The 144179-nt window shown below is 34.8% G+C and overlaps 1 pseudogene; it reads left to right on the forward strand.

Moving 5' to 3' along the window:
• Window positions 1-14044: 14044 nt before the first annotated feature.
• Window positions 14045-92432, forward strand: LOC132026478 (large ribosomal subunit protein eL42-like; annotated as a pseudogene).
• The last annotated feature ends 51747 nt before the right edge of the window (window positions 92433-144179 follow it).

Below are 144179 nucleotides of genomic sequence, written 5' to 3' on the forward strand. Positions count from 1 at the left end.
TATTCATTTGTCAAAATACATAGAATGCACAACATTAAGGGTAAACTCCAATGTAGACTACATACCTGGGTGATAATGGTGTGTTAATGTATTCTCATGAATTATAACAAATATACCACATTGGTGAGGGATGTTGATAATGGGAGAGGTTGTATATGAATATGTTTAATTTTTCTGTGGAACCTGGAAGTAATCTAAAATATAAAGTCTGTTAAAAATATATATACCTTGGGTGACACCTGGGTGGCTCAGTCAGTAAAGTATCTGCCTTCAGGTCAGGTCATGATCTCAGTGTCCTGGGATTAAGCCCCATATTGGGCTCCCTGCTCAGTGGGGAGGCTGCTTCCCCCTCTCCATCTGGTTGCCATTCTCTGTGCTTGTGCTCTCTCTTTCTGTCAAATGAATAAATAAGAAAATCTAAAAAAAGAAAAAGAAAGAAAGAAAGAAGAAGAAAAAAAACATATATGCCTTATAGAAGGGAAGTCTGGGGAAAGTAGTTTGTGTAGTTAAACCTTTGCAACAAGGGTCATGCAAATCTAATTGTGTATGCTATGTTCCATAAAAGATTTTTCACTTCAAACCTAATTCTTTTTTTTTTTTTAAGATTTTATTTATTTATTTGACAGAGAGAAATCACAAGTAGATGGAGAGGCAGGCAGAGAGAGAGGAAGGGAAGCAGGCTCCCTGCTGAGCAGAGAGCCCGATGCGGGACTTGTTCCCAAGACCCTGAGACCTGAGCCGAAGGCAGTGGCTTAACCCACTGAGCCACCCAGGTGCCCCCAAACCTAATTCGTAAAGCTACAAAGCCCTTCACACGACAGAGACTATGTTTGTCAATTTGCTAGAATGTCTTTTGATTTAGAGCTTACAAATCAAAGTTACAGAATGCAACAAATTTCTTGAATAATGTCCTAGGATCTTCAGTAATCTAAAGAGCTGCCAAAGAAAAAAATAGCAACAAAATTCTATCACATTCTAGCCCTCACATTAGTGATTTTGTGGGATGAGTCAGACAATGCCTCAAGAAAAAGGAAGGGTATTCAAAGGAAAACGTTACAGTCAATTCCCCTGCAAAAGAAACCCAAATTTGGTGGGGGCAGGGGGCATCTGATGGAAGTAACTATCCACAGTAAAATAAACAGAGACAAAAAGATACAGTTTCTACAAAAATTGAACAGTAGATAAATACGTTGTAGGTAGCTACAGAAGTGATGGAAAGGAGAGGAAAAAAAGGAATAAAGGTAGAACATGCAAACACAGCATGCAAAAAAGTTGAAAAAAATTCCAGTCTGGAAGAAGACATATCTTAAAAGATGGAAGAAAATTTCAGAAAGTAATAATTTATTATCTTTGGGAAATTAAAGATAGCATGCAATTGAAAAAATAAGTGATAAAAAGTCAAGTATTAAGAGCACGGATGATGGAGCGCCTGGGTGGCTCAGTGGGTTAAGCCTCCGCCTTCGGCTCAGGTCAAGATCTCAGGGTCCTGGGATCGAGCCCTGCATTGGGCTCTCTGCTCAGCGGGGTGCCTCCTTCCCCCTCTCTCTCTGCCTGTCTCTCTGCCTACTTGTGATCTCTCGCTCTGTCAAATAAATAAAATGTTTAAAAAAACAAAGCACAGAATGAACTGACAAAATGTTTGATAAAAGAAAAAAATGAACTGACAAAACATTTGATTAAAGAAAAAAAACTTGCATAGAAGATATACAGCTACTAAAGAAGAAGAAGAGGAGGAGGAGGAGGAAGAGGAAGGAAAGGAAAGAAAAAAGAAATATACAGCTACTGAAAAATCAAAAGTTGAAACAGTGATGTTGTATACAACAGTGATGTGGCCTGTAGGAAATGTAGCCCAGTTTACAGAGAGAAGAGGATATTTGAGTGCAAGAAGTTAGTGGAGTAATGTTTAAAGAGTATGATGGAAAATGCCGTGAATTCTAAAGTGCATACCCAGGATGCTATGCTTCATTTATAAAGGCATCAGGACTATCTATTCAGTATGCAATAATTCAGGAAATACATTTCTCATTAATATTACAGATATTCACAAGATGAATCAAAAGAAGTAGCTCATCTATGCAGAGAACAGTATTTAGGGGGTTTTTGATACAGTTCTCAACATTTAAAAACCCAGATAATCAATCTAAGTTAGACATGCTCATTCCAGTTTTCCTCTCAGTAAAATTTCAAAAGTAGGAACACTGGAGGGAATGTATGTTAATGGAATCTATGAAAAGTTTCTCTGTACCTCAGAGAGAATCAAGAGAGAATCTTCTTCTTCTTCACTTAGCTATTTTATTCTCCTTTTCAGCTCATTGTCTTGGATGTAACCGAGGTATCTGTAATTTCTCTAGCTACTTGCCCTCAGCCTGAGGTTAAAGGTAACACTAGTTTTTGATAACATTACCGAGACTGATGTCCACTGCAATATTCTTGGATCCTACGCCATCTGTAGGCTTCTAATTATGGAGGGCATATTTCCTAAATTTGTAAGGCAATGTAAGTGGGATTTTTAAAAATTCCACTTCCAAAATCATCTTACCTGGTATCATATGGAGTGAAAGGACTGAAAGAGATAAAGACATTCACTATAATATAGGCTTAACTAAATTGTGATGATTACCCTGAGAAATGGATAATATGGTTATTTTCTGAAAAGACAAGTTAATTAATGTAAAAGATAATAAGTCTATTAGCTATCTTTAGTGATTGTGATGAAAATCCCTGAATATTATAGTTGTGTTAAGTGTGAGGGAAGAGGGGTGGAAGAAAGTATTCATTAATTTATCAATTTTAGCATCTTCTACACCAGAGAATTAGTAGATGTCTTTTTTCCTCCTGAAATTAATAAAATAGGAAAGACAGATATGTTATGATTTCAGTCAGAACAAAAATTACTTCTGAGAGAATAAAAGCAAGTTTCTAACTTCTACGGGGCAACAGACCATATAGCAAAAAAACAAAAACAAACAAAACAAACAGGAAAGAAGAGGAAATAAAATAAGGAATTATCAACAAAATATTTGCTAAAGTGACAGAAATAAGACTGAACAGATCCTCTTTGGAAGGCAAATGTCTCTGACCTGCTTGCTCCTTACATGGTCTTGAGCAAAGCATTTAACCTTACTCAGTTTACTATTTGTAAAATGGAAATAATAGCAGAAGTAGCTATCTTATGTTGTGCTGGGGGCTAAATGCGTTAAGGCATATTCCATTGGCAATGGCACATGGCACATAGTAAGCTTTAGACAAAAGTTTTATCGTTGTGGTGGTTCTTCACAAAAAGCAAATAATGATTATGATTTGTCTTGGACAACAAGCCTCAATATTATAAAGCTGTCCATTTTCACTAAACCTTTAATTCAATACAATTATAATCGAAGTTTTGACACACTTTATTTTTTGTATTGGTAAGTCTTAGAACTATTTCTGGTTTCTATACATAAGTCTGTGTCAAAGTATCTTAGTTATTATAGTAATTCTACCCTGTGAAAGGAAAGAAAGCATTAACTATCAATAGAATAAATGTGGATTTTTTTTTTTTTTTTCAACAAAAGCAGTTGGTCACTGGTTAGCCATTTGAAAAAAATGATTCTCTTACCTGGATTGTAACAATACCTCCTAACTGGTCTCCCTCTTTCCACCCCACTGGCCTTTGGCTTATTCTTAACAGAGGCACATCACATCTCTCTTTGCCAAAACTTTCCATTGTCACCTCGTCTCATTCAGAGTGTACACCCTATAGAAATCTATGATTCAGTCCCTCTTTCTTCTGTGCATTATCCTGCCCTTGCTAATCAGCGCCTGCTCACTGATTTCCTGGCTGTACTTCAAACACCTTCGGTCCGCCATCAGGATCCTTACATTTACTCTGTCTGCTTGAAAAAGCTTCTCTCAAACTCCAAAGCAGCTATACCCACACCTCTTTCTGGTCCTGCACACTCTTCCTGAGTGTGATAAAGGAAAAACTCACCTCAATGACTGCTGCTGTCTCAGCAATTCAAATTAATTTAAAAACTAAAATAAATGTAAGAATTTGATTTTAGCTTAGTCTTTGGTAGTTTATTTATTTATTTATTTTTAAGATCTTATTTATTTATTTGACAGAGAGAGACAGTGAGAGAGGAACACAAGCAGGGGGAGTGGGAGAGGGAGAAGCAGGCTTCCTGCTGAGCAGGGAGCCCTATGCAGAGCTTAATCCCTGGATCCTGAGATCATGACCTGAGCCTAAGGCAGATGCTTAAGGGCTGAACCACCCAGGCGCCCCATGGTAGAATGTTTATTTGATATAGGAAGTTGTTTTTGACTGTTTGAAGGGCATTGATGTGGAAGCCTAGTTAACTCAGGAGAGTATTTTTTCTTATTTTCTGGAGGTTCTCTTTGAAGCACTACTTGTAGTAAACTTGATGTTTGCATATAAAACTGACATCTCGGTTTTTCAGTGGCCTTGATATACAGAGATAAGAAAGTCAACTAAAACAAAAGCATAACTTAATAATGATGATATTTACATTTAGAAATAGATGACATATTTTTCTCCTGAAAAAACATTCTATAATTTAAATATGTATAAACAAATATATTTATGCTTCCATATGTAATATATATATATGTAAAATTTCAAAACACAATTTCAAAGCAAAAACTGTACATGTGAGAATATAATTAATGAAGACAATGAATATTTGGGGTTTTATGAGGTATAAGTGATACACAGCATTACATTAGTGTCAGGTGTACAACATAATGATTTGTGTATATTGCAAATGATCACAATAACTCTAGTTACCATCTGCTACCATACAAAGGTACAAAAATTATTTTCTTGTGGCGATGAGAACAGTTAAGATTTAATTTCCTAGCAACTTCCAAATTTACAATAAAATATTATTGACTATAGTCACCATGCTGTACATTATATCCCTATTACTTCCTTATCTTTTAACTGGAAGTTTGTACCTCCTGATCCCCTTCACCCATTTTTCCCAGCCCCCATACTAGCTGGGCAAGGGGCCCAATGCCGTGCTTGATTCCAGGACCCTGGGATCATGACCCGAGCTGAAGGCAGACACTTAACTAACTGAGCCACCCAGGCACCACCCTCCCAGAGTTGTTTCTATATTTTGGCTATTATAAATAATGCTGCAGCGAACACAAGGATGCATAGTATTTCCATTTTCTTCAGAAAAATACCTGGGTTGGAATTGTTGGTAATTCTGTTTTTAATTTTTTGAAGAATCTCCATACTATATTTTAAAAATATTATTTATTTGTTTGTTTGTTTGTTTGTTTATTCAAGAGAGAAAAAGGAAGCAGGGGAAGGAGAAGAGGGAGAGGGACAAACAGACTCTGTGCTGAGTGTAGAGCCCAACATGGGGCTCCATCTCACAACCCTGAGGTCTTGACCTGAGCTGAAATCAAGAGTCAGATGCTTAATCAAAGGAGCCAACCAGGTGTCCCCTTTATACTATTTTCAATAGTGATTGCACTAATTTCCATTCCCACTAAGTGTTCTCTTTTCTCTACACTCTTGCCAACACTTGTTATTTCTGGTTCTTTTGTTAATAGACATTCTGACAGGTGTGAGATGGTATCTGATTGTTTTTTGATTTGCATTTCCCTGATGTTCCATGATATTGAGCACCTTTTCATGTGCCTGCTGGTCATCTATATGTTTTCTTTGGAAAAATGTCTACTAAGAGTTTATGCCCATTTGTTCATTGGGTTGTTTGTTTATCATTGTTGTTATTGAGCTGTATGAGTTCTTTTCTTTTTTTTTTTTTTTTTTTTTTTTTTTTTTTTTGTCACGGAGAGAGAGAGTAGCAGAGGGAGGAGGGAGAAGAAGACTCGCCACTGAACAGAGAGCTTCATGTGGGACTCAATTCCCGGACCCCAGGATCATGACCTGAGCCAAAACAAGACACTTAAATGACCAGGCCACCCAGGTGCTCCTGAGTTCTTTATGCATTTTGGATATTCATATCTAAGCAGATTTATGATTTGTAAATCCTAGTCAGTAGGTTTCCTTTTAACTTTGTTGGCACAAAATATTTTAGTTTAATTTTCGGGGTCACGCCCCCAAGATGGCACCGGTCACGCCCCTAAGATGGTGCCAGAGCAGTACAGACAGCCTAAAAAATATCCACCCTGGCCACATGTGACTTCGTGCTCGTCACATGAGCACCGTATGCCACCACTGCCTACGAGCCCCCATACCTCCTGTTCACGTGAACACCTCTGTGATTGGCTGTTATGCCCTATATAAGGCAAGGGAACTTCCCTGCAGGGGAAGGAGAAAGAAAGGGAGGAGAAAGATTGACCAGGGAATGAATAAACAAGAGCTTGTGCATCGACCTGTGTGTGTGTTGGTGTTGCGTCATCTCTGCAGGCAGGGAGAGCGTGACATTAATGGAGTCCCATTTGATTATTTTTGCGTTTGTGTCCATTGATTTTGGAGTAAGATCTAAAAAGATGCTTTACATGATTTTAAAATTTAAGTAGCAATACAATTATCTGATAATTTTGCTACTACTTACAATTTTGGTATGATAAAAGACTAGATTCTCCATTAATTTTGTTTTGTGAGTGTTTGACCTTTGCTCATTTCTGACAATGATGTTTTTTAGTGCTTCAGAACCAGTGTTTATCATATTTTCAAAATACAGAGAATGGTGCAAAGAATTACATGGCTAGGTGTATAAGGAAAGTCAAAATTGTAAAATTAGTATATTTCTTTTCTCTGTTGCTTTTCGGTAAGTTTACGTGTAGAAGGGAATGCATATAGTTCATTACAATATTTGAAATTCCTTAGGATCCCTTAAGTGCTTTCAGGGGAAATTTTAATGGAAAGAGTAGTTTGAAGCTAAAATGTTAGCACATTCTAAAATACAAAATTATTTATAAAATATGTTGGAAATGGAAGAGGTTTTGTTAACAGATTCACTGTGCTTTTAGCACCATCTTTGCTTTAACTTTTTGTGTAATGAGCCAGCTTCATGACATCTTCACGGGTGCCTGATTGGACAACGGATGCTTTCATCCGTGTGCGACTCATATCATAGTGTAGATAAAACACAGTTGACTGTAAACCCAGTTCTCTCCAGACAGCCTTCACAAAGGTTTCGTTTTGCTGGCTTAGTTGAGATCTTTGCATTTTTCTTATGTTTTGACCTCACCAAAACCTGATAACTTGTACATATCCAAAGCAAAAACTCAGAAGCCAAACAGGGATTCTTGGTCGTACATGGTCTTAAGCAGTGCAGCTCAGTAGGAACGTGGGCCAGGTTAAAGCATGATCATTTCCTGTAGGATCTGAAAAGCTGGCTTGCATTAAGTTCGGTGAATTCATCAATTCATTTGTTTTTGTTGTTTTATTGTTTTGTTTTGTTTTTTTGAGCACCTACTAGCTGCTGTGACGATGTAGAGGTTAGCAAAACTAAGAAGGCCCTGCCCTCTAGTGGAAAGACATACTATAAGCAAGAAATAAGATAAATGCAAATTATGTTAAGTACTGACTTTTTGATGAAGGTTCCAGGCTAGAATTTTTCTAGGTTACATTCTAGAAAAACAAGGCTTCCTCTCTTGTATATTTTCTTAAAGAGTCTTGAGTATTAATAAATTTTCTTTAAATGCTTAATCTAGAACACATCATTAGTTATTCAGTGTCCCACACAGCTATCAATTAAAAAAAAGAGTTAAATAGGTTGAGAGTCAAATATAGAATAACTAGATATTTTATTTCTTTCAAAACACAAAGAAGTTTTTGAAGCTGACCCTTGCATGTAAAGTGGTACAAAATAAATTAAATTTAATTTAGTTAATTTTTAATTAACTAAATTAAATCAATGAATTAATTTAGAAAACATTTATTAGATAATATTTGTTACCAGCTCTGAAAGAATAATTCAATGCCAATTAGGCTTTAAATTTTACATGATGAAGAGAGTTTTCTTATCCAGAATGAATACTTGAAGAAGCCCCATATTTTACTGAAACTAGCAGTTGTATTCATCATCATCATCATCATCATTCATCATCCTCATAGCACATTTAAAAGAAACAGTATTTGAACACTTTGAGTTCAAAATGCTTATGATTTGTGATACTTAGTTTTACTTGAGGGATATACTTATATACAATGTAATAAATATTAATCCAATTTTCCTCAGGTGTAAATACCAATGAGTGCACATACTCTCTTTTAACAAATTAAAAACTCTCCCTATAACCACACTGTCCAACTTTGAATTTCCACAAAAAAAAATCATGTGTTTCATTAAAGCTATATAAAAAAATATGTGATGCATAAATAATGGATGTGACCACTAATAGCATTCTCCCATTATTTGGTATAAGTTTATATTCCCACTAAATAATTTATAAGGCTTATATTTTTATTTTGAAAAATTGGAAGAATGTTATACAGCAAGAAATGTCATAGACTGGGATTCATAATAACAGAAAATTTAAAGAGGTATGTTTCTAACTTGCCACTTATATGAAAATGTGAGTGATTTTCCTTTCAAGGAAATAGTACATTTTAGAGGTATATATTTTTATTTTGCTTCAGATGTCCTTTACCAGTTATAGTCTGTATCTATGTTTTGGAAGAAATGTATAGCTTGATTTGGGCAATAAGTGGCAAGTAGAAGTTTGCCAGTTTTAATTATTCATTGTTTGGACCTTCTTGGAGAGCTCAATTGCTTAAACAACCTAATAGGAGAAATAGACATGAAACAGTAGAATAATTTTTATCCTTTTTTTTCTCATCCAGAAAAGGGGAAATAGGATACTCTCACTTTCAATTCACTGCTCATATGTCTTAAGACTCGGAGCTGGGGGAGAGGATTGAGAAAGACTCCAACAAAAAGAAATTCATTTGAGCTTTGGGGTAGAAGTGGTCACTTTGGAATGAAGAAAAAAATGAGATTCTCCTAGACATTCTTCCTGATGTAACCATGTAGTAAACTTGCAGTTCCCAGGCTAACACCCAAGTTATACTGTTCACTTCTACTTTCTTTAGCCAGGGATTTATTAATTCATCTGCTTCCCTTTCAGCTGCCATCACCTCCAGTTTGCTTTCTTCTTTCCTTTTCCTTCCTTCCCCTTTCTTCCCTCCTTCCTTCCGTCCGTTCGTCCATCTGTCCTTTCCTCTTTTCTTTCTTCTTTTAAAGGTTATATTTTTAAGTAATCTCTACACTCCACGTGGGGCTTGCATTTACAGCCCCAAGATCAAGAATCACAAGCATTACTGACTAAGTCAGCCAGGTACCCTCACCTGCAGCTCTACTTGTGATTCTTTTGCTCTGGCCTGCTGGGGAAGAAAACAAATTCCTTAATTTGAATCAAGTCTCCTACTACAAAGCCCACAGCTTTTGTTGAGGTCACCATATGCAGTAAACTCTCTCTTACATGGTCTAAACTTACGCATGCATGCACTCACAATAAAAACAAACGTACAAACAAAAAGCTATATTGTTCAGAAATGTTCACAATTATTAAATCTTGTTTTTATTACAGAGGAGTTAGTTCTGCAGACAAGGACAAAGAAGGGTACAGAAATGGGAGAGGCTGAATGGAAGTCAATGGGTTTGCAGACCACTGCCTCAAAGCTTCGTCTGAAAATGTGAGACAACTGGATTTAAAGATATCCAAAAACCACTAGTTGCAAACTACTTGTAAAATGGTCTCAATGCCTGGTAGAGTTAATAATTTCCATACATTTAAAGATTAAGATTGATTGAGACACATTTTTGCTATGATAGAGCAATAAACAGTATTTACAATAAAATTCAGCAAACTTGAGAAGCCTTCTTAAGATAGATTCGTAGTTGTAGAGGTATTAGGTCAGAGGGTTTCATTTGTTTATGTCACTTGATGGATATATGCTACCAAAATATTTTCCAAAAAAATTATCATATATTATGTAAGCAAGCTTTGAACTTACTCAATTTATAGCATTTTCACCATGGTGATTATTTTAAAGTAGAAGCATTTTCACTAACTTGGTAAACAAAATTAGCTAACAGTCCTCCACCCTTTACACATACACACTCAATATCCTAGAATGGTTCCAGAGAAATGTGTGGCGTTTTATTTCATAGTTTTAAAGCAAAATTTTAAAACATAATAGTAACTTTGCCTTTCTAAATAAAATATTGTCTAAGTTTAACAAAAGGATTTGGATAGAGTAGCTATCCATGCTTGGTTTCCTTTGTTTCTTGTGTTAATAGGTTCTTTAACAGAAAAGCATGCCATTTATGCTGTAGTACCCATTAAATAACTCCTTAATAGATTCCTAATTCTCAACTATATAAACAGGGTCCAGAAAACAAAACACTGTTATCCTTTTGCTAAGTTGTGTTGATAGTTCTGTGTATGGGTGTGTGTATGTGTGTGTTTGATTTTTTTTTTTTTTTTTTTTTTAACAAGCTAGCCCCGAGCCCTGTCATCATGTTTTTCCCTGGATAAAAATGCTTCCTTGGTCTTAAAATATGAGGTGAACAATTTAAACCCTTTCACTGCTAGATGTATTAGTCTTTTTGTTGTCTAACATATTGCAAAAAATTTAGCAGCTGAAAACATATATCCATTATCTTGGCTTTCAAGTCAGGGGTTCAGATCCTCTGCTCATGGTCTCACAAGATGGCAATCTAGGTGTCAGCCAGGCTGATTTCCTTTCTGGAACTTTGCATCTTTTTCCAGACACACATGGCTATTGATAGAATTGCTATTAGGTTGACTGAGGTCTCCACTTTCTTGCTGGCTGTTAACTAGGAGCTGTTCTTAGCTCCTACAGGCCCACTTACTCTGAGGTCCATCCATTCAACTCAGATGGGGGTCTTATATAAACTACCTGGAACAAGGGGGAAATATCTCAATGCTTTGGTCATATTCTATTTGCTATAAACAAGTGTCAGATTTTATCGGACTGACTGAAAAGAGAGCAAATTATAAAAGAGCATGCATGTTTGATTGAAGGTCATTTCAGCATTGTGCCTGCCACACTAGACAATAATATGACTGCATTTAACTGCCCTGTGGTCTATCAAGCTAACTATTGAGTACTCCCCCAAGCCTGAGTCATGAGCTGATTCTCTTACCACTCTCCTACAACTGTCTTACCAGAACTAAGGATCTGTAGACTGACTGAAGAACTAAGGATATGTAAACTTTCTAAATATCATTTTTTTAAAATAAACTAGTTTTCTTAATTAAAAATAATTATCCAAACTATATATAGTATTTTCTAATTTATAAAGCATTTCTATATAATTATTTTAGTTCATCTAAGAATTGAGTAAAGTTTTAGTGGTTATCAATTCATAAATAAGGATACTTTTGCTCAGAAGCTAAGCAGTCTATCTGCCGGATTTAGTATAACTTTAACTGAAGTCTTGTGATTTTGACCTGATGATTTTTGGACTACTCTCAAATTAGAAGACCAGACATTGGTCTCCATAATTTCTTTTTTTGGCTCAGGTCATGAGTTTGCTTATTTCTTATTTTGATTCTATTTGTCAAGTGCAAAAGGTAAAACTGGACTTGTGAGAACTGTGAGAGTTTACAGGCATGCGTCTGACATAAACCAAAATAAATAAATAAATACATAAAAATGGACTATTTGAAGAAAGGTATAAAATAGAGATTATATGATTTACAAGAAAAAAGTAGCAGGTGAGCAAAAACCAAAAGTCAGGATATAAAAGCTAAATAAGTAAGAAAACTACACTAGAAACAAATGTCAGCAAGAAATGAGGGAGAAGGAAAAAAGTTTTACTTAAATTTGGAAAAAAAAAAATTGCTGACTTCATTTCAAGATTAAATCAACTTGAAATTTGCTGGTTGTCAATTATAAATACTGGAAGCCACATTTTTAAAGGTATAAATTATGCAAAGAAATGCTCCCTTCCTTGCCTGAAGGTCTGAGACTATTGTTAGCTCACATTTACCCTTCACCACTACATTTTTAAAAACCTTCATTTAAAAAGAAAAGCATTTAATTACAAAGGCTGGGTTGTATTATTTTATACTGAAATATGTCATTTAGACTGAATTATTCTCTCTTTCATATTAAGGAAAACATCTTAGTAATGTAATAATTATTGCAATGGAAAAATGTATAATCTACCTTATTCTTTACATGAAACATATAAGACTATTCACAGGAAAAGGGTTGAGAAATTAGAGGTAAGTAGAAATGAATAGAGCTAATGTAATAAATTATAATTATGAAACGCAACTCTGTATTCATTCCTGCACTTATTTATTAAAGTTGTCATTAGAATAAAGAAAACTATACACTTAACTAAAGTGCTCAGCACTGAACAGGATTTCAACATTAAATGTCCCACCATATAATAACATCTTATTTTGAATTTCACAAAGCAAAGACTTAATTTTGCTCATTAACTAACTGACTGAAATATGAAATTGCTCAAGATGCCAACCCTTATAACTTTAAATCAAAGAAATCATAAGTGAATATCATCTAACTTTCTATTTAGTTATCTGTGATTCCTTTTTCTACCATGCACAGCTTATGGATATAACTGATAGTTTAACAAACGAATTGTGTTATGTTCTATTTTGCTGGAATAGGCAGATATCCATCCCTGTGATAAAGATGGGATGAGTAATGTGTTTGTCTTACAGTTGTTAACAATTTCCCAAATATTTTCTCAATATCTGAATAGTCCACCCATTTGAGAAAAGTTTTACCAGCCCATCTCCAAAGATTAGAATGTGGAAAAAGCCAAGATGCCCTTCAACAGACAAATGGATGAGGAAGATATGGTCCATATTTACAATGGAATATTACGCCTCCATCAGAAAGGATGAATACCCAACTTTTGTATCAACGTGGACAGGACTGGAGGAGATTATGCTGAGTGAAATAAATCAAGCAGAGAGACTCAATTATCATATGGTTTCACTTACTTGTGGAGCATAAGGAATAACACAGAGGACATTAGGAGAAGGAAAGGAAAAGTGAATTGGGGGAAATTGGAGGGGGAGATGAAGCATGAGAGACTATAGACTCTGAGAAGCAAACTGAGGGTTTTGGAGGGGAGGGGAGGGGAGCCTGGTGGTGGTTATTAAGGAGGGCATGTATTGCATGGAGCACTGGGTATGTTGCATAAGCAATGAATCTTGGAACACTGAAAAAATAAAATTAAATAAAGAAAGAAATTATCAAAACTAACTGCTAACAGTAAGGTCTAAATGACAAGCTTAGGGGACAGCTGAGCCTCTTACCCTTTGAAAACTTTTCCAAAAACCCACCCTGTTGACATCTACATTCTTTCTACTGCCAAGAAGTGTATCTCATTATGCTCCTGTCTGAAAGGAAAGTAATCATAGTAAGTATTTTAACAGGGTGCACTGACAATCGCCCCCACCTCCCCCACCTAAAAAAAAAAATGGTTTCTATTTGCAAGGTAGAAAAAAATGAATATTGGATGAGTGACTAACAATGTCTGCCACTCCTAGGGATGTGCACATATGTTTCTTAGGACTGTATGACTGGAGATAAATGGGCAAAGAAATACAGCAATCTCCTAAGATTGATTACACCACAGGGGTGGGAATGGAGGTTAGAGAGATTGTTAACTTTTTACACCATTTGTATACTCTTCCACTTATTACAATAAGAACACATGCTCTTTTTATTTCAAACAAAATGAAGAGAAATAAATGAAAAAAAAACTGGTAGAAAATATGTCACCAAAAAATTGAAAAACAATAACTAATTTACTTTAAGTTGCGTTGAATCCTACAGTAGAATAATCTATTCAACTTAAAATTCTATTAAAAATGTTACACAGGTCATAATCACCAGACTGAAAATAGATATAATAAACTGGGAGGGTTTGGGGGAATGGATAAGGAGCAGAAAGGGAGAAATGAGAAATGTGAATTCCATTTAATATGCTTGCAAACATTTCAAAAATCACATATGTATGATTTTTATATCATATATATATGATCAATTTATATAAATTTACTATACAAATAATGAAGACGAAACTCAGACACTTTCAGGAAAATGAGTATGAAGGAAGAAACCGAGTATGAGCAGCTCCAAAAGGGTAAGCCATATTTGGAGATGGTGAGTAGTTCAGACTGACAGCCTTGCAGGGAACATACAATGAAGATGTGGGAGATTAGCTGCAGGAAAGTAATTGGCAACTCATTACAGAGGAATGTCAGATGACACAGGTACAAGAGTTTCAGTTGATCTTGTAGTTGGCAGAGATTTACATTGAAATTGAGATAGAAGAGATAGGGCTGGAATAATAAAAGTTCAATCTTGGGGAAAACAACTGGAGAAAAGGTGCAAGAAGCAGAAGCAGATAGTGAGGTGATAGTTTAATCATATTATGGTAAAAATAATGGCCAGATGTTTAGGGTGATGCCACTGTATTTATTGACATGCTGTCCTTGAAAGTGATATTTATAGTTTATTTTGTTTTGTTTTGTTTTTTGAAAGATATTTTTAACATAAGTGATGTGGTAAAGAAAGTTTCAGAAGACTAAAAAATCTTGGGTACCATCTTTTCTGATAGCTGAATAATATCCCTCTGTGTATATGGACCACATCTTTTTTATCCTTTCATCTGTTGAAGGTCATCTTGGCTCTTTCCATATACACAATGGAATATTACTCAGCCACCAGAAAGGATAAATACCCAACTTCTGCATCAACATGGATGGGACTGGAAGAGATTATGCTAAATGGAATAAGTACAGCAGAGAAAGCTAATTATCATATGGTTTCACTTACCTGTGGAACATAAGGAATAGCATGGAGAACATTAGGAGAAGGAAAAATGAAGGAAGGAAAATGGAGGGAGAGGAACCATGAGAGACTATGGACTTTGAGAAACAAACTGAGGGTTTTAGAAGGGAAGGGGGTGAAGGGACGGGTTAGCCCAGTGATGGGTATTAAGGACGGCGTGGATTGCATGGAGCACTAGGTGTTATATGCAAGCAATGAATCATGGAACACTAAATCAAAAACTAATGGTGTATTGTATGGTGACTAAAATAACATGATAAAAAAATAAAAAAATAAATAAAAACAAAAAAATCTTGGCTTCCTATGACAGCTGCAACTATCTCAGCATGGTTGGATGTACAGTGTAGGAAGAAAGAAGGCCACACTCAGGTAGAACACACCTACTATGGTCGTGGTAGCAAGATTACGTAGCTGTGCAGAAGACAGTGGATTCCATTCTAGCGACAAAAAGACGCTGAAATTCCTTAAGAAGAGCTTTTTATTTAACAAAATTTGCTCTAAAAACATGTAAAGATTAGGTTAGAAGTAATACAATAGACCAATGCAGCAACTCTCTTAAGAGTCCCAGAGGAAGATGGTCAGAGCCTGGACTAAACAGGTGACGGTAGTACTAGAGAGAAAGCAGATACGATTTGTGTAAAGGAAACGCAATCAAGAGACTCTCCTTGTTATCTAGCTTGAAAAATTACTGATATTGACTGTTTCATCTGACAGAGAAAATAGTGTGTATTAATAGTGAGTTTTTACTTAATTTAAAATAGCCACTTTTTTTTCCCCAGTTTTGTAAACTATATTTAGGTGTCATGAAACAAATGTGTGAAGAAATCTGTATTACAGGCAATGAACATATTGAATAACACATTTCACCATAAACACATTGTACTTAAAAACATCATTTCACACCATAAAATTGATCAATATGCTAATTCAAGATAAAGCTTTAACTCAAAAGTACCTCTTAACTTTCTGAATAATGCATGATCATGTGGCTCTATTGTATGGACATGTATGGGGAGTGCGTATGTTGGTGCTGAATGCTTTATTTGACCTCATGTTAAACTGTTAAGTATAATATCAGTTCTTCAGGCTTTTCAAAACACCATAACTCATTGTGTTAGCCAGATACAGTTTAGGATACCCTGCAGTGACACCAATCATGAATTTCAATTGTTTAAAACATGGGGGAAAAAAAAGTAAAAGTATATTTCTAAGGCTATTAATTCATCTCAGGTTTTCCTCACAATGAGACTCAGGTAAATGGAACTTCCTCTATCTAGAATATGGATGGTCATCATTGCAGAAGGAAGGCTGTATACTATACATTGTTTCTTAATAGCCTCTACCTGAAAGTTTCATTTGTTCTTTGCAGCATATTTCACTTGTAAAAGCAAGAAGTAAGGACTTTTAACATGCATATAGGGATATATAATCCTGCCATGCTCTCAGGAAAAAAATTGGAGTTAAAGGTCAACCAAACTAATATATACCACCATAATACATTAATTTTCCTTTCAATGAGAAGAGATTTTGATAAGTAAAAGAAGAAAAGAAAGTCCTGGTTGAAGTTGAACAAAGTTTCCATCTATGTACTTAACATTAGCACATTTAGGATAAGTACACTCAGTAGCTGAGATTTGAATGAACATTACATGTAATGTCACCTTGGCTTTATATAAATTTTAATTAAGGTAGAAATATGGAAGAGAATAGAACTTATGTCTCATCTCAAAAGTCTTTTAAAACACACTTTAGTCCTAGTTGCTAAAAAATTTTATTACAATGTCTGAAAACCAGAAAATCTAGTGTACGTACCTGCCCTAATTATGCTCTAACAAGACCATCCAAAGTTTTCCTGTGTTCCTTCTATACAAGTTACTTAACTTCCAGTTTTTGATGTCAGGTCTGATCTTAATGACTTTGGGCTTCTCAAACAAGCCATTTGTATATTTTATGTAATGGGCAAGCATATATCACATTTTAATATCTTTATAAATTGTAAAGAGAAAACTTCTCCCCAAAAGATTAAATTTAAAATAGAATCTGAACAAAGGTATTTATATATTATTATCTGAAATAGTTATTTTTGAAGTTTTGGTTACTATGCTCTCAAGAATCTCTGGAAGTAGAATGATTGGTGAGAAACAAAACTTTGCATAATGTGCTGCAGCATACCAATAGGCATCTGCCTAATTTTATTTTATTCAGGTCATACCATAAGTAAAGAAAATCACAAAGAAAATAAAAATAGGCACTGTCTTCTTCTTTCAGCTAATGTGCATCTTCCTCCAAAAAATAGATGCATTTGTTAGTGAGAAGACATTTAAAATCCTGAAATATTATTTATGTAATGATATTAATAATTCCAACCATATACTGAGTATTTTCTGGCTACCTGGCATGATATAATAAGTATTTTACATATGTATGTTATTTAAAATGTGTATGAACACCCTAGGGTTAAATGTCACATTTTAGGTTTCTATAACTGCTTCTATACATATATAAACACACACACACACATATATATCCATCCTTCAAAATGTGCAATTCAGCATTTTTTAGTGTTCTGACAAAGTTGTGCAACCATCATCACTACTTTTCAACCATTATCATCACACCCCAAGGAAACTTCATACCCATTACATGAATAATATACTCTATTTTGTGGCTATAATATTAATTTATTCATTCATCAATGATGGACATTTGGACTGGTTCTACTTTTCACTTATCTTTGATGATGCTGATGTGAACATTTGTGTTTAAATTTTTGTGTCAACATATGTTCCTGATTTTCTTCATATACACCTATGAATGGAATTTCTAGATGGTTTGGTAACACTGTATTTAATTTTTTGAGGAATGGCTAAATTGTTTTCCATGTTGGCAACACCAATTTATATACCCATCAGTAATGTATGAGTTTTGTCAAGTCTCCACAATCCCCTCAATACTTGTTAATGTCTGTCCTATTGATTATAGCTATCCTAATAGAAATGAGTCAGTATCTCATTGTCATTTGAGTTTCATTTCAAAAATTAATGTATTTTCATCTGCGTATTGGCCATTTACATATTTTATTTGGAAAAAAGTATATTCAATTTCTTCAGCTATTGTTCAAATAGAATTGTCTTTTTATTGTTGCATTATAAATGTTCTTTACATATTTTGGATACAAGTTCATTATATTTGTAATTTGCAAAAAAAATTCTTGTCTGTTTGTGGGTCGTATTTTTTATTTATTGATGGTATTCTTTGAAACCCCAATTTTTCCTTTTAATAGAGTTCAATTTATTTATTTCCTTTTTTTGCTTATGCTTTTGCTACCATATCTAAGAAACCATTGCCTAATTACAGACAAAGATGATTCACTCCTATATTTCTTCTAAGAGTGTAACAGTTATAGCTTTTACATTTAAATCTATGAACACTTTGAATTGATTTTTATATATGGTCATGAGTTAGGGGTCCAATACATTTCCCTTGCATGCATATGTACAGTTTTCCTGGCACCATTTGTAGAAAATACTATTCTTCCAGGTTGCCTGGCTGGTGTAATAGGTAGAGCACGAGACTCTTGATCTCAGGGTCAGGAGTTCAAGCCCCATATTGGGGGCAGAGTTCAATTAAAAACAAACAAACAAACAAACAAACAAAAACAGATTATTCTTTCCCCATTTAATTGTCATGGCATTCTTCCAAGATCACCTTCCACTTTTACATTTGAGCAAATGGAGACTAAGAGAATTAAATATAATGTCAAGAATGTCTTGTGGGGGTACCTGGATGGCTCAGTCAGCTAAGCACCTGTGTTTGGCTAAGGTCATGATCCCAGGGTCTTGGGATTGAGACCCACATGGGGGCTCTTTGCTCAGTGAGTCTGCTTCTCCCTTTCCTTCTGTGATTTCTCTTGCTTTCACTCTCTAATAAATAAAAATTTTTAAAAAATATGTCTTCTAATTGATAGAAACATATTTTCAACCCTGAACTCTGACTCCAAAGTCTTTTCATTAGAAGCTCCTGGGCTCTGGATGCTGGGGCTACGGGTGGCCACAGTACACTCCAAGTTATTAGACATCTCTGAATCTACCTACCATTTGAGATCTGTATCCTGAGTGTTTTTAAGAGTTCAACTACCATAATATAAGGAATTCATGATTGTTTTTGACATTCAAGGAGTAACTATATATATATTTATATTCATGTATTTATATATGGATACATATATAGTTTATATTTTGTAGCTTAAAGTATACATATGAGATATACATGCACACATGCATAGCTTATGTGTGTGAAAAATACTTACATATAGTACTATACTATATATTTTTTATTTTTTAAGCAATATTTAAGGATTTCAGGAAATTGAATTTTATAGAAACACATATTTGTCACTTACCATATATATTCCTGACAACATTACTATAGTTCACAGTACTCCAAACAGAGGAGAGCATGTTGGGAGACCTTACAGAATCATGTGTTTTAATAAAGTATTATAAATGCTCTCATATTTGAGTGCATAAATAAATGGATATTTACTGGAATTTGAAAGAACAATAACTGAAATTTTCATTATAAACTTTGTTTTTTATTTGAGAGATGACTAATTCCTTCAAAATATCCAAAAGTCATTTAATTCAGGAACATATTAGTATATATTTGAGTAATTGATGTAAGGTACATGATTCAGGGAATCCTTAAACTCAAACTTTGAGAATAAGAACATTACAAGTTATCATGCTTTCTGGTAGAAAGTCAAACTCTTGGGATAAAACTCTGAGAAAATCTGTTAAAAATAAAAATATCAATATATTTTAGTGAGGTTTGAAAAAATATTTAAATGAAAATTAACACAAATAATGGTTTCTGTATTGTGGTATGAAGTGTAAGGAATAGAAGAAAAAGTTACTGATATATATATATATATATATATATATATATATATATATTTAGTTTTTTCCTGTTATAAATATTTCTTCTCCATTTATATGGAGCATGAGAAGAATGGCATTTAGAAAACAAACTTCCCCCCACCGCCATGGTCCAATTGATTTTTCCATTCTCTGGTTAAGTTTTGTGTGTTTTTGTTTTGTTTTGTTTTGTTTTTACATTTAAGTTTAAAGTGGTGCTTTCCCACCCCCACACTGCCCCCTTCTCTCTCACTGTTCTCTTTCTCTCCCTCTGTCTTAGGTCAACTCTCCCTTTGAACCTCACACTCCCAGGTGTAAATGTACAATAATATTCTTAACTCAGCATTGTGAATATCAACATGATTAATATAAAAGAAAATTATTTAAAAATTCTGCATAGCTATCCAAATGAAATTTTTATAGCATCTATGACTATCTGAAAGTGTCTGGTCCACATGTTTCTGAATTACATTTTTCTCCACCTTGTTTGTTCACTGCTATCCAATTGCTTTTTTTTTTTTTTTTTTTTGTTTTTTTTTTTTTTTTTTTTTTTTTTTTTTTTTTTTTTTTTTTTTTTTTTATTTTGTTTTTTTTTTTTTTTTTTTTTTTTTTTTTTTTTTTAAAGATTTTATTTATTTATTTGACAGAGAGAAATTACAAGTACACTGAGAGGCAGGCAGAGAGAGAGAGAGAAGGAAGCAGGCTCCCTGCTGAGCAGAGAGCCCGATGCGGGACTCGATCCCAGGACCCTGAGATCATGACCTGAGCCGAAGGCAGCGGCTTAACCCACTGAGCCACCCAGGCGCCCTATCCAATTGCTTTTAACAGTGATTTGCACTGAGTATGGATTTGACAAATGAGAGAAATCTATGGGTAATATTTCTATTGTTGTTACTGGAGTTCTATTACTAGATAAAAACATGCAAATGATCAGTTATGCATATACTTTTGAGTCACTTGTATTATCTTACATTTCAATGTCAGCATATTGACATTTTATACTTTACAAAAATGAAAAATAAATGTAGGAAAAAGTAAGATTTTTCTGGATTATTTTAATGAAGTAGCTCTTCATGAACCCAAGTACCAAACACTATACTCATAATATGTCCATTCAGAATTTGAATGTTTGGTTATATTTGTTAAATCATCTGGCAGAAAGCTCCATTACCACTTTGTTTTCATCATTGATTTCAGGAGCAATAAATCAACTTAGCAATACTCATTTTTACCCACTTGGAGATCTACGCTAGCTCTTGAATCAGCAAGTGACCCATTAATTTAAGAGTCTCATTAGACATAATCAATAAAACTTCAGGGCCTTTACTAGCTCAAGAATCTCAATATTCAATGTCTCTGAACTCTGAAAGAATCTAGATTATTAATTTCATTTAAACTATATTTACTTGTAGATTATATGTTTTTTTTTTAATGTAAAAAAGATTTTATTCCAGGCATTTAAACCATATTAAAGGTATCATTCTTAACAGATTTCAAAACTTATTTAGCTATTTATATTATGCAAATGGATATAGGATATGGAAAATGAGAGCTATTAATTTTGTAATTTAAAGATATCTTCTAATATGAAATTCCATAAGCCACAAACAAAAATAATAAATGGTGAATAATGATGCTTAACCAACTGAGCTACCCAGGCGCACCTCTAAATGGTGAATAATGAAAGTAATTTCTCCTAACTCTTCTAAATATTAAAATGTGTCAAAACAACTAAAGAAAACCCTGGCTTTGAGCATTAACATCAACTAAATACATTAAATGAAATAAAATGCATATACAAAAGCTAAAATATAATATTAATGTAAAAAAAGAGAGCCCTAAGAAAACCTCAGAACAATGGCTGATGTAAGAGTTTATATGAAGTGACAGAAAAAGCCAAAGGCATTAGCTTCATTAAACTTGTACTTTGGAAATATTTAGCACATGTTAGATTCTGTAAGATATTATGATAAAATTTCTGAGTAAGAGTATGGAGCCCTTTAAGCTACCAATTAAAAAATACTTACCACAAATGAATAATAATCAGGTGGCTCTGGTGTTAAAACTGTCCCTGTCTAGCAGGGCAGAATGAAAAACTTAACATCTGATAAAGAACTACTTCTGTCCTGGTCCTTCTGCAGTTTCAAATTGTGTCACCTTAGTTTTTTATCATATGCTTATTTTTGTCTGAGACTCATTTTTTATCAAATTTAGCAATCACTTTTCTCATACAAGGAAATTTATGCACATTTTTTACATAAAATTTGACATTAAATCCCCACTGCCTGAGTTTGCAAATGCATCAGACATTAAGAGTTTTCATCATCTAGGGAATAATAATAAGAAAGGAGGAAAACCTTTTTCTGTTATTTGAAATAATCCCTTTGTGTAGAAGTAATTGATGCTGTATATTTAGTGTGTAGCTCCAGCAAATAGGGTTGCCGTTGAAATTTACGTTAGAATGCTAAAACTGTGGCACTCTGTGAAGACATCATAGCACACTATACTGGTACTTTTTTCATATTGGTTTACTCCTTTCAATGTATTTTTCCTCAGAGAATCTTTGAAAGCTAATTATAAAATATGCTATTCTAATGTTTACACACACTATTTTAATATTTACTGTATATTGTCAGTAGTTTTTCCTGCTGTGTTAAGTGGTAATATTTAAATTATATTAGCACTATAAGATGCATTATAAGTTTTCATAATTTTATGTTTGGAGCTGATTTAAATAACAACTGAATTCTCACTTTGTTAAAGGTTAATTTGAGCTGAACTCTAAAACTACCTGAAATTCTTGCAATTTTAAATAGTCTAATTTTATTTTTGACCCTTTTACAGTTTTTGATGTGTTATACTTCTTAATGGGTCAATTTTGATACACTAGTTTTATAAAATGTTACAGATTTCCTTGTAATTTTAAAGTTTATTGTAATAATATTTTTATAATCACTTTCAATTTTGGTTCTATTTTCTGTCCCATCACCAATTATACTTTTATTGTGTCTTTTGATTTTAGTCAAGGCAGCTGAGAGTTTGTTTCTTTTATTGCACTTCTCAAATAAACAGTATTTTATATATATTTTTCGTTTTTATCTTTCATTATTTTTCTTTTGATTAATTGCAATGGGACAACTGTTGAACAAATTGTGTCATGATCATTTAGAATGTGCTGTTTTTAAAGATATTGAGTTAAATTTATAATTGTTGATATGTATATATGCATATGTATATGTCTATAATTTATTTTTATTTCAATAAATATTTTATATTACTTTATTTTTTTAAAGATTTTATTTATTTATTTGACAGACAGAGATCACAAGTAGGCCGAGAGGCAGGCAGAGAGAGAAGAGGAAGGAGGCTCCCTGCTGAGCAGAGAGCCCAATGCAGGGCTCGATCCCAGGACCCTGGGATGATGACCAGAGCCGAAGGCAGAGGCCTCAACCCACTGAGGCACCCAGGCATCCCTTTATTTATTTATTCATGAGAGATAGAGGAAGAGAGAGGTAGAGGGAGAAGCAGGCTCCCCATTGAGCAAGGAGCATAATCCAGGACTTCGATCCCAGGACTCTGGGTTCATGACCTGAACCAAAGGCAGGCAGTTAACCTACTGAGCCACTCAGGCATCCTCCATAATGTATTATTAAATGACAAAAGTAAGAGAAGAATGCTGAGTAAAAAGAAGGCTGTTGATGAATGACTTTTGAATAACTTTGAAAATCTTGATTGCCTTTTGAATATATATATATATATATATATACATATATATATATATATATGAAGATTATTAACTTAGTCCATTTACTTTCATATAATAGTCCCATAACACTTTTACCACAAAACAAATGTGAACAACTTTTGCCAATACATAAAGTTTTGTTATTCTTAACAATCTCAATCTCAAATAAAACTAGAAGGGATGAAAAAAAAAAAAAAAGAACAATTTCAAGGACTCTTTGGCTTTTGAACCAGTAGATAGATAATCCTCAGCTGAATGGGTACCAGATTCTGAGAGATAAGGAAACTCTCACCTCCACCTCTCAGAACCATATGGTCCTTCTACAGCCACATCTTTTTGCATGCTCTTTCCCTTGACAGACATGCTCTTAACTTTAATGTGCTCTCATGTCCTAGATTTCACTTTCATAATATGATTTTGAATGGCTGGTTTATTCATCAAATAGCATGGTTTCTTAGTTTTTTAGATTTGAATCAATTGGTCTGCATGTCATAAATCACAAAACAGCTTATGGATTGTTTCTTCTATGTTCCAGGGTCAACTGCTTGTCAGGTCATCTGTGCTGAGGGTATTAATTTCTTGTTCATTCCAAAGAAGCAATGGGCAAAGATTTACCCAGAATTGTGCTTCCCAGATAACTGGTATGAATTTGTAGCTCCAATAAATGACTTATTATAAAGTCACTCTGAAAATAACTGAGTGACAAAATGAAGTTAAAGTAGTGTTTAAGGACTTAAAACCAATTTTGGTCATGAAATTGGAGAGGGTATGTATTTGGGAAGAGAATTATGTTAGGAGCCATTGCTATAAATTAACATTCTAAGTTACCTCAAATTTTCAAGAAGCATGAGAAAATAGGACTTTGTTTTCAAAATATACAAAGTTCAACAATATTCTAGGTGATTTAGGTATCCTTTCAGTAGAGAAAAAAAGAAAATGTGCTGTCCTTTCCAAGACTTAACCTGTCCTAAGACCAAAGCCTCTATATTTGAGCTGTGACATGACTTGAGTCATTGGATACATGTTTTGTGAATTATTTTAATTAGTCTTAAGATTTTAGGTCATTAATGACTTTGGGTAAGATCCTTGGCTTTAGTTTACCCTAAGTTTACAGAAATATTTAATTATTTTTGCTGCAAAAATACCTACTCAACATCCACAATACCCAAAAATTTACCCATCAAAGCAAACAAATTATTCAAGCCATGACTTTATAGCAAAGAAAAAAATGATGCATGCTCCCTGACCACTATTTCCTATGCTTGTTTTCATAATTTGAAACTCTCAAGTTCTTCTCATCATAATTTGGGGAGAATGAGCAGTATAAATAAAGTTGTTAAGGCTCTGGATACAAGTCTCTAGAATTGTCTCCTGATTTTTCAGTAAGTAACCATGTGAGCTTGGGCAACTCTCTGTGGCCTTCATTGCCTCAGTTTTCTCAACCATACAAACCAAATAATAGTACCTAACCCTATGGTTGCAATACATTTTAAATAAATTCTTTAAAGTAAAATTGATAGACTGTTTTGAAATCAATAAAAAGCTCAGTAAAAATCCAGTGCCTTATGATAGCAGAAACCTTTTAAATCTGATTTGCTTTTCTCTGACCTATGCCTGAAATTTTGAGGTTTCTTTTTTTTTTTAGTTTTATTTTAATTCCAATGTAGTTAACATACAGTGTTGTATTAGTTTCAGTTGTACAATAGAGTGATTCAACACTTCCACACATAATTCGGTGCTCATCGTAAGTGTACTCTTAGTACCCTTCACCTACCTATTTCACCCATCCCCCATTCACCTCCTGTCCAGTGATCATCAGTTTGTTCACTATAGCTAAAACTCTTTCTCTTTTCTTCTCTCCTTTTTTGTTTGTTTGACTTTTTGTTCTCTATATTCATTTGTTTCTTCTTAAATTCCATGTATGAGGGGGCCTGGGTGGCTCAGTCAGTTGGGTGTCTGCCTTAGGCTCAAGTTATGGTCCCAAGGTCCTGGGATCAAGCCCTGCATCAGGTTCCTGATTTTGCAGGGAACTTACTTCTTTCTCTCTCCCTCTTCTTGTGTCCTCTCTCTTGCTCTCTTTCTCAGATAAATAAAATCTTTAAAAAAATCCGTGTGAATGAAATTATATGATAATGACAATAAAAGATAATTTTTATTGGTATACTTGCTATGTATAAGCTTAAAAATGTAAATTGATCCCACATCACTTGGTCCTACTTTATTATAGCTTTTGGATTTCATTTTCTTTCCCTTTAGCTTATTAAACCATCTAATATTCAATTGTATTTATGATGTCAGAAATATGATCTAAATTTAACTTTTTCCAAGTGAATGACAAATTGCTGAGGTTTTTGCTCTAAAGAAATTTGAAGTGCAGAGTCAGATCTCAAGAAGTCATTAAAAACACACACAACCACACACATTACCCTCCCTTCACACACACACACACACACACACATACACACACACACACTTGTGGATACATGTGCGAAAGCAGAACTTAATACACCAAACTGGAAGACAATCCATGAACATGAATACATGTTTTTTATAATTCTTTCTATTTAAACCTGATAACTAAATTGTATTATTTCTCTTAAAGAAGAAAGAGTCATATCTTAGGGGAAATACATATTCCAATCAAAAAGATTATCCACTTTCTTCATTAAAAATTAGATCTCTAATTTAAGTATTGTTAATAATAAAATAGGTTTTGGGGCACCTGGGTAGCTCAGGGTGTTAAACCTCTGCCTTTGGCTCAGGTCATGATCTCAGGGTCCTGGGATTGAACCCAGCATTGGGAATCTCCGCTCAGCAGGGAGCCTCCTTCCCCCTCTCTCTCTAGCACCCTCTCTGCCTACTTGTAATCTCAGTCTGTCAAATAAATAAATAAACATCTTTAAAAAAATAAAATAGGTTTCAATCCTTTTTTTTTTTCCCAAGGAGGAAAATGTCATAACAATAGTCTTTAAAACTTCTGCTTATAAATACACATGTGAGGATATTAAATCATGAACTATTTGACAGTTATAACCTCCAGTAAGGTTTGAGTCCCCCACGTTAAACAATAATAAATGATCCTGACCAAGAGAAGGAACCAGATGAAGGAACTTAGCCACAAGCAGACACTCATAAATCAAAGTTATAAAGTAGGCAGATAAATGAGAGAAAACTGGATAAGGGACAAGAAAGAACACTACAACAGCAGACCTCAGTATTGCTTAGAGACTGCAAACTCAGTTGTCCTCATGGTTTTTCTAAATGTGAGAATGCCCTGGTATTGCTGTGAATGTGGTTGACTCACTGCCTTCTCTTTATGTATGTAGCCTTTTACTTTGGCTTTTCTTTCTAAAATGAAAGCCCTTCCCCTTAACAACCCCAAATTCTTCCCATCATCCAAAGCCAATGCTTCTGTTAAAATTTTCATATAATTAATACTTTCTTATTCTAAATTCCAATAATAGATTACCTATGCCAATTATGGAATATCCTTATCTATCTTCCAGTTTCTTTTATCTATGGTTTATCCCCCTTACAGACATTGCAAAATTAAGAACAGAATATTACTTTTGTATGTTCAAATGCACAGTGCTTGATATATAATTGTTATATAAAGAGGGAATAAAAGCAAAAGAGATGAATATGGACTATCAGTAGTACTTAACATATATTATCATTACCACAGGAAGTATATAAGATTATGCACAACTATAAAAATTCTTAAGTGGAATTGGGTCCAAAGAGGTTAAAAATGTTGATTAAATATATTAGCGAAATAAGAATTTAAACTTAGGCCTATTTGGTGAAACTTCCTGCTCAGTTGAGTAGATATATGATAGCTAAATAAATTTATACAAAAAAGGGCAGATTAATGAATTAATATTAATTTAGATAGGTTTCCTAGTAAAATAATGTGGCTTCTACTCCCCTCCTTTTGATGTTCCATTTCTCTTTATTGGAGAGATGAAATACAGTTGAGAAAGCATGCTCATAAAATTTTTACATGGCACAGTACCGCTGTTTCTTGCTTCCTCGCCTCTGTGCATGCTATTCATTCTGTCTAGAATGTCATTCTTTCCCTTGTACAGCTGATAAATACCCACTCATTATTCAATATCCACCTCTGAATTCAATTCTTCTGAACTACAATCCCCATTGGCTTTGCGTTCACTAATAATCAAAAGAAAAAAAATCCCACTTTCCCATTTGAGTTACTACTGCACCCCGTGATTAACCTGGTCTCCGAGGCCCCTAAACTCTAATGGCTTCCCAGGCTCATGCATTCCCACCTGCCATTCTCATTCACAAGACCTAGCCTAGATGGTCTTCTATAGTTCCGCAAAGTGCTGAGCCCATTCCCAGCTTAGTGCTCTACTTTGACCTATTCTGTTTACCTGGAATACTCTTCAGGATCCTTGTCTTCCCTTCTCTAATGAGTTCTTCATACTTTGGTTTCCACTTGAATGCTACTTTCTCAGGGAACCATTTCAAACTAGCCAGTTGAGTCCCTTCCTGTCATTCACTTCTGCGTGTTTTTTCATCAGAGCACTTTCAAATATCTGTAATTATTTGTGTGTGTGTCTATTTGTTTAAAATTCATCTCTTCTATGGATGGCAAGATCCAAAAAAGAAGGATTACATCTATGTTGTTTGTTAAACTATGAACAAGAAATATTTATCATACACTTTTCTTTGGCCCCTGTAACAATTTATTTTTGGTGTTGCAGCACTCACTGTAAGTTCAAATGGGAAGCTGAATTCAATTTCAAAAATTATGATAATCAATTTTTGAAATGCATCTAGTACTTACATGGGCATTTGATATTCACTCAGAAGTTGGTTATTATCTGGATTAAACAAGTGATTATTCCTCTTCACCACCATCTAGCACATTCCAGCAATGAACCACACCCTTGGAAATAAAGACCAACCTGGAAGATGCCTGAGTTGACTGCACCTCCTCTCACATTGATTTGGACAGTTTACCAAACCTTGAATGGGCTAATATTTCAATCTGGTTATCTCCCAACCTACTCCCAGAGTCCTCCCTTGCCCCACCAGATTGCTATAGAAGCCTAGAGTGCCTCATGGCCAAAGTGTTGAAATTTCTTTTCTCGTATTCACTGGTTTTGTACAGCTATCTTTTTTCTTTCACAATTGTAGTAGTCTTACAGATGCGTGCATTTGGACAAAAATATTAAAAATGAAACAAAATTAAGTAAACACTCAGCTTGCTCCTCAATACTACTTGGAAAACCATTTGCATTATTTTCAGGAAATATCAACTAATTAACAAACAGACAAGCAAACAAATAATCAAACAAATAAGTGATCATTAATAAAGAATTATATTAGACAGAATAATTGCTCCTGGAAGATAACCATGTCTTAATATCTGAATCTCTGGAACCTGTAAATATGTTATGTTACATGAGGAAAGGGCAATGTTTAAAGACGTTAAGGTCAGGGAGATTATTTGTATTATCTTGGTGTATTTAATCTAGTCACCTGAGTTCTTAACAACAGAAACCCTTTCCTGGCTGTGTCCAGAGTGTTGAGACACCAGAAGAATCAGAGGGATGTACCATTCTGGCTTTCAAAATGGAAGGAGGTGTTAAAAGAAAAACTGAGGCATATTAAAAATTTCAAGAGTTTATTTAAGTATACATTGATTTAAACTGGGCAGTGCCAACTGCAAAGTGGCTAGGCATGCTCTAACAGCAGGAACTAGGGTACAAGTTTTTAAAGAGAAAAGACAGAAACAAAGCAAGAAAATTATTTGATTGCCTATAACTTAGGTGGTCACTCTATCTTAGAAAGCGTAGTTAACTGTGATTTATTATTTCTAAATTTCCTTTCCTACTTGGATTTTGGGTTACTTACACAGGCTACCAAGATATTAGAGATACCATGGTCTAATGTCCTCTCTATTTAATTGCTTTAATAGGAGTCATGAACAAAGTAATGTGAGTAACCTGTGGAAACTGGAAAATGCAAGGAAATGTATTTTCCTCTAGAGTCTCCAGAAAAGAACACCGTCCTAAAAGCATTTTGATTTTACCTTAGTGAGACCCATGTCCAACTTCTGAAATACATAAGTATAAGATAATTTTTGTGGTTTTGAGGCATTAAAATATGGTAAGTTTTCATAGCAGCAGCAGAAAATGATTACAAAATACATAATGCATAAGTAGGACAACAGAAGTCAGACAGAGAAAATTTTCGATTGTTCAGAAAAATGGGCTGAAATGAATAGAGTTAATTAACCATAAATCAATACACAACCTTATATTTAACCAAATTTTAACAGGATCAGAGGTATCTAATTTAGCAGTGATTCATGTAAAAAAGATTTTGGATTTCTGACTTCACTGTGATCATACTGGGAGTAAGAATTATGAAAATGCTCCCAAAGCAGCTAATGGATTTTAGATTACACCAGCTAAAATCTGGTAAGATTAGAGGTAATCAGGCTTCTCTCTTCCACAGTCTTCACATGACATCACATCTGTTGAACTTTGCACCATGGTAATATGTCTTATTTATTTGTTTAGTTATTGGAGAGAGAGAAAGAATGAGAGAGCATTAACAGGGGGAGGAGCAGATTCCCTGTTGACCAGGGATCTTGATGTGGGGCTCGATCCCAGGACCCTAAGACAACTGACTGAACCTCCCAGTCATCCCCATGGCAATATGTCATACTGAAAAACTGCTATACAGGCTGGAGAAAACTTGTGAATTAATATCATTTAAGGAAATGAGTTAAAACATGTAATATTCAAGTGATTATAAATATAATTATCTACAAATATTTATCTGCTTGTCTTTCAAGGAGGTGGAAAATTATATTTAATATATGTAAGAAAAAAAGTAGGAGGAAGGTCAGGGAATGACAGTGAGTGACACTGAAATGGATTCTATATTCTGTTTGTGCAGGGATAGGGTCTATGTCAAAGAGGAGGTGCTAATTTTCCATGCAAAATTTTCCCAGTTTTGTAATTATTTGAAAGTCTACCAATGAATTATTATCAATATATATTTTTTCTTGCCACCAATATATGGAATTTTTTTCTGAGTAAAAATCCACTATTTTTAGTTATTTACTTTTTAGATTTTATTTATTTGAGAGAGAGAGCAGAGTGAGAGAGAGCATGAGCAGAGGTGAGAGACAGAGGGAGAGGGACGAGCAGGCTCCTCACCAAGCAGGGAGCCTGATAGGGGTCTTCATCTCAGATCCCTGGGATCATGACCCAAGCAAAAGGCAGACACTTAACTGGCTGAGGTATCCAGGAGCATACCCCACTATTCTCTTTTTAATAATAAGTGCACATAGCTACACAGATTTTTGTCTTTATAGTCTAACTTGAGACTTCAACTATTCAGTGAAATGCACATACTCATTGAATAAATAAACCAAGAGTTAAAAGTTTACATAAACAATATTCTTTAAGAATAAATTGTGATAAGAAACACCCTATGGTAAATATGAAATGTGTTTAATATCATGACTAAGAAAAACATACGAACAGTTTCTCATCATTCCACTCAGTTACATTTGTGTGCAGTAAAAGAAAAACAAAAGATTGGAATAAAAAATAATAAAGAAGATAAAATATTTAGCTTATATTATTGACAGGCTAGATTATTCTGATAAATGTTCTTACTAAAAACAAAATCCTAGTTGATTAAAAAAAAAACATTTAAATATAGTATAGAGTTCCAAGACCAACTTTGTGATGAAAGTCTATAACTGAAGATAAAATTGTGATACAGAAGCACCAAATCAGCTACTTCTTGAAAACATTTGATACCACCAAGCCCTGGGCTATGGTTCTTTTTTGCTTGTTTGCTTGTTTGTTTGTTTTTTGTTTTTAAAGATTTTATTTATTTATTTGACAGACAGAGATCACAAGAAGGCAGAGAGAGAGAGGAAAAGAAGCAGGCTCCCTGCTGAGCAGAGAGCCCAATGCTGGGCTCAATCCCAGGACTCTGAGACCATGACCTGAGCTGAAGGCAGAGACTTAACACACTGAGTCACCCAGGTACCCCTGGGCTGTGGTTCTGAGACTTTAATAGTGTTAGAGCAGAAGTTAATACTTGGGCTTATTTGAGGTTTAGTTTCAGTTAGTTCTCCTTCCCAACACTAAAGTATGATTTATCCCAAAGTGTGATGTATTTAATACAAATAGGAAGATTTACATATGAACCTCTGCTTTACCAGCACCACAACATTAAAGGCAAACAAACCTCATTGGCTCTGTTCAAATAAAGGGAAAAAAAAACAAAAAAGGGAAAAGGAAGAAAACAATCCATGAAAGGTAACAGCCATAATCTAAAACCTGATAGATTTTGTATCCAGTGTTTTTCTGAGCTTGGATGGACTAAGGACTCTATAATTGGGAATTTTGTTTGAGATGGTTCTGAATGATAGAGCTCTTAGGGATCTGCAGAACAGAATGCATCACATCCCTAGAAGGGGCCACAACAGTTCTAGTTTTGGAACCCATATTCTCTGTCAAAATTTTTAGTGGCTGGCAATACCCACAAAGCAGTCAAAGATAATGAGAAAGAAAAGGAGACAACTTGAATAAAATCCAATAGAAACAGAAGAAACAGATGGATACCTAAGGTATAACCATTCTTAAAATGTTTAACAAAATAAATTAAACATTGGAAATGGCTGTAAGGATTAGAATTTTTTAGAGTGATTTAATTAATTTAAAAAGAAACCAAGTAAACGTGTAAGGCAGCAAAATAAATAGTTAAAATTAAAAGCATGTTGTACACATTTGGCAACAGGTAAGCCATAACAAAAAGTTATTGAACTGAAAAATGCATCAGAAGAAATTATCTAAAACATACCCTATATAGAGAACAAGAAGGAAAATAGAGATACGAGCATAATAGGTATAGAGAATATAGTTAGAGAGTCAATGTATATTTGAACAGAGTCCCAGGGAGATGAGATGAGAGAGGCATATGATGTATGTGAAGATAATTGCTTAATATTTTCTAGAACTAACAAAGATATCAATCCTCAGGTTCAAAATGCTCAGTTAATCCCAAGCAAGATGAATTAAAATGCATGTTATCCTAGACACAATAAAAAAAAAAAAAGATAATAAGGGATTTTAAAAGTGATCCAAAAGACAAAATATATCAACAGTTGACTTATGGAACTTATAGTTGACACACACATGACTTAGAAGACTTTCAAAATCAACAATAGAAACAATAAAATGTTAAGATATTTGCAATATACTAAGAAATAATAATAATAATAATAATGGCCAACCTAGCTATTCTAAACTGGTGAAGTATTTTTTTTTTTTTTTTCCCAAAATTAAGGGTGTGGAGTGCCTGTGTGGCTCAGTCATTTAAGCAGCTGCCTCTGGCTCAGGTCGTGATCCTGGAGTCCTGGGATCAAGTCTAACATCGGATTCCCTGCTCAGCAGGGTGTCTGTTTCTCCCTCTGTTCTTCCTTCCTGCTCATGCTTTCTCTCTTTCTCTCAAATAAATAAATAAAAGTTAAAAAAAAAAAAGAAAACTTAAAGGTGAAATAAAAATACTTACATACACTCATAACTTAGAGAATTTACCAACAGGAGATCTGGATTAAAGGAAACTATAAAGGGTATACTTCAGTCAGAGGGATTTGCCAGGAGATAAAATTTCTGAGAGGAAAAAAAAAAAAAAAGAAAAAGAAAAAAAAGTTGATTAATAGAAGGGCAATGTAAATAAAATAAAACATTATGTTGATGGTATAAAACAGATGGGGGTGAAAAAATAAAATGTTTTTTTTTTTTTTTAAGATTTTATTCATTTACTTGAGAGAGTGAGAGAGAGAGAGAGAGAACATGAGTGGGAAGGAGGAGCAGAAGGGGAGGGAGAAACAGACACTCTGCTGAGCAGGAAGCCCTACACAGGGCTGGATCCCAGTACCACAGGATCATGAACTGAGCCAAATCTAGGCATTTAACCAACTAAGCCACCCAGGCACCTCTAAAATAATAATACTTAAAATACTTTCCAAGAGTACTACAGAAGTCATGAAGAAAGTAAATGAGTTTAAAGTTTTCTAAATCCACCTGTTACCTTGGAAAAGAGTAAAAGTGCAAAATCAAGATGTCAACAGGCCATAATCCATCCAAAACTTGTAGGGGAAACTTTCCTTAACTTTTTCTGGCTTCCGGTATTTTGTGGACAATCTTTCATGTTCCTCAGTTTAGAGCTGCATCAGTTCAGTCTCTGCATTCATCACTTGTGTTCTCCCTGTGCATCTTCATCTTCATAGGGCCATCTTCTTATAAAAACACAATCATATTAGAGTAGGAATCCATCTCCTTCAGCATATCCTCATCTTAGCTAATTGCATATGCAACAAGCCTATTTCCAAATAAAGCCACATTCTGAGTTTCTGAGGGTTAGCGATTCAATATATCTTTTTGTGAAGGGGGAGCATAATTCATTACAGAACACTCATCATGAGAATATAAACAAGGTATGTAACTTCCAAAGGAGTGAAGAGAATAAATATTTCTTTTCTTTAAAGACTTGATTTATTTGATAGAGAGTGAGAAAGAAAGAAAGAAATAGAGAGAAAGAGAGAGAAAGAACACAAGTGGGGTGAAGGACAGAGGGAGAAGTAGGTTCTCCACTGAGCAGGGACCCTGATATGGGGCTTGATCCCAAGACTCAGAAATCAAGACCTGAGCTGAAAGCAGATGCTTAACCAACTGAGCCACCCAGGTGGCCCAAAAGAATAAATATTTCTTAAACAGTATTCCTAGAAACCAAATAAAGAAGAATGAGAAATAAAAAGCAGGTCAGAAAAATTAAAAGCTCAAAACAAAATAGTAGAAATAAACTGAACAATAATTACATGGAATGCAAAATTAATAAATTTTATTAAAGCTACAGTTAAAAGGCAAAGATTGTCAGACTAGAGCAAATAAAAAATTCAATTGTATGCAATTATGAGAGATTCACCTAAAATATAAAATTATAGAAATGTTGAAAGTACAAGAATGCAAAGAGTGTACCATAAAAATAAAAATGAAAACTTACTAGGTAGTATAGTATAACTTTAACAGACCTTTATTTTACCTTTATTTTAAGGTAAAATATCAATAAATCACTTTAACATGATAAATGCTTAAATTCATCTACAGTTTGTAACATTTTATAAGTTCTATGATCTGTTAGCATAGCACAAAAATATATCAACCAAAATTTTTTAAGTACAAAGTGAAATAAACAAATCAGAAATGGGGGTTTTAAATGCAACATTCTAAATAATAGAATAGGCAGAGAAGTATTAGTAAGTCCATAGGAGATTTGAAAATGTGTTGAAAAATACTTGATATAAATTATTTACATAAAGCAATTCCTGATCAAAGGAAGTTAGTGGAGGAGTAGGGGACCCGACTTTCATCTGGTCCCTTGAATTCAGCTAGCTAGCTATCAAATCATCCTGAACACCTGTGAACTCAACTAAAGATCATAGAAAAGAATTGCTGCAATTCTGCAAATAGAAAAGAGACCAATTTTTGCAAAGGAGGAGGTGCAAAGAAGTGGATCTGAGGCAATATATTGGAAGATAAACTGTGGGTGGTGATCCTCCATAAGCTGGCTACTAGAACACAAAATCCTTTCTTTTAGAAGTCAGTTCTAGTGAGGTATGTCCCTGCCTGAAAGGCACTCAAATAGAAGAATCACAACTGGGACAGTGTGTTGCCAGGATCCCCAAGGTTAGTGAAAGAACAGGTGTGCCTGAGTACAGCAGTTCCCAGGCACTGGAGTGGGAAACTGGCTGCAATCAGCAAACCCAGGAGTGGGCTTTCAGCTTGGTTTTGCCATAAAATGAAAACTGGGGAAAGATAGGGCAACTACTGTCCAAGCATGGGCCCAGCAAGTGGCAGAATCAGAGTGACTTTCCTCCTTCCCCTGAGAAGATCAGCACAGGTGTGCACCATGGGAATCTGCAGAGTTTGGAGACTCAGGTGGCAGGGGATCTGCTGCAGGATTCTATAGGTTGGAGATTTGAAAAGGAGGTGGGTGTCTGAGATAAAAGTGCTTGGTCATAGGCTAGATGAACAGAATTTGTAAGGAGACCAGGGAGACAAAAGTGATTGACAGCTTTTCCCAGAAGGCCCATTGAAGAGTGGGAGGCTCAGTTTTCCAGCTCTGGAGCTGGAGATTAGGGCACTGCCATTTTTATTTTTATCCTCTAAAAGGGTGCAGAAAGCTTTCAGGTAACAATAGCCACATAGAGCAATCCAGAGCCACTTACAGGGAGCCCAGCCCCCTGGCAAGGGGGTTGCAACTCTACCAGGGCAAAGACACCTGAGAATCAGATGAACTGGCTCCTCCCCCAGAAGACTAGCAGGAACATCTGGCTAAGGGTGAGTTTGCCTACCACGCAGAATTGCCAAACCCAAGTGCTAGGGAAAAATAGTATATAGAATTTGAGGGTTTTTTCCTCATAATTTTTTAGTCTTTCAGTTTAAAATTTCCTTTTTCTTTTTTTTCCTTTCAACTGGATTTTATTTTATGAACTTTCTTTTTTAAATTTTCATATTTACATTTATATTTATATCTATCTATATATATTTACATTCTTCATTTTTGTATTCAATTTTATTTTCACTGTATTCAATTTTATTTTTGTATGTATGTAAGTTCTTCTTTCTTTACAGTTTTGGGATGTAGTGTCTTCTAACAAACAGACCAAAATATACCTTGGATCTAATGTATCCCCTGTTCTGTCCACCTGTTTGATTATATTCTCTTTTCCTTTTATGGTTCCTTATTTCTTCTGATTTGTCTAGTGTATATATCACTGGGATAGTGCTTGATATTTTGTATTTGTTTTCTCTTTCATCTATTCTTCTCTGGACAAAATGGCAAGACAGAAAAATTTATCCCAATAAAAAGAATAAGAGGCAATACTAACTGCCAGATACTTAATAAATATTGATATTAATAAAATGTCAGAGCTAGAATTCTGAATAATGACTATAAGGATACTAGCTGGGCTTGAAAAAAGCATAGAAGACACTAGAGAATTCCTTTGTGGAAAAATAAAAGAACTAAAGTATAATCAATTTGAAATCCAAAAGGTATTGTTGAGATGCAATCAACAAAAACACACAAACTTCTAGGAAAAATAAGGCAAAAGAGAGAATCAGTGACATAAATGGTAAAATAATGGAGAATAAAGAAACCGAGGAAAAGAGAGATAAAGGACTACTGGATTACCAGGGAAGGATTGAAGAGATTAATAATACCATAAATGAAACAATATTAGAATAATTAGGGTCCCAGAAGAAGAGGAAAGAGAGGGGCAGAAAGTATATTTGAGCAAATTTTAACTGAGAACTTCCCTAATCTGGGGAAGGAACAGACATTCAAGTCCAGGAGGCACAGAGAATGCCCCTCAAAATTGATGAACATAGATCAACACCTTGATGTAATAGTGAAGCTTGCAAATTTCAGAAACAAAGAGAAATTCCTGAAAGTGGCTCAGGACAAGAAGCCCTTAACCCATACAGGTAGAAACATAAGGCTGGCCGCAGACCTATCTACAGAGACCTGGTAGCCAGAAAGGACTGGCATGATATATTCAGGGTGCTAAAGGAGAAAAATATGCAGCCAAGAGTACTTTATCCAGCAAAGCTTTCATTTGGAAAAGAAGGGGAGATAATGAGCTTCTAGGCCAAAAAGAAACTAAAACAGAAAAGAATTTGTGATCACTAAACCAGCCCTGCAATAAATATTAAAGGGGATTCTTTAAGCAAAGAGAAAGCTCAAAAGTAGCATAGATCAGAAAGGAACGGAGAAAATATACAGAAAAAGTGACTTTGCGGGTAATATAATTGCACTTAATTCATATCTTTAATAGTCACTCTGAACATAAATGGGCTAAATGCGCCAATCAAAAGACACATGGTATCAGATTGGATTAAAAACAAAAACCAAAAACCAAAAAAACAAGACCCATTGATATGCTGTCTACAGGAGACTCATTTTAGAACCAAAGGCACCTCCAGTTTGAAAGTGAGGGGATGGAAAACAATTTATCATGCTAATGAACCTCAAAAGAAAGCTGGGGTAGCAATCCTTATATCAGACAAATTAGATTCTAAACCAAAGACTGTAATAAGAGTTGAAAAGGGACACTATGTAATATTTAAAGGGTCTATCCAATAAGAAGAAAGTTTATGTAATTGGCTGCAGCCAAGTTAGAAGCATAAATATTTACAATTGTTAGGTCTTCTTATTTTTTAAGAACATAAGGATCACATATAAAAGTTGTCCATATCATATGGTGTAAAGCAACTCTAAATCTTTTGAAATATTGAAACCATAGAAAATGTACTCTCTGTCTACACTGTAATTTAGATTTGGATGCATTTTAATGAATGAATGAGTAAATTTAAGCCATTCAAGTCTGGAAGTAAGGGATAAACTTCTAATTAACCTATGGGGAAGAAAAATCGTAGTAAGCATTTAAAATTATTTTGACTAATAATAAACATAAGTTTTGTAGAGAAAACTGACAGACAAATATCTGTGTTAGAAACGAATAAAATTAAAGTTAATTCATCTCAATAAATTAAAGAAAGCAATGATAGAAAGGGATAAGAGATTAAGAAATTAGAAGGAAATAATTGGGGCACCTGTGTGGCTCAGTCAGTTAAGCATCTATCTTTAGCTCAGGTCAGTATCCTGGGGTCCTGGGATCAAGCCCCATGTCAGTCTCCCAAGTCTGCTTCTCCCTCTGCCTTCCTACTGCTCTTGCTCTTTCTCAAATAAATAAATAAAATCTTAGAAAAAAAGAAATTAGAAGGAAATAATAAAAATAATAAAATTAATGGAACAGAGAAAAGTAACATACCTGAGAAGAGCAAGAAGGACTAAAGTTGGTGCATTATGAAAACAAAATAAAAACATATGATGATAGTGACAAATTAAAAGGGAGTGAAGTTATAAATATCCTATGTCAAGAATGAAAAAGGACTATCACTTTAAAAAGAAAATAATATAATTATGAAAACATTGGCCTAAATATTTAACAATTAAGGACAAATTAAGTAATACCTTAAAAAATATAAATTAACAAAACCAAATCAATAGAAAATCTGAACAACCATTTACACATTTAAAAAATGTATTACTAGTGAAAATATAGCCCAATAGAAAAGATTAAGTCAGTTTAACTGGAGAGCTTAACTGGTGACACTTAACCAATAAAGAAGACAAAATCCAAAACTAATCCAATTCCTCCAAACTAGCTTTTTGAATCTAGAGAAATCCTAATATTCAAACCTTATAAGAACAGTACAAAAATGAAAATTATAAATAATCTGACTCATAAATATGGTCATGAATATTTTAAACACTAATACACTAATACACTGAATTAACAATACGTAAGGAATATTCATGGAGGTTAGTTTAACATATTACACATCCCATTAACATATTATATATTATATTAACAAATTAAAGGAAAAATATAACACATTCAAAGGGCCTTTTAAATGAGAAACTCAATAGATTCACAAAAAAGCCTTCAATGAATTTCAGAATGCATTCATTTCAATATTTATGTAAAATTTTAGTCAAGTAGGAATATAGGGAAACTTCCTCTGGTTGATAATTTATAGCTACATAATTCCTATAGTAAACAATTTATTTGTACTGAAATGCTTAAATCTTTCCCTTTACAAGCTGTAAAAGACCAAATAAATAAATAAATAACCCAACAACAACAACAACACTCTACTAACAGCACAAATACTCAAGATTGTTAATGAACAATCTGATGTCTATTTCATAAAACAGGACACCAAAATGACTAACAAACATGTGAAATGTCATTCTGGTTCATAAATTATCAGACAGATGTAAATTAAAACCACAATTATGTTTCAAAACAAATCCACTGGTTGGGAAAATGAAAAGTGTGATAATGAGAAGTATTGCCAAGAATGTGGAGCATTGTACATTTTCATATACTCCTGTTAATTGTACAACCATTTTATTTTATTTTTAAATATTTGATTTATTTATTTGACAGGCAGAGATCACAAGTAGACAGAGAGGCAGGCAGAGAGAGGAGGAGGCAGGCTCCATGCTGAGCAGAGAACCTGATGTGGGGTTCAATCCCATGACCTGAACCGAAGGCAAAGGCTTTAACCCACTGAGCCACCCAGGCACCCCTGTACAACTATTTTAGAAAACATCAGGCATTTTCTTGTACATTTGAAATATACATAACTAAGCAATTCAAACCCTAGATATATATTCAATATATATATTGGTTATGTGTTCGTGGATCACTGGTATGTGTGCAATAATGTACTTAGAAATGCCTCCAGATCCACATAATAGAATGGAGATATTCATGCTAGGGATTACTACACTGCAATGAAGCAAAACAAAACAAACTAGAGCAACCCACAACAATAAAGGTGAATTTTACCTACATAATGTTGGATTAATTATAGAAAACATGCAGTTTGATTCCACATATACAAATTTAAAGCAGACAAAATTAAACAACAATGTTAAAGATTCCTACGTGAGTGGCAAATAAAAACAAAAGGAAGGAGTAAGCTTCAGTTTCAGAAGAGGCTTTGGAATTAGGAGGGGCTGAAGTGGACTCCTGGAGTACTGATGAATGATGATTTTTTTACCTGTCTAGTAGTCAAAGAGCTACATATGTATATACCATTTGCATACATATTTGTGAGTATATATCATGCAAAAAAATGTCAAAAAATCTTTAAAATTTTTGTAAAGATAAGGAAAAACACAAGTTTTTATATAAGAAACAATTTTATACAGTACTTACTATAATTTATATTTCAATTGGTTTATAAAAATTATTTCTAAGCAGCCTACACATTTCACACAAATTGGACACTTTAACTACATATAAAAGGAAGAGAGTTATATTGGGAAGAATGAAAAATGTATGAAAAAAATTGTAAATAAACGAGCTACCACTCATGGGAAAGAAATTTTTTTTTCTCTTTCTGTTCCCGGTAAAGGTTTTGACACACTCACATCCCCCACAATGTGTTTGTGTGTGTGTGTGTGTGTGTGCACTTAAATAAATGTTACAGAAAGAAATTAGGAATGAGGAAAATGGATTATGCTTCAAAATAATATATGAGAGGGAGGAGTCAAGATGGCAGAGAAGTAGCAGGCTGAGACTACTTCAGCTAGCCGGAGATCAGCTAGATAGCTTATCTAAAGATTGCAAACACCTGAAAACCCAGCGGCAGATCGAAGAGAAGAAGAACATCAGTTCTGGAAACAGAAAAACAACCACTTTCTGAAAGGTAGGACCGGCAGAGAAGTGAATCCAAAGCGACAGGAAGATAGACCCCGGGGGGAGGGGCCGGCTGCCGACAAGCGGCGAAACAACGGCGCACAAAATCAGGACTTTTAAAAGTCTGCTCCGCTGAGGGACATCGCTCCAGAGGCTCCCCGGGGCGAAGCCCACGCGGGGTCAGCGTGGCCTCAGGTCCCGTAGGGTCACAGAAGGATCGGGGGTGTCTGAGTGTCGCAGAGATTGCGGGTATTGGAACGGGAAAGCCGGCTACAGAGACAGAGCCGACAGTAAGCTTGCAGCTCGGGGTGACCTTGAACCGGTCGCAGGCTCGGTGAGCTCGGAGCGCCGCCGGAGGTCAGGCAGACGGGAGTAACTGGGCGCTGTTCTCTGAGGGCGCACTGAGGAGTGCGGCCCTGGCCTCTTGGGTCCTCCGAGCCCGAGACCAGGAGGCCGCCATTTGTATTCCCGTCCTCCGGAACTCTATGGAAAGCGCTCAGGGAACAAAAGCTCCTGAAAGCAAACCCGAGGGGATTACTCACCCCGGCCAATGGTAAGGGTGGTGTAATTCTGCCTGGGGCAAAGACACTTGAGAATCACTACAACAGGCCCCTCCCCAGAAGATCAACAAGAATTCCAGCCGAGGCCAAGTTCACCTACCAAGGAGTGCGGTCTCAATACCAAGGAGAGCAGAAGAATTCCAGAGGAGGAGAAAGCCAAGCACGGAACTCATGGATTTTTCCCTGTGATTTTTTTTTAGTCTTGCAGTTAATTTAATTTTTTTCTTTTTCATTTTTTGTTTTTTTTTTTTTCTCGCCTTCGGGTAATTTTTTTTTAACTTTTACCTTTTCCTTTTGTAATGGTTTTTAACTAGTTTATCTAATATATATATTTTTTCCTTTTTATATTTTTCTTATGTGTTTTTTTTTTAATTCTTTTCTTTTCGTTTTTTTTTTTTTTCTTTCTTCCTTATGAACCTCTTTTTATCCCCTTTCAAACCCCTTCACAATTTGGGATCTCTTCTAATTTGGTTAAAGCATATTTTCCTGGGGTTGTTGCCACCCTTTTAGTATTTTACTTGCTCCTTCATATACTCTTATCTGGACAAAATGTCAAGACGGAAAAATTCAACACAAAAAAAAGAGCAAGAGGCAGTACCAAAGGCTAGGGACCTAATCAATACAGACATTGGTAATATGTCAGATCTAGAGTTCAGAATGACAATTCTCAAGGTTCTAGCCGGGCTCGAAAAAGGCATGGAAGATATTAGAGAAACCCTCTCGAGAGATATAAAAGCCCTTTCTGGAGAAATAAAAGAGCTAAAATCTAACCAGGTTGAAATAAAAAAAGCTATTAATGAGGTGCAATCAAAAATGGAGGCTCTCACTGCTAGGATAAAGGAGGCAGAAGAAAGAATTAGTGATATAGAAGACCAAATGACAGAGAATAAAGAAGCTGAGCAAAAGAGGGACAAATAGCTACTGGACAACGAGGGGAGAATACGAGAGATAAGTGACACCAAGAGACGAAACAACATTAGAATAACTGGGATTCCAGAAGAAGAAGAAAGAGAGAGGGGAGCAGAAGATATCCTGGAGAGAATTATTGGGGAGAATTTCCCCAATATGGCAAAGGGAACGAGCATCAAAATTCAGGAGGTTCAGAGAACGCCCTCAAAATCAATAAGAATAGGCCCACACCCCGTCACCTAATAGTAAAATTTACAAGTCTCAGTGACAAAGAGAAAATCCTGAAAGCAGCCCGGGAAAAGAAGTCTGTAACATACAATGGTAAAAATATTAGATTGGCAGCTGACTTATCCACAGAGAAGTGGCAGGCCAGAAAGAGCTGGCATGATATTTTCAGAGCACTAAATGAGAAAAACATGCAGCCAAGAATACTATATCCAGCTAGGCTATCATTGAAAATAGAAGGAGAGATCAAAAGCTTCCAGGACAAACAAAAACTGAAAGAATTTGCAAACACCAAACCAGCTCTCCCGGAAATATTGAAAGGGGTCCTCTAAGCAAAGAGAGAGCCTACAAGTGGTAGATCAGAAAGGAATAGAGACCATATACAGTAACAGTCACCTTACAGGCAATACAATGGCACTAAATTCATATCTCTCAATAGTTACCCTGAATGTTAATGGGCTAAATGCCCCTGTCAAAAGACACAGGCAATCAGAATGGATAAAAAACCAAAACCCATCTATATGTTGCCTCCAAGGAACTCATTTTAAGCCCGAAGACACCTCCAGATTTAAAGTGAGGGGGTGGAAAAGAATTTACCATGCTAATGGACATCAGAAGAAAGCAGGAGTGGCAATCCTTATATCAGATCAATTAGATTTTAAGCCAAAGACTATAATAAGAGATGAGGAAGGACACTATATCATACTCAAAGGGTCTGTCCAACAAGAAGATCTAACAATTTTAAATATCTATGCCCCCAACGAGGGAGCAGCCAACTATATAAACCAATTAATAACAAAATCAAAGAAACACATAAACAATAATACAATAATAGTAGGGGACTTTAACACTCCCCTCACTGAAATGGACAGATCATCCAAGCAAAAGATCAACAAGGAAATAAAGGCTTTAAATGACACACTGGACCAGATGGACATCACAGATATATTCAGAACATTTCATCCCAAAGCAACAGAATACACATTCTTCTCTAGTGCACATGGAACATTCTCCAGAATACATCGCATCCTCGGTCCTAAATCAGGACTCAACCGGTATAAAAAGATTGAGATCATTCCCTGCATATTTTCAGACAACAATGCTCTAAAGCTAGAACTCAACCACAAAAGGAAGTTTGAAAAGAACCCAAATACATGGAGACTAAACAGCATCCTTCTAAAGAATGAATGGGTCAACCGGGAAATTAAAGAAGAATTGAAAAAAATCATGAAAACAAATGATAATGAAAATATAACGGTTCAAAATCTGTGGGACACAACAAAGGCAGTCCTGAGAGGAAAATATATAGCTGTACAAGCCTTTTTCAAGAAACAAGAAAGGTCCCAGGTACACAACCTAACCCTACACCTAAAGGAGCTGGAGAAAGAACAAGAAAGAAACCCTAAGCCCAGCAGGAGAAGAGAAATCATAAACATCAGAGCAGAAATCAATGAAATAGAAACCAAAAAAACAATAGAACAAATCAACGAAAATAGGAGCTGGTTCTTTGAAAGAATTAATAAAATTGATAAACCCCTGGCCCGACTTATCAAAAAGAAAAGAGAAAGGCCCCAAATAAATAAAATCATGAATGAAACAGGAGAGATCGCAACACCAAAGAAATACAAACTATTATAAGAACATACTATGAGCAACTCTACACCAATAAATTTGACAATCTGGAAGAAATGGATGCATTCCTAGAAACATATAAACTACCACAACTGAACCAGGAAGAAATAGAAAGCCTGAACAGACCCATAACGAGTAAGGAGATTCAAACAGTCATTAAAAATCTCCAAACAAACAAAAGCCCAGGGCCAGACGGCTTCTTGGGGGGAATTCTACCAAACATTTAAAGAAGAACTAATTCCTATTCTCCTGAAACTGTTCCAAAAAATAGAAATGGAAGGAAAACTTCCAAACTCATTTTATGAGGCCAGCATCACCTTGATCCCAAAACCAGACAAGGATCCCACCAAAAAAGAGAGCTATAGACCAATATCCTTGATGAACACAGATGCGAAAATACTCAACAAAATACTAGCCAATAAGATTCAACAGTACATTAAAAGGATTATTCACCACGACCAAGTGGGATTTATTCCAGGGATGCAAGGTTGGTTCAACATGCGCAAATCAGTCAATGTGATATAACACATTAATAAAAGAAAGAACAAGAACCATATGATACTCTCAATAGATGCTGAAAAAGCATTTGACAAAGTACAGCATCCCTTCCTGATCAAAACTCTTCAAAGTGTAGGGATAGAGGGCACATACCTCAATATCATCAAAGCCATCTATGAAAAACCCACTGCAAATATCATTCTCAATGGAGAAAAATTGAAAGCTTTTCTGGTAAGGTCAGGAACACGGCAGGGATGTCCATTATCACCACTGCTATTCAACATAGTACTAGAGGTCCTAGCCTCAGCAATCAGACAACAAAAGGAAATTAAAGACATCCAAATCAGCAAAGAAGAAGTCAAATTATCACTCTTCACAGATGATATGATACTATATGTGGAAAACCCAAAAGACTCCACTCCAAAACTGCTAGAACTTATACAGGAATTCAGTAAAGTGTCAGGATATAAAATCAATGCACAGAAATCAGTTGCATTTCTCTACACCAACAGCAAGACAAGACAGAAGAAAGAGAAATTAAGGAGTCAATCCCATTTACAATTGCACCCCCAACCATAAGATACCTAGGAATAAACCTAACCAAAGAGGCACAGAATCTATACTCAGAAAACTATAAAGTACTCATGAAAGAAATTGAGGAAGACACAAGGAAATGGAAAAATGTTCCATGCACCTGGATTGGAAGAATAAATATTGTGAAAATGTCTATGCTACCTAAAGCAATCTACACATTTAATGCAATTCCTATCAAAGTACCATCCATCTTTTTCAAAGAAATGGAACAAATAATTCTAAAATTTCTTTGGAACCAGAAAAGACCTCGAATAGCCAAAGGGATATTGAAAAAGAAAGCCAACGTTGGTGGCATCACAATTCCGGACTTCAAGCTCTATTACAAAGCTGTCATCATCAAGACAGCATGGTACTGGCACAAAAACAGACACATAGATCAATGGAACAGAATAGAGAGCCCAGAAATAGACCCTCAACTCTACAGTCAACTAATCTTTGTCAAAGCAGGAAAGAATGTCCAATGGAAAAAAGACAGCCTCTTCAATAAATGGTGCTGGTAAAACTGGACAGCCACATGCAGAAAAATTAAATTGGACCATTTCCTTACACCACACACAAAAATAGAGTCAAAATGGATGAAGGACTTCAATGTGTGAAAGGAATCCATCAAAATCCTTGAGGAGAACACAGGCAGCAACCTCTTCGACCTCAGCCGCAGCAACATCTTCCTAGGAACAACGCCAAAGGCAAGGGAAGCAAGGGAAAAAATGAACTATTGGGACTTCATCAAGATCAAAAGCTTTTGCACAGCAAAGGAAACAGTTAACAAAATCAAAAGGCAACTGACAGAATGGGAGAAGATATTTGCAAACGACATATCAGATAAAGGACTAGTGTCCAGAATCTATAAAGAACTTAGCAAACTCAACACCCAAAGAACAAATAATCCCATCAAGAAATGGGCAGAGGACATGAACAGACATTTCTGCAAAGAAGACATCCAGATGGCCAACAGACACATGAAAAAGTGCTCCATATCACTCGGCATCAGGAAAATACAAATCAAAACCACAATGAGATATCACCTCACACCAGTCAGAATGGCTAAAATCAAAAAGTCAGGAAATGACAGATGCTGGCGAGGATGCAGAGAAAGGGGAACCCTCCTACACTGTTGGTGGGAATGCAAGCTGGTGCAGCCACTCTGGAAAACGGCATGGAGGTTCCTCAAAATGTTGAAAATAGAACTGCCCTATGACCCAGCAATTGCACTATTGGGTATTTACCCTAAAGATACAAACGTAGTAATCCAAAGGGGCACGTGCACCCGAATGTTTATAGCACCAATGTCCACAATAGCCAAACTATGGAAAGAACCTATATGTCCATCAACAGATGAATCGATCAAGAAGACGTGGTATATATACACAATGGAATACTATGCAGCCATCAAAAGAAATGAAATCTTGCCATTTGCGACAACATGGATGGAACTAGAGCGTATCATGCTTCGCGAAATAAGTCAAGCAGAGAAATACAACTATCCTATGATCTTCCTGATATGAGGAAGTGGTGATGCAACATGGGGGGGCTTAAGTGGGTAGGAGAAGAATAAATGAAACAAGATGGGATTGGGAGGGAGACAAACCATAAGTGACTCTTAATCTCACAAAACAAACTGAGGGTTGCTGGGTGGAGGGGGTTTGGGAGAAGGGGGTGGGATTATGGACATTGGGGTGGGTATGTGCTTTGGTGAGTCCTGTGAAGTGTGTAAACCTGGTGATTCACAGACCTGTACCCCTGGGGATAAAAATATATGTTTATAAAAAATAAAAAATTAAAAAAAACAAACCAAACAGAAACAAAATAATATATGAAAAATCAGATCAGATGTGTGCTAACTGTCCATCCACTAAGGATACAATTCATGATAAAGGGCTGCAAACCTTCAGCCCCATACATGCACACACACACACACACACACACCCCTCTTCTACAGAAGTATTTTGGTAGTTCCATCCATCTCAAGTCTTGCATGTTAGAACTTGTCTCTGTCTTATTGTCTTCTTTTTTTCTTAAACATTAGCAGTATGGTGAGATGGCAAGGGCAAGGGCCATAGCTTAAAATCGTTATTGGCTCAGCTGCTCCATTTTAAAAAGAGGGAGAGAGAAGATTGTAGCATAATTGACCTCTACTGAGTCCCTCTAGAGTGCTCAGGACTGATCTAAGGGCCTTTTGTGTATTAGCTCACTTAATCCTCTCAGCAACTCTCTGACTTATGATGCTTATGATGCTCAGTTTATAGATTATAGATGCAGAAGTAAAAGCACAAACTGTTTAGGTATATTGGCCAAAGTTATACAGCTAGCAAATGGTAAAACTCGAAATTAAACACGGGCAGTCCAGGTCCAGACAATACATTCTCTTCTTATTTTTATTTTTCTAAGATTTTATTTATTTATTTGACAGACAGAGATCAGAGTAGGCAGAGAAGCAGGCAGAGAGAGAGAGAGGAGCAAGCAGGCTCCCTGCTGAGCAGAGAGCCCTATGAGGGGCTTGATCCCAGAACCCTGAAGACACAGACTTTAACCCACTGAGCCAACCAGGCACCCCCAGACAATACATTCTCTTAACTGCATTTCTTCTCAATCATTAAAATAATCATTTTTTTTCTAACTTTGTCATACTTACCAAAACAATTCCATTTGCAATGCATGTTTAAAACAAAATGAATTTAGGGCGCCTGGGTGGCTCAGTGGGTTAAGCCGCTGCTTTCAGCTCAGGTCATGATCTCAGGGTCCTGGATTCGAGTCCCACATCGGGCTCCCTGCTCAGCAGGGAGCCTGCTTCCCTCTCTCTCTGCCTGCCTCTCCTTCTACTTGTGATTTCTCTCTGTCAAATAAATAAATAAAATCTAAAAACAAACAAACAAACAAACAAAATGAATTTAATGATGAACCTAACCATGGTTATGGTTCCCCCCCCCCGTTTTTCTCCTTTTCTATTTTTCCACAGAAATAAAAAAAATAACGTAGAAAAATTGAAAGTTATTTCTGTGATTCCTCTTAAATACTACTTTACTTGGTTTTTAATGATGGTGATATATTTTGGTTTGGCTTTGGTTAAGCTGACAATATATAGTAATATAATTTAGCCTGTCATCTTCTAACAAGCAGGCTTGTATAACCAAGATTTGACCAGATTTTGCTGGTCAAATATAATTTTTTAATAATCCTATGTTAGTCATTAACATTATAAACTAAATATTTTTAAATATTTCTAATTCCATCCCCTGGAATTGACAATCCCTTTGATCTTAAAGTGAGGTGGAGCCATACAACTTGCTTTTGTCAGTGTGTGTTACACATTGGAGGAGCTTTATGAGTGAGTGTAATTCACTACCTTCTCTTTCTCTCTACCACAGTCAAGTTTTCTGTTAGCATGGGTCCACGATTGAGGACAACATGCAGCAGGATGCTATGCAACACTGATGGACAGGGAAAATGGAAAATAAATAAACTTTTGTTGATATTTTTGGATTGTTTATTATCACAACATACCTTAGATTATCCTGTTAGATATTCACTCTATTGGTAAAGCAGACACATACATTCTCAAAAGAAAATATTTGCTTTTACAAAGGTACTTTCTCAGTGACACGCTGCCTCAGAATGAATATATTGTGTTGTTTTAAAAACTTCCTATATGCTAACAAAATAAGTATTTTTAGGATTTATGTAATATGGTTTGTGATATAAAATCATACATATAAACTTAGTATTTGTTTATAAGCAGGGAGAAAATTATTCCTATAAATTGTTATGCGGATTTTGTGACAATATAGAATCCCCATTTTCTGTGACTTCTTTACTTTATATTGTAATGCAATACTGATAGCATATTGACTTGTTATATAGAAATATGCAGTTTAGGGGCACCTGGGTGGCTTAGTGGGTTAAAGCCTCTGCCTTTGGCTCAGGTCATGATCCCAGGATCCTGGGATCCAGACTCACATTGGGCTCTCTGCTCAGCAGGGAGCCTGCTTCTCTTCTCTTTCTCTCTGCCTGCCTCTCTGCCTACTTGTGATCTCTGTCTGTCAAATAAATAGATTAAATCTTAAAAAAAAAAAAAAAGAAACATACAGTTTAGAAATGTCCATTATTGTTCTCTCCATTTTTTAATTTACTTTTTCTTCTTTAATACATATAGCTTTTCCTGAAATGTCTTTGTTTCATGTCATTTTCTGTCCCATTTAAGAGATTCCTGATAAAAATTTATGCTTAAGGAAGATTTTTATATATTTCCCAGATGCAGTATTATGTTAATTGTTTTCATAATAAGAAAACTTTCTTATCACCTTGCTATTTGTTAAAGAAGAAAAGCGTAGAGAAATCAGACTCAGAAGATAGTAGTCCATAGATGACAAAATTCAAAGTAGTTCAACTTGTCCATGCCTGAACAAATAAAAAAACCGAGCTTTCATTTAGTTAAAAAATGTATCGGATCATACTTTAAAACTTTGAGTAACCATTGAATTATAAATGCTTCTTTTTTGTTCTGGCAGAAAACTTGACTGTAATGTAAGCTCACTGAAGTGGAACTCAAATTTGCATATTCAAATGCATTGCAGCAATTCCTACTTCACTATAAGTGAAAAATCACTATATCTCTATTTTCTACAAGAGGCTCTTATAATATATGGATAATGTTAATGCCACAAAATTATATAATATGCAATATTGTTCTACTTACAACACATTAAGATCTTCTATACTAATCATTTGCCAGCTAAGATACCAAATTACTCAGTGGTCACTGTTTCAAAACCTATCATAAAAAAAAAAAAGATGTTTTTACATACAAGCAGAAAAGAAATGGTCCTATAGCTCAGCATGATAGCTATCATATAGTCTCTTAGTGTTATCTGTGGAATATTATACAAAGAATGGATGGCAATTTATTTATACACATCTTCAGTTTTCCATCCATATTCTATTTCTAATCATGCTTGTAATTGACATTGTGACTGTGACTGAATTTGATACTTTCTAATGGCTGTAATGACATCAAATTCAGTCTTGCAAAAGCACTGAGGTCTATTAAGTACTGAAAGCACTAAGTAAAAGAATGAAATTGGGGATGAAAAAAATATCTAGAATATCTGCTAAGAGAATTATAGACTTTTGGATGATTTCAAAAGTTAAAAAAAGTTCCCAGAAGCATCAACATAGGGAAAGAATAATGAGGTGCTTTAGCACAGATTTATAGTAATAATTGTCATACCCATGGTTAGCTATGAATCCATAAGAAATTTTGCTTCAGTACAGAGAAGAATAACAAATATTAAAACTGTATCTACCAAGCATTTTACATAGATAATTACTTTTCATTTATTCATCAGAGTAATTTTGACTAAATAGTTATATAATTTATCTAAAAAAGTGATAAATTTTGTTAAATAAATTATCTTCTCAGTTTTAAGTGCAATAGCCAAGGGACTGCAATTTGACAACTACTTTGATGAGTTTGCACACAAATCTCTCATATTTGACATTATAATTCAACCAAGTCTTTCTAATCTGAATTTTCATGTAAGAGGTATGGGAGATGGGCAGCAACACTATCCTAGTAAAACAGGACAAAGAAAAATAGATTTATTTGAACACATATGTTTGTATCTCCTCCTTCATGTGTTTATTTCCTTTTATGCTCTACTATTAGGCCTCTAAACAGCTTAACAGCAGTATCTTAGATTATTTCCAAATCAATTTTCTGAAAAACACCAAGATTTTCAAAAAGAAAAGACATAGAAATAGCATTTATTTCTTTAAGTACTAATTAATTCAATTTGGTACTCAGTGATATAAAGTAGAATACATATTATTCATATATATTTATAAATATATGCATGAATGTTATAAATATTATAAGACTATTGCTGAAACTCAACAGTGAGGTCCAAAAAAGATAAGAAACACTTATTAATAAGTAGCAATTATGCTGCTGAAACACTGAAATTCACATCCTGTATTTATTGCTTTTCTGTATTTATTGCTTTTCTCTCCTCCTACTAAATTTTGCCAATTAGATACAGAAGGTCATAGGAAGACTCAAAGCACATTTATAGGGGTAATTGTACTGAGAGTAATCCAATTATGTTTAAATGCTTCCGTGATGTTATCATTCTTATGGAAACCTCTGTTATTCCAGCTTCATTTAGGAGATAGAGCAGATGCTACTTTCCATTTGTCTATTTCCCTTCATCCTACTAAGTCCGGAATGTGGTCCAGTCAGGATATTAGTCAGGACAGAATGTCTTGATGCCAATCTCATTAAGTTAAACTCATAGGCTATATATAGATGCCTAGGATTAATGTATAAGGGATTGGAAAATGATGAGCTATTTCAAATATTTTCTACATCATTAACATGAGTAATCTATATATAACTCCAGGGCTCCAAATATTTTTTTCTTTTTTTAAAATCTTTTTTTAAAAAAAGATTTTGCTTATTTATTTGAAAGAGAAAGAGAGAGTGTGAGATAGCATGAGAAGGGAAAAGATCAGAGGGAGAAGCAGACTCCCCATGGGGCCGGGAGCCCAATGTGGGACTCGATCCTGGGACTCTGGAATCATGACCTGAGCTGAAGGCAGTTGCTTAACCAACTGAGCCACCAGGCATCCCACATATTATTTCACGTGGAATAAAATAAAGCATATGGTTAAGACTTATTAAATTTATGGCAGATAATTATTCTAGTCTAGACCTCCTTGGTTTTTTTGTTTTGTTTTGTTTTGTTTTGTTTTTTGTTTTTGTTTTTGTTTTTGTTTTTGTTTTTGTTTTTCTGAGTGCCATGTGTTCTAAGTTATCAAAAAGAGTCATAAGAACCAAAGTGTTAGTGGCAGTCCAAGATGATGGTGTAGAAAGATCCTGAACTCACTTTCTGACATGGGCATCCAAGACTCCATCTACATATGGAGGAGTTCACTCTGTAGAAGAACTGAAAACTAACTGAACAGCTCTTCTAGAACAAAACATAAAAGGGCCACATCAAGATTGTAGGAGAAGCAGAAATGTGGTCTCACCAAAACCCACCCCCAATATGATGACCCACAATAGGGAGGGATTTCCCAAGTCTGCAGCTTCTCCCTCAAAAGTGAGGGGTGTGTTCCCACATTAGATCCCACTACTCTTGGGACCTGGGCCAGAAAGACAAACCCCCAAAACATCTGGCTTTGAAAACCAATGGACTAATGTCCAAGAGACCAAAGGGCTGTAGAGAACAGAGATAAACCTTTTAAAGGGTTCATGTTCAGACTCATTTGCGTAGGACTTGGTGCAAAGACAACAGTTTTCCTAGACTCTACATGAAGTAGATTAATTTGCTAATCTGAAAGCACCTGCCAAAGAGGCAGGGAGCAGTTGGAAGTCTCTCCAGGGACGGAGGGACTGGCAGATGCCATTTTTGCCCTCTCCCTCTACCTGGCTAGTACAGGCATTCATGTAAAGAACACAGCACCCTTCTGCTGCCTTGCTAAAGCATGAGGTCACAAGAGGTCACTGCATTTTCTTGTTGTCTTGCTAAAGCTGGGGGAAATGTGCAGCCACAGCATTTTCCCACAGCCATACTAAAGCCAGTGGATAGGTATGCACAATCATAGCATTCTCCTGCTTCCCTGCTAAAGCTGATGAGGTACTCAGGCACCACACTCTCTCATTGCCTTGTTAGTATTAGTGGACACAAACAGTCAAAGCAATTTCTTGCTAATTTTTAAAGCCAAAAATTATGCCCTGTCCCCAGTATTCTTCCACTGCCTACCTAAAACTGGTAGATGCTTGCAGTCTACAGAGGGATGCCCCTTGAACACCTAACCATAGTGGCTGGGGTCTTGCACACTGGGAAGCCAGGGAACTATAAATCATAAAGATAGTTCTCAGCAGGCTACCACCTCCAGTGCATTGCATAGACAGGAAATGTGGATGGGGAACACCATTACTGTGCTCTCCTCTGCCCATACTACAGCTCATGGTTGCCTCCCAGAAAAGAGCCTATACATTTGCTTGAAGTCCAAATTTTTGCAACTGTTTCCCAGGGAACACCTCCAGATCTCCTAATTTGGAGGCCTGCAAGGTTTATGATTGCATTCCCACAGGATTATATAAAATCTCAATAACTTAAAAGCTGGTGCCTAGGGATCTGGCTTCCAAACAGCCTGAAGTGAAGTGCTAACTGAGATTCCTCCCTTTCAAACATTGACATATCTTGGCAGTTCCTCAAAAACTGGGACGTATTAAGAATAAATCAGGCTGCTCAGACAACTACAAAAGTCAAAGAGACAACCAAGAGCAAAGGCAAATTTGATGATAAGGTTCATCTCCTGTACAAGTTCACTCCTTCAAGACTGGATGAGGCACTTATTCTGCCTAATACACAAAAACAGACAGTGAAGCAAAATGAAAAAGAAAATGAGTGAATATGCTTCAAACAAAAAATAAAAATTAAACCTCATAAAAAGAATTAATGAAACAGTGATAAGTAATAAAGATGTTCACCAAACCTAGGAGAAGAATGGATGAACTCAATAAGAACTTCAATGAAGAGGAAAAGAATATAAGCAAGTACCAAAAAGAGGTCACAGAGCTTAAGAATGCAATAACTGAACTGAAAAATAGACTAGAGAGGTTCATTCCTTGCCAGGAATGGCAAGCAATCCCTGTACTGACAGATGGAAAGATTACTCCAAACTTTGCTGTGAAAGAGAGGAGAAGGCATGGAGGTTAATGCTCAGAGATGAGGGCACTTTGCTTTTCTTTGGTCCAACTTTTACTGGTCCTTCAGGAAAACCACAAATTCTTAGCAGTGTTTCTCAATAATGGAATGTATGACATGGGGTTTTACTGAAACTGGGAGGATCTGTTTATGGGAAAGATATAATATGCTAATCTGTGTTTTCTATGAGTCCTGCTGAACATAGTCTAAGGGACAGTGTGATCTCTTAGATCACAGGGCAGCTGTTTGGGCTAAGAAAGCTTCAGGCAAGGTGACTCCTTGCAGCATTCCAAAGGCAGAGTGGTTATGCAAGCCTCCACATTTCAAAGGCCTTTGCCCTTCTCCAAAACCTTTCCTGGCCCTCCAGTGCCTCTGTGTTACATTTTGGCAAGCCAAGTATTAGGAGTGATTTCATGCTCCACCTTAACCCCAATAAATAAAAAACTAAATAAAGAAGAAAGTGAATCAATAATCTAGAATACAGGGTATTGGAACTCACCCAGAGCAGCAAAAATTTTTAAAAATTAAAAAAAAAAAAGATTTTAAAATGTAAAGAGAGCTTTAAGGGGCTTGTGGGATAACATTAAGCAGAATAATATTTGCATTTTGGGATCCCAGCAGGAAAAGAGAGAAAAAAAATAGATAATGTATTTAAAAAATGGTTTAAAATTTCCCTATCCTGGGGCAGGAAACATACATCCAGATACAGGAAGCACAAAGAGTTCCAAATAAGAACAACCCAAAAATATCCTCACCAAGACACATTATAATTAAAGCATTAAATTGTAAAGATAAACAGGATTTTTAAAGTAATAAGAGCAAGACTACTTGTGGTGTACAAAGGAACCCTCATAATCTTGGTAAAATTTTCAACAGAAACTTTGCAGGTCAGGAGAGGGGGGGTATGGTATATTCAAAGTCTTGAGAGGAAAAAACTTCCAACCAAAAATACTCTATCCATCAAGATTATCATTCAGGGGGTGCCTGGGTGGCTCAGTGGATTAAGCCTGTCTTTAGCTCAGGTCATGATTTCAGGGTCCTGGGATCGAGTCCCACATCAGGCTCTCTGCTCGGCTGGGAGCCTGCTTCCCCTCTCTCTCTGCCTACTTGTGATCTCTCTCTTTCTTTCAAATAAATAAATAAAAATTTAAAAAATCTTAAAAATAAATTATCATTCAGAATTGAAGAAGAGATAGAGATAAGCAAAATCTAGAGAAGTTTATCACTATTAAACTAGCCTCACAGGAGATGTTAGAGGTACTTTATGCGGAAAAGAAAAAACACTAATTAGTAATAAAAAAGAATATGAAAGTAAAAATCTCACTGATAAAGGTAAATACATAGTAAAGGTATAGGATTAATCCCTTATAAAGCTAGTATGAAGGTTAAAATACAAAAGCCATAAAGTTAACTGTAACTACAGTAATTATTTAAGGTATAAAAATAAAAAGTTGCAAAATATGACAACAGCAACATAAAATATGGGGTGACAGAGAGTAAAAATTAGCAGTTTTACAATACATTCAAACTTAAGTTGCTATCAACTTAAAATAGATTGCTTTATGTATGTATAGTCTCTTACATGTGAACCTCATGATAATTAAAAATCAAAACATTGTAGATAGACAAAAAAGATAAAGGTATCTAACATAACAGTAAAGAAAGTCTCAAATTATAAGAGATCAAAAAAAGAAAAAAACATAAAAGAATTACAAAAAGAGCCAGAAAAAAATTTTTTAAATGTCAAGAAATACATACATATTAGTAATTACTTTAAATGTAAATGAACTAAATTCTCCAACCAAAAGACATAGAGTGCCTAAATGTATTAAAAGGAAAAGATTTATCTTTTTTTTTTTAAAGATTTTATTTATTTATTTGACAGAGACAGAGAGAGGAAACACAAGCAGGGAGAGTGGGAGAGGGAGAAGTAGACCCTCATTGAGTAGGCAGCCTGATGCAGGGCTTGATCCCAGAACCCTGGGATCATAACCTGAGCTGAAGGCAGACACTTAACGACTGAGCCACCCAGGCACCCTGGAAGAGATTTATCTTTATGCTGCTTACAAAAGACTCACTTCAGATGTAAGTGCACAGACTGAAAGTAAAGAGACAGAAGAAGACATTCCATGCAAATGCAAATGAAAAGAAATGTGGTATAGCTACACTTATACCAGACAAAATAGACTTAAAAAAAAAAAAGATTATGATAAAAGACAAATAAGAGTTTTACATAATGGTAAAAGGGTCAATCCAACAGAGGATCTAACATTTACAAATATTTATGAACATAATATAGGAGCACCTCAATATACAAAACAAATAATAACAGACAAACATTAATAATATGAAAGCAAAGCAGTAATAGTAGAGGATGTTAACACCCCACTTGTATCAATGAATAGATCATCCAGACCAAAAATTTAGTAAAGATACATTGGCCTTAAATGACACATTAGACCAAAGGGATTTAATAGATATGTACAGAATATTCCACCAAAAAGCAGCAGAATTAACATACTTTTCCAAGTGCACATGGGACATTCTCTAGAATAGATCACATATTAGGCCACAAAATGAAGTCTCAAATACTTCAAGAAGATTGAAATCCTGTAAAGCATCTTTTCTGATCACAATGGTATGAAAGAAATTACAGAAAGAAAGCTGGAAACATCACAAATACATGGAGATTAAACAGCATACTACTGAACAACCAATGGATCAATGAAAAAATTTTTAAAAACTTATTAAAATAAAAATACAATATAACAAAATCTATTGAATGCAGCAAAAGCAGTTCTAAGAGGGTAGTTCATGGAGAGATAGACTTACCTCAAGAAACAAGAAAGATCTCAAATAAACAATATAACTTTACATTAAAAGTAACTCAAAAAGGAAGAAATGAAGCCCAATGTTATTAGAAGGAAAGGAATTAAGAAGATCAGAGAAGAAATAAATGAACTAGAAGTTTAAGAGACAGTAGAAAAAAAATCAATGAAACTAAGAACTTGTTCTTTGAAAAGATAAACAAAAATTACACCTTTAGCTAGACTCACCAAGCAAAAGGAAAAGAGCTCCAAGAAGTAAACTCAGAAATGAAACAGAAAAAGTTACAACTGATACTACAGAAATACAAAAGATCATTAAAACCACTGTGTAAAATTGTACACCTACAACTTGGGCAAGCTAGAATAAATGAACAAATTCCTAGAAAATACAATCTTCCAGGAATTAATTATGAATAAATAGAAAGTCTGTGAAGACCAGTTACTAGTAAGGAAACTGAGTGAGTAATCAAATAACTCCCAACAAAAAAAAAAAAACGTACAGGACAATATAGTTATACTGATGAATTTTAACAAGTAATCAAAGATTTAATACCTATCCTTCTCAGACTCTTCCAAAACATTAAAGAGGAGGAATACCTCCACGCTCATTATTCAAGATTAGAATTACCCTGAAACCGAGGCCAGAAGAAGACAGAATGACCACAACACAAAATTATATGCCAAGATCCCTGATAAACATAGATGCAAAAAATCCTCAACAAAAGATTAACAAACCTGGGATGCCTGGGTGGCTCAGTTGTTTAAGCATCTGACTTTGGCTTAGGTCATGATCCCAAGTTCTGGGATCAAGTATCCCATCACTCTCCTTGCCCAGCTTTTCCCTCTGCCTACAATTCCCCCACTCATGTTCTCTCTCTCTCTGACAAAAAAATAAATTAAAAAAATTTTTTTTGAAGATTTTATTTATTTATTTGACAGACAAAGAGAGAGAAGGAAGCAGGCTCCCTGCTGGGCAGAAAGCCCAATGCAGGGCTTGATCCCAGGACCTTGAGATCATGACCTAAGCTGAAGGCAGAGACTTTATTTAATCCATTGAGCCACCCAGGCATCCCCAAAAGACATTATTTTTTAAATTACCACAAAACTTTACACTTGGACTTAACATTAAGCACATGAAACGGTGCTCATGCATCATAATCATCAGGGAAATGCAAATCAAAAACTGCACTGAGCTATCACCTTCTCAGAATAGCTATACAAAGAGACAAGAAATAACAAGTGTTGAAATAAAAAGTGTTGGTGAGAATATGAAGAAAAGATTACCTTGGTGTACTATTAATGGGAGTGTGAACTGATAAAGCCACTATGTGGAAAACATTATGGATGTTCTTAAATACAAAACAAAACAAAACAAAAAAAGAACTACCATATGCCATGGATTCCACTACTAGGTTATTTATCAAATAAAACAGAATTCACTAATTCAGAGACATATGTACCCTTATGTCCATTATAACATTATTCATATTAACCAAGATATGGAAAAAGCCTAAATGTCTATCAGTGGATGAGTGGATAAGAGAATTTAGTATACGTGTGTGTATACACATGCATACTAAATTCTCATATATATACATATATATACACATACACACACATATACTAAATTCTCTTATCCAAATATATATATATATATATATATATATATATATATATATATATATATATACACCTTATCCATAAAAAAGAGGAAGTCTTGGCCATTTGCAACAACATGGATGTACTTTGAGGGTGCTATGTTAAACGAGTGAAATAAGTGTTATAAAGACAAATACTATGTGATTTTACTTATACATGGAATCTTTACACAAAACAAATTCATAAATTCAGAGATTAGATTGATGGTTGCCAGAGGGAAAGCTTGCCCTCTGGCAACCATCAAGAGCTGTCTCTTGACATCTCTTGGGGTCAAGAGATGAAAAACATCTAGAAAAAATGTAAGTCAGAGATATAATTTACCACATGAGAACCATAATCAAAAATACTTTTTAACATATTTGAAAGTTGCTGAAAGTGAATCTTAAAAGTCATTATAAGAAAAAGATACAACTTCGTATGGTCACAGATGACAACTAGAATTATTATGGTGTTTACTTCATAGTGCATACAAATATTGAATTATTGTGTGATACATCTGCAACTGATAAAATGTTATATGTCACTTTTACCTCAGTTAAAAAGAAACATGGAGATGCATTGATTCTAACAATTAATATGAACTACCTTTTTACTTATTGCCAGTTGAATGAATATAAATGTCATTGCACCTTTGATCTTAATTTCCCTGATCACAACTGATATTAAATAATTCTTCATATGTTGTTTTGTTCTATGTGTTTCCTTTCATAAGAAATGTCTATTCATGTTTGTTGCCCATGTTTTCCTATTGAGTTGTGATTTTTATTAATAATAGGAGTTATTTATATATACTTGATACTAATCTCTCCACTGTATGCTCTTTGAACATCTACAGTTTGTAACTTCTCTTTTTACTTTTTTATGGTATATTTGAAAGAATCAATTTTCTCAATGTTAATATACTATAGTCAATATTATCAATATTTTCTTTTATGATCAATGTTCTTTTTTGTATAGTGTTTTGGAGTTAGAATTTTTCCTTAATTCAGTATCTTGTGAATGTCTCAATTTTTTTCTGCTCAAAGTTTATGTTTTGTTGTTGACATTAATGTACCCAAAGTTTATCCTGGTTCATGACATGAGTTAGGCATCCAATTTTATCTGTTTTCCACATGGATTGCCATTTTATTTTCAGCTCCATTTATTGAAGAACGCTTCATTCCCCTCATTGATCTGCAAAGCTCTCTGTCATATGTTGAATGTTTCAAATATGTGTGAGTCTACCTCTAGGGTTTCCATTCTGATCCACTGACCCTCTGTTCCAATGCTATAGTCTTAATTGCCCTACTTTTATAAGACCTCTACTCTTTTATTCTTCAGAAGCAACATGTAATTCATTTAATCTTTATAATTTCATAGCAATTCTAGTATTTTCTTCAAGTAGTTATTCCTAATTTTATATTTAGACAGAAGTTTAAATGCCACAGCATCTGTGAAATTTTACTTGATACCTTTGATACAATTTCCTCTATTCAGAACATCCCTCTTCTTCATCCCAATATCCATTATATTGATTACGCTTTCTATATGTTTCTAAATTACATTTTTATGCACATACACACACACACACAGACAGAGAGAGACAGAGACAGATGTTTGCTTTATTATTGACTATGAGCTCCATGACAGTTAGGGACCTCTGCTCCCTTATCTCTTCAGGTCTTAATGCATAGAGTCACTTAATTAAAACAAAACCAAAACAAAACAAACAAACAAAAACAGTCACTTTCTTCTTTGGGACTACACCCAGAATAACTGTTCCTCCTCATTCCCTGATGTAGATCCGACTCACCGTGGACCACAAAGCCAGACTAAGCATCATTCAGACCTTTTATGCACCTTTACAACATTTAGAAGATATTGGTAAAGGGTTACCATGAGCTAATATTCCAATGATGGGTTTAGCACATTATCTCATTTAATTTTCAAGGCAATCCTGTGAAGCAAAATTATTGCCTCTAAGGTTCTCATCTTAAATGACAATACTAAGATTTTGTCAAAGAATTTACCAAAAGTCACACAACTAGTTCAAGGGGGGAAGGGATGAGAACCAGGTTGGTGAACCATGTCTGGGCTTTTAACTATATCACCTGTGAACTCCAAGGTCTAGAGACTTGGGATTTGTTTTTTCATTGCCCATCACTGGGTTATGTTCTTTTTCTTTTCTTTACCTTTTCGTTTTTGAAATATAATCAACATATAAAATTGTGTAAGTTTAAGGTGTACAGTGTATCGGTTTGATAGGCACTTAAATAATTGATAAATTGATGAATAAATGAATTAACATTTCTGAAAATTTAAGACAAAAGGTAACCTGTATTTTCTAGAAAATGATCTTAGTCTCGATTTCAAGTTTAAAAACAAATTTCTTTTTTACAATGATAAATATACAATTTAGATATTTTACTGTTTGTTTTTATTTCTTCTCAGATTCAGTCATAGAGATTTTTTTTTTTTTCTGTTTAAACATGACAAAGGGGACTCCTGAGTGGCTCAGTTGTTAAGCATCTTTGCCTTCAGCTCAGGTCAGGATCCTAGTGTCAAGCCCTACTACAGGCTCCCTGCTCATCGAAGTGACTGCTTCTCCCTTTTCAGCTACCCCCTGCTTGTTTTCCCTCTCTCTCTCTCTCTCTCTGTCAAAAATAAATAAAACTGTTAACAAAAAAAAAGACAGAAGATAAACATCCACTAAAAATGTAGGTGGTTGCAAGAGCATAACATTATGATTATGATAATTTTTCTCTGAAGTTTTAGATTTCAAGCGATTTAAATCATTAAAGCTTTGCACATATAACTTTCATTTTCTTTTTTTAACTTTCATTTTGAAACAGTATATTGGATTCTATTTAATATAATTTACACAATGTAGATGAGTATAATACATAGATACATAATTATATTACTCACAAATCTTATGGTGATACAATGTTGAAATATATACCAAACCCCATTTTCTCAAAATCAGAGTTCTTAGCATTCCTTCTCTTTAACATTGGATTAATGACTTAATACAGCTCTTAGATAAACTGAATGAATGGTTGTCACAACTGTAGATAATCAAAAGATTCCGTGTTCTAGGGGCACCTGTCTGGCTCAGTAGGTATAGTGTGTTACTCTTGATCTTGGGGTCATGAATTTGACCCCCCACATTGGGGATAGAGTTTACTTAAAAAATAACAACAATAAAAATACTGTATCCACAACATGTTGGTAACATGACCTCTTTATCATGATCTAGTGGCTGACAATTACTATCAGATAGAATGACTTAGAATCAACTACTCTAAAACTGAAATCCGTTTTTGGCACATGTTCTCCAATGTCTAATTGGCTTATATCCAACAACTGTATCCAGTGTGCTAACATGTTTAGTTACCTTAGGGTATCTTTTACAACTAATTTAGCTTTAATTCCTTGTTTGAAATCTAATTTTCATTTTAGATATCAACCATCCTTACTACTTTAAGTTTATTATAAAGCATATAGGCTTGCTTTTATTTTTTTATTTTAAGAGTTGATTGTTTTTTATTGACACAGAGAGAGAGAGAGCGAGGGAGCGAGCAAGAGCAGAGGCAGAGTGAGAGAATCTCCAATTAGACTCCTGCTGAGCATCGAGCCCAACTTGGGGCTCCATCCCAGGACCCCCAAGATTATGACTTGAGCCAAAAACAAGTCAGACACTTCCTTGACTGAGGCACTCAGGCACACCATAGGGCTTCCTTTGATCAACAGAGTGACTTTCAGGTCTCTAGATTTCCACAGACTATGATATCGTACTCTTTGCTCCTCAATAAAAAAAAAAAAAAAGAACCAATAAAACTGGTGGCTGCTATTAATAGGGTTACTCCTGGAGGATGTGTTGAATCATGTATCACCTTTGATATGTAAAATAGGTACTATCTTATATAAATACTATATTTTAGGGTCTCTGGATTTGGACTTCAATGCTTTGATATCTTAACTTCTTTGATTAGACTTTCCTGTGCATCATGAGCTCAGCTTGGATTAAAGATGCTATAGGAAGCATTATATAAAATTTGTCTTTGTAATCATTATAGGGATTTTTAAAGGATATTGCTTACTATATCACACAGTGTTCCTTCAAGAGGCATCAAGGATTTATTTTCTAGTGTCTTAATTTCAAAAAATCCAAACAATTACTTTTACAATTATGTCTAATCTTAAGGTTATGTTTCTCCCTTTGCTTTAGTTTATAAGACTCTTAGAGCTCAACTTTCACCTATAGCTAACAACATAATAGGAGTTTCTGGTTTTTTATCTAGTTACTAAATTTAATTTAACTATATTTCTCTGAAAATCAACACATTTGTTATTTATCATAGAGTTCATTCTTATCAACAGCCTTTCCTTTTTTAATCTACTATTTGTTAACAAACTAAACGTATATTTGTTTAGAGCAGTTTTACATTCCACCACAAAATCGAAGAGAACATTCCAAGCTTTCCTATATACCCCTCTGTCCCCAAACACTGATAGACTCCCCCATTATCAACATCTTTCACCAGAGTGCACATTTCTTAGAACTGATGTAGATGTATTCATTGATACATCATAATCAACATTCTATTGTTTACACTGCAGTTCGGGTTTGGTGTTGTATATTCTATGGGTTTGGGCAAATGTATAATGACATGTATCCACCATTATATTATCATACAGAGTGCTTTTATTGCCTTGAAATTCATTGTGCTCTTACTATTCACACCTTCTCCACCCTCCAATACTTGGCAACTACTGATCATTTACTGTCACACAGTTTTGCCTTTTCCAAAATGTTATATAATTGTTACAGCCTTCCCTTTTTTTAATGTAGCCAATAAGATGCTAAGATCTAAATACTAACCTAGCATTAGCATTTAAAAAAATTTCCTTTATGTTTGCTTATTAATACTATTCTAATCATTTTTCTTTCAGAGTGCTCACTTTCATTTACTTTTTTATTTTCGTATGCATTTTTGTCACCTGCCTTTAAAAAACTTAGAAATTGAATAAATAAAACATCATACCTATATAATATTAATCTAAGATTGCTTATTGATTCATCATTCATTGAACAAAAATATGGTGAAAACTCACCCTGTGCCAGAAACAGTGCTGGGTATTGAACTATAAAAATGAATAGGATCCCATATAAATATAGTCAGCTCATATTTGATAAAGGAGAAAGGAAATACAATAGGCCAAAGATTATATTTTCAATAATTGGTCCTGGAACAAAGCAGTAGGCACATAAAAAAAAAAAAAAGAAGAAAGAAAGAAAGAAAGAAAGAAAGAAAGAAAGAAAGAAAGAAAGAAAAAGAAAAATGAATTCAGGACTTACAGCTTTCACAAAAATTAACTTCAAATGGATCACAGATCTAAATTTAAAATACAAAACTATAAAACTCCTAGAAGATAATATAAAAGAAACCTAGAAAACCTAGATGACCTTATGTGTGGAGATGATTTTTTAGCTATCCCACCAAAGGCATGATCCATGAAAAATATAGTTGGTTAGCTAGACTTTATTAAAATAAAAACTTCTGTTCTGTAAAAGACACTGTCAAAGGAATAAGACCATCCACAAACTGGGAGAAAATATTTGTAAAAAGAGGTGTCTGATAAAGGTCTGTTATCCAAAGAGCTGTTAAATTAAACTCAACAATATGAAAACAAATAGCTTGACATACAAATGGGACAAAACCTCTCCAAAGAAGAGATACTCATGGCAAATAAACACATGAAAAGATGCCCTACATCATAAGTCATCAGGAAAATGCAAATTAAAATAACAATAAGATACTCCTACACAGCTATTAGAATGACCAAAATCCTGAACAATTGACAACAGCCAAATGCTGGTGAGGATGTGGAGCAGCAGTACTCTCATTCATTGCTCATGGGAATGCAAACACATGTATTTACCCAAGGGAGATGGAAACTTAGATCTACACAGAAACCTGTACATGGATTTTATAGCAGCTTTATTTATAATTGCCCAAACTTGAAAGCAACCGAGATGTCCTTCATTGGGTGAATAGCTTAATCTGTGGTACATTCAGATAATGGAATGTTTTTCAGCGTTAAAAAGAAATGAACCAGCAAGCTATGAAAAGACTTAAAGGCATATTACTGATTGGGGACAGGGGGAAGAAAAAGAAAAACCAGTCTGAAATGCATAGTATATGATTCTGATTCCCACTATATGACATTCTGGTTAAAAAAGAACTATAGAAGGCCTCTGGGTGGCTCAGTCAATTAAGCATCTACCTTTAGCTCAGGTCATGATCTCAGGGTCCTGGGATGGAGTCCCTCATCAGGGACTAAGTGGGGAGTGTTGCTACTCAGTGCCTACTAAGTGGGGAGTCTGCTTCTCTTTCTCTACTCTCCCCACCTTGTTCATGATCTCTCTAGCTCTCTCTCTCTCTCTCTCTCTCAAATAATTAAATTAAATATTTTTAAAAAAGACAACTACAGAGACAATAAAGTATCAGTGGTTTCCAAAGTCTTGGAGTGGGAGGAAGGAAGACGAATAGGCAGAGCACAGAGGATCATCACAGCAGGACAAATACTCTGTAGGACACCATAATGGTTGTTGTATGTCATGATGCATTTGTCCAAACCCACAGAATGTACAACACCATTAGTAAATCACAATGTAAACCAGGGACTTTGATAATTATGATGTGTCAATGTAGTTAAAAAAATGCAACATTCTGGTGAGTGGTGTTTGTGTGGGGTCTGTTTGTGTGGGGTTAGATGTATATGGAAAATGCCTGTATCTTTCCCTCAATTTTGCATGGAACCTGAAATTGCTCTAAAAACATAGCATTACTAGAAATTAAAATAAAATTTAAAAAAGAAGGGGCAGGGTAAAAGTGAGTAAGATATATTCAAAGTTTCTAAGGAGTTCACAGTTCAATAGAGTGGACAGATAAGTGCATATGCATCACCAACACATAGTGAGGTAGATCACACCAGAGTCAAGCACTGAATGCTACTGAAGCGGGGACATGTAATCCACTCTGTGTCTAACAGTTTGGATCAAAAAACAATTTTCTAGAGATGGCAATATAGCTGAGTCTCATGACTTTCATTTTATGGGTTTTTTTTTTTTAAAGATTTTATTTATTTATTTGACAGACAAAGATCACAAGTAGGCAGAGAGGCAGGCAGAGAGAGAGGAGGAAGCAGGCTCCCTGCTGAGCAGAGAGCCCCATGAGGGGCTTGATCCCAGGACCCTGGGATCATGACCTGAGCCAAAGGCAGAGGCTTTAACCCACTGAGCAACCCAGGCACCCTCATGACTTTCATTTTAATAATTTTGAAAATTTATGTTACCTCTTTTGGGACATTTCCTTATGCTAAAATTAATCATAACTCAACTCCCAATATTTCTAATTGCATTCCATCCCAACTACCACGGGTCATGGTTATATAGAAAAGACAAATTAATCAAATCAGAATTAAAGATCTAATGTATTCATTATGCCATTTTTTTCCTGCAAATTTTTATAACAATAGGAAGCATAAATCGTACAGGGCTGCCTTGCCTGCTCAGTTGGTAGTCCATTTGACTCTTGATCTTGGGGTTGTGAGTTCAAGCCCCATGTTGGGTGTGGAGAGTACTTAAAAATAAAATCTTTAAAAAAATAGAAATTGTACCAAGAATATATAAATTATTTTCAACTCTTATTTAGTTATCCTGTATAGATGTGAGTGAAATTAATTATGGCCCATTCCATACTAATTTATTTATATTTTGGCACATATATTACTTTATATTACTTTTAGTGAGACGTGTGTTCATAAGTCAGTCATTAGTTGCCAGCTAACACATATTCTTAAAACCGAAATCCTTTGAGCAAAATTATGCTTGAGAAGCAGTAGGTTACTCTTTTTCAGAGTTGCTATTTAGGATTAAACGAATAAACAAACTTGAGTTTTATTAAAGCAAGTAGAATCTGAAAAAATGTCAGGCTGAAGAATTTTGATTCAACTTAATAGCCTGAAGGAAACACTTAGGAATAGCTTCTTTTAAGTGCATACAAAGGTCATTTGTTTCATTACTTGAAAATTATAGTGTTGTTGCATTGTGTAGTTGCAGCCTAGAGGGAAAATTGTGAATAATTTATTGATACATATACAACTCTATTTCAAAAAATTTGTTTTAATCATTCATTTCATTAATATAAAATTGTGCATAAATACAATTATAAAATTATAACCACATTAAATTTTTATTCTATATTCCTATCTATATAATGATAGTAAGAATAGCCATAAGACCTTGTTATGGTATTATATTTGTATAATGCTTAATCTTTCAATTTGCTTTAATATTTGGTATTTCATATTTCAGTTTGAATAGGGTAATCCTTACTCAAAGATAAGAAAGATAGGGTAGGTGTAAAATATTACAAATATTAAGTATCCATCATTTAACTATTTTGCTGTAGCTTGCAATATTTTGACATACTGACATTTCAAATCCATGTAATTTTATAGAAAATTCTCTGCACTTCCAATTACCTTAAAATATAATTTTATAAATGACAGGAATAAAAGAGAAAAGAGGATACAGAGTTTATAGTTTGGGTCATAAAACTACTACTTGTTGGTTTTCTGACCAATAGATTGTACTCATCATAGCAAATTCAGGATCATTTTTGAAGAAATGGTCATAAGAAGAATGAAATTCCTGCTAAGGGGCATATGTTACAGAAAGACATAATTGAAATCCATAGATAGACATTTATCCTGCACTTGTTGAGTTTAAATTTTTTTGCACACTGTATACAAATGTAGGAGTAGTCATCTCCCAATCCAGGTGGAGGGTTTTTTTTTTGTTTGTTTGTTTTTGTTTTTCTTTAATGACAGATTGGTTTTTGGTCTGTTTGCTTTTAATACCTGTAGCATTGGCTTTACCTGGGAAGTAGATGTGTACAATCAAGCTCTGGAGTTTCTGTACAATAACTTAAGCCCTCCACAAGATTAAGATGTATGTTAAAGGTAGAGAACCACTGCTTTGTGAGATACTCTTATACACCGTGTTCCTTTCACACAAAGCACTTATCTGAATAAGTGAAATTATACATGTTTATTAACATATAGGGCTTCTTCATTACCTTTTCCCTACTAGGTTGTAAGCTCTACTGGAAGAAAAATCTTCTCTGTGTTTGTTCATTATGTATCCCCAGGGTCCTTCACTGACTGTCATTTAGCTCCCTGCAACATTATTTCTGGAAAATGCCACCATATTTTGGCACTTGATTCTAAAAGGTAGAGATTATACAAATAGCTTGTACAAAGAAGGTTATACTAAACTACTATAATTCAATGTGATGGAGAAATAGATTTGACATCCCAGCTTATGTGCCTTAGACATTGCTTATCATTACTTACCATTATAATATATTAAAAATCAAGGCTAATAATGCAACATTTATCTCAAAGGCATTTTCATAAATGTTTACTATAATTAGGTTAGTATTTATATTTATATGATACAGTTTCACTGTAAAACATATACACATATAATTGTTTTATTGATTTAATTTAACACATATAAAATATTTAGGTTTATGAAACAGCTTCAAAATATTTTCACATTCTTTGCATCTTTTGATCAACTGGTGGGGTCGATATTTTAAAAATATCATTATTGTCACTAAGGAAAAAAATACTTGCAAGAAAGATACCAACCCCAAATGTCTATTGAGAAGCATTAGGTCACACTTTTTCAGCATTGATTCTTAAGATTAAAAATGTGAAAATAATATGATATTTTAAAGTTTTGCACCTTGCTGAACTTATGTTCACAATGATAACTCTTGTGTTTCATTCTTTAATGTAGTTTTTTAAAGATCCATGTGACTACCTCTGCAAATACTTTCTCTTTTGGCTCCTGGTCTGCTCATTTTTCTAGTCCTTAATGAGAGTATGCATAGAAGGTCTTATGGAATTTTGTGCATACATAAGAATAAGATAAATCATCTTAAATCAGTACTTACAGATTTTCCAAATCATATTCTAAGAGTATTCATAATGCATATGGGTTATTGTTCATCTTTGCCTTTAAAGCACTTACAGAAAAAAGAATTGCCAACACAAATGTTAAGTGCAATGACCTGTGATAGGCAGCCAAAGTCTGCCTTTGATATTTGCAAGACCAGGACAAGAACAGAAATGAAGTTTCATATTCCGTATGTTTAACACTTAAATATTTCATAAAACCGAAAATAACAAAGAGTTAACTATGCCCTAATGTTTTACTTTGAAAAGGGCATTCCTCAAAATTACTTGGAAGGACAGAATTTAGGGGCTATACACTAAATGGTGGCTATGCAGTATGCTCCTCTGTTCTACCCTTACCTCGATCCTATACTATGAGGCTGAGCACCCCAGCCTGGACGTCCAAATCTGTTCAAAGTCTCCACAAATAATCTCCCCTTGGCTGACACCCGAGCCTAGAGGCACCTACAACAATGGGTACTCTATCCTATACAGGACTCAGGAAGATCCAGAAATCAGACTTGAAGCCATTTGGGCTTGGATTTCCAGCATATGGGAACCAGGACCATGCTGTGGAGGTGAAGCATGGTTTCTGAGTGCCCACATGCCAGAAGCCCTGGCTATTCCCCCACCTTACCCCCAACCTCCCAGGCACCTGAAGTTGAACAGAGACCAGAGTGGGGCCTCTTCTAGTGCACAACAAAGCAGGCAGGGCTTCTATTTGTCTCAGTCCAAGAGTGGAACTGTGCAGCACACAGGGAAAACATTTGAAGGCAACCCAGTCTACTTGTCCTTGCTTAATTCAGTGAATTTCCTCATGATTTCACTCCTTTATGGAACAAATAGCTTTCAAATTTTCCCCTGGGACACAATCCAAGGTGGCTTGAGACCTGCCCTCTAATCACTTTTCACATCACTTTTGTTAGTTTTTTTTCCCTTATTTTAATAGCATTATCTTAAGAAAAGAGTCATGTTGCCAGGGTAACCAGAGCAAAGAATGGACATTGCTGCCTTTGTATAAAACTTAACTCTTCTCAAATAAATGTACTCTGTAGGATTAGACCTATTCAGTTTTGTGTGACTAGTTTACAGTTTCTGCCTGTTTCTTTCTTATCTTCCTCTCTCTCTCTATAAATGTTGCTGTCCTATTGATTTTCTCTTGAACTTACTCTTTCTGTATCAACTATTTAATATGGGTACTTTCCCCTTTATCCCATAGATTTTCTCCTCTGTTCATTATTGCACATTCTGCCAAATGGTAGCACTGGCAGCTCATTGACACTGAGTCAGAGAGCCCTGTTCTACTGGTAGCTTTTCAAGTTGGCTTTACATTAGAGCATCTGTAGCAGCCTATGCTTAGATTATTTCTCTGCCATTACAACTGCTCCACCGAGCAGGAGTGGGCTGTGCAGGGTGGGCAGTGAGAGAAAAGAAAACCAACACAAATTTTTTCTCAAAGCTATTTTCCTTTTTTTAAAAGATTTTATTTATTTATTTGACAGTGAATGAGCATAAGCAGGTGGAGCAGCAGACAGAGGGAGAGGGAGAAGCAGACTCCCTGTGAGCAGGAATCCTGATACAGGGCTCCATCCTGGGCCCCTGGGATCATGACCTGAGCTGAAGACAGATGTTTACCTGACTGAGACACCTAGGAGCCCCTTAAAGCTATTTTCCACTTTCACTTAACATTTTTTCTGTGTCTTCTCCAATAATTAAACTCTATCTCAAAATAATTTAATTGAAAGAATCAATTTAAGTGCCATAAACAAATCACTAAAGTTGGAGGTGAAATCACATGGGATTTACAAATTTATATCAAATAAACAGGCTAAAGATGAAGTTTTGCATACATTTAGGGCTTTTCATATTCAAAATTTGTTGCTATTCTTGTTTAGTTTAGAGTATTTTAGTTGATGGTTTCAACCACAGTGAATAAAAAACACTCACACTTAGACATTTTCTTAGGATACTTTCCCTTGGGATTTAAGCTTAACTAGAAAATAAATTCTGATGTTCTAACAGCCTGTGTTCTCTAAAAGTCCTGAGTAATACTACATAAACACCTCTCTCATGAACTTGTAGTGGCTAAATTGCAAGCAGGTGTTTTTCAAAGCAGGCTCATACCCTGGTGCTTTCCAAAAAAGATCATGATTTTTTTTACACCTCATTTTAAGGGGAAACAATCTCAGATCTTTTGACTAGTAATTTTTCTTTGATGCTGCAACTTTGCTTGTTTTATCACTGAATATAAAGGAAGCAGATGCTGAATTTAGAAACTGAATTGCTTAAGGAGACATTTGCAAATAGATAATGATGTTATTGCAAAGCAGAAAACACAAAAGTCAAGAAAAATACTGAAAAAGAGGAGAAAACCGAACAGGTATATACAGATATAAACAAACACACACCTGGGAAGTAAGGAAAGCAAGCTTATGGATGCAATGAATGCAGTGAAAAAACACCACAAGTGGGCTGTAATCATAACCACATTTTATATATTACCACACTGCCTATTTAACTTCTGTTCACTTGGGCTTTTTTTCAACTATAACTGATAAAACATCTCTCTTTCCCCCTCTCTCCCTCTTTTTCTCTCTCCACACAAATCAGGTCCAGGGGAAATACTCATATACCCAATACACCCTGAAAGGACTTAGGATCCAAAGTGGTCTTCTCTCCTATATTTCTACCTTCAACCCTTCTTCTCTGTATCTACACTACATCACAGAATAGTTGTTAAACTCTCTGAAAGATCTCACAAAGTCTTCCTCTTTAGGTTTGAGGAAAAGGGGATCCTGGATCCTGGGGATGGCGATGGGGAGCACAAGCCCAGCCCACCTATCTCTAGAGAAATTCTCTTTCTTCAAATGCCCTCAGCAAGGGTGAGAGTTTTTGGAATCATATAACCATTTTGTAATGTTTCCATGTAAAGTTATGTATGGTTCTAGCACTGAATTTTGATCTGGTTAACTTTGTGTATCTTGGTACTTTATTGAGAGCATCAAATTTAACTTACTGTTTTTAGGGGAAAAATTATACCCAAAGATTTATATTTCCATATGCATTTATATTTCTTTATATATTTATTACCTTATTACTAAAATTGCTACTTATTTAAGTTGACAGGAGAGTATGGTGTGATGGTTTTTGGACATCTTCATTTTCTAGGAAGTATATTGAGTCTACTGCCTATGATTTATGTTTCAATCTTACAAGAAAGATTTTTTTCCCTTTATTTTACTTTCAGTCAGTGTTCCAAGATTCATTATTTATATACCACACCAAGTTCTCCATGCAATACATGCCCTCCTTAATACTCACCACCAGGCTCACCCATCCGCCACCCCCCACTTCCAAAACCTTAAGTTTATTTCTCAGAGTCCACAGATTCTCATGCTTACTTTGTATTCCCCTCTGATTTCCCCCAATTCACTTTTCCTTTCTTTCTCCTAATGTCCTCCATGTTATTCTTTATGCTCCATAAGTAGAAACCATATGATAATTGACTTTCTCTGCTTGACTTAGTTCACTCAGCATAATTTCCTCCAGACCTGTCCATGTTGATACAAAAGTTGGGTATTCATCCTTTCTGATGGAGGCTTAATACTCCATTGTATATATGAACCATATCTTCTTAATCCATTCACCTGTTGAAGGGCATCTTTGCTCTTTTCACAGTTTGGCAACTGTGGCCACTGCTGCTATGAACATTGGGGTACATATGGCCCTTCTTTCCACTACACCTGTATCTTTGGGGTAAATACCCAGTAGTAGAATTGCAGGGTCATAGGGTAGCTCTATTTTTAATTTCTTAAGGAATCTCTGCACTGTTTTCCAAAGTGGCTGTACCAACTTGCATTCCTACCAAGAGTGTAAGAGGGCTCCCCTTTCCCCACATCCTCTCCAACACTTGTTGTTTCTTATCTTGTTAATTTTGGTGATTCTAACTGGTGTAAGATGGTATCTCAATGTGGCTTTGATTTTAATCTCCTTGATGGTTAATGATGGTGAACATTTTTTCATGTATCTATTAGCTATTTGTATATCTTCTTTGGAGAAGTGTCTATTCATGTCTTCTGCCCATTTTGTGATGTGATTATCTGTTTTGTGGGTGTTGAATTTGAGGAGTTCTTCATAGATCTTAGATATCAGCCCTTTGTCTGTAGTGTCATTTGCGAATATCTTCTTCTATTCCATGCCTCTTTGTTTTGTTGACTATTTCCTTTGCTGTGCAGAAGCTTTTGATTTTGATGAAGTCCCAAAAGTTCATTTTCGTTTTTGTTTCCTTTGCCTTTGGAGACATGTCTTGAAAGAAGTTGCTGTGGCCGATGTCAGAGAGGTTACTGCCTATGTTCTCCTCTAGGATTTTGATAGGTTTACAGCTCATGTTGAGGTCTTTTATCCATTTCGAGTTTATCTTTGCATATGGTGTAAGAGAATGGTTGAGTTTCATTCTTCTACATATAGCTGTCCAATTTTCCCAGCACCATTTATTGAAGAGACTGTCTTTTTTCCACTGAATATTTTTTCCTGCTCTGTTGAAGATTATTTGACCATTGATTTGTGGAACCATATCTGGGCTCCTTATGCTGTTCCACTGGTCTATGTGTCTGTTTTTGTTTCAGTACCATTCTGTTTTGGTGGCCACGGCTTTGTAGTAAAACTTGAAATTGGGCAGTGTGATGCCCCCAGTTTTATTTTTGTTTTTCAACATTTCCTTAGCAATTCGAGTTCTCTTCTGGTTCCATACAAATTTTAGGATTGTTTGTTCCAGCACTTTGAAAAACGCTGGTGGAATTTTGATCAGTATGGCATTGAAAGTGTAGATCACCCTGGGCAGTATAGACATTTTAATAATGTTTATTCTTCTGATCCCTGACATGAAGTGCTTTTCCATCTTTTTGTGTCTTCTTCAATTTCTTTCATGAATGTTCTGTAGTTCCTCGAGTAAAAAGTTTTCTTTAAATAGCCTTACTTTTATTTTTAGTTTTAACTTGGTTTATAAATATATATGTATATATTTGATATACATAGAAAATTACTACACAGATATTCACTATATTAAGTTCTCCTTAGTTTACATGTTTAAGTTGTTTCATAACAAAAATCAATTTAAAATATAATAAGGTATAATAAATTAATGTACTTATGTTACAACATTAGAGAGGCAAAAGTGCCTTAAAATTAGATTATTGTAATTTGTGTACTTTAACTATCCAACAGATTATTGTGTGTCTTTCATTTTTATTATTTTTCAATATTAGCTTTACAGATAAATAAAATTGTGAGTTGTTTAAAGTGTATATAATGATAATTTGATACATGTATATATTGTGTAAGAATTTCACCCACCTGTTTAATTCATACATCCATCACCTCTCTTATTATTTATTTATTTAGAACATTTGAGTTCTACTTGCTTAGAAAATTTAAATTTTACAAGACAATGCTATCAACTATAGTCATCATGTTATACATTAGACCCTCAGACCTTATTCATCTCACGGTGAAAGTTTGCACCCTTTTACCAACTTCTTCTTATTGTCCCCTACTGAGCCTCTGGCGACCACTTTTCTACTCTCTGCTTCTATGAATTTGACCTTTTTTTTTTTTTTTTTTCAAAAGATTGAGCATATAAGTTATACCATGTAACATTTGTATTTCTCTGACTTATTTCATTTAACATAATGTCCTCAAGGTCTATTCACGTTATTACAAATAGCAGGATTTTGTTTTTACCCATAGCTAAATATATGTGTATATATTTATATATATACTTATATACACATTTCTTTTATCCATCCATCCATTCATTGACACATATTGTTTCCATATTTTGACTATTGTTAATAATGCTACAATGAACATGGGAATACAGATATCCCTTTGATATCCTATTTTAATTTTCTCTTGATAAATACCTTGAAGTGGGATTGCTAGATCATATATTAGTTCTATTTTCAATTTTTTGAGGAACCTCCATGCTATTTCTATAGAGGCTGCACCAGTTTACATTCCCACCAACCCTGCACAAGGGTCTCCTTCACATCCTCACCAACACATTTCTTTTCTTTTTGGTAATAGCCATTCTAGCAAGGTGGTATCTCACTGTGGTTTTGACTTGCATTTCCTTGATGAATAGTGATGCTGAGAACATTTTCATGTACCTTCTGGCTATTTGTATGTCTTCTTTGAGAAAAAAAAATGTCTATTCAGTTCCTCTACCTATACTTTTATTTGTGTTATTGATTTTGAGTTTTAAGTGCTTCTTATTTATTTTGGATATTAATCCTTATCAGATATATGTTTTATAAATATTTTCTCTCATTCCACAGGTTGTCTTTTTATTTTGTTGATCCTCTCCTTTGCTGTCCAGAAGCTCTCTCGTTTAATGTGGTCTCACTTGTTTATTTTTGCCTTTGATGTCGAACAAACAAAAATACAAAAAAAAAAAAAAAAGAAGATGACAACAAAAAAACCCCATAAACTATTGCTAAGTCCAATGGCAAGGAGCTTAATTCCCAAGTTTTTCCTAAGAGTTTTATGATTTCAGGTATTAAACATTCAAATCTTTAATCTATTTTAAGTTGATTTATGTGTATCATACAAGAAAGGAGTCCAATTTCATTCTTTTTAAAGACAAAAAATCCCTAGAGTGCTTCAGAATGATTTATGCCAATGTTTCTCTGAAAAAATGCATCACTTCTATTGATACCTTTCATTCTAAAAAAAACCAAAAAAAAGCCCACATTGAATTTAATCAATGTTAAATGTTGACTATAATTGCAGTTGAATAAAATTATCACAATATTGTCTCTGAAAAGTTTTTAAGAATTACCAAATACTTATATACTTCCTGTGCTATATAAAATTTTGATTGCAGAATTATTATTTTATGTCCCTATTAATTTTTGTATTTCAACATTAATTATTTTCAGATTATCTGTTTTACCCTTTTTGATCTTTTGTCCTTTATGAGTGAAATTAAACAATATATAAGAAATAAGAAAGACACTTTAAAATTATGATATTCATAAGAAATTATAACCAAATTCATTTTCACCATGTGAAAAACACCTGAAAGTCTGTCTTGAGTATGTTCATTCAATCTCCCCTAATAGCTCTAAATATACACTTGATCACTCAACCTGTTATGTATTAATGAGGAAAGTACTTATATTATTGAAACTATTCACTGATTTTTCAAAGTAGAAATTCAAAAGTACTAATGTAGGCTTCTAGTACTTGATACTACCAACCTTCCTAACCAGTATGTTTTCAACTTTCCTGTGACTTCCACTCAGCAAACACTGATTGGGAAATAAATTCACAAAATCAGACATGCGAAGGCTTAGGTATCATTATGGCATAATCACGTGCATGGTTCTAATAACAAATATTAATTATTTAAGTTTTATGTCTTACAAATTATGGTTAGTTAAACACAACCTGCTGGCAAACTGTTTTAACATAGTTGGCTAAGAAATGTTTATTTATTTGATAAAGTTCCTGACTAACTTCTGAAAGGATGCATCATTCCTGTAGAGTAAAGAGGACTAATATTATATGTACCAAGGACTTTGTAGCATGCTGATGAATTTGTAAGCATTTATGTTATTTAAACTTTACAGCAACAGAGCATTTGTGATGTTATTAAATACATGTTATAGATGTTAAGGAAAATGTCTCGAGTCGTGAAATTCCTTACCCAAAGACATATAGACAGTAAGGGTTTTTCCGAGTCTAAAACTATGTTCTTACTACCATTTCACCACTCCGCCTCTGGATCCACCCTGATTTAGCAAAGACTCATGATTTAATAAACCCAAACAGGGGAGTTCCTATGAATGAAATCAAGAATCAAAGCTAGCCCCTGATTTGGGGATGGATTTAACAATAGGGAATAAACTCAACTAAACTATTTCAAACTTGAAATAGTTCCAAATCACACATGTTCTACCCATTTAGATATGTAGGATCAGAATAGAAACATAACAATAAGAAGTGGAAAAGGGAACATCACTGAAATAGCAGCCTATAAACACTGAGACTATGAAAAGAGAGCTTCAAAATTCTCAGCAACCTGTTGGTACCCAGCACAATAATATAAACTTTAAAAGGCCCCAAATCCTTAAGGGAAGTCTATTTTCTTATTTTTGGGGTATATTGTATTTAAGAATGTTTACATCAAAGTGTTTAAAATAGCATAAAAGATAAATGGTGGTGCTAGAAACATAAAGATTCCACAGAAGCTTAAGTTCCTATATATGATGTAATCATGCTTTTCAGTATCTTCAAAATCCTCCTCTGTACTACCATCCCAGAAGACAGCAAATTTTAGAGGGCTTCATATGAAAACAAAACTGGCAGCCTTTGTACCTGTTTGTTCCTCTAGTTGGCACATCAAGAACGTAAAGGCAGAGTTGGAAGTGTAAGGAATTTATTGGCGGGAATGCTGATGAGAAATAAGGGAAGAGTGTAACAGGAGTAGGCTTCCTGAAATCCTTCAGATAATTCTACAGGTCTGATATCTGCTGGGTATGCAAAGTCTCAGCCTGCATTGCAACTCTGAAAAAGTCTCAACACACCCCTGTGGGAGTTCAAGCACAAAGTCTCCTGGAAGGGGAGTCCTGCACAGGGCAGAGCTGGTTGGGCTTAATATCACCACCAGGCTCACCCTTTGGCTGGGGGTTGCCTTGGGAAGAGCATAGCCTCAGGCAAATGCTGTGTTCTATCCACAAGGCAGGTGTAGGGGGTTAGTGCAGTGAACTCCTTACAGCTGATCATCCAGTTCTGAGAACGGAGACCCAGGCAGTGCACTTCCACACTATCTTTGACATATATTCAGCAGCCACAGTCTTATTACACTGATTTTTAACCCTTTTCCTCTATTTGATCCTAAGTTGTTTTTTTTTACTCCTTATGACTATACCCTTTTATCCTATTTTCTAACATGGATGATTTGAGTCTGAAACTACCAACCCTGTCTTGTAGCAACATCATTTGTTTCTATCTGTCCAGTATGGATTCTTGTTCAGTATGGATAATTTAATCTTGACCCTATGTTCCTAATCCAGACATTCTGCTCTGCTTTTCTTCCTACTGGAACTTAGCAAGTTCAAGTGGGATTTTGGTTTGGAACTCAGGATTGATGGTAATATCATTTGTCTTCTATTTAATACACTAAATTAAAACAATGAATGTCTTGAGTATCAATTCCAGCCTAAATTAGATTACTTGGAACTTAACATATGAGTCACCTTTTTAACATATGAGTCAATTTTTGAAGGATTCTTATTGAATAAATATAGTGTATTTATATGAGCATGTGAACACGTGTATCTTGAATTCAGTATTTTTTCATTTCATTTCATTTCATTTCATTTTTTCATTAATTCATTTATTCTTTCTTTCCTTCCTTTCTTTTATTGGTTGAAAAGCTGCACATTTGAATAGAGATGTATATATACATGTTTACCAAAAGGCACATATAAGGAGAAGGGGAAATCAAAACTATAGTAAGATATCACTTCTTAACCATGAGGACAGCAAAAATAAAAAAGGCAATTGTTATTGTGTTCTTAAGAGTGTAGAGAATGGGCAACTGTCATACATTGTCCATGAGAGTTTAAAATGGTGCAACAACTTTGGAAAATAATCTAGCATTTCCTCAAAGTAGTATACTTAGTTACTACATGATCCAACAATTCCACTCATAGGCATATAAATTGAAAACACATGTCCATCCATAAACTTGTACATAGATATTCACGGCAGTATTATTAACAGTATCAAAGATGTGCAAACAATCCAATGTCCAACAACCAATGAATAGACAAATAAAATGTGGTATATCCTAAAAAAGAAAAGCTTTTACATGCTGTAACCTCAAAAAACTTTGACATCGTTAAGCTAAGTGAAAGATACTATCCCCAAAAGTCACATATTGTGTAATTCCATTTACATCAAATGATGGAAAAGCTCTATTTGTAAATAAAGAAAGTAGAATAGTAGTTTCTAGGAACAGGAGGAAGGAAAAGATATGCAGTGACTGCTAATCTGCTAATTGGTACAGAATTTCTTTTGGAGTGAAGAAAACATCCCATAATTACATTGTGGTGATGGATGCACAATTTTGTGAATATACAAACAACAACAACAACAGAAGAGTTGTAAAATTTAAAAGGTTGAATTTTATAGTATATGAATTATATCTCACTAAAACACACACACACAGTCAAAAGTGTTTTCTCCCCCTATAAGACAGAAAGTGTTAAAGAAAAATCCAGTTATTATCTGTATATTTGGTTTTAATGCTGGTTATAGGAGCCAGCTTTCAAGATAATCATGAATTCTTTTCTCCCTAGATATACGATTATATAGTTCAAGGACTTATAATTTAGTCTATCCGACCAATAAAATACAGTAGAAGTGATGATATGTGTCTTTCAAAATTAGATTATAAAGACACTGTGGCTTCCATCTTTGTCACTTTCAAATTTGCATCAATCTTTCTGGGAAAGCCAGCCAGGTCACACACGGCATGAAGAGACAAAATAGTAAGGAACTGAAGCTCCCTCCAACAGTTATGTTAGTGGGCTGAGATGTGGATCTTCCAGCACGAGCCAAGCCTTCAGAGAAATACAACGTGGGCTAACACCTTGATTGTGACTTCATGATGGATCCTGAGCCAGAACTATATAGAACCTCAAAAACTCTGTGAGAGTGTTAATTTGTTGTTTTAACCTGCTTAATTGTGAGCTAATTTCTTCTACAGCAATAGATAACATACCTTGGCAAACTTCTAGAAAGAGCTGATGGGTGATGGGTGTGTGTATGTGTGTGTGTGTGTGTGTGTGTGTGTGTGTGGGTGTATGTGTGTATGTACATACATACATATATATGAATATATATATTCATATTTAAGTCATTTTTTAAGTTTTATTCTATAAATTATATATTTTATTGAATATATATACTATAAAATACATAAAACATCAAATATATTTTCATATTTAATTAAAATATATACTACATGTTATTATATTTATACATATCCTCATGAAAGATTTAAATAAAAGAGAAGAAGAGAGATTATAGGAGAAAAATGCACTAAGGAACTAAAACTGAGAGAAATGAAATAAATATTGCGTGAGAGTTATGTGTTCTCTGAACTTAATACAAAGAAAAGGGAGGTGACTGTGTTTCTTAACAAAAAGAGTAGAATAATGATGGATAAAATAAGGACTACTCCCATGAAAACCCTAGAACATTACATGCATTTTCAGCCAAGCGATTAAGTGCATTAACTAAATACAATAAGGCACAAGCAACCATAAACATCTAAGCTGCTTGAGATATATATACTCAAAAGCAAAATCAACATCAGATGAAATTTTAATGTACTTTTTATGATTCTTACTACAATAGCTTTATAGAACAGTGTTGAATGGGGGTTGAGGGTGGAGTTGAAATAACTGAATACTAAGACCATTGATTTGATGGTTTATAATCATCACTCTGTGCCTTCACAAATGTTGGAAGTCCTTAAAATTCAGATCTAGACAGGCATAGAATTATAAACTAAGGAACATCAAAATTTTAAAGATTTTTTAAGATTTATTTATTTATTTTTCAGAGAGAGATCAAGCATACAAGCAGGGGGAGCAGCAGGCAGAGGGAAAAGGAGGCTTCCTGCTGAGCAAAGGCCCTGAGGCAGGACTGGATCCCAGGGTCCTATGATCATGACCTGAGCCAAAGGCAGAGGTTTAACCAACTGAGCCACCCCAAGTGTCTCCAAATACCAAAACTTCAATGTATAGAATACAAAGATTTTTAAAAATTAGTGCAAAGATTATACTTTGCTCTGGGAAAAAAGACTATTTCAATTAACGTGTGTGTGTGTGTTGTGTGTGTGTGTGTGTGTTTTAGACTTTTTTAAAAATTTCTTTGACAGAGATCACAAGTAGGCAGAGAGGCAGGCAGAGAGAGAGAGAGAGAGGAAAGAAATCAGGCTCCCCACTGAGCAGAGAGCCTGATGCAGGGCTCGATCCCAGGACCCTGAGATCATGACCTGAGCCGAAGGCAGAGGCTTTAACCCACTGAGCTACCCAGGTGCCCCAACTTGTGTTTTTTTTGTTGTTGTTGTTGTTTGTTTTTTAATACTCACATAAAATAAAGCATCTGAAATGTGACTACATAAGCAAATGTGTATTAACTAACATCCAGTTGAAGCATTTTCCTGAAACATACAGGTGGTAAGTTGTAACTGTTCCTTAGAACAATGTATTACTTAAAACATAACTTAGAAGAAATTGTACTAGTTACCAAGCATGCTTAGATATAGTCTTAAGAAAAACATGTACTGGCCACAGACCTCTGGGGAGAGGACGATATATGATCTTGAAGCCCAGAAGCTGGGGATGCCTGGCTCACTCAGGACAGAACCACCTGCTTCATTTTTCCATTATCTCACCTTCCCTGGAGAGCACCTGTGGCCAATTAGATGATTGCTTTGAATGTGCTGCTCAACTATGAGTTTTATACAGCTTGACCAGATATACTTTGCCTTCTTTCTCTTTCATCTACAAAGCATATGATTAATGTGTAGTCTTCTTTGGCTTGTTTGTTAATTACCATCTATTATCTAATAAACACGGGATTGAGGAGTTGTTCCGGGAGACAGTCTTTTCTACTGTCATCCCCTGCTCCACTGTGTTGCAGCTGACTTATTTGTGTCTCCTTCTCCGATGCGCCTTCTGGAAGTGGCAGTAAGTGAAGTAGGAAGAAGCAAACAGACTACCCTTAAATCAAAGACACTACTAGTAGAGCAAATGATTTTGTTTGTTTATTCATTTTTGTTTTTTTCTTCCAGTATATATTCATATATTCCATATACTCCAGTATATATTTTCAAAGGCTATGCTGTCAGTATAATAATATCATAATCATAATAACATAATATCAATATCATAATAACATTATGATTTAGATACTGTTATTCTCATTTTACAGGTGTATAAATTGCAACAGAGAAGTTAAGTAACTTGTCCAAGAGTACAGAGATTTATTTAATGCTTCTATCCATTCATCCTTCTTTTTCCCTTCTAATTTCATTCAGGAGCATCAGGCTGAGTTTCCAATGTATCCTTGCACCTCTGATGTGTACCTTAACTTTTCAAAGATTAGCAGACAAGTTTGTTAGCTCCACTATGCCCTCTATCTGATTCTGTGATATTTGCTGTCAGTTACAGGTCACCATTAAGCCTTACAGAGAAAAAGAGAAACAAATATTGTTTTCTACATTTATGTGGCCTTAGACAAACAAAGACAAAACAATAATTAATCAAAGAAAATCAAAATAAGATACCCATCCCAACGTTCATCAGAAATTACAACCAAAATGATAGAAAATTTTGATCGGAATGGCATTAAAAGTACAGATTGTTCTAGGAAGTATAGAAAATTCCACCAGTATTTTTCAAAAAGCTGGAGCTAATAATCCTAAAATTTGTATGGAATCAGAAAAGACCCCCGAATTGTTAAGGAAATGTTGAAAAACAAAAATGAAACTGGTGGCATCACGTTACCTGATTTCAAGCTTTACTACAAAGCTGTGATCACCAAGACAGCATGGTACTGGCATGAAAACAGACACATAGACCAGTGGAACAGAATAGAGAGCCCAGATATGGACCCTCAACTCTATGGTCAAATAATCTTCGACAAAGCAGGAAAAAATATACAGTGGAAAAAAGACAGTCTCTTCAATAAATGGTGCTGGGAAAATTGGACATATAGAAAATTTTTCTATATGTAGAAGAATGAAACTCGACCATTCTCTTACACCATACACAAAGATAAACTCAAAATGGATAAAGGACCTCAACGTGAGACAGGAATCCATCAGAATCCTACAGGAGAACATAGGCAATAACCTCTTTGATATCAGCCACAGCAACTTCTTTCAAGACATGTCTCCAAAGGCAAAGGAAACAAAAACAAAAATGAACTTTTGGGACTTCATTAGGCTCAAAAGCTTCTGCACAGCAAAGGAAACAGTCAACAAAACAAAGAGACAACCCACGGAATGGGAGAAGATATTTGCAAATGACAGTACAGACAAAAGGTTGAAATCCAGGATCTATAAAGAACTTCTCAAACTCAACACATACAAAACAGATAATCATATTAAAAAAATGGGCAGAAGATATGAACAGACACTTCTCCAATGAAGACATACAAATGGGTATCAGACACATGAAAAAATGTTCATCATTACTAGCCATCAAGGAGATTCAAATTAAAACCACTTTGAGATACCACCTTACACCAGTTGGAATGGCCAAAATTAGCAAAACAGGAAACATGTGTTGGAGAGGATGTGGAGAAAGACAACCCCCTTACACTGTTGGTGGGAATGCAAGTTGGTGCAGCCACTTTGGAGAACAGTGTGGCGATTCCTTGAGAAATTAAAAATAGAGCTTCCCTATGACTTCAATTGCACTACTGGGTATTTACCCCAAAGATACAGATGTAGTAAAAAGAAGGGCCATCTGTACCTCAATGTTTATAACAGCAATGGCCACGATCACCAAACTGTGGAAAGAACCAAGATGCATTTCAACGGATGAATGGATAAGGCAGATGTGGTCCATATACACTATGGAGTATTATGCCTCCATCAGAAAGGATGAATACCCAACTTTTGTAGCAACATGGATGGGATTGGAAGAGATTATGCTGAGTGAAATAAGTCAAGCAGAGAGAGTCAAGTATCATATGGTTTCACTTATTTGTGGAGCATAACAAATAACATGGAGGACATTAGGAGATGGAGAGGAGAAGGGAGTTGAGGGAAATTGGAAGGGGAGGTGAACCATGAGAGACTATGGACTCTGAAAAACAATCTGAGGATTTTGAAGGGGGGGTGGGAGGTTGGGGGAGCCAGGTGGTGGTTATTAAGGAAGGCACGTATTGCATGGAGCACTGGGTGTGGTGCAAAAACAATGAATACTGTTACACTGAAAAGAAATTTAAAAAAAAAAAAGATTGAAAATTTGCCTGAATATTTCTGAGCAAATTTAATTAAGATCAGCCTTTTCATTGAGTTTTTTAACACAAATTGGTATAGGAAAAAAATGAATACCCACATTAATTTATCAAGTCTTGCAATAATATGTTGTTAGACCCATAAGCAACCTTATTTTACACATGAGGATAATGAGTCCCAGAAAGTCTGTTATTGCCCAAAGTCACGCCATTGGAATTAGGACATAGATATCTTTTTTCTTATTACACATTTTTTTCCATTAGCTGTGATTTTTGTAAATGTTTATCTTCAACATTTTTGTTCACAGGTGTTTTCTTTGCCCAAGAAATTAACTTACAATTTCCTAGTCTCACTGTTTTTCTTTCTTGCATAAAATGATGAATACTACCTGTGAAGTATACATTTGAAAAACATTTCAGATTACATTAGGCTTTAGTAGAGGTACAAGGTACTTTTTTGAAGTACTAGGTGCTAAATAGTACTAGGTTCGTTTCACTAGAATATAGTCATATATTACTTGTTCACAGAATAATTAATGAAATTTCTAGATCATTGACACTCAATAGCTGATTTTGTCATAAAAAATCTCTCTTTATATATATAGAATATATAGAAATAGATATATATAATATATATTATATATAGAATATATATATAGAATATATAGAAATATATATTCCTACTTAGGCATACTTATATACATGCATATGTACAACATATATATAATCTTATATACACAAAATATATAAATACATATAATACTATATATATACAAAAATATATATAGGATTCCTACTGAGGCATATTTATATACATGCATGTGCATACACAAAACCTGTTACATAAGTAAGTATCAGGGACTCAGGGATTTCCTCAAAGATAGTCCATGAGCCTGAGCTATGGGTCTCATTTTAGACCACTGTTGAATTCTTCTTCTTTTTATTGCATATTACATATTCACATGTTCACATTACATATTCACATATCACACAATCACAATGGTAATGCCCATTTTCTTGTACAATAGTATAAAATAAACCTCTGAAAGTTGGTAGAAATCATATCGTCTTTGGTCAAGTTTACCAGTCTGATTGATAGCTGGTGAGGGCTGTTGACAATGAAAGAAGTAAATGACTTACAAGATGTTTTGGAATTTATTAGGTGCTCTATTTACCCATGTCACCTCTATTTCCCATTTTCATAGATGATTCACATTCAGCTGCATTCATCATGATAGAAAGAAAAACTTGAGTTTACAGTATTACCACTTTTATCATTATATTCTAGATAATAAATTGAACCTTAATTTTGAGAATCTTCATATCATGTAAGATATAAATAAAAATCTTCAGAAAAAAACTGACAACACTTTTTGAAGATTTTCCTAAAGCAAGGAACAAAGCGAAATGCTCCTGGGTTGAGAATATTGATCCCAGTTCTACCCTAAAGCAAATATTTTACTTTGAAATAGAAATCTTCAAAAATAAGGGTCTGTAATGGACCTGCTGACAGATCCTTGGCTATGGAGTTGCTATTGGGTACAACTATAATGACGTACATATTTCTTTGTGAAGGAATCGAAAGCGGTAATGATAAAGCTTAGTTTTATCATACTGAAATTCTCTTTCTCTCTCTCTTTTCTGTTTTGTTGTTGTTTTTTTTTTTCCTTTTTTTTTTTTTTTTTTTCCTATTTTTAACCTCCCGGGAGAAAAACAATTAGAGACAGACAATCTAGCTAAATAGACTGGGAAACAGCCTTGCTGTTTCCCTGCTTCATTACCCTTCCTCTTTCTTCTCTCACATTTTCCACAAATGGTTTGATTATGTTTACCTGACATCCTCATACTTCCCCGCTGACTGGCTGTGGGTGCTTTGAAGCCAAGATACACAATGTTTGCTACAAACATTTAGAGTCCTTTGTAAAGAGGCCAGTCTTTGTGAATATGTAGTTGTAACTTCAATACGTCTGTGACTGTAGTTTCCCAGAATTCAAAAGCACTTTCTGAAACTAGCCTTATACAATAGTTGTAAGTGGAAGCCAGATTGCTCTGGGGTGCAAACGCTCCATGTTAGCTAAGCAAACGCGGTGTCAGAGGTTAGGAATTCATGCCATGAATAAGAAGCATGCCCCCTAAAAGGTTGATCAAATGTTGAACTCCTTTATACTTTCAGAAGTCAGGGCTTTTAGAAATATGGCTGCCATGTTTTGATGCCCTTTTACTCCCAAATCCAGCAGGATAATGGCCTCTAACTGTTGCACTGAAATAAAGTGCTTTTTCTAAGACGAAGCTCTTTACAAGCACAGTCTGGGATGAGAGCTACAGAGAAATAACAAGCAGCAGAGCTGATTTTCCTGAGCTCTTTATGGACTGAGCCATAAATCTATAACGATGTGAAGGCTTCAGAGATTTCATAGTTGCCCTCATAAGAAATAGACATCATTCTATTTTCTGACAGTTCAGGTAGTAGAAGTAGGTACATTTTCCCCATTGTCACCAGGCTATGAATCTGAGTAACTAATCTACTGATAATTAGATGTGATGCCTCAAATTAGAAACCAATATTACACGTGTGAATTAATGGCATTTCATTATGTATTACTGTCACCATTAATAAACTGTGACTAGATTAAGCTTTTCAGCTCTGAGGTAACTCAGGAGAGTTCTGTTCAAGTCCAGTTTCAATCAAGGATAGTATGAAATGATGAATGTAGGAACCGAAATACACTGAGTGTATCTTAGAGGCAAAACCATCTAGAGTTTCCAAGCGTGTGTGAGTCAAATTACACTCATGCTGGAGATAGCAGAGCATTAGAGAATGAAAGGTAAATGAGGATTTGGAATCCTCAATGACTCTTAATCTGCCCAACAGATTAAATAAGTCATACTCATAGATTTTAAGTTAGACTGGTCACAAACTGACCCAGTTCATTGAGTAGAAGGAACTTGGTCTGGACTCATGAAATCTGAATCCTTGAAAACCAAGCTTTGTTTAGCCAGTGATAAAACTGAATCAAGAGTAGAAGCTGAATTTAATAGGGACCCCTGTGATTCTCCTTTCTCATTTGCAACCTCCAGCTTCACTGGATTGTTCCAGATGAGCAGGTAGTATTTGTGCAGTGAATAAAAAATCACCTTCCCTACATCTTCACCCCCTTTCTCAAATCATACCAAATTTCCAAACTCAGTCTGATATTTTAAATGAGAAGAAATACTATAGCCCTATCTCTGCATTAGTTGAGCATGGAGCACAATTTTGGTCAGGTCAGATGATTAAGCAAAGGAGAGAAACACTACATTTTTGCCTCTGTCAAGGGTTGGCCTTGACCTGTCAATTTGGAAAAAAAAATTCTCACTTTTTTGTTTGTGTGTGTGTTGGGGGGCACATATCCCTAGTTTACCACTGGTAAGGGTACTCCCCCTGTTGTGTCTAATGATGTATTTTATAGTGACTAATGTAACACAATTAAAAAAAATGAGATTGAGAAAGCAATTCACTTTTCAGATTTGGAAGATTACCTCTTCCAAATGGATTTTGCTATTTTCACCAAACACATTTATTTACACACGTGTATGAATCTCTCATTTTTTACTGTATTCCAAACTTTTGTATTCTATTTTTTCTCCAAATTATCCATCTGTCATCCTAACTTATCCCCTCCCCCATTCTCCCTAGATATAATAATTGTTTTAAAATTATAATTTTCTCTTGGAACACATCATGATTCCAGGTAGTACCCCATTCCCTGGCCATCTAACTAAACTTAATCATGGATGGTGTGTCTTTCTCTTAGCCAGACATGGCTTAGATGGTACAGGTTTCATTCTTTTAGTTTCCTCACACTAACATATATAGTCCTGAATGACGTGAAATCATGGATTTCTCTTCCAAAATCCACTGTAACTTTTGAGAAGTTCAGTGTACCTTTAACTTACCAAAGCTGTTGTAAGCTCTATTCTTTCAGTTAGTTAAATTTACAACCAAAAAGCAGTATTCTCTTTCCCTTTTTTTCTATCATTTAAAAAAATGTGATTAGTTTGCTCCAGAATATTTCTTAATCTACTATGAATCTATGAATTTTTTTTTTGTATTATAATCCCTAAATGCCATGCATTTTGTCCCTGCAAGAACCAGTGTGCTGATATTACACTCATGGCTTTGAAGATTCTAATCTTCCATGCGGTTCTATTCACTCCAGTAAGAATCACCTTCATCAAGCATCCGTTTCTCTTTCAGAGGCCAATGTATCTTTGTAATTGCATCTCAAATTAAATTTATATTTAAGGGATCCTCTTGTGACTGTTAATTACTGGATTCAACAAAATGAGAAAGGAGGAGGAGAATTAAATTCATCTATTCTGTGCTATTTATCTTATATGCATCCTCTCATTTTATTTTTTTAAAGATTTTATTTATTTATTTATTTGACAGAGAAATCACAAGCAGGCCGAGAGGCAGGCAGAGGGAGAGGGGGAAGCAGGCTCCCTGCTGAGCAGAGAGCGAGATGCAGGGCTTGATTCCAGGACCCTGAGATCATGACCTGAGCAAAAGGCAGAGGCCTAACCCACTGAGCCACCCTGTCACCCCACATCCTTTCATTTTAGATTCAGAGCAAACCTGAGGAGGAAGGAGTTACATTTCCTTTACATAAATGAGGAAAGTGAGACATACATACTAAGAAATTTTCCTAAATTCCTAAAGCCAAAGAAACTCTAGGCCCTTTATAATTCCCTGTTCTACAGAGAGGCAGGGCTATATGGAGGGTAGGAAAAAGGTGAGGAGAACTGTTTGCCACTGCCAAGAAACAAGGATACTATATCTAAGGTACTAGGTATCTGCTTCTTTTATTAATTCACACATGTATAGTCTCTAAATATTTTTATCAATATTTACACAAGCAGTGTGTGAGTACCTGAGATATAAAAGAATATTACAGAAGAAAATTGAATGAAACACTGAAAATTAACCCATTTTGCAGATTATGTGCTAACTGTCCATGTATATTTATTGAACAAAATATAACATAAATGATGGAGGAATCATATTAACATTTAATAACATAAATAGACATGACTAACAATCATTGAGATTATAAACTGCACTTACATGATCAGTCACATCCTGCTGACAATTTAATTTCTGCAAATATACTTGACAAACTTAATTAAAGTGTACATTGAATGGAGTATGAGTGCTTCCTTTTAAGTACTTTGTTATGGCAATATGCAATAACAATATGAAACAATAAACGACTATTATAAATATTGAGAAAGGATTGTTTTGAGGAATAACCTAAAGATAAAGGCAGTAAAACATGATAGATTACTTTTAAGTTCACAGAATTACATCTTTCTTTTATCACTTACCCACCAAAAAAAAAAAAAAAAAAGTTAACCATTACCTGTTATATTCAAAGACATTGAGTATAGCTTGGAGGCAATAAAAATTCCATTATTGTAAATATTTAATTTATTTAGAGTTCAAAATACATATTCTTATTTATGAATGATATAAGGTAGAAGTGGAGAAAGACCAGTAAAACATATAAAAAGATAAAATGCTGAGATTTGGAGATTAAAAGAACACCTACAAAATGGGCTTTGATACTATCACTTGGAGGTGCACTTGTACAAAGATAGGTAGGGTTGAATAGATTTGTCATGTAGAAAGAGAAAACTCTATAGATCACTGGCCACTGACTCATTTCCTTGTCCTCACACTTAGATCTTCCTTAGGGCCTCTAGGGTATGTAGTCACTTTGTGTAAGTGGTGGATCTCCTGCCATTGGAGGGCTCCTGAGTCCAGCAGGGCCAGCCGGTGCTGGAGTTTCTTTCTAAGGGTTTGCATCAGTCAGTTAATACTACTCAAGCAACAGCTTGTTTGGTTTGACAAATACAATAGCAGTCAAATGGTCTGCTTTTCATCTGTGTTTTATTAGCTAAGAACAATGGTCTACTGTGAATTTCAACTCATGTGTTTCAACAGTATGGCCTTGATGGAGGATAGCAGCGGTAAAGAAACAACCCAGTCATCCATGCTCCTATGATGTAAAAAAACAAACAAAAAAAAAAACAAAAAACACCAAAAACCAAAACCAAAACCAAACAAACAAAAACCATTTTGTCTTGAGGTAGAAAGCAAAGACAAATATGCAGTGTTTTTTACCTATTAGTATGAAAGAAAAATTTTAATAGCTGGTATAAGGGAAAATAATGACTAACTTTCATGTAAGAAATTTCTTTGAAATTGAAGAAGTGCATAATAGAAAGAAGAGAAATTAAATGAGAATACTGAATCCTAATTCATTGGATTATAGTCTTTTAGTAGGAAAAAAAAGAATTATGTTAACTAATACTGTTTACCATTTACCATATGCTTCCCTGTTCTAAACACTTGACAGATGTCATCTTCATTATCCTCAAGACACCAGAACAAGAGGTCATATTATTATCACTATTTTACAGATAAGTATCTGAGGCTCAGAGAGGTGAAATAAGTTTTGTGAGATAACAGTAAATTGCAGTACTGAGGGTTGACAATGACATTATAATAAATGATTCAATAAAAGCCAACTGCCCATATCATTTAGATCAATACTAAATGCTAATTATAATAATAGGAGTTAACAAGGAGCAAGTGGGTGTACTTCCGATGGTTCACCTGGCTCCGTTCTGGTAACAACTTTCTGGAACAGAAATTTCCATTTTTATCATTTTACATTTGAAGAAAGTAAGGCCTGGAGAGGTTAGATAACTTTTTCAAAGCCACACAAATGGTAAGTGTTCAAAATGAGTTACTTGGACAAACTACCCATTTTAACTCCAGAACTATTTATCTTACCTACTATTATATATAATTTTATATTCTCTAAGAAGTCATGTCATACACAATGCGAACATACACATATTTAGATGCCATTTTGTCATTACTCACTATATCTACACAAAAAACAGGAATGCAAGAGTACAGGAAAAAGAAAAATCTTCATGCACACTATAACAGATTACTCGCCTTCTGAATGTTCCATAGAAATATTTCAAATTTTATGCTGCAATAAAAAGGACTAGTACAACTTTTAGACTGTTGACCCATGCTGGTTCAAGATTTTTAGTGTGAAAAATAGACATCAAAAGTGGACTTCTACACGAAATACATTGTCCTATAATTTGTGTCTAGATAAACACACAATCGGGTTTCATACAGTATAAATATACATCGTTTAAATAATTCATAATAGCTAAGGGGATTGAAATAAATAAAAAGTAAGGTTGCTAGCCTTTTGAAATAGTTGCTAGAGTCTGTTTTTCTTAAAAGCCAATATTGCTCATATTAACTTCTCCTTTTTCCTATGTAATGTTCAAGGACTTATAAAAGAGCATACTTTTTAGTCTTTTATTTATTTATACGAGATAATTCTGGCATACATACCACCACTGGCTGTAACAAATGTGACAATGGAGCAAATAAAACTATGCTTCATTTATTAAGTTGCAGACTAGTGCTATTCAGTTTGTAACTGGTTTCTGGAAATAACATATTTTTGGTGATGAGTTGCCTGGCTTTCTTCAGAGCTTGAAAAAACTGGAAATGTAGATGGGAGCTACAAAATAGTAATGATATTGTCTGGTTTGTAATGGCCTTGGCCACTCCATTGGACCATGCTTCGGAGTCACATTATGGACTATTCCAGTCTACCACAGCTCAGGGATTCTTTGTCTTCTCTAGGAAGCCACAAAGTAAACTGGCCCATTTTCTTAGGAGAGTAATTTTAATATCCTTTAAAATATTTTCATACACAGACACATATATGTCATGAAAAAGAGGGGAAATCCCCAAATGTTCTTAAAAGACTTAAAATTCAAGTATACATAAAAGTCCCTTATGATTCCATGCCTCAGTCCCCCTTTTGTCATTATCAGTACACTCAATTTGGGCTTCTTAAGAGCAAATGTTTGGAAATCCCAGGAGGATACCTTGGTAAGATATATGTAGGGAGAAGTTATCTCCCCACCAGTAGGGACTAGGATAACAATCTTTGTTTTCTTCCCTGGCAAGCCAGCACTGCACAGTTGTTCTTAGGTCTCAAGTTTTTATGAAAAACTAGTCCCCAGCCAAGGGTAATTTTTTGCAATAACCCTTGGTCACTCACAGATTAGAATGGGAGCTCATACAACTAACTTCCAAAGATGTCTTAAGACTATACACTTATTAGAGTACATATTTGAGTATTGCCTCACTTATCAAAAAGAGAGAGATTTGGATCTGGTTTATAGCTATGTTTTATTTTACCCACCCTGTTTTCTTACAAAAAGAGATGTGGGGCTCTTTTTTCCAGTGCTAATAGAGCTCTTACAAATAGGGAAATGTTTAATTTTTTTTTTTTTTTTTTTTTAAAGATTTTTTTTTTTTTTTTTTTATTTGATAGACAGAGAGAGATCACAAGTAGGCAGAGAGGCAGGCAGAGAGAGAGGAGGAAGCAGGCTCCCCACTGAGCAGAGAGCCCGACGTGGGACTCGATCCCAGGACCCTGAGATCATGACCTGAGCCGAAGGCAGAGGCTTAAACCACTGAGCCACCCAGGCGCCCCTAAAAAAAAAAAAAAAAAAAAAAAAAAAAAAAAAAAACAAATAGGGAAATGTTCCTAAAAGTCGCCTGACTTTCTGCAAGAAGTGTGGTAAGCACCAACATCACAAAGTGACACAGTTCAAGAAAGGCAAAGATTCTCTTCATATCCAGGGAAAGCAGTGTTATGATGGGAAGCAGAGTGGCTATGTGGGCAGAATAAGCCAATTTTCCGGAAATTGGCTAAAGCTAAGTAACATTGTGCTAAGGTTTGCATGTATTAAGCCCAGCTACTACAAATATAAGAGAATGATGGCTATTAAGAGATGCAAGCATTTTGAATTGGGAGGATATAGAATAGAAAGGGCCAAGTGATCCAGTTTTAAGCTTCATATTTTTTATACTAGGAAGACAACAAAATCTTGAGGATCCAAACAAAAACCCCTTATTATCAGCTTCTCTTGAAACAGAAAGACCTGGCAACAATTTGCCCACATTCTTGAATAGTGACAATCTGTACTACTCAAATATTGAGTGGCACTTCATGCAGATTCTTTGTTTTTTGGTTGGCCACACTCCCCACCACTCCCTATTACTTACCGATTTCATTCTCCTCTCATTTATTTCACCTCTCTGGCCTTTGACTATCAACACAATTAAAACAAACATATACTAATTTACCATTTTGAATACTAAGTCATCCATTAAGTACAGCTTTTTTAGTCCAACTGCTTATGAATGGAAATGGCCTATGATATATGCATCTCACAGTAACATTGATCCATTATTTGCCAAATATCAGTGTAGATACATTATTTTTTAATTAATGGTTAATTTCCAGGTCAAAATAATTAAAGGATGAAAAAAAAAAAAGAGAAATTGCTTAGAGAAATTGAAATTGATTATCTGCGTTTCTCAAGCACAGAAGCATAAGCATATTTTGACTGGGAAAAGACAATGTCAACAATTTAACTACCTTATGAACACTGGTGATTCAATTTTCAATTTATAAGATGTCCAACAACAAGTAAGTTTTAGGCCTTATCTCTACCCATAATGTCCAGAACCTTAAAAAAAAAAAAATTATTTATTTATTTGTCAGAGAGAGAGAACAAGCAGGCAGAATGATAGGCAGGGGCAGAGAGAGAAACGGGCTCCCCACTGAGCAAGGAGCCCAATGTGGGACTTGATCACAGGACCCTGGGATCATGACCTGAGATGAAGGCAGTGGCTTAACTGACTGAACCACCAAGGTATCCCAAATGTTTAGAATTTTGACTTACTTTCAAAATGACAAATATGCATGATGATGGTAATTTTACCAGAATTTGTTTTATATTACTTGACCTTATAGAATTTGTGGTCCAAATGCAAATGTTTTTTTCTTTCTTTTTCTTTTCTTTTTCTTTGCTAATAAATAAAGCCTGATGTTATTTCTCCTATAATTCTCTTATTTTTGAAAAACAAGTTCAGAAATGTTAATCATCACTATTCATGACCTAATGTTAATTTTAGTGAGTCTAATACATCTTTTGCAGAATGTGATAGAAATGAAAGAAAAATAAAAACAAAAATTCAGTCATCAAACTGAGGCATTTATAATTAAATATACAGCATCCCAGGGGCACCTCGATGGCTGAGTTGGTTAAGCATTTGACTCTTGGTTTCAGCTCTGGTCATGATCTCAGGGTTATGAGATGGAGTCATGAGTAAACTGAGCAGGGGGGTTGCTTCTCTCTCTCTCTCTCTCTTTCTCCCCCTCCTTGCCCCTGCTCATGTAGCTCTCTCTCTCTCTCACTCTCAAATAAAAAAAAAATAAACAAATCTTTATAAATGAATATATAAATAAACAACATCCTGAAAAGCAGTTTACCCATTTGCTTTAGTTTTAGGGTTCTTTTTTCTTTGTAAAGATGTTAAAAAGTAGGGCTCAGAATAAAGAAAACTGCACTCTTTTTTTGTCATAAATTTTCATATATTTAATAGCTATTCAAAGATAAGGAAATTAAATAGCTCTGTACATCTAATATTCTATTTGTTTAGGGCTGATTGTTTTATGTGCACATGGGATGCTAAACTCTACTTTATTTTGGACAAAAAATCAGCCAAAATTGTTTCAAAAGAGAGGCACTGTTTTAAAGATAATTAAATCTTATGTTTTGTCAAAATGTTTATATTTAATTCATACTAAATTAATTGCTCTCAGCTTATAAAATGACTTTGTAATACTCTTTTATCCAGGTACTAGTTTGGGAGATAGGAAATCTAACCCTCACAGTGATTAATCATGAGATTTTGTGAAACAAACTTTTATTTTCTGGTCTCAGTTTCCCCAAATAATGACCTAACTCAGAAATTTTGATATAGCTTACCCTAATTTTAATATGTGTTTCTAGGAAGAAAGTAGCCAATTTTTAAACAATTCATTTCCCTCCTTATAGAAAATGCTACAATTACTGTAATGGTTATCGTCCTCTTACCTCTTCTTCACCACATAATGCTTTGTCAGAAGACCATTGAAGATGGACCTGTTAATTTTCAGTCTGCCATCCGAGTCTCTATTCTTCTTTTCTGATTGATTCTGAACAAACCACACTGGATTCCTAATCAAGATTTTATAAAATACATATTATTTTTTATGAGCAGAATGAACAAGGTAATAAAAAAAAGAAACAAACAAGAAATTGGAAATACAAAGTTTGGATATAGAGAAAGAAAATTGACACCATTTCCAGATGATCAAACTGGATACTTAGATACACAAGAAAGACAACCACAAAATAGTTGGTGTTAAAAGAGAATGTGCTTCCTAGCTACTTACAAGATTAATTTTTTTAAAATTTTATTTATTTATTTGACCGAGAGAGAGATCACAAGTAGGCAGAGAGGCAGGCAGAAAGGGGGGGAAACAGGCTCCCTGCTGAGCAGAGAGCCCAATGAGGGGCTCGATCCCAGTACCCTGAGATCATGACCTGATCCGAAGGCAGAGGCTTTACCCACTGAGCCACCCATGTGCCCCACAAGATTAATTTTTAAATGAAAAGTAGCTTTCCCATATTTCAAGACAAAAAGATTATGAAGTATCCATTAAAACAAAGGACCACAAGCTGATGGTGGCCAGAGTGTAAGGGGGTATGGAGATCAGCAAAATGGTTGAAGGGGAATGGGTAATACAGGCTTCCAGTTATAGAAGAGTAAGTCACTTCAATAAAAGGAAAAGCATAGGAAATATAGTTGATGATGTAATAGCATTGCATGATAAAGATATTAGCAATACTTGTGGCAAACATAGCATGCCATATAGATAAGCTGAATTGCTATTTTTTTTAAAGATTTTATTTATTTATTTGATAGAGAGAGATCACAAGTAGACGGAGAGGCAGGCAGAGAGAGAGAGAGAGGGAAGCAGGCTCCCTGCCGAACAGAGAGCCCGATGCAGGACTCGATCCCAGGACCCTGAGATCATGACCTGAGCCGAAGGCAGCGGCTCAACCCACTGAGCCACCCAGGCGCCCGAATTGCTATTTTTTATACCTGAAACTAAGGTAACATTCTGTATCATCTATATTGAAATAAAAAAGAAACTTTAATAAATAAAAAAGTAAAGAACTCATTGATGAAGGCAATAAGATAAAATATTAAGAAAGAATATTAAGAATATAAACCCAAAAATATGAACAAGTGATAACACATATTCTATCATTAGCAAGGAAAACCCAATATTACTTCCATGAGGTCTATACTGATAAATATAATCTCGGTAAAATACTAATCAATCAATCAATCAATATTTATTTGTTTGTTTATTTTTTATTTATTATTTCTTCTCAGTTTTCCAGGATTCATTGTTTATGCATCATACCCAGTGCTCCTTGCAATATGTGCCCTCTATAATACCCACCACCAGGCTCACCCAAACCCCCACCCCCTTTCCTCCAAAACCCTCAGTTTATTTCTCAGAGTCCACAGTCTCTCATGGTTTATCTCCCCCTCCAGGTTCCCCCAACTCACTTCTCTCCATCTCCCCATGTCCTCCGTGTTATTCCTTATGCTCCACAAGTGAAACCATATGATAATTGACTTTCTCTGCTTGACTTATTTCACTCAGCATAATCTCTTCCAGTCCCATCCATGTTGATACAAAAGTTGGGTATTTATCATTTCAGATGGAGGCATAATACTCCAAAGTATATTTGGACCATATCTTCTTTATCCACTCATCCATTGAAGGCATCTTGATTCTTTCCACAGTTTGGCAACTGTGGTCATTGCTGTTATGAAAATTGGGAAACATATGATCCTTCTTTTCACTACATCAGTATCTTTGGGATAAATACCCAGTATGCAATTGTAGGGTCATAAGGAAGCTCTATTTTTAATTTCTTAAGGAATCTCTACACTGTTTTCTAAAGTGGCTGCACCAACTTGCATTCCCACCAACAGTGTAAGAGGGTTCTGCTTTCTCTACATCCTTTCCAAGACATGTTGAATATTTTTTCCTGCTTTGTCGAAGATTATTTGACCATCAATTTGCGGGTTCATAACTGGACTCTCTACTCTGTTCCACTGGTCTATGTGTCTGTTTTTGTCCCAGTACCATGCTATCTTGGTGATCACAGCTTTGTAATAAAGCTTGAAATCGGGCAACGTGATGCTCCCAGCTTTGGTTTTCTTTTTCAACATTTCCTTAGCAATTTGGGGGTCTCTTCTGGTTCCATACAAATTTTAGGATTGTTTGTTCCAGCACTTTGAAAAACACTGGTGGAATTTTGATCAGAATGGAATTGAAAGTATAGATTGCTCTATCCAATATTGACATTTTTACCATTTTATTCTTCTAATCCATGAGCATGGAATGGTCTTCCATCTTTTTGCGTCTTACTTTGATTTCTTTCATGAGTATTCTGTAGTTCCTCGAGTGCAGATCCTTTACCTCTTTGGTTAGGTTTATTCCCAGGTATCTTATGGTTCTTGGTGCTATGGAAAATGGGATCAATTCTTTAATTTTCCCTTTCTGTATTTTCATTGTTAGTGTATAAGAAAGCAACTGATTTCTGTACATTGATTTTGTATCCTGCCACATTGTTGAATTTCTGTATGAGTTCTAGTAGTTTGGGTGTGGAGTCTTTTGGGTTTTCCATATAAAGTATCATGTCATCTGCAAAGAGAGAGAATTTGACTTCTTCACTGCCAATTTGAATACCTTCTATTTCTCTTTGTTGTCTGATTGTTGTTGCTAGGACCGCTAATACTATGTTGAACAAGAATGGCGAGAGTGGGCACCCTTGTCATGTTCCTGATCTCAAAGTGAAGGCTGTCAGCTTATCCCCATTGAGGATGATATTCACTGTGGGTTTTTTTTAACCCTACTGGAAATGATTTAGCTAATGCCAAATTTATTCTAAATATAAAACTAATAAAAAATTTAGGATCTGTACATGGATGGTTTCAGAAATCAACAGAAAAGACAGAAGGTAGACATGGCTATTAAAATAATTTAGTGGACAAATACTTTTTCCATTTAACTTAAATATGAATTTACTCTTTAAAATGTTCACTGAAGTACAGTACACATGCATAGAGAAGTACATGGACTATAAATTGTGCCATGCAATGATGCTTTAGAAGTGAACATAGACCTATAATCCAAATGACGGTATAGAATATTACCATTATCCCAGAAGTCTGCATTTCATCCTCTCCCACTTCTTTGCACCTCTGAAAGCAATTCATTACTTTGGTTTGCCTATGGTTGAGCTTTATAAAAATGAAAACAAATAGCACATATTGTTTTGTATCTAGCTTCTTTCACCATGATTACGTGTGTCAGATTTATCACATTGCTGCTTATAGCTATAGTTCACTATTCTATTGTTGGTGGACATTTGAGTTATTTGAAGCTTTTTGAAAAAATTGACATGAACATCCTTGGTCTGGATCAGAGGGAGAGAGTGCTCAGATTTACTAAATAATGCAAACATTTTTCTAAAATTGTATGCCAATTTACATTCTAACCATTAGTAGATGAGCTTTTCATTTGCTCCATATTCTTACCAACTCTTGAAATTATCTTTTTTATGTTTTATTTATTTTTTTGCCACTATTGTGGTAGGTGCATGATGGTGTTTAATTATATATTTATTCTTTATTTTCCTCATGACTATTAATTAAAATTCGTTACACAGGCTATTTGGTCATTTGGATATAATCTCTTATAAAGAATAAGTTCAAACTTTATTTTATAATATTTATTTATTTTTAAAGATTTATTTATTTATTTGACATACAGAGGTCACAAGTAGGCAGAGAGGCAGGCAGACAGAGAGGAGGAAGCAGGCTCTCTGCTGAGCAGAGAGCCCGATGCGGGGCTCGATCCCAGGACCCCGGGATCTTGACCTGAGCCGAAGGCAGAGGCTTTAACCCACTGAGCCACCCAGGCGCCCCTATTTTATAATATTCAGATTGTCTTTTTTCTTCTTATTGATATTTAGGAACTCTGTTTATTCTGGATACAAATCTTTGGCTTGCCTTCTCTCCCTCTCTGTTCCTTTCATGAACAAAATTTTCTAAGTTTAATGGAGTTAATAATCAATATATATTTTTATAGGATCCGTGCTTCTTGCAGCCAGTTTAAAAACTCTTTGCCTACTCCAAAGTCATAAATATGTGTTTTAAATATTTTATTATCGAAATATTGCTCTATCATTCAAATAGGTCTAAATGCATCTGGAATTGATTTTTTTATTTTATTTTATTATTATTATTATTTTCGGTATGGTATGGCATAGGTAAGTTTATATTTCCTAGGCAAGTATATAATTAACCCAATTGCACCTATTGAAAAGAGTATTTTTCCTTATTGTATTATAGAGGCAGCTTTGTCTTGTATAAGGCCAGTTTCTGTACTATTTATTCTATTCAATCAGCTATTACTGTATTCTTGAATAAATATAGCACTATGTAAAGTATACATATATGGTATACCATGTATACTAATAACTATAACTTACTATAAGTTTTTTTTTTTTTTTAATTTTTGGGAGAGAGAGTATACAGGTGGGGAGGGCAGAGGAAGAGGGAGAGAGAGTCTTAAGCAGACCTCACACTGAGGGCAGAGACCCAGTCAGGGCTCCAACTCAGGACCCCAAGGTCACTATCTGAGCCAAAACCAAGAGTCAAGCACTTAACCAACAAAGCCACTCAGGCATCCCAACCTTACTGTTTACTGTTAAGTCTTAATAAAAATTATATCCTCCAACAGGGTTCATTTATTCAAGATTATCTTTACTATTCTTGATTATCTCATTTCTACATAAGTGGAAATCAAATTGCATGCTGAAATTTTTATTGACAAGGTATTAAATCTATAGTCTTACTTAGGAAGTAGTGATAAACTGACATATAGGTAGACTTGGTTTATCTTTATTTTATCACATTTTTTTCTTAGTGTAGAAGTCTACCACAAGTTTCTTAGTGTATTTTATTAAAAAAATAATATTTTCAAAATTGCATTTCTTAATTGTTTGTAAGTAAAAAATACAACTTATTTTTATATGTCAATGTTTAATCCAGTGGCCCTTTTAAAGTCACACATTAACTCTCTTTCTAATATACTTATGGATTCCTATGTACTATATCAAGTTATCTGTGAATAATAACAGTGTTACTCCTTCCTTTTCAATCCCTATTTTTTTTCTTTTCCCTTCATCACAAAAATTCCTCCAATGAAATGTTGAATAAAGTGGTTTTAGAAACCTTCTCCACAATCCTTACTTTTACAGTGAAATCTTATACTATATCACTGTTATACAGTCCATTTACTATAGGATTTTTGGTAGATACTCCATTGTATTAAGGAAGCTCCCTTCTATTCCTGGTGTGATAATTATTTTTAAAATTCCTGAATAATTAGTGAATTTTGTTGAATATATTTTTGGCAACTATCATTATAGTCATGATTTTCCTCTCATACCCTGTTAATGTGAAGAATTATAGCGATTCATTTTACATGTTAAACCTATTTTGAACTTGTAGAATAAATAAACTTTTCATGATTTTTTTAATATACCTGTATTTAATTTAATTTTTTAACGATTTCCCCCTCTGCTTATGAATTTCCCCTCTATCTCCATACTTCTTGGGACTCCAACTATCTGAATTTTAGATATTTCTTCCATATGCTTTATAACTCTTATGACCTTTTCTTCATTTTTTATTGTTTTTTTTTTTTCTTTCCAGGCTGCAATTTTTTATTTTCTGCTGAACTACATTTTACTTTACTACTTTTCTTTTCTGCTCTGTCTAGTGTGCTACTAAAGCCTATTGAATTATAATCTCACTTATTTTATTTTTCAATTTCAGATTATTCATTTGATTTTTTTTTGTAAATTTCAGGTTTATTAAAATTCTCCATCTTTTCTATATTTTTGACTATATAAGTTAACATTATTTTAAATCACTGTCCCTTACACCAGTGGTCTGGTTCCATTTTCTAAGATTTTTCTCTAGGTTGTTGGTTATTTTATTCTGTTACTTGATATAACTGACTCAATAATATTGAGGCTTTCAACTTTAGCAAAGGCCCTGGACATCAAGTTTTTCCTTTAATGTGAAATTGAGATGATATTTGCTGATATCCTTCCTCACCGCCAAACCCAAGCAAAAGTGGAAACATTTAAAGATTTCCATTTTCAACATTTTTCAAAGATTTAGTTTCTTTTTAATGTGTAAGAATCTTGTCAGTCCAGGGCCTGATAGAGGCTTTTCCAACTAGCTCAAGTGAAGAAACAATGAGTGCTAATTAGGTTACTTTGGGCAGTCATTTGTTACTTTCAAAACATTCAACAAAATTTGGATTAATGTTTCTTTCTTTTTCTTTTTTCTTATTTTATTTTTTTTTCACTGTTGCATTAAAGTTTCCTTAAATGTGCTACTGAAATTCACCTTGTAGCTTAAACATTTTGCTGAGAACTCTCTCTACAATGAATCCATTGTCTGTCTGTATTAAAAAATTAATGTGCTCTTTGTCTCAGTTCTTCATATTTTTAAACATACTTAAGGGAACTGATCATCCTTTAATAAAGTCAATCATTTTGTAGCATCATCCAGACAGTTTGGTTTTCATTTCCACCCCAAATATATTTTGCACCAACATTTATCTGGGAACAAAGCAGTGTATTATAAGACTGTCAAGATTTTATTTTAAAACAAGAGGCAAAACCTCTCATGGAACCAACCACTAATGGAGTAACATTTGTTAGTCATGTTCAGAAAATACCATAGTTGACCCTCAAACCTGTTTGTAAATAGAAACATTAATAAAATATTTGAAAAGGATGATAAACAATTTTAAAAAATCACCAAAAAGTATGAAAACTTTTTCAACCTACACCACCCACATTTTGCAACGTTTACATCAACAGTCAAGTAGCAGGACTCCTGATTTGTGGTACAAAAATTTCATCTTTAGAATGAAGCATTTTTTTCCTGATTATTGTATCAGAACTTATTTACTCCTGCTATTTAATAGATGGTGCTTAAAAGAAGATTGGGAGGATGTAATTCAGTACTGAGAAGCTGCCATCATCAGTTTACTGACCTCTTTCTTCTCAGTTCATCACTCACTAATTTTCAGTGCTCCCCAAATCCCACTTTTGCTCCCAATCTGGTGACAAAACTGAAAACATACTTAAAACACTCAACCAAATGAATAGGGTGTCCTACTGTTCATGCATATGGGGCTTAAAAGCTGCTAATGGAATTGATAAAGGTGCTGTCTACCACACAAAGCTCAGATTGATTTATTTTTTCAGTCATGAAGAAAGAGAAAATTCCTAGCATTCTGTGAAGCGGTGTTTGAAAAATGCTGAACCCTCTATCAACCACAGCAATCTTAAATGTTAAAACTATGAAGCCATAGACTTTTATACTGATGTAATTGTCTTCTGAAATGCAAACAAATGAACGAGGAGGAAATGGTCATTCTTTTGAGCACTGGGCTTGCAAAATCTAGGAGTGGCAAATATTATACAAATCTTCTCTGTGTATACAAAAAAAAAGATAAATGTATTAGGGATAAAGATGAATAATTTTAGCAAATATTTTCATATCCACAATGAAGACTTATAAACAGAACACTAAACCCTAGTTAATACTTGTTTTTATTGCAATGTACATGAAGAAAAATATATATTATGTTCAATAAAAAGCTCACAGTGGCAGTAATTTTCTTGGATACAGTGAAGAATGTTCCTCTCAGGGGCATCTATGAGATCCCTAAAGTGCATGAGCAATTTGAAAAACAAAACAAAACAACAACAAAAACCCCCCAAGTAAATCTGTCATTCTTTCTACTACTTTATACCAAGTTGAGTATCACAGTTTTGAATCTCCAGATTTCATCTCTTTTACATGTTTGACTTAGAAAATATGCACAATTGTGTATGCTACGTCATCTCAGTATCAGCCAACAGATTCAGTGCTAGAGTCTCCTTGGAGGTGATCATACTTATAACATTAAAATGGGCTTTCCAAAAGTGGTGAAAACATACAACTTGAAAAATTGTGAGCCTAAGAGAAAGGACTGCACTTTTCACCCTTTTAGGATCATAGCAGTTATTTTTGCTCCTGTTATAAGAGGTCCAATTTTCAGAGTCATGATTATATCAGTCAAATCCTGTTATACTGTCATACTTTCTGTTGTTGTTCTCTACTTCACAGGCAATACGCAGGCAGGTACACCAGATCCTCTACACTTCCATTGTGGTTTGTTTTTGTTTTTTTTTTTTTTAACCTCTGGCACCACTTGATAAGAGGCAGATAGAGTATAAACATCACTAAAAAAGACAGAAGAAAAGGTATTTATTTGGCTTTTTTCACTTAGTTTTCTGTATGTAAAAATAGCAACTTGGAAAATGGAATTAGATTTAGCGTCCTCTGGCTACTACAACAAATCACCAAAAATTGGGTAGGTAAAAAAACAGAAATTTATTCTCTTACACTTCTGGATGTGAGAGGTCTAAAATCAAAGTATGGGTAGGGATATGCACCCTTAAATGCCCTGGAGAAATATCCATTCCTTGTCCTTTCTAGCTCCTGGTGTCTCCAGGTTTCCCTTGGCTTTTGGGAATCTCCAGAGTGGCCATGGACATATTGTCTCCTCCTCTTCTCTATGTATCTCTTCCTTTGTGTTTCTTAGTCTTAATTCCCTCTATACTGTAAGGGACACATGGGATCTCATCTAGGGCCCAACTGTACAATGCAGGATATGCTCTTCCTCTCAAGATCTTTAACTTAATCATATAACCAAACACCAAATAAGATAGAGATCATAGCTTTCAGAGATAGGATGCAAACATATCTTTTGGGGACCCACCATCTAACCCCTACAATCTGCCTTATCACCCAAAATTCATGTTTCTTGCACATGTCAAATATATCCACATTGGCCCAGTTTCCCCAAATACTCAATTATTTGTAATTTATTTTATTTTTATCTTTTTTTTTTCAATTCTGATAGGCTGAGAATTTATCAAATCAACAAGTTCTAGTTCCTTTTTGCTTAACAGCTCTGAGAGGTTTGGAGTTTTTTTGGTTGGTTATTGGTTTTGGTTTTTTCCACCTCATGCCAATCAGTTCTCTGAGTCTCCTACACAAAGTGCATGTCTACAACTCAATTCAGTTCTATTCACTTTTATCTGGAGTTAGGGGCTAGGAGTAAGGAGTTAGGAGTTAGTAAGATTTAATGGCTCAGGTCCACAAGACTGCCTTCACTTTAGACACCATTGGCAAGTAGCATGCCCTCAGGTCACCCATAGTTCTGCCCAATTTCACTATCAGTTTGGAATCTACCACCCATGTTTGATAATTTTCTAGAATGAGTCTTGGAACTCAAGAAAGAGTTATTTTTTTTTTTTTTAAGATTTTTATTTATTTATTTATTTGACACACAGTGAGAGAGAGAGATCACAAGTAGGCAAAGAGGCAGGCAAAGAGAGAGAAGGGGAAGCGGGCTCCCTGCTGAGCAGAGAGCTCAATGTGGGGCTTGATCCCAGGACCCTGAGATCATGACCTGAACAGAAGGCAGACTCTTAACCCACTGAGCCACTCAGGCTCCCCAAGAAAATGTTATTCTTAATATTAAAGTTTATTTTATAAAGGATACAAATGCATATCCAGATGAAGAGATACAGAGGACATGTTCCAGAAGGGCTCCAAGTGCAGGAGTCTCTATCCCGTGATGTTGGGGTATACCACCCTGCCACCACATGAGTGTGTCTGCCAACCCAGAAGTTCCTTGAACCCCATTGTTTAAGGTTTTTATTGAACTTTATTTCCATAAGCATGATTATGCTATTGCTAATTCAGTCATTAGCCTGACTCTACACCTTCCTTAGAGGTTAGGCTGAAAGTTCCAAACTTCTTCTACCCTCCTGTTGCTATAGCTGAGGTGACAAAACTATATTTAATTTATTCCTGGTTGGCTAGAACTGGATGATCAACAACTATAAAGCCGACTTCAACTGGTTGAAGTTGAGGCCCTTCAGGGTTTTTCAAGACAAAGCCTCATCCTTGCCTCCTCATGGTCATTCTTTCTGCTTGCATCCATTACCCCTTAGCCATCAAGACTGAAAGAGATAGGGAATAAATCAAATTCTACTTCAGTCTGTAGGTGGTGGGGCAGGAAACATTTGGGAGGCTCCCCCTGCAGGCTGTGGTCTCTACTACAAAGAATTTTAATTAAAAAGAGCTTCGATAAAGTTAAAACTGTCTTGTCCACCCTCAAAAAAAAAAAAAAAATATGATCTCATGTTTTTTGGGAAACAACCCACATCCTGAAGCTAGCTAGGAACCAGCCCAGAGTCACCCTATTAGCACAAGAAACACTGCTGTCATCCGTATCACTCAGGAAATTCCAAGGGCTTTAGGAACTCTGTGCCAGAAACTGGAACAGAACCAAATGTCTTTCTTATTATACCCACAAATTCTTTCCTCAATTTATCCCGTTTTTCTTGTATGTTCTTATAAGGAGCAACAAGAAAGTAGATCACATAAAACCCTTCCCTTGGCAATTTCCTCATCTAATTATCCCAATTCATTATAGATAAGTTCTGCTTTCTACACAACTCTAGAACACAATTTAGACAAGCTTTCTGGCACTGTATAACAACAATCATCTTTTCTTCAGCTTCAATAACATGTTACTCATTACTTTCTGAGCCCTTTAATGTCCACATTTCTCCCAACATTCTGTTCATAACAACACAGGTATTCTTTAAAACAACAAAAACTTTCTCTACTATGCTCTTCATTTCTGAGAGGTCACCAGAAATAGTTTCTATGTTCATATTGCTGCTAACATTCTGTTCAAGGACATCTAAATTTTTTTCTATCCTGTGCCTCAAATTTCTTCCATTCTCTATCATTCTTCGATTCCAAACACACTTCTACATATTTATAAGGGTGAGCTGGAAACTTTCAGGCAGGAGCTAATGCCAAAGTCTACAGGAGGGACTTCTTCCCAAGGAAACCTCAGAACTGTTCATAAGGCCCTTCTATGGATTAGATCAGCTACATGCAGAGTACCAAGGATTATCTCCTTTACACGAAGTAACTGTTATAGATGTTAAACACATCTACAAAATAGCTTCAGAGCAACACTTAGATTAGTGTTTTTTTCTGAATAATGGGGTCCTATAGCCTCGCTAAACTGACACATAAAACTGATCATCACAGTTAAGCAGCATTAGAATTAATTTCAATATTAAAATAACACTCATAACCCAGGTATAGTACGTTTTTTCATTATGTCTAAAATGAAGAGAAGAATGTTTTAAAAAACAAAGAAGATCTTCTACATTTGCCTATTCTATGCTACACAAATCTCTGTGTGTAAGTTCTGTGTATATTTCACTAAGATAAATGCACTTGATGACTCTGAGCACCTAAATGGTAGAATACTGAATAACATGCCAGATGAAGTATGTCAGGAGTACCCTTGTCTTACTCAGGTAGTTTTTCTTATAATAAATATATTTTTAAATAGATAACTGAAATTGCCTTAGAATGTGAAAAGTCTTAGAAAGGAATTTATTGAACTTTATTTTGACTAAAATAAAATTTAAAGAACCTGATACTGGAAAATGAATTTGGAGAAAGTTTTATCATATAAGAGAGAGTAGAGCAAACTGACAATAACAACAACAAAAAGAAGTAAAAGGATAATTCTATGAAATGTGGTAAAATATAAAAATAATTTTTTATCCTATAGTACTTATCTAGATCTTGATTATGATCTGATGCTGTAGTCTGACTTTTTCAAACAAACTTGTCTAAAGGCTGCAGATACGTAAATGCTTCTGGGATTACAACAATTCTATATGTCTACATGTTACTAACATTTCAAGGATATTATATTACAAGGAGCTTTGTTTATATTGGAGATCAGCAAGAATCAAATTTTATATTGACTTCTACTTTTAAATTTTGTTCATGTAAATATTATTTATATATTAAAATCCAAAAAAGCACTTATCAGTTTGGTTTCAGTAATTATTCCATATGCAACAAATATATACACAAGAGACAAACCATATGTTTGTAATTATTTTTTCCATGAATTGTGGTATGTTATTTCTGAAATTCCCATCCAACACATTATAGGTCTTAGATGTTTTTCCTTGATAGTTAATATGTGTCTTATTTATTTTTGTTAACTACTATATAGTATTCCATAAGCAGATTCAGCCATATTTTATTTGCGTAGATTCTTTTTTTTTTTTTTTAAGATTTTATTTATCTGTTTGACAGAGAGAGAAAGAGAGCACAAGCAAGGGGAGCAGCAGAGGGAGAGGGAGAAGTAGGCTCCTCACTGAGCAGGGAGGCCAATGCGGGACTTGATCCCAGGACTCTGGGATCATGACCTTTGCAGAAGGTAGACGTTTAACCAACTGAGCCACTCAGGTGCCCCTGGGTAGTTTCTTCAATATAAAAATTTTGGTTGCTTGCAACTTTTTGCCATTACGTACGATATATTCTTCCTCATGCATATGTGTAAGTGATTTTCCACAACATTTTCAGTTTAATAGATTTTGCCAAATTGACACTGAAATTGTCCATGTTGACTTACATTTGTAAACTTTGCCTGAGAGTACATGATTCCCCACATTTTTGCCAAAGCAGGATATTGGGTAGGAAAATTGTCCAGCCACCACTCTTAAGTAAATCTTTGAGATTAATGCATTCTCCAGATGTAAGCGCTCTAATTTCTATAATGCATAAGGAAGAGAGAATTAAGTAGATCCTTTTGAAGTCTTCTGGGAAACACCTGAAAGATTACCATCTTTATGTAAACACATCTTAAAGTAGTGCATATTAAAATTCAGTAGTCAATAGTTTATAGTACCTATTTCATATTGAAAGCATTTAATGAGGAGCTTCTGGGTGTTTTAGATAATTAAGTGGCTGAATCTTCATTTTGGCTCAGATCATGATCTTAGGTTATGAAAAGGAGCCCCACATCTGGCACCACCCTCAGCACAGAGTCTAAGAGTCTCCCCCTTTCCTCTACCTCTCTCTCCCCTGCTCTCTTTCTCTTTTTAAAATAAATAAATATTTGTTTAAAAGAATTTTATGAAGTTGAAAAAAATTAGATTAAAAACTCAAAATCTTATCATGACAACATGACTTTTTTCCTATAAATATTGGTTATTTTTGCATTTGGACAATTAAATCATAGTTCATTAAATACATGTAAGGTAATGGATTAACTTCCTGTTGAATAAAAGTAAAAAATATAACTTCATCTGCCCTGACTATATTAGTAATATATAATCAGTCACATGCTTTTCAGCTTCTTAGGCCCATCCCTAGAATTTTTGATTTAATATGTCTCGGGAAAATCCTGAGAATTTGTGTTTCTGACAAGTTCTGATGGTAAAGGCATTGATCTACATTTTGCACTCTGAGGAGTACGGCACTAAGTAACTACAGAGTGTTAATCAAACTGTGGTCCATGAATCACTAGCAGCATCACCTGGAGCTAGAAGAAATGCAAATGTTTGGGTCTGGCCCTAGTCTCATCAAATAAGTATCTCTGTGCTTTAGTAAATTTTCTCTCATTGTTATGTACTGTCAAGTTTGAGGAACACTGATGTGGTTTAGACTTACACAAATGAGATTTAAGTCTACACTGGAGCACACCATACCTCCCATTCCTGTTATTTAATATGACATGAATTAAATACTGTGATTGGACACCAGAATCACATTCTAACCTGTTCTAACATGTATTAGCTAACTAATTGAATTGCTGTTATTTTAAAGAATAGGTTTATCTTAATAAATAAATATTAAAAAGGAGGGGTTTCTGGGGGACTCAGGAGTTAAGTATCTAAGACCCATGATTTCAGCTCAGGTCATGATCTCATGGTCCTGGGATCAAGCCCTAGGTCACAGTCTATGCTCAGTGGGAAGACTGCTTGAGGCGTTCTCTCTCTTATCCCTCTACCACCCCCACTGTTTGTGCTTGCTCTTGCTCACACACTCTTTCTCTAAAAAGTGAATAAATAAATCTTTAAAAAAAAATAGTCTATCCAAACAGATCATAATACTGACACTGTAGGAAAACTTTCACCTGTTTAATGCCTTTTAAATTCCATATTTACACTGTCAAATAGGATAGCCACTAGCCACATATGTTTATTTACATGTAAATTTAAATTAAGTGAAATAAAATTAAATTAACAACTCAGTTTTTCAGACATAGGGGTCACATTTCAAATCTTCAATACCAACATGTAGTGAGTGGTTACCACATTTTTATCATCACAAAAAGTTCTACTGGATAGTGCTGTTTCATAGGAATACCAAGGCTACATATTTTCTTTCTTTTTCAAAACAAGGCTTAGTTCACTGTATTCAAAACATATTGCCTATATGTTTGGTAAGGGTGAGACATTTCTTGCAATTTCCCTTAGACTATCTACTAAATATTTCTAAAGAACAAGGCATAAATAAAACTACAATTGTTGTTTTCTTTTAGAACACATACAGATATAAAGCACATTCATAGTTTTGTTCTTGAAGATTATTAAAATACAACTTGTAATTTACCCACTGCTTTGTCCAAAGGGCTCAGTCCTTTGAGAGATAATTTCAAACTAATTCCAACTTTCTAGCTTTTATCTATCCCTTTCTACTCTCAGTAGTGTTATAATCAATAGAAACATGTCTAACCTATTTGAACTTTCCAGGCTTCTTTTCACTCTGTACTGTAATAATGAACTTTGCTTCTCTGTGCTAGAGTCACTAGAGATGCAAGGGCAAGTCAAATGTTTCTTATGTTAAAAATAACTTTCACTTTGACAAAAAGAACCAGAATCCTAGGGCAAAGATAAACTGCTTATAAAATTATACAGAGGACATTGTATAAAGAGAATTAATTCCCTTGTGTTTAGGTGCAGTCCAATAAGTGCAACTATTTATAGAATTCAAGAAGCATCCAGACTCCCCAGTGCCAAAGTTCTTCCCTGGAGGCATATTCATTATTCATAGATGACCAAGATTCATAGAAAATTGGAATACCACAACAATCCATTATTCATAGAATTAGAATACAAAAATTCCTAAAAGTCCAAAGTACTTTGGTAAAACTGTGGCAAACACAGTTGGTGGCACAACATAAACTGAGCTTATGGGAAAAGGTGTTATGTTTAGGCTTTAATAATCCTGTACAGTATCACTATTCATGCAATTTGCTGAAAAAATGCAATTATGTTTGGTTATGAGATGTTCCTTCAGACCCTGCTGAGAGTATTTATGTGCCAAATTTTTCAGTGATATATTGCTTTATTTGGGTCTCAAATAACAATATAATTTTTAAAGGCAGAGACAGTAGTATACATATATTCCATAAAGTTTGCTACATTGTGGTTGAGAATATCAAAAAGCATTAGATTTGATGTATTTGAGAAGGGGCTATGTAAGGGGTTCAAAAACCCAGTACTTTTCAGTATAATGACCATAACAAAATCATGAAAGCTTACATTCCTTAGAAAATTTGATTAGTTTTATAATTTTGGTTAGTTTTTGTAATCATCTCCTTCAATGATCATATCACCCAGTCATACACATTTGGTTAAAATGAAAGGCAAAATCTGTTATCATACCGTTACTTGAAATGTGACCCAAATTACATTTTTTTTTTTAATTTAGAGGAATAAATAAAGCCTTGGATTTTACTTAAATAATACTTTAGGGTTTCTATTTTCAATAGTAAGAAATAAATCTTATTAGCTAACATAATATGCAATGGCATGGCTCAGATAATGTTTTCAGGAAAGAAATGGAAGGGAAAAAAGCCCTCTTTTAGGATTGGTGATCCATCCTATTATTTTCCCATGGGTTATGTTGCCATAGAATATTTATATTTCCTATTTCATTTATAAACATAAATGTCATAAATTTCATATTTCATTTGTAAACATGAGTTTACAAGAATATTCTAAAGACCTCTAACAGCTGCAGTGGATCAGGAGTCCTAGCAATAATAGGTGGGAAGCACACAACTTTCAGAGTGGTTGACATTTCAGGTAATGGAGGTCATTCTTTCAAATTATTCTCCCTTGGGATGAGAGAAATTACACAGGAGGATAGAGGAGAGTACTTTTACTAGGAAAATTTCCCTGCTGAAAGGACACACAATTTAAAGTTGTGTTTACATGTAGTGCACATAACCCTGAATTGTGCAGGGATAGATAGCCTATTAAACTGATTACTACTGATATGGCTTTTTTTTCTGACTTGATTAATATTCAATTTTGCAAATACTTACATTGACTAATATAAATTTATGTATCAGGGACAATATTGGATTTTGTAAGGTCAACAATGAATCAATTATTAATAACTTGTTGGAGACATAGATGGTACTTGCTGAAATGAAGTTGAACCAAATAGAAAAAATAAATAAGCAAACAATATGTAGAAATATAACATTATTATCTTGAAAATTCTTTTTTTTCCTGAAATAATGTATATAGTATGATTTAAATTCATCAAATTTTATATTTTGAGCACAAAAAAGTACCGAAATGTTATGAAAATGAAACAATAGTGATAATAATGGTACATACTGTTACTTACAAATAAAAACACTTCTAAGATACTCAAAACATGTGTACTGATAATACATTAATAATCTTCAAGTTCCTTCCTAGTTTCAAATTCCATGAGATAAAATATGTCTCAAGAATAATTCATAATTCATCTAAGATACAGGAGATTTCTTGATGACATCAAGTGGTAAACATCACACTTGGTTATTTTGAATAAATGTCTTAAGATGTAGATAAAAAAAACAACTTATATCACAAAGCCAAACTCAAACAAAAAGCATTCACTAAATGTTAGCTCCTCTCATTTCATTAGTAGTCAAGTTCCTTTCCTCTCGCGCTATATGGATGACTCTAAATTCTGCTCTACTTTTAGAAAGGGTTCATGATTTTTTTCTTATAATCCAAAGACTTTTAGTGACTTTATACTGTATATCTATCTATACATATCTATTTCAAAATGATAATAAGCATTAATATATTCAATAAACACTCTGAACTCAAAATGCCACACTATCTTTATGTTAATATTGTTTGCCAGAATTACTGTAATTTCCACTCTCAACTGCTTTGAGAGGGTATTTTTATAGAAACACAATTGTTTGGCTCAATAAATGGAACAATTAGAAATGTCTCCAAATTTCATTGGTTGCCTTGTGAGGTAGGAAATTTCTCTTCCTTAAAAGCTTTGAGTTGGAGTCTGGATAGCAAACCATTAAATGAGAAACATAAATTTGGATCTTCAATAGCTTTCAGAGAAGTGATTCTTAAAAATTAGTCAGGATTAGATTGAATCAGTTAAAAATGTAGTTCCAACCTTGCTTCCCCTAATTTTAATTCAGAAAGTTTTCAAAGGAGCTTGATTTTTTAACTAAGTAACTCGGATTATGCGGATTCAGATGGTCAATAGACCACATCTTTGGATTCCCTCCCTCAAAGATTATTTAGTTCAAATTTCAATTTGCAAATGAGGAAGTGGAATACAGTGGTTAAGTGAATTTGATGTAAGTCACATAGTTAATTACTTGTTCATCTGGGCCTTGAAGTAACATCTCCTGCTTCCGAGTCCATTGCTTCTATTTTTAAATTAAACTCCAAATAACTTGTGTGGAGCATCTCTTTAAAATTTCCTGTTCTGCAGATTGTTTTAAATGGAAAAAATTCTGACAGATTCTCAAATAAGAAACATTTTTTCTTATTTTTTTTAAACTGTGTAAAAACAGAAACAGAGTTTAAGCTCTCTTTGTTTATATTTTCTGTCTGCCTCAGACACTAAACTCAGTTTATAAATAGAATTTTATATTTACTTAGCAGAAACTTCTATAGTCACTATATAAATCAGTCCCTATTCTAAGAATTTTAATATTAATATTTGTGAATATTAATAAAATTATTAAACCAACTACTTTCCTACTAACAATGTTAAGTTAATGTTGTAAATGGTATCACTTTGGTATCAATTTATAACTAAATTAGTGACCACAACACAGACATAGTGGTAGCTGTCCTGGTGATCTACAACCAGCAATAACATCTGAGCTTTGACTGCTGAACTCGGGAAGTAGGTTGGTCCTGTGGGGAAGATGGAAAGGTAAGAGGATTCTAGGCTCACCTTGTCCCATGGATACACCTAGATAACAACTACAGGAGTGTAAATAATCCAGAAAATGATCTGAACTGGCATAACAGATTCACCACAATGAAACATAGAGAAGCCACACTGAAGAAGGTAGGAAGGGCAGAAAAGTAGTCCAGAGCCAACAAACCCAAGGAACTCTGTACGGGAAGATGAAAAGTGGATACATAGAAGGGAAAGGAACAGATCCCAAAGTAGAAACCCCAGGCACAGGAGACCTGTACTGATGAATCCCATAACATTCATCTTTGAAATCCAGAGAGAACTAATATGGCAAATTCTTATAATCAGTGGGGTTTAATATCTGGAACTTTAAAAGTCAATGGGCTTGGGTCAAAGAGCATCAGAGAGCTATAGGAGACTGAGTCCCTGCTCTTAAAGAGACAGCACAACATATAGTCCCATTGAAATGCAACATAGAAGAAGCAGATTGAAAAATACCTGCAGTATAAGGGAAGGAGACTTATTTACTGATCTCAGAGAAAGTGCTGGTGGGAAAGGAATCTTTGGGAGACTTCTCCAAGAGCAAAGGAGCAGGCAGGTAAAGTTAAAGAAATTCATTGCCAGTAAACCAACCTTACAAGAAATGAAAAGGGGGATTTTTGAGTAGAAAGGTAAACCATAAGCAGGACTAAGAAAAGTAGGAAGCAAAAAAGCAGTAAAATTAAATATCTATAAAAATCAGTAAAGTGATTCACAAAATAAAATGGTATAAAATATGATGCCTAAACATATAACTAAAACATAGAGGGGGAAAGGAGTAAAAATTAGGTGCTTTTAGACTGGGCTCAAACTTAACCAACCATCAACTTAATACAGACTGCTATATGTATAAGATGCTATATTTAACCTAATGGTAACCATAAATCAAAAATCAGTAATAGATATGCAAATAAGAAAGAGAAAGGAATCCAAGTACATCACTAAAGAAAGTCAGCAAACTGTGAGAGAAGCAAGAGAATAAAAGGAGAACTACAAAAGCAATCATAAAACACGTAACAAAATGAAGATAAGTTCATACCTATCAAAAATTACTTCAAATGTAAACAGAATAAGTACTCTAATCAAAAGAGCTCTTGGGTGGCTCAGTTGGTTAAGCCTCTGACTCCTGGTTTCAGCTCAAGTCGTGATATTACGGTGGTGAGACTGAACTGCACAGCGGGCTTGGAACTCAACTGGAGGCTGCATGAGATTCTCTCCCTCTCCCTCACTCTTTCCTTCTGCCCTCCCCTCATTCAAGCACATGTTCTCTCTTTCTTTTTCTAAAATAAATAAGTAAAATCTTTGAAACAAACAAACAAACAAACAAAACCACAGGGAGACAGAATGGATTAAAAAACAACAACAACAAAAAATCCATCTACATGCTGTCTACAAAGAGACTCATTTAAGACCTAAATACACATGACGATTGAGAGTGAAGGGATGAAGAAGCATTTATCATGCACATGAAAGTGAAAAGAAAGCCAGGAACAAAATAGACTTTAAAACAAAATCTATTTTGTTCCATGGAACAAAATAGACTTAAAAAAAATATTTTATTTATTTATTTGACAGAGAGAGAGAGAGAGATCACAAGTAGGCAGAGAGTCAGGCAGAGGGAGAGGGAGAAGCAGGCTCCCTGCTGATCAGAGTCTGATTCAGGGCTCGATCCCAGGACCCTGAGAACATGACCTGAGTAGAAGGCAGAGGCTTAACCCACTGGGCCATCCAGGCACCCCAAAATAGACTTTAAAACAAAGTTTATTTTGTTCTATGGAATAAAATAGGCTTTAAAACAAAGACTGTAACAAGAGACAAGACAATTATGAATGTACAAAAGGAGAAATCCAAAAAGAAGATATAATTATTGTACATATTTATGCACCCAAATTGGGAGCACTCAAATACATAAAGAGACTAACAAAATACATTTTAAAAAAAGTCCTTGAGAGTAATACAGTAATAGTAGAGAACTTTAACACACCACTTACATCAATGGGTAGATCATCCAAACAGAAAATCAACAAAGAAACAGTGCCTTTGAGTGACACATTGGACCATGAATCTAACAGATATATTCGGAACATTCCATCTTAAAACATCAGAATACATGTTCTTCTCAAGTGCACATGGGACAGTCTCCAGAATAGATCACATGTTAGGCTACAAAACAAGTTTCAACAAATTAAAAAAGAGTGAAGTCATACTATGCATCTTATCTCACCACAACACTACAAAAACAGAAGTTAACCACAGGAAAAAAAATCTATAAAGAGCACAAATACATAGGGGTTAAATAACATACTAGTAAACAATGAATGGGTCAACTAAGAAATCAAATAAGAAATAAAAAATACATAGAGATGAATGAAAATGAAAACACAGTGGTCCAAAATGTTTTGGATGTAGCAAAAGCTATTCTATAAAGGGAAATTTATAGTAAAGCCGTCCCCAAGACGCATGAAAAATCTCAAACAACCTAAACTTACACCTAAGGGAAATAGAGAAAGAAGAGAAAACAGAAGTCAAAACCAGTAAGTGGAAGGAAGCCATAAAAATTAGAGCAAAAATAAGTGAAATAGAAACTAAAACAAAGAAAATAAAAACCATAAAAAAATAATAGAACAGGTCAATAAAACTAGGAGCTGGTTCTGTGAGATTCTTATCAATTCTTATCAAAATTGATAAGCCTTTAGCCTGACTCATCAAGAGAGAGAGAGAGAGAGGACTCAAATAAACAAAATCAGAAAAAGAAAAGGGGAAATAACAACTAACACCACAGAAATACAAACAAGGGAATATTATAAAAAGTTATATGCCAATAAATTAGACAACCTAGAAAAAATAGATAAATTCCTAGAAACATATAACCTCCCAAAACTGAATGAGGAAGAAACAGAAGTATGAACAGACCAATTACTATCTATGAAATTGAATAATTAAAAAAAAAAAAAAAAACCTCCCAACAACAATAACCCAGGATCAGGTAGCATCGCAGGCAAATTCTACCAAACACCTAAAGACAAGCTGATATGTACTCTTCTCGAAGTCTTTCAAAAAATTAAAGAGAAAGGACAGCTTTCAAATTCATTCTATGAGGCCAGGATTACCCTGATAGGAAAACCAGATGAAAACACTACAAAAAGAGAACTACAGGCCAATATTTCCAATGAACATGGATGCGGAAATCGTCAACAAAATATTAGCAAACCACATCCAACAATATGTTATGAAAATAATTTACCATGATCTAGTGGGATTTATTCCTGGGATGCAAAGGTATGCAATATTTGCAAATCAGTCAACATAATATTTCACATCAACAAGAGAAAGGATTAAAAAAAAGTAATCATTTCAATAGGTGCAAGAAAAGCACTGACAAAGTACAACATCTATTCATGATAAAAATCCTCAACAAAATGCCTTTAGAAGAAACACACCTTAGCATAATAAAGGCCACTTATGAAAACCCATAGTTATACAATGGTGTGAAAAACTGAGAGCTTTTCTGCTAATGTCCGGAAAAAAACAAAGATATCTGCTGTCACCAATTTTATTCAACATAATACTGGAAGTCCTAGCCACTTCAATCAGACATCAAAAATAAATAAAATGTATTCAGATTGGTATGGAAGAAGTAAAACTTTCACTATTTCAAATGACATGATGTCATATACAAAAATCCCTAAAGATTCCAGTAAGAAACTACTAGAATCAATAAATGAATGCAGTAAGGTTGCATGATGCAAAGTTGATATAGAGAAATCCATTGCATTTCTACACACTAATTATGAAGTAGCAGAAAGAGAAATTAAGAAAACAGTCTCATTTACAATTTCATCAAAAATAATAAAATACATAATAATAAACTTACCCAAGAAGGTAAAAGACTTATACTCTGAAAACTGTAAAACACTGATGATAGAAACTGAAGATGACACAAATAGAAGTTTGGATTTCTCCCTCAAGGACTGTGAGAATCAATATTGTTAAAATGTCCATATTACTCAAGGCAATCTACCAGTTTTAATGTAATCCCTATCAAAATACTGACAGAACTAAAATAAATAACCCTAAAATTTGTATGGAACCACAAAAGACCCCACAAAACCAGATAATTCTTGAAAAAAAATAACAAAACTGGAGGTATCATAATCCCAGATTTCAAGATATGCTACAAAGTTGTAGTAATCAGAAGAGTATAGTACTAGCACAAAAACAGACACATATATTAATGGTACAGAATAGAGAGACCAGAAATAAACCCACAACTCTATGGTCAATTAATCTTTGACAAATAAGCAAAAATATACAAGGGGAAAGTAAAGTGGTTTTTTTTGTTTGTTTGTTTGCTTTTGTTTTTGTTTTTTTAAATTAGTGTTGGGAAAATTGGACAGCTATATACCAAAGAATGTTACTGGACCGCTTTCATTCACCATACAAAAAAATAAACTCAAAATGAACCTAAATATGAAGGGTGTCTGTGTGGTTCATATGGTTAGTTGTCTGCCTTCTGCTCAAGTCATGATCTCAGGGTCCTAGGATTGAGGCCTGCATTGGGCTTCCTGCTCAGCGGGGTCTGCTTCTCTCTCTCCTTCTCCTTCTGCCTCTCCTCCCACTTGTTCACTCTCATTCTCTTTCTCTGTCTCAAATAAATAAATAAAATCTTAAAAAAAGAAAAACCTAAATATGAGATCAAAAACTATAAGAATTCTAAAAGAAAACACAAATGGTTTTCTCCAGATATACCTACTGAGGTATATGTACTCTTCTCGAAGTCTTTCAAAAAATTAAAGAGAAAGGACAGCTTACAAATTCATTCTATGAGGCCAGGATTACCCTGATAGGAAAACCAGATGAAAACACTACATAAAGAGAACTACAGGCCAATATTTCCAATGAACATGGATGCAGAAATCGTCAACAAAATATTAGCAAACCACATCCAACAATATGTTATGAAAATAATTTACCATGATCTAGTGGGATTTATTCCTGGGATTTATTCTCCAGATATACCTACTGAGGTAAGAGAAACAAAGCAAAGACAAACTATAGGAACTACATCAAAATAAAGTTTCTGAATAATAAATTAAAAAAAATAAAGCTTCTACAAAATGAAGGAAACAATAAACAAAATTAAAAACCAACCTGCTGAATGAGAGCAGATGTTTGGAAGTGACATATCTGATAAAGGGTCAGTATGCAAAATATATGGACATTGGGGAGGGTATGTGCTTTGGTGAGTGCTGTGAAGTATGTAAACCTGGTGATTCACAGACCTGTACCCCTGGGGATAAAAATATATGTTTATAAAAAATAAAAAATTATATATAAAAAAATAATAATAAAATTTAAAAAAAGTGGAAAAAAAAAAAGAACTTTTACAACTCAACACACAAAAGCCAAATAATCTAACTAAAGAATATGCACAAGACAAACATTTCTCCAAAGAAGATGTACAAGTGGCTAACAAACACATCAAAAAATGCTCAACATTATTCATCATCAGTGAAGTGCAAATAAAACCACAATGAGATATCACCTCACACCTTTCTGAAAAGCTAATCAGTAACACAATAAGCAACACATGTTGGCAAGTCTGTGGAGAAAAAGGAACCCTCATGCCCTGTTTGTAGGAATGCAAACTGGTGCAGCCACTGTGGAAAACAGTTGGAGGTTCCTCAAAAAATTTAAAATAGAATGATCGCTTGGTCCAGGAATTCCACTATTGGGAATTTATCCAAGGAATACCAAAACAGCAATTCAAGAAGATATATACACTCTGATTTTTACTGCAGTATCATTTACAATAACCAAGTTATGGCAGCAACCCAAATGATCCTTGATAGAGAATGGAAAAAGATACATGGATGGATATATATGTGTGTGTGTATAAAATTTATACATATATGGGTAATATTCCATTATATATTATATTATAATGAGAAATAAAGGAACGAAATTAAGAAATATATGTGTAATATATATTATATTATAATATATAATGGAATATTTCTCAACCATAAAAAAGAATGAAAGCTTGCCATTTACAATAACATGGGTGGATCAATAGAGTATAGATCAATAGAGTATAATGCTAAGTAAATAAGTCAGAGAAAGACAAATACATATGCTTTTACTCATACATAGAATTTAAGAAACAGAACAAACAAAATAAAAAATAAATTAAATAAATAAGGAAATAATAAATAAATAAATAAAACAAAATTTAAAAAATTAAAAAGAGAAAAACCAAAGAATGGACTCTTTAACTATAGAGAACAAGCTGATGGTTACCAGAGGGGAGGTTGGGAGGAGAATAGGTGGGGAGGATTAAGAACTTTCTTGATAAGAACTGAGTAATGTATAGAATTGTCAAATCATATATTGTACAGCTGAAACTAATAGGATATGACATGTTAACTATAATGGAATTAAAATAAGAAAATAATTTAAAAATAACCTTGCTGTTTGATACCCTTATTTATTCTCAATTTTTAAAAGAAATTTTTATTCCAAGCCCTTTTAAGCTCTTTTAAGGCCCTTTTGCCTTCTTCCAATTTGATAATCAAAGTCGTACCTATAATAAACATCTAATTAATATCTCTAATGTAGCTGAAAATCAATATTTTCATACTAAGTTTGTGATCTCACTACAAGCCTTGTCCTCTACTGAAGTGAAGTTAGCACACTATCTTGCTAGACAAACCATAAATTCAAGAGTCACCCTAGATGCTTTTCCTCCAGTTGCCCTGGGTATCAAATTCCTCACCACCCCTCCTGAATATGTAGTGAAGCAGTCCACTTACTTTCATCTCCACTGCTCGTACTGCAGCCCAAGTTACTGCTGTCTGGACTGATACAGTTTTCTAATGGAGTACCTTACATTCATGGTACTTACCAGCCAAGTATCCAAACTATGACCAGAATAATCATATGAAATGTAAATTTTATCACATAATCCTTCACTTAAAGTGTTTTCTTTTTGGATGAAATTAAGTCCAACAATTCTACTCTCAACAATTTCCTATCTCATCATGTCCTATCTTCTTTCTTGCTCTCTGTGACTAGGCCTCACTGGACTTCCTATGTCTAAAATCACCATACTCGCTTCCCCTTCTTAAAATCATCTTTCCTTCTTTACCCTCTTCCATATATACCATGTTAATTTCTATTTTTCTCCCAAATCCTAGATTAACCTTCACTTGTTTTGTATTGTGCTTCCCTGATTTCTCTAATAAGGTTAGTGATCGATACCTCCTAGCACTGTGTGTATCTCTTCTGGATAACAATGTCCATGGGTGGAAATTTTATATTTATATAATGTAGCCCTTTGATTAATTTCTCATTTTTCCATTAGATGATCAAGTCCATGAACTCTCTTTTATTACTCCACTCTTACATCCCCAGGATTTTTAGTAGTAGATTTAATAACATTTACTATATATAGGTTGCTGAATGAACAGCATTAAATTCTGAATGATACAGAACAACACAAGAAAGGATTACCTACAGAAATCCTACTCAACATTTCCTAACTTTCCAATATTACCTATAATTGGAGGATGTCCTCTGTCTTTGGGCTTCTAATGGGTTTTCTATGTGAGCAATTCATTCAGGGCTTTTCATACACTTTCTTATCTAGATGTTATTTGTGTACATACTTAAAGGATCTCACAAGAAAAAAAAAAAACTTTTTAGAAAGCAAACATTGTTGGAGATCTTCATTCCTGCTTACCTCTCAGCAGTGTATTTCTCACACAGTATTTTGAACATAACATACAAATACACACATATGCATATACACACACAAATATATGTAAGGTCACTTGTATATAAATGAAAAAAGAAACCACTGGATTGTTTTAAATACATCAAGTCTCTTATCAATTTTAAATTTCCCTGGAGAATTTTTATTTTTATTTTTTGAAGATTTTTTATTTATTTATTTGAAGAGAGGGAGAGATGATAAGTAGGCAGAGAAACAGGCAGAGAGAAATGAGGAAGCAGGCTCCCTGCTGAGCAGAGAGCCAGATAACGGGGCTGGATCCCAGGATACTGAGATGGTGACCTGAGCCGAAGGCAGAGGTTTAACCCACTGGAGGTGCCCCTGGAGAATTTTTAATAACACAGTTGAATCAAGTGTATGTATGGCCTTCCCTCTTCTACCTCACCCCCTTCACTCCTATTGATTGTGCATAACAATTGCCCAATCTATTTGAGCATTCATGAAGATAAGTCATTGTGCTTCAGTGACATGAGAGATTAGTGAACATTGTTTATTCATTTCTCAAGTAAGTTAATTTGTCTAAGTTTTTCAAAAAAGTAACAATCTTAATAGGTATTTTATCAGCATTTTAAATATAAAATTTAAAAACTTCAAAAATATTACTCCTGATACATTAATTGTATATGAAATAGGGTGAGAAGTGGCAACAATGAGAAATAAAGGAATGAAATTAAGAAATATATGTGTAAAAAGGGAAATTTATATACTAATAGTTTACAAGTTAACATTAAATTGGCTTTCAAAATTGTGCTATTGAGGGTTTCTATGTCATTCATTTTTATAAGTTCCAATTTGAGTCGGATTCTCATGTCAAAGCAGAACTCAAATCACTTTTATATCCTATTCCTCTATAAGTCTTAAAGAAAGAAAAAAAGGAAATATGCTACATGATTTTACTCTTAAGTCCAAACTTGTATATTTTCTTGCTGAACATTTATAAATCAATATTGATTTCTCCAAATGACCTTTAGTGACACTCTTTTATCTACTTTCTTCCTGTTGTTTTGCTTTTTCCTTTTCAGAGATGAAACTAATGTAATTCCTGTCTCTGTTAAAGAATGCTGAGAACAAATAAAAATATCCCAACTGCCTGCTCCAAGAAACTGTTCCTAGAAGACTGTGAACCAGCCAACAGTTCCATTATCTAACAGCTTGCTCAACAATACTTGTTTCAGTACATGCCCTCACCATGATGACAAACCCAAAAATGTTAGGTTATGTATTCTATCCAATACGAACAAGTTGCCTATTTATCAAGATTGACCTTAAAATCATTGAGCGTAGGCACTAAAGTCCTTTTAATATCTTCTAAAGTACTACTAAGTCCTCATCACAGTGGAGTTACTACATTACTGAACAAGTCTAATAAATTTAGTCTTGTTTAATCAACAATTTTGTGATTTTTTGGTGCACTTTTGAGATGTCAACAGGCAACATTTGTTTATATCATTTTCTATATTTCTTCTTTAAATATGTCTCTAGTTTCAAAAATTGCCCTTGCCTCTTGCTTGTTAGCTAAATGACCTTGACTAAGTCACATTTTTAACCTTATGTTTCAATGGGCAACATGGGACCCTCATAGAGTTCTTCTGAGAGTAAAATAAGGAAATGTATGAGGAACATTACTTAACACATCTCCAGATATTGACATATTTGATTCTTACAATAACTCTATAAGTCACTATCTATGTTTTATAGATAAATAAATTACAGCAGAGAGAGGTTATGCCATATTAGTTTGGTTCCATTCTATCTTGATTGTGGAAGAGGTTTCTCCATGTGCTCCCTTTCCTATCTGAGTTATCCTAGATACGTATAACAAGCATTAAATACTCTGTGAACAGTGCTAGGTTCCAGTGCTTAGAGACCAGTTGAGGTTATACCATCTCATTACTGTCCCCAGTCCTGATTCTACCTTATTTGGGGGAGGAAAAAAATAGCTCAGCAGATATGTCTGGAGAATTACTATAGTATGACATATACATCCTGAAACTGGTTATTTTCTTCCACAAAAATATAGATTAAGGAGGAAAAATTACTCTCTATTTGCAAGTAAAAAAATAATAATAAAAGAGAGAGGAGGAAATACAGAGAGAAAAATGAAATACTTGAGATTTTAATGGAATACCCTGGTAGTGATAATAGTAGAAGAATCAGTAAAGTGAGGAACACTGTTAGCTGCAACAGCTATAGTAGTAGCAATAGCAATGTAAGGTGGTCCTACCACTCATTTAATTAACAATATATTGATCATTTATGTTGTGTATGATGTTGTGCTTCATTCTGGGTCTCCATGCTAGGAACGTTATTTCCTCACTGGCCCTTTTTTTCCCTCCATTCTTTTCATGTTTCTATGATCTAAGTATTACCTATCCAATAGAGGCCTTTCACATGCATTTCTACTGAGTTATGCAGTACATTTCTGACTTTCTGAGAAGACTCATCACATGGCTCACAAAAGCCACACATTTTCACTCAACCATGGGACACTTTTTGAATATCTGTTTTAGTAAAATTTATGCCTTTTGCTTAAAATGCAAAGTGGATCATATTTTTTCTATGCCACTAAGGAATCTATGACTTCATTTGTTACATAAATAGTATTTGTGATGCTTGTTAAAGAACAGTAATATAGACTTTTTTCAGAAAATTGCTATAGGTGTAGGAACCACTGAAATGGGATTTTGTAGTCAGGGATAGAGATTGCACTGGACTCTAAATACAACAAGGAAAGGGGAATTTATAGTGAAGGAGCATGGTGGGAGACTGATGAAAAATTACTAAAAGGAAACATCAGGGGTAAGAGGGGAATCTCGTTATACAGAACTAACAGGATTGTTGCTGTAGGCAGGCCAAGGTGACTGGGTATCAACTGGGGGATGGTAGAAGGTGAGGAAGTCCATCAGACAGCAAGGGTGATTGGATATTGAAGACGAGGAATTCTGGCTAAACCCATGTAAGAGGCATCTTGTCAAAATTGAATAATGTGGAGACAAACAAGGAAGTTCGAATTCAGGGTCTACTTAAGAACAGACTTCAGAGGAGGCTGAGTACTTTAACCAAGGAGAGAATCTTTGTCATATTTTAAAAGTAGCAGTCAACTTTGGTAAGGAGAGAAGACGTTTAAGTTCTCTTTATTTTTTCCTTGTCAAAATCAAAACTATCTTTCAGTATTGAGTAATCCATACTCATATACAAGATAAATAAGAGCAAACAAAATTAAGAATCATAATGATTTCTCACAGTCATTCTTACTGTGAAACTTCTATACCTGAAGTGCATAAGCACCCATCTTCAGAATTTCTAAAGTACTGGTTGAAGCCTGTGCACATTTACTTTGAGCCTGAACAAAGAGAAGTCATCTATGTGGGACACCTTAGACTATGCCTAAATTTGGAAGATCACTATTGAGAGTAGAGCAGTTCTCACTGTTTTTCTAAGTGCAGCAAATTGAAGAAAAAGATGATATGTGGACTCATGACCAATTCAAAGAAAAGAGTATATCAGAGGAATTTGATAGCACAGGATTTGTGCTACTAAAAAAAGTCTAGGAAAGAAATTACTTATCTTAATATGTATGAATTATTGAAATAATTTGGAATGGCACAAGTGGAACTATATAAAAGACAAAAATCAAACAGATGTTCCTTAGTTTAGATACCTCCCACCCTTACTATGTGAAATCTCTTCAATAAATCTTTTCCTGTCCTCTGGTCAGTGTGCTAAATGAAGCATACAAGGTAATTACTAAGTTTGCCCTTCCTACGTGAAGTGAGAAATACCAGCTCTGAGCTTTTGTTATTTTATAATTACTCCCATTAAGATTACTAGCTGTACCTAATAAATCGGCTGATGAATGGGGAATTGCTTCTGTGAGTGACTAGCATTTACTGTTCTATTCTTAAGTTTAAGAAATCAGGAAATGGTAGAGCTGTGCTTGACATGTCTTTGTTTGTGAACACAAGGCTATAACAAGGGATGAATTAACTAAGAAGACCTGGAAGTTTTTGTAATAATACTTTTAAGAGTATTTGCCTGTGCAGATTATCACCTTTATATTTTTAAGTAGAAAATAGAGTCACAAATCCCTGAAGTAGACACTTCCCTGTTCGGTAGCCATTGAGGATGTTTCAGAATTTAATAAACTAAATTCATTTAGCAGGATTTCATGGAAAGATTAATCATTTCAGAATTCAAATTCCTACTTCAAGTCCTAGCTATCTGTAACCTTGGGAAAACAGTGAATATTTCTAAATTTTAAATCCTGCTTTTTTGAAACTATATGTTGGGTACATAATTTAGTCCTAGACTTAAGTAACCTTTTCTGAAAAATGGAGATGGCAGTGAAAAATTCAATGAAATCCAGAATTTAAAATTATAACAAAACCTAGAGGAGTGTTTATGAGAAAAAAGTTGGAAACATGGGCTCTGGACCTTATGCCCTGAGACCAAATCCTGTCTTTGATGAATGTGAGCTTATTGTTTTGTCCCTCTAAGTTTCACTTCACACATTTGGAAAATGAGGATGATAATAATAGTACATACCTCATTGGATCAATGAATAATGCCTATAAAGCATTTAACTTGATGACTGGTACAAGAGTCAGCATTGAAAAAGTTTCATTCCTATTACCTAAGGAAGGTTCTAGAGTATAGCTCATGCTCAAGAAGCATTTTCAAAAGGGAAATATGGTTACTCAATCTTTTGAATGGCTATTTATAGCCATTCCTAGATATTGTCAAGTGCTTGCTCCCTCAAAAACCACCAACACAACTCATTGAAAAATCAAAGTTGCATTTATTGTCTATTACATGAAGGAAGAACACCACGGCAATAGATTCTTAGTAACAACCAAAGAGAGAAGGGCGAAGTTAGGATATATATTAAGATATTTTAAGGGTAGTACAGGAGAGGTCAGAACATGGTTAGGATTAAAAAAGAATCATGGCATAATCATGTAAAGATACAGTGAAGATGCGAATTTTGAAGTAAGGGTTTCAGAGACTTCAGGTAATAATTATAATTTGATGCTTTCTAGTGAAGAGCACATGGGTGTTTCAGGAAGTTCCTGGAATGGTCAATAACTTTATTCACAACTTTTGCCTCCTTGGGACAATAATATTATGTTGATAACACACTGTAATAGTAAAGCCATGATACTGTAGACAGCATTTTGTATGGATGATTTCAATTCTCAAAAGTTGTATCTAGCTATAAATCAATCTTAATTTTCTGAATTATACACCCCACATCAACACCTATCAGGAAAACACTAATTTTTCAAATCGCAATCACACCCTCAATTTGCCCTGTAGGAGACTTGTCCTCCTAAATTATCCACCAGGAAGTTAAAAAAAATCAAATCAATATAATTTTTAAGGACAAACTGAATCAAAATTGTCATTTTACTATTCATGACATTGAAAACATTATTTCAATATTGTTTGAATTATTGAAATATTTCAATATTTTTTTCATCTATGCCTTCATAATTATAACTCCTCTTGCTATAGCTCCCTGCTTACAAATACTCTTTGGTACTATTGAGCATTTTCTTGAATTCCTAAACTTCAAAACTAAATGCCATGTAGACATCCACAGACACAGTATCCTGCTCACCATTTCATTGGATCGATTTAGTAATGTTAATAGGGGTGATTTTAAAATAATAAAATCCTAGGACTGGTGTTTCTTTTTTGATGTTGATATATATAGGCCATGTACATTATTAAGTCTAAATAAGAAACTGGTATTTTGGTGTTGAATTCCTATAAATTTCTCATGATCCGTTGACATATTTAAATTCCAGTGAAGTACAGATATTTCACTGGAATTAAAATAATATGGGGATCTAGACATGATCATGTAGACTCATTTCCTTATGCTACACCCAGGTAGATACAACTAGAAACCTTAAAGATGATGCAAAAGGCAATCAAGGAAGGTCTCTGAAAGGTGGTCAGAAGAAGATAAATTGGTTCCTAGGACTACAGAAAAAAACATAGCATTAGCATGTCCTGCATCTCCTCTTCAACAGAAGAAGGCGATTCAAACTTAGTGTTTCTAAAGTCCAAACCTAGCAACAGAAGGAAGCCTAGGTAGGCCCATTCCTTCTTGGATTGAATGGGAGTCCTTCCATCAACCTCAGATGAGCTTAGAACTATGAAAATGTTGTTAACAAAAATCCTTCTAAAAATAGGTGGCCAGGAATAGTGCTCTTTGTCCTCTGAGGGCCTGAAAGCCCCTCTTGAACTGAGAAATACCAGAGTAACCAGGAAGGACTAGCACTATAAAATGAACCACACTATAATAAATAAGTAGCATGACTGTGAAAGTCCCTTTGTTCTTGTGGGCCTGAGAACTCCATCTTATTCTCCTTTGGGGCCTCCAACCAGGTGTCCCAGCCAGTGTTTCTAAGTGGTGAAAGGGACTGAAATGAACCATTCGGATACAGGAAACTCCAAACCCCCAAACAAAGCTCCTACCACAAAAGCAAAAAGTCTACTTGTTAAAGTGACCAGGTAGGAAGCAGCAATAGCAGGAACTAATGGAACCCCACAGAGACCAGATGAACCAAGCTGACCAAAATAACCCCATGGAAGCTCTGAAAACAGACTTCACTTAGAAACACAGCCCACAAATGTAGTTAGAGCCTAAATGCTGAACATAAACAGGATGACTGTCCACTAAAGTCAAAGATTTAACTAGGACTCAGAGGCTCCCAACATAGTAGAAAAAATATCAATACAATTAAAAAAAAAAAAGTAAAAAAAAAAACCACACACAAAAAACACCTAGAACATCAAGAATCAGGAAAATCACAATTTGAATGAGAAAAGACTATTAGCCCTCATTGGTATGTTTCAAACATCAATTATGAATTCCTTTGACATAACATGAAAAAACAAACAAACAAACAAACAAACAAAATATTGGAATGCCTGGGTGGCTCAGTCTGGTAAGCATTTGCTTTAGCTCAGGTCATTATCCCAGAGTCCTGAGATTGAGTCTTGCATTGGGCTCCTTTCTCAGCAAGGAGACTTTGGCATCCCCTGCTTATGCATGCTCTCTCTCTCTCTCTCTCTGTGTCTCTCTCAGACTAATAAATAAGTAAAATTATTAAAAAAGAAAAAGAAAAAAATCAATAAAGATTAGACATTTTAAGCAAGCCAAATAAAAATTACAGAATTAAAATATGCAATGATAAATTAAAATCTGCTGGATGGACTCAATTGTAATGTGGAGATGATGCTGATGATAGAATCAATGAAATTAAGGACTGAACATAGTATTGACCCAATATAAACAACAGAGAGAAAATATTGAAAAAAAAATTAAGAGCCTCAGAGAACTATGGCACAATAATAAAAATCCAACATGCATAGGTCAGTTCCAGGGGAGGAAAAATGTCCCCATACAGAAACACTAATTTATATTTCTCATCTGAAACCATAAAGGCCAGAGGAAGTGACATAACATTTTTCAGGTGATAGGGTGGGAGAGAATCACCAATTCCATTTTCATTAAAATTATCCTTCAGGAATGAATGGAAATAAAGGCATTCTCAAATAAGGGAAAATTAAAAGAATGTTTTGCTAGCAGACATATCTGTAAAGGTTGTTAAAAAAGAATTTTTTCAAGCAGAAAGGAAATTATAAAAAGAAAGTTTCTTGGAGTACCCAGGAGGAAGAAAGGACAATAGAAAAAAATATATATATTGGCACATAACATAGATGATACCTATCCTCATGAGGTTTATAAGAAATATTTGATCATTGAGACCAAAACAATGCTATCTGATACATAATACATCGATATTTAAATCAAATAAAGAACAGGATCAAAATGGAAGAAAGTTTCCAAACTTCACTCAAAATGGCAAAATACTGATACCAGTAGATGGCAATAAGCTATTTACATATACAAAAATATTCAGGACAACAACTATAAAAACTATGCAAAAATATATGTTCAACAGCACTACTAATAAATCAGAATTCTTATAAGAGGTGCAAGTGGTCTATCAAAAGAAAAGAAAAAAATGAACAACATAACAAGGACCAGAAAAACCAAACAGAATATATAATAGTAAAATGGCAGACTTAAGTTCTAATGTGTCCATAATTAACTTAAATATAAGTCACCCAAATATAGCAATCCACAGTGAGACACTAGCTGTGGATTCTTTTTTTAATTATTAAACTATATGCTGCTTAGAACAAATTCAGTTCAAATTCAGTGATAAGTAGTCTGAAAGTAAAAGCATAAAAAAATAAGAGGTATTAGAATAAAAATGCAGGAAGAGGTATATTAATATCTGATGTTAGATTTCAGAACAAAAGAAATTACTAAATACAAAAAATATTGGATAACAATAAAAGAATCGAGCCACCAGGAAGACACGATGATTTCTTCCTTTCTTTTCTTTTTTTTTTTTTTAAGTTTAACAGTGTATTTATTTGACAGAGAGAGAGGGAGCACAAGTAGGCAGAGCAGTAGGCAAAGGGAGAGGGAGAAGCAGGCTCCTCACTGAGTGGGTAGCCCAATGTGGGGCTCAATCCCAGAACCCTGGGATCATGACCTGAACCAAAGGAAGGACACTTAATGACAGCCACCCAGGCATCCTAACAAAATGATCTTTCATGTGTGAGCCTCATATAAAAGAGCCATAAAATATATGAAACAAAAAATGTAAAAATGAAAGGAGAAAAAAAATCCACAGTGAATGTTGCAATTTGTACCACTGTTCTCAACAACAGATAGAATTACTCAGTGGAGAACCAGCAAAACAATAAAAGATCCAAACAACAAAATCAATCAATAGGAATTAATTCAGATATATAGAACACTTCACCTAACAATAGCAAAATGCATATAAATTCAAGTTCTCATTGAACATTCATCACAAAAGACCAAAGTGCAATGTCTGATGATACCAGAGACAAATTAGAGATCAATAACAGCAAAACAACAGGAAAATCTCTAAACGCATGAAACTTCAATAACACACCTCTAAATAATCCATAATTCCAAAGGAAAGTTGGAAGACAATTTTTTAAATAAAAATTTCATAAAATTTTAAATAAAAATCAAATAAAATAGTGATGAGAGGGAAATTTATAATCTCAATTTACATTCAAAATCAGGTAAGATCTCCAATAAACTGCCTGTACCTCAGGAAACTATAAAGAGAAGAAAAATAAATCCAAAGCAAACAGAACAAAGAAAAAAGATATTAGAAATAAATGAAATTAAAATAGGAGAAAACCAGAAAATCAATAAAACAAAAATCTAGGTCTTCAAAACACTCAGTACAATTGATAAACATTCAGCAAAACTGACAAATTTTAAAAAGAGAAGAAATAACTCAGCAGTATTGGGAATGAAATAGGATACTACTATAGATCTTATAGTCATTAAGAGGATATTAAAAGAATACTGTAAACAATTTTACACTGATAAATTTGGCAATGTACTTGATATTGACTAATTATTCAAAACCAAGAAAACAAAATCTACTGAAAATCAATAAAGATGAAATAGATAATAAATAATTTTACAATCATTAAAGAATTTAAATTTATAATTAAATCTCCAGAGAAAGTTTCTCTGGGGTGTGATGGTTTCACTGTAGAACTCTATCAAACACTAGGAAATGAAAATATGTTGACACAAAAATATGTACAACACTGTTCATAGTAGCTTTATTTATTTATTTATTTATTTAAAAACAGAAACAAATATTCTTCAGAGGTCAATGGTTAAACTATGGTCAAAACATTCCATGGAATAATAATGATCAAAAATACCAAAGAATATCATTCATTCAGCAGTAAAAAAAGAAACAGGTTAATGATACATGAATAGCCAGGGAATAATGCTTAGTGAATAATACTGAGTAAACCGATTCCAAAAATGTATCATTTTTTTATGATTCTATGTAACATTTAGAAATTACAAAATTTTATAAATGGAGAACAAATTACTGGTTGGTAAGGGTTAATGGGGATGGGTTAGGTGGGAGGTTTATGTGATTGTAAAGGGCAGCCTGAGGGATCTTAGTAATGGAAGTGTTTTGTATCAGAACTGTGTTAGTAGATACAGAAACCTACCCATGTGTTAAAATTGCCTACAACTGGGGGAGGAGTCAAGATGGTGGAGAAGTAGAAGGCTGAGACTACTTCAGCTAGCAGGAGATCAGCTAGATAGCTTATCTAAAGATTGCAAACACCTGAAAATCCATCAGCAGATCGAAGAGAAGAAGAAAGCAATTCTGGAAACAGAAAAACAACCACTTTCTGAAAGGTAGGACTGGCGGAGACGTGAATCCAAAGCTACGGGAAGATAGACCCCAGGGGGAGGGGCCGGCTCCCGACAAGCGGCTGAGCAATGGAACACAAAATCAGGACTTTTAAAAGTCTGTTCCACTGAGGGACATCGCTCCAGAGGCTAAACAGGGATGAAGCCCACATGGGGTCAGCATGGCCTTAGGTCCCACAGGGTCACAGAAGGATCGGGGGTGTCTGAGTGTCGCAGAGCTTGCGGGTATTGGAACGGGAAAGCTGGCTACAGAGACAGAGCCGACAGTAAGAGCACAGCTCAGGGTTACCTTGAACCGGCCGCAGGCTCAGTGAGCTTGGAGCGCGGCTGGAGGTCAGGCAGACGGGAGTTACTGGGCGCTGTTCTCTGAAGGCACACTGAGGAGTGGGGCCCTGGGCTCTCGGCTCCTCCAGGCCAGAGACCAGGTGGCCACCATTTGTATTCCTGTCCTCAGGAACTTTACAGAAAGTGCTCAGGGAACAAAAGCTCCTAAAAGCAAACCTGAGTGGATTACTCAGCCCAGCCCCTGGTAAGGGCGGTACAATTCCACCTGGGGCAAAGACACTTGAGAATCACTACACCAGGCCCCTCCCCCAGAAGATCAACAAGAAATCCAGCCAAGACCAAGTTCACCTACCAAGGAGTGCAGTTTCAGTACCAAGGAGAGCAGCAGAATTCCAGAGGAGAAGAAAGCAAAGCACAGAACTCATGGCTTTCTCCCTGTGATTTTTTTTTAGTCTCGCAGTTAATTTAATTTTTTTCTTTCATTTTTTTTTTTTCTCACCTTCTGGTAAAAATTTTTTTAATTTTTACCCTTTTCTTTTTTAACGTTTTTTAACTAGTTTATCTAATATATATATATATATATATATATATATATATATATATATTTATATTTATATTTATATTTTTCTTTATTCATTTTCTTTTTTTAAAATTCTTTTCTTTTCTTTCTTTTTTTTTTTTTCTTTCTTCCTTTTTGAACCTCTTTTTATCCCCTTTGTCCCTCCTCACGATTTGGGATCTCTTCTAATTTGGTTAAAGCATATTTTCCTGGGGTTGTTGCCACCCTTTTAGTATTTTACTTGCTCCTTCATATACTCTTATCTGGACAAAATGACAAGACGGAAAAATTCAACACAAAAAAAAAGAACAAGAGGCAGAACCGAAGGAAAGGGACCTAATCAATACAGACATTGGTAATATATCAGATCTAGAGTTCAGAATGACAATTCTCAAGGTTCTAGCTGGGCTCAAAAAAGGCATGGAAGATATTAGAGAAACCCTCTCAAGAGATATAAAAACCCTTTCTGGAGAAATAAAAGAACTAAAATCTAACCAAGTTGAAATCAAAAGAGATATTAATGAGGTGCAATAAAAAATGGAGGCTCTCACTGCTAGGATAAATGAGGCAGAAGAAAGAATTAGTGATATAGAAGAAAAAATGACAGAGAATAAAAAAGCTGAGCAAAAGAGGGACAAACAGCTACTGGACCACGAGGGGAGAATTCGAGAGATAAGTGACACCATAAGACGAAACAACATTAGAATAATTGGGATTCCAGAAGAAGAAGAAAGAGAGAGGGGAGCAGAAGGTATACTGGAGAGAAATATGGGGAGAATTTCCCCAATATGGCAAAGGGAACAAGCATCAAAATTCAGGAGGTTCAGAGAACGTCTCTCAAAATCAATAAAAATAGGCCCACACCCCATCACCTAATAGTAAAATTTACAAGTCTCAGTGACAAAGAGAAAATCCTGAAAGCAGCCCGGGAAAAGAAGTCTGTAACATATAATGGTAAAAATCTTAGATTGGCAGCTGACTTATGCACAGAGACCTGGCAGGCCAGAAAGAGCTGGCATGATATTTTCAGGGCACTAAACGAGAGAAACATGCAGCCAAGAATACTATATACAGCTAGGCTATCATTGAAAATAGAAGGAGAGATTAAAAGCTTCCAAGACAAACAAAAACTGAAAGAATTTGCAAACACCAAACAAGCTCGACAGGAAATCTTGAAAGGGGTCCTCTAAGCAAAGAGAGAGCCTACAAGTGGTAGATAAGAAAGGAACAGAGACCATATACAGTAACAGTCACCTTACAGGCAATACAATGGCACTAAATTCATATCTCTCAATAGTTAACCTGAATGTAAATGGGCTAAATGCCCCTGGCAAAAGACACAGGGTATCAGAATGGATAAAAAAACAAAACCCATCTATATGTTGCCTCCAAGAAACTCATTTTAAGCCCAAAGACACCTCCAGATTTAAAGTGAGAGGGTGGAAAAGAATTTACCATGCTAATGGACATCAGAAGAAAGCAGGAGTGGCAATCCTTATATCAGATCAATTAGATTTTAAGCCAAAGACTATAATAAGAGATGTGGAAGGACACTATATCATACTCAAAGGTTCTGTCCAAAAAGAAGATCTAACAATTTTAAATATCTATGCCCCCAACATGGAAGCAGCCAACTATATAAACCAATTAATAACAACATCAAAGAAACACAACAAATATAATAAAATAATAGTAGGGGACTTTAACACTCCCCTCACTGAAATGGACAGATCATCCAAGCAAAAGATCAGCAAGGAAATAAAGGCCTTAAACGACACACTGGACCAGATGGACATCACAGATATATTCAGAACTTTTCATCCCAAAGCAACAGAATACACATTCTTCTCTAGTGCACATGGAACATTCTCCAGAATAGATCACATCCTCGGTCCTGATACTCAACCGGTATCAAAAGATTGGGATCATTCCCTGCATATTTTCAGACCACAATGCTCTGAACCTAGAACTCAATCACAAGAGCAAGTTTGGAAAGAACCCAAATACATGGAGACTAAACAGCATCCTTCTAAAGAATGAATGGGTCAACTGGGAAATTAAAGAAAAATTGAAAAAATCATGGAAACAAATGATAATGAAAATACAACGGTTCAAAATCTGTGGGACACAGCAAAGGCAGTCCTGAGAGGAAAACATATAGTGGTACAAGCCTTTCTCAAGAAACAAGAAAGGTCTCAGGTACACCACCTAACCCTACACCTAAAGGAGCTGGAGAAAGAACAAGAAAGAAACCCTAAGCCCAGCAGGAGAAGAGGAATCATAAAGATCAGAGCAGAAATCAATGAAATAGAAACCAAAAAAACAATAGAACAAATCAACGAAACTAGGAGCTGGTTCTTTGAAAGAATTAATAAAATTGATAAACCCCTGGCCCGACTTATCAAAAAGAAAAGAGAAAGGACTCAAATAAATGAAATCATGAATGAAAGAGGAGAGATCACAACTAACACCAAAGAAATACAAACTATTATAAGAACATACTATGAGGAACTCTACGCCAATAAATTTGACAGTCTGGAAGAAATGGATGCATTCCTAGAAACATATAAACTACCACAACTGAACCAGGAAGAAATAGAAAGCCTGAACAGACCCATAACCAGTAAGGAGATTGAAACAGTCATTAAAAATCTCCAAACAAACAAAATCCCAGGGCCAGACGGCTTCCCGGGGGAATTTTACCAAACATTTAAAGAATAACTAATTCCTATTCTCCTGAAACTGTTCCAAAAGATAGAAATGGAAGGAAAACTTCCAAACTCATTTTATGAGGCCAGCATCACCTTGATCCCCAAACCAGACAAGGATCCCATCAAAAAAGAGAGCTATAGACCAATATCCTTGATGAACACAAAATACTAAAATACTAGCCAATAAGATTCAACAGTACATTAAAAGGATTATTCACCACGACCAATTGGGATTTATTCCAGGGCTGCAAGGCTGGTTCAACATCCGCAAATCAGTCAATGTGATACAACACATCAATAAAAGAAAGAACAAGAACCATATGATACTCTCAATAGATGCTGAAAAAGCATTTGACAAAGTAGAGCATCCATTCCTGATCAAAACTCTTCAAAGTGTAGGGATAGAGGGCACATACCTCAATATCATCAAAGCCATCTATGAAAAACCTACCACAAATATCATTCTCAATGGAGAAAAACTGAAAGCTTTTCCGCTAAGGTCAGGAACACGGCAGGGATGTCCATTATCACCACTGCTAATCAACATAGTACTAGAGGTCCTAGCCTCAGCAATCAGACAACAAAAGGAAATTAAAGGCATCCAAATCGGCAAAGAAGAAGTCAAATTATCACTCTTCACAGATGATATGATACTATATGTGGAAAACCCAAAAGACTCCACTCCAAAACTGCTAGAACTTGTACAGGAATTCAGTAAAATGTCAGGATATAAAAGCAATGCACAGAAATCAGTTGCATTTCTATACACCAACAGCAAGACTGAAGAAAGAGAAATTAAGGAGTCAATCCCATTTACAATTGCACCCCCAACCATAAGATACCTAGGAATAAACCTAACCAAAGAGGCACAGAATCTATACTCAGAAAACTATAAAGTACTCATGAAAGAAATTGAGGAAGACACAAAGAAATGGAAAAATGTTCCATGGATTGGAAGAATAAATATTGGAAGAATAAATATTGTGAAAATGTCTATGCTACCTAAAGCAATCTACACATTTAATGCAATTCCTATCAAAGTACCATCCATCTTTTTCAAATAAATGGAACAAATAATTATAAAATTTGTATGGAACCAGAAAAGACCTCGAATAGCGAAAGGGATATTGAAAAAGAAAGCCAAGGTTGGTGGCATCACAATTCCAGACTTCGAGCTCTATTACAAAACTGTCATCATCAAGACAGCATGGTACTGGCACAAAAACAGACACATAGATCAATGGAACAGAATAGAGAGCCCAGAAATAGACCCTCAACTCTACAGTCAACTAATCTTCGACAAAGCAAGAAAGAATGTCCAATGGAAAAATGACAGCCTCTTCAATAAATGGTGCTGGGAAAATTGGACAGCCACATGCAGAAAAATGAAATTGGACCATTTCCTTACACCACACACGGAAATAGACTCAAAATGGATGAAGGTCCTCAATGTGTCAAAAGGAATCCATCAAAATCCTTGAGGAGAACACAGGCAGCAACCTCTTCGACCTCAGCCACAGCAACATCTTCCTAGGAACAACGCCAAAGGTAAGGAAAGCAAGGGCAAAAATGAACTATTGGGATTTCATCAAGATCAAAAGCTTTTGCACAGCAAAGGAAACAGTTAACAAAATCAAAAGACAACTGACAGAATGGGAGAAGATATTTGCAAACGACATATCAGATAAAGGACTAGTGTCCAGAATCTATAAAGAACTTAGCAAACTTAACACCCAAAGAACAAATAATCCAATCAAGAAATGGGCAGAGGATATGAACAGACATTTCTGCAAAGAAGACATCCAGATGGCCAACAGACACATTAAAAAGTGTTCCATATCACTCGGCATCAGGGAAATACAAATCAAAACCACAATGAGATATCACCTCACACCAGTCAGAATGGCTAAAATCAACAAGTCAGGAAATGACAGATGCTGGCGAGGATGTGGAGAAAGGGGAACCCTCCTACACTGTTGGTGGGAATGCAAGCTGGTGCAGCCACTCTGGAAAACAGCATGGAGGTTCCTCAAAATGTTGAAAATAGAACTGCCCTATGACCCAGCAATTGCACTATTGGGTATTTATCCTAAAGATACAAACGTAGTGATCCAAAGGGGCACGTGCACCCAAATGTTTATAGCAGCAATGTCCACAATAGCCAAACTATGGAAAGAACCTAGATGTCCATCAACAGATGAATGGATCAAGAAGACATGGTATATATACACAATGGAATACTATGCAGCCATCAAAAGAAATGAAATCTTGCCATTTGCGACAACATGGATGGAACTAGAGCGTATCATGCTTAGCGAAATAAGTCAAGCAGAGAAAGACAACTATCATATGATCTCCCTGATAGGAGGAAGTGGTGATGCAACATGGGGGCTTAAGTGGGTAGGAGAAGAATAAATGAAACAAGATGGGATTGGGAGGGAGACAAATCATAAGTGACTCTTAATCTCACAAAACAAACTGAGGGTTGCTGGGGGGAGGGGGTTTGGGAGAAGGCGGTGGGATTATGGACATTGGGGAGGGTATGTGCTTTGGTGAGTGCTGTGAAGTGTGTAAACCTGGTGATTCACAGACCTGTACCCTTGGGGATAAAAATATATGTATATAAAAAATAAAAAATTTATAAAACAACAGCAACAACAACAACAATAAAAAAACCTCTGTCCTCTATAACCACCATCTTTTTTTTTTTTAAGATTTTATTTATTTATTTGACAGAGAGAGAGATCACAAGTAGGCAGAGAGGCAGGCAGAGAGTGAGAGAGGTAAGCAGACTCCCCGCCGAGCAGAGAGCCCGATGTGGGACTCGATCCCAGGACCCTGAGATCATGACCTGAGCGGAAGGCAGCGGCTTAACCCACTGAGCCACCCAGGTGCCCCTAACCACGATCTTTTTTGTCCTATCCCTTATTTCATTGTCTTTTCATTTATATTATGGAGACTATGTTCTCAGTACCTATGCTTCTTGTTTCTGTAAAATTATTTCTACTTTGTAGGCATCCAAAGTCTTAGTGTTGTAATTTATCCCGTCTGCTACTTTAATTCCAGGTTAACTCATAAAAATGGAACGATTAATTTTGTAAACTGAGATAGCCTAACATCATTCCAAGAATTACTTTGATTGACACCAAATTAGGCAAAGAGGACCTCATGATACTCCCTTGGGAAAGATAACATCTCCTATACTTAGCAGCAGAGGGAGAGGTAAACCTTGTAGTCATGTTAGCAAACATTAAAACTGCTCTTTGAAATTAGTATTGATAATATATATTTGAAAGACGTCCAAGTATTAAATATCTGAGATATATAGTTGAGTTTGCCACATTTCTTCAGGGCAGTAAAGCACTGAGAATATTTTTTAGCTGAGACTTCACAATTTCAAGTATGCAAAGTAAAAATGTGGTAATTATGAAGGCTGGTTTTCTTTTTAAAATGAAGGCCAATAATATACTTTCCCTCTTTGGCATACGGATGATCCATAATCCATATCCATAATGTATGAGTTTATTTTCATAGTTCCTATATTGTTTTTGATTTTTTAACTTAAATCATTTTCAAAACAAGATTTCTCAGACTAGCTGTTTAAAATATGCCACTTGTCCCTAGTTGGTCCTTGGGGTGATGCTAGGTTTCCATTCAGACAAAATATTGAAGCATAAGCTAAAATACATCACTCTCACACATTTGCCTACAAATATTCATTGGTTTGCCTTTCTAGGTTTAAGAAGTATGTTATATTTTCATTGCCTGCTTTTTTATTCATTTAACATAATGTAATATATGAGTAACTGTGGTCCCCTTTATGAAACATTACCAGGAGTACTCCTATCCCAACCCAGGTCTTAATATTAAGTGTAAAACTTCCAAAATCCAGACCTAAACCACTATTTCCATTTACTAATTCCTCATCCGTATTCTATGACCACTGTGGACTACAAGATGTGCTGGTAGAGGTTAAAATGCAGAAAGAAAAGTTACCTGGATCAGTGTCCTCAGAATCCAGTGTTTCATAATTCTAAATTTAGAAGGATATGATAGATGAGAAATGGAATGTGTTGCAGATCTCTTTGGGTTAGCATATTTACTCCTCTGTTTTAAGCATCAGTTTTTATACTAAACAATCATTGCTTTCATTCTCTTTCACTCATAATTCTTTAAAATACCTGCACATGCTAGCACCACATAATACATTAGTTTTCTCTTGTGCTGTTTTCAAGAATTATATATGTGGATTGAGAATAACTAAAACTGGGATGATAAGCCTAAAATGTTGGATAAACTCATGATAAAATCTAGGCATTTAAAATATCATCTTATACATAGACATAATAGATCTATTCAGTTTTGGAATTCAGCTATCAAATAGAAAGCAGATTTCCAAATATATGTTTTTTTCTCAATAAGAAGCATCTTATCTAAGTATCAGTCTACTATTAAAAGAAGTTAGTCAAAACTAAAAAATTATAAGAAAAATTGGATTTTTCATGCCAAATAAGGATTTTAAAGTGTAGTATGTGAAATCTAGAAAAAATGTTGAGAAGAAAAATTTTTTCCTAAGAATAGAAGATTTCCTAATGTATTCTTTGTATTTCTACTTTTCACATTAGCTATATCTTATAATAATTTATATATGAATGAGAACTTTCTAACAGAGATCACAATATTTTATTTAAAACCACACTTCATCCTTAATTGAAATACATGTGTGACAGAAATCAATGGTATCAGGCAAATTCATGACAATTTAGATAATTTAAAATGTCTCTTTTTAGATAAAGAGGATTAAGAATATACTTATCTTGATAAGCACTGAAAATGTATAGACTTATTTAAGAATTGTATTACATACCTGAAATTAATAAAACTCTGTTTCTTAATTACATCAAGAATGGAAGGAAGGAAAGAAGGAAGAAAGAATAAGGAGGGAGGAAGAGAAAAAGAGAGAAAGAAAATAAAGCACCCCATTTTGAAGGAGCCTGAGCTGCTTGGTCCTAGAAGCACACACCACACTAAAATTTCTTTTGATGGAAGGATATAGAAGTGAAAGAATTTTACAAAAGAGAATTGGACTTGGAAAACCTATAGGAACATGAAAACAAATAATCCAGTAAAACACTTTTTTAAGGAGTGGAAGTTGAGAATTTAGAAATTTACATTTTTTAAACTACATTCTACTTACTCTAGAGAACATCTTCTCAGATGGGTGGGTAACTGTTCTCCAATATGAAAACCACAATTTTAGAAACTAAATTTTAAGCCATTGTCTAATGCTCACTTGTTTCCTGAAAGTGAAAGGGAAGTCATTGAGAAAAATATGAACTTGTTTGTTTTGTTTTGTTTTTCCCTTTCAAACAAGATCGTGTTTATGTTTCTTTGAATGGATTGATGTCTTCACTTCAGTAAAATCACTTATTCTTGGTTTATATTTGAAGACAGAAATGAAACAATTTGAAAGTACAAAAATGGAAATGACTCTTCTTCAAGATGTAGTGATGAATCCAGTAAAACTTACTTGAGTTTTCACAATTCACTACTATTGGAACTTAACACATTTTGTTGTTTCCTCTATTCTTGCTCTCTTTATGCAACATTCTTCTTGAGTTTTTCTTTAATGCTACTTGTTCTCTCTAGTTGCAGCTCTTCTCGGTTATCTTGTCTCTGGACCATTTTCTGCAATTTCTATATTATTCTGGTCAACAATACAATGACTGTTCTTTTCATCTCTAAATCTTTTAGGCCTGCACTTGAGACCAATTGTTTATTTCCCCTTTCTTGATAAGGAGCACCCCAATAGCTTAAAACGAACCACGGGAGACAATCTCTAAACACACTTGCTCTCTTCCCAATTCTGACTTCCAGTGTCATTTGATATATTTTTGGTAATTAACACATTTGTGCTGAGGTTTAAAACATGCTTTTTGTTTTTTACTACCTTCAAATATATAAATATCTAGTGCCTTTAATAATTTTGGAATTTATCTAAGGTTAAAGAATTAATCTCAAGTAAGAATTGTGGCTCTGATGTATTTATAAAATGAACACATACCAATGATTTTAGTAACCCACTAATTAAACGAGGAAACTGATAAGAAGTTACAAATGGTTCAAAGGAGGATCCAAAGAAGACATTTTTATAGATCTGGAACATTGAAATGAATTTGCAAGTAGATGCAAAACTGACTTGTAATGCAGTTGGAGGGGAACCAGATTGAACCTCCACATGACAGAATTTGCTTGCATACCTATATACACAAATTATTTTGCACTGCTATCAGTTATCTACAAATCGTTAAACTGCAAGATAGCATAAAGTCAAAGAAAGGCACAAAATCCCTACGGGATCAGATAAACTGACAGAGTGCATTATAAAGACTGCCATTTTCCTTTGGAAACACTTTTATTTCAGTGTTGTGAATGTGTCTCAAACATTGAGCATATTTACTGCCTTTACACATTGGCTACTTTTTGTCAGCTTTATTAAGGTATAACTGACAAAATTGTATATATTTAAGGTTTATAAAGATATGCGTGTGTATATATAGTGAAATGATCACCACAATCAAGCTAATTAACATATCCATCACCTCAAATAATGATCATTTTCTTCCTTCCACCCTATTTCTCTTTCTTTCCATTCTTTCTTCTTTCTTTCTTCCTTTCTTCCCTTCCTTCTCTCTCTCTTTCTTTCTTTCTCTTTCTTTCTTTCTTTCTTTCTTTCTTTCTTTCTTTCTTCTTTGTCAGAGGCTTAAGAGCTATCATCTTATTGAATTTTAAGCATACAATACATTATTATTAACTATCTTTACCATGCTAAACACTAGATTTCCAAAATTTGTGTAACTAAACTCAATTTGTGTAACTAAAACATTATAGCTGTTGACAGACATCTCCCCAGTTCCTTTTCCCTCCAAACACTGGCAACATCATTCTAGTTTCTGCTTCTATGGGTTTGACATTTAGATTGCACATATAATTGAGATCATGAAGTATTTTTCTTTCTGTGTCTGCCTTACTTCATTAAGCATAATGTCCTCCTGGTTAACCTCTGTTGCTACAAATGGCTGCGTTTTCTATTTATTTATTTATTTAAAGATTTTATTTATTTATTTGTTTGTTTGTTTGTTTTTTATTTGTCAGAGAGAGAGTGAGAGAGAGCGTGCACAAGCAGGCGGAGTGGCTGGCAGAGGCAGAAAGAGAAGCAGGCTCCCTGCCAAGCAACAAGCCGACGCCTGACTTGATCCCAGGACCCTGAGATCATGACCCAGGCTGAAGGCAGCGGCTTAACTGATTCGCCCACCCAGGCGTCCCAGGGTTTTCTCTTTTTTTAAAGCTAAATAATATTCCATCTCTCTCTCTCTCTCTCTCTCTCTCACACACACACACACACACACACACACTCCACATATTCTTTAGTCATTTATCCACTGGCATTTAAATTTTTTCCCTATCTTGGCTACTGTGAATAATGCTGCAATGAGTAAGGAAGTGGCATTTATTATTCAAATTATTGATTTTATTTCCTTTGGACAAATACCCAAGAATGAAATTGCTGGATTATATAGTAGTTGTATTTTTTTAGTTTTTTGAGAAACTTCCATATTGTTTCCTATAATGACCGCATGAATTTACATTCCCACCAACAATGTACAAGGGTTCCCTTTTCTCCACATCTTTGCCAATGCTTGTTTCGCTTGACTTTTCGATAATAGCCATTCTAATAACTGTGAGTGGATATCTCACTGCTGTTTGGATTTGCATTTTCTTTATGATTAGTGACGTTTGCGCCTTTTCACGTATCTTTTGGCCATTTGTATGTATTCTTTTGAGAAATGTCTATTCAGGTCCTATGTCCATTTTTTAAATGGACTGTTTGTGGGGTTTTTTGTTTGTTTGGTTGGTTTTTTTTTTTTTTTTTTTTTTTTGCTCTCAAGTTGTATGAGTTCCCTATATATTTTAGATACAAACCCCCTAACAGATACAGGTTTTCCAAACATTTTCTGCCATTCAGTAGGTTGCCATTTCATTCTGTTGATTGTTTCCTTTGCTGTGCAGAAGACGTTTAACTTGATGTAATCACACTTGTCTATTTTTGCTTTTTTGCCTGTGCTTTTCGTGTCATATCCAAAAATTATTGCCAAGACTAACGTCAATAATTTTTTCTGTGTTTTCTCCCAGGAGTTTTATGGTTTCAGGTCTTACTTTTAAGTTTTCAATTGATTTTTGGTTGATTTTTATTTATGGTATGATATAAGGTATCCTTCTGGGGCTCCCATAATGAATGTACTAGTCTGTTCAGTAGTTCTATAAGTCCCTTAACCTATCTGCATTTATTGTTTCTTTTCTTTCTTTTTTTTTTTTTTTGCTCCTCTTACTGAATCCCTTTTTTCCCACTTGATCTGGTTTGTACCTTCTACTGTATTTACAATTCAAATTTTATATTCTTCAGCTCTGTGATTTCTATTTGGTACTTTAAAGTACTTTCTCTTGTTGAAAATTCTCTCATTGTTCATACATGGCTATCCTGACCCCAGTGAACATCTTCATTACTGTCATTTTGAATTTTCTATTGGGTAAATTACATATCTCTATTTCATTAGGGTCAGCTACTAGAGATTTATCTTATTCTCTTATTTGGAGCATACTTCCCTATTCCTTCATTTTCCTGGTGTTTGTACATAAGACAAAATAGTTACCTCCAATTTCTCCCAAGTTGGTTTCATACAAGAGAAGACCCTTACCATTCAGCCTAGCCAGACATTTGGATACCACTCAAACCTTTGTGCTTGACCAAAACTTCTAACTTCTGAACAGTCCCCAAGAATCTAGAGTAAGCCAATTCACATTAATGTCCTAAAACAGGCATAATAGAAGTCAATCCCTTAGGCAGCACTCAAAAAGGTTGAGATACTAGATGTATAGTACAAATCCTCCTCTCTTAGGGAGAATATGGGAATTGGGGTTTATCACTTGTTCACTCTGCACTGAGCTGGGTGGGACAGGAGCTGTGTGCTATGCTCCTATGCACTTGTTCAAACAACACTCAAGCCATCGCTTTGGTCTCTGTATCCCCCAGAGGCCTACTGAATGCTAGCCTGTCAGTCTTAGAAGCTGGTATTTTAAATAACAGATGAAAAAGTTGGGAGAATGGATGTTTATTGCTAGAAAGAGTTGAAAGTGAAGAGTCTTGGGAAGCCCCCTTAAGCTTATGCCATATTGTCACTTTATTCTCTGTAACTTAGTAAATGCTGGCCCTACCAGCTCCCAGAAACAAGATATAAGTCAGATCTTTGAGTAGCAGTTGGAAAAGTTAGGACACAAAATATATGTCCAATGGTCCAAATCCTTTCTTCCTCAGGTTGCAACTGGGAATTAGTGGTTCTCTCCTAATTACATGGCACTGCTCCAGGAATGGGGTTTATGGCAAGAGTGTGTCTCAGCTTCTCATACCAGTCAGTGTGTTCAGCTGCTTACTTACCTGATATATAGGAGTCTCTCAAGTAGTGACCAGATTTCTCACAAAGAGAACTGATCCTTACATAGCTGTTAAATCAGTGGTTTGTGAGGAGAAGTGTGTGAAGCCTTCTATTCCACCATGCTCATGTCCACACCTTGACTTGGTTGATGTCCACACCTTCATGTCTATGCTTGACTAATTTAAAATATATTCTCAAATGCGGAATATGTTTTATATTTTTTTGCAAAATACATAATGATAAA

The sequence above is a fragment of the Mustela nigripes genome, chromosome 1 (genome assembly GCF_022355385.1).
Source record: "Mustela nigripes isolate SB6536 chromosome 1, MUSNIG.SB6536, whole genome shotgun sequence".
Taxonomy (NCBI): Eukaryota; Metazoa; Chordata; class Mammalia; order Carnivora; family Mustelidae; genus Mustela; species Mustela nigripes.